Source organism: Patella vulgata, chromosome 3 (genome assembly GCF_932274485.2).
Source record: "Patella vulgata chromosome 3, xgPatVulg1.2, whole genome shotgun sequence".
NCBI classification, from domain to species: domain Eukaryota; kingdom Metazoa; phylum Mollusca; class Gastropoda; family Patellidae; genus Patella; species Patella vulgata.
Genome location: NC_065881.2, coordinates 64,147,338 through 64,260,215, shown reverse-complemented (window position 1 = coordinate 64,260,215; position 112,878 = coordinate 64,147,338). Strand labels below are relative to the sequence as shown.

At 35.3% G+C, this 112,878-nt stretch overlaps 5 protein-coding genes across 6 annotated transcripts; 2 read left to right on the top strand and 3 right to left on the bottom strand.

Moving 5' to 3' along the window:
- Positions 1–5,177: 5,177 nt before the first annotated feature.
- On the bottom strand, positions 5,178–10,490 carry LOC126815149 (cytochrome P450 26B1-like). Its single transcript, XM_050540702.1, has 5 exons — positions 10,483–10,490; positions 7,620–7,824; positions 6,670–7,167; positions 5,996–6,415; positions 5,178–5,619 (listed from the first exon to the last, which is right to left on the bottom strand). Exons 1-5 carry the CDS (start codon positions 10,488–10,490, stop codon positions 5,269–5,271), a joined length of 1,482 nt encoding a protein of 493 aa, XP_050396659.1. The 3' UTR covers positions 5,178–5,268.
- A 13,618-nt stretch (positions 10,491–24,108) lies between these two features.
- Positions 24,109–33,027, top strand: LOC126814912 (uncharacterized). Its single transcript, XM_056099647.1, has 4 exons — positions 24,109–24,577; positions 30,904–31,044; positions 31,855–31,935; positions 32,331–33,027. The coding sequence occupies exons 1-4, from the start codon at positions 24,527–24,529 to the stop codon at positions 32,772–32,774; spliced, it is 717 nt and encodes a 238-aa protein (XP_055955622.1). The 5' UTR covers positions 24,109–24,526; the 3' UTR covers positions 32,775–33,027.
- A 1,073-nt stretch (positions 33,028–34,100) lies between these two features.
- Positions 34,101–51,092, bottom strand: LOC126816828 (E3 ubiquitin-protein transferase MAEA). Its single transcript, XM_050543583.2, has 9 exons — positions 50,998–51,092; positions 48,922–49,107; positions 45,501–45,704; positions 45,120–45,242; positions 42,563–42,639; positions 39,527–39,635; positions 39,244–39,377; positions 38,579–38,774; positions 34,101–36,946 (listed from the first exon to the last, which is right to left on the bottom strand). The coding sequence occupies exons 1-9, from the start codon at positions 51,052–51,054 to the stop codon at positions 36,845–36,847; spliced, it is 1,188 nt and encodes a 395-aa protein (XP_050399540.1). The 5' UTR covers positions 51,055–51,092; the 3' UTR covers positions 34,101–36,844.
- Positions 51,093–53,056: 1,964 nt separating this feature from the next.
- On the top strand, positions 53,057–70,785 carry LOC126816827 (C-terminal-binding protein). Of its 2 annotated transcripts, none has more exons than XM_050543582.2 (11): positions 53,057–53,298; positions 55,414–55,494; positions 56,366–56,484; positions 56,629–56,786; positions 57,412–57,556; positions 58,408–58,614; positions 60,244–60,342; positions 62,282–62,407; positions 63,275–63,406; positions 64,117–64,287; positions 64,757–70,785. In XM_050543582.2, exons 3-11 carry the CDS (start codon positions 56,427–56,429, stop codon positions 64,984–64,986), a joined length of 1,326 nt encoding a protein of 441 aa, XP_050399539.1. In that variant the 5' UTR covers positions 53,057–53,298; positions 55,414–55,494; positions 56,366–56,426; the 3' UTR covers positions 64,987–70,785. The 2 variants fall into 2 exon arrangements, with proteins under 2 accessions (XP_050399539.1, XP_050399538.1); XM_050543581.2 differs by having other exon boundaries at positions 63,275–63,439.
- LOC126816826 (pseudouridylate synthase 1 homolog) lies at positions 70,301–83,122 on the bottom strand. Its single transcript, XM_056100034.1, has 18 exons — positions 83,046–83,122; positions 81,296–81,416; positions 80,679–80,774; positions 80,333–80,427; positions 80,013–80,103; positions 79,329–79,397; positions 78,402–78,471; positions 77,831–77,931; positions 77,112–77,139; positions 76,693–76,771; positions 76,236–76,281; positions 75,902–75,995; positions 75,231–75,301; positions 73,948–73,992; positions 73,404–73,478; positions 73,106–73,176; positions 71,153–71,252; positions 70,301–70,617 (listed from the first exon to the last, which is right to left on the bottom strand). The coding sequence occupies exons 2-18, from the start codon at positions 81,380–81,382 to the stop codon at positions 70,321–70,323; spliced, it is 1,515 nt and encodes a 504-aa protein (XP_055956009.1). The 5' UTR covers positions 81,383–81,416; positions 83,046–83,122; the 3' UTR covers positions 70,301–70,320.
- Positions 83,123–112,878: the final 29,756 nt, after the last annotated feature.

The window sequence follows — 112,878 nt, the reverse complement described above, 5'->3', positions numbered from 1 at the left end:
ATGATCCGTTAAGAAATGCGTTCTGTAGATGACAAACACAGATATACAAAAAAATGGGCGTGACTCTGCCCCTGGGTTAACGTCCACTCGACACAAACTAGGTCATTCCGAGATCAACATATAGTTCAATTTTATTTCAATGATTCGCTTGTGCGTATTGGTCTTTGGCAGTAGGAGGAAACCGGAGGATCCGGAGAAAACCCACAAGGTTGGACAGGCGACCATATACAGCAAAACGACTTCTAGACGAAAAACAGTCCACATTGTTATTCAAGCAGCGAATAATGAGCTGTTTGTTTTTCGGTTTTTACCTCGTTATTCGGGATTCACATATGAAGGTGTTCAGGTATCTTTAATGAGGATATTTCAGGATTTAATTCAAAACGATCACTAGACTAGACAAAACTACACATAGGTGGACTTTATTTCCAGGTTTGGCCTTGTTCATTCTTATCATTTTATCATTTGTTTTAGAGTATATTTAGTGTTCTGGTCTAGAAATATGCAAAAATACTAATTTTGGTAGATTGTGTGAACTAAGTCTCTAACTCAATATTATCCAATATCTTCGACACTGAAACACGAATTATTTGTCAATTTAAATCAGCATTGATGTTGTGATCTTACCGAGAAAAGATGGACTTCTGATATCCAATATTTAAGACAAAATAAACATTTTACTATTAGTACACGAATCGTGTACCATAATGCGTTTCGCTGTGATTTGTAACAAGGGAGTCGAAGAACGAGGCTAGACATATTCCACAAGGGTTAGTGCTAAATGATAAAGCCAGCACAATTTTTCTTCATGGTCACAAGATATAAATAAGGCTAGCACTAATCCCAACCCTAACCCTGAATCTATCCCCAATGCTTATCCAAACCCTAACCTACAATCTTGCCAACAATCACGTGCCTTAACCTCGTTTACACCTGACCTAATATTTTTATCTGGAGTGCATGTACAATAATAACTACCGATGTAGACTGGACTAACCAGACGCTAAAGATTGCCATTCGATTGAGACTTTTGGAGTATTTCGTCGAATACAACGGATTTGAAATTGGAGTAAAACGGAAACGATTGAATGTAAATCAGTTTATAAACATTCATATTACATTATTACATGCGTTGCGACCCATTTGTGTCAATTTCTGGGTCCCAAATATTAGCGATTTAGCCCCCCCCCCCCGTTAATTGTACACTGTATTGCAGTAGTATCCTCAATTTCCAGTGCATGCAGACAGACTTTGTGAACTCGCAGGTCACAGGTGCTACACATATAGTTTTTTTTTGTTGTTCTTCTACTTTGGGCGACGCTCTTTGAAAAAAGTCCAAAAACATAAACTTGCATGATCCACTGACCTTCTGGTTTGTGAGACACTGACTTACCGCGACTCCCAGCTCAATGAAATTTAATGTGTTTAAAAGGAGGTCAGTCCTGGAAATGGACACAAATTTGTCGCAATGCATTTAATAATGTAATATGAATGTATATAAACTGATTGACTGTAATTTCCAATCAGTTGTGTTCACCGAAATACGCGAAGATTCCAAATTGCGTGGTAGTCTTTGACGTCTGGTTATTCAAATCCACATGGGTAGTATTCTCCTGTGGGATACGGTTAGCCTCGTTCATCGAGTTGCCTCATTACGAATGGCACTCTAAAGCATTCTGGCACACGATTCGTATGCCGAGTTTAAAATTGTCATTGTGTCTTAAATATTGGATATCAGAAGCCCATCTCGTCACGGTATGATAACAACATCAATGTTGATTTTAATTGACCAATAAGCCGTGTTTGCAATGTCAAAGACTGTGGATGATACTGACTCAGAGACTTGCCTCCTTTAACATCTTACTTGGCAAATAATAGAGACGGGCATACATTACGCAGTGAGCATAGAAGGAGACGTTGCCCGATACCCGGACCTCCTGGTTACTGGTTAGTGGTTAGTGAGACCTATTCACGGAGCCAACTTTCTCCCCATGCATCAACTAGCGAGCAGACACAGTTACATGAGGACTTATTATGTGGGGTTTTTTTTTCAAAGTTTTTTGTTAAAAATAAACCATTTAGTGAATATTAAAGAAGATACACCAAGCCTTGGTTTTTTTTTCAAATACAAACAAGTGTGATGGTAAATATGACATGGTTGATAACTATGAAGAATTTTTTTGTGGAAAAATTGAAGAGTAGATTAGAAAAAAAGTGTTCCTGTCCACATGTATCTGTGGTAGCACATTATTTCTCTTAAAGTATTGTCTTAATATTTAAAGTATTGTCTTAATATTTTTTAAAAAAAGTCCATAACATCCTTGGCTGGGCCTCACTGCGTTGAATTGACGTCAGAATTCTAAAAATTTACAGGTGCTGGTTAAACACACCCATCAGACTATTTATGTACAAAAAAGGAAAGGAAAGGAAATGTTCTCTCCTTTCCTACTGTTCTGCTTTGACTGGGATAATGAAAACCGGCAAGATCTATTTCACATGCAAGGTCGCGAGATGTAAAGCGGGTTAGGCCACGTGACTGTTGCCGAGGATTAGGGTTTAGGGTTAGGGTAAGGCTTAGAGCTAGGTCTTGGGTTAGGGTTAGCGCTAGCCCTGTTTACATCTCGTGACCTATGACAAAATCTTCAATAAATGTAATGTTTTTTAGAACGTGACATCATTAAATTTTTGTTATTGCTAGTGTGAATGGGTTCGTAGGTTCCGGGGGGGGGGGGGGGGGTGATGGCCGAATGGTTAGCACGCGCGCGCTGTATCATAAAGCCTGTCATTGAGTCAACTGGCGTGGTTTCGAATTCCCGGTTGTACGTGACAAGGAGTAGGGTCGCCTGTCCCAACCTCGTGGGTTTTCTCCGGGTCCTCCGGTTTCCTCCCACTGCTAGAGACCCCTACGCGAATTATTGAAATAAAATTAAACCACATGTTAGTCCTGAAATGACCTAGTTTGTGTCGAGTGGACGTTAAACCCTCTCTCTCTCTCTCTCTCTCTCTTAGGTTCCGAAGATACGGTTAAATGGTGGACGTTAAACCCTCTCTCTCTCTCTCTCTCTCTCTTAGGTTCCGAAGATACGGTTAAATGGTGATAGTTTCTGTATTGCAAGGGAGGTAAATACATGTAGTATTAACAGTGGTACCAGACCACCAAATTTCATCCATTCATGTCTCTTTGCCAAGGCCAAACAGAGAGTATAGTCGGTTCAACTATCTTTTTCGGTTTATCTTACGCATTTATGAAATAAAACAGAATAATATCAACAATAATTGGTTGGTTTACTCCGATTTTTTCTGGCGGGGAACTTTTTTTTAGGTTTTCTGCACAGTAGTAGGACATACCGTATGCATTGAATTCAGTTTATCTTACGACACACATTTATACAAGAAAACAGAATAATATCATCAATAATTGGTTGGCGGGAAACTTTTTATTTGAGGTTTTCTGCACGGTAGTAGGACATACCATATGCATCGATTTTGTTGAAAAAGTGAGAAATGGTATAACAATCGTAGGGAAATAAAGTAAAAGTTCCACCAGAAATTATAGCTCAATTAGCACTTTGTTCGAAAATGTAGATAATTGGGGTCATGATTGTATTGATACCGTCTTCAATACTGGAATGTGTGGGTGTAACATCTGTCTTTACAAATAGCACGTCGCCATTACGTAACGACCTCGGTCATCTCGGGGTCGCCTATTTCACCATCCCGAACACTGAAAGGGCAAACAATTTAAATAATCCCAACTAGGGGTTTTCCAAAACATTACGTTGGGTCATTAATATTCAACTTTAGATTCGCGCCATTTCTCGGTTCACTCATGCACATGCCTGGCAGGTGAGAAGCGGTCAATTTAAAGAAATGGCGACTGCAGGATGACCCGGTCACTTGTTGGGGTAACCTGTTTTGATTGGCTGGTTGTCTAGTTTAGTTACTCAGCGTGTAATTATGAATGAACATAGTGAAGGGTGGGGATTGGTTATGGCACGGTCATTTTACATTTTTTTGCAGCTAAAGCGCGCCTTATGCCCTTTTAGCGGGTCCTTCTAAGTGTCATAGAAAGGTCAGTTTACCGTAAAGGTGACCCCAAACACTGATGCATATAATATGAGTGTTGCATCTGGCAAAAGTTTAATTACCAATATAACCGTCACGAATGACTGAACACATCTTCTTGCCCTTTTTAAGCATTTTTTTCAAGCAGTGGGGCAATCAGTTAATTCGAAATTAAAGATAGATTCCTGTTATAGTACAAAAAGTTTTCAGATTTGCCTCTCCTTCACTGTCGTGAGACAAACAGTCTGATAGTGTTTTTGACTCTAAAGTCAGGAATAATGTAATACCAAAACAAAACAACATTAAAGATGTAAATACTTATAACAATTTAACATTATATAAACATTTACTATGATATGCTAAAACAACAATAAAATGTTAATGATTAATAAATTGTGATAAAATGAAAATGCTATTTTTTGTAACAACGATGAGACAAGAAAGAAACGGATATTTAACAAAGATATGGCGTAGAGTTAATTTGACGGAGAAATATATTCAGATAAAATATAAATAGCGCCTTGCATTAATATTGTTATAAACTCAATTAAAACTTCTTGAATATAAACTAAGAACTTTATGAAATAAAATACTAAAAATAAAGTTCTTACATCAAAGTATGGTTGGTCAGCTAATTACTTAATATATTACACGAGTAGTCCAGATTTATCATAAATAAAGTACAAGTATGCTTTGACAATATAACTCTACGGAAATGCCACGGTCAACTATAGTATTATGAAACGTCAATGAGCAAGCTAAAGTTATATTTATAAATTATAAAAAAAAACTTAATGCAAGAGTACTACATTATGCAAGAACGGGATTTCTTGATGTCCACAAAGTACACCAAAGACATTAAGAAACAGATGTTTCTAATTTCCTAGAATGATAAGTTTAACGAACTGTCAGTATAACCAACCCAGTATGGGTTATTACTTGACTAGTTGAAAAAAGTTTATCATCATGTGCAGTGCAATATTCTAATTTTGATATTTCAGGGCGTTATCAATGTTTCTAATTTTGATATTTCACGCCGTTATCAGTGGTTCTAATTTTGATATTTTACGGCACTATCAATCAAAATACGTAAAGTATGTGTAGGCGTTGAGCATTAGGCCTATAATCCCATAAAAAGGGATTTCCGGTCTAAATAAACCGACATATAATATTTGCTTTTGGAACTCTATCAGAAGGTGGACATTAGATGGTGAAAGCACGTGGTCTGTTGGTAATAATTTGTGAGAATTCTACAGGAAGGCCGTCTGCTGCATGTGGAACTGGCAAATAGTTAATTTGAGCAGATTCGTTCAGCAATTTCCACGTACAGCTTCGTGATAATTCTATGGCAAATATTTTAAGAATTAACTTTGCAAGTTCTTTTCCAGGACAAGCCCTACTGCCAGCACCAAACGGCAGATAATGGAACTTTTCGTCTTTGATTTGATTCCACCGATCAGGATCAAATTTTTCACCGTCACTAAACATTTCTGCTGCCTCTTGTGTTTCGCGTATACTATAAGCTAAAGTCCATCCTCTCGGAACTTGATAGCCCTGAAATAAATATAAAAACAACATGAAACCTTAGCGCTTATAAAATATTTCCAATAAAAAGAAATTGTTGGTTTTGTACTTTATTTTTAATTTCCATCTTCCTTGAAGCTGTTGCGTCTGTTCCACATAACAACATATCGAATGTCAATCATAGTCCTGATTACTCTACCTTTAAACTGTGTGTTACGATTATTATGTGTAACAAGGTTACAAGTAGCGACCGCAACTAACTAACGAGATGTGAAACGCAGCCTTGACGTAACCATCACCGAAGTCTGTAAAGTCCGCTATGTGGATTCAATCTGAATGGTATAATAAACACTTGGGTTAAATTATACGTTTTGAAGAGGACTATAAAAAAAAGTTTTATACTTACATCCAATTCAAACGACTTTATAACTTTTCTAAAACCAGCTCCAACTGGTGGAGAAATTCTCAGTGTTTCTTTCACCACGTTCGATACAAAAGATAGTTTATTTATTACGTCATAACTAAGTTTACTACGATCATCCTCAAGGCCGTGTTGTTTTAATTCATCTGCTATTCTATCGACAACAGCTCGCTTTTTAGCCAACTGTGACAGAAGGGAAGCTGCAGCACTAGCACAAGTAGCATGGCCAGCAAACAATAATTCTAAGCCCACATCCTTGAGTTCTTCAAGATTAAGTTTTTCATCTCCTTCCATATCCATCATTAATTTCATGGCGTCATTAAAACCAGAATCATTCTCTTGAGTTTGTTTCTGTTGAATACATTCTTCAATACGCTCTAACAAAATCTTTCTGGCTTTCATTCCCTGAAATAAAATAAGAAATATTCCATTACAAGAAAGTTTTGATTCTTGTTGTGCCCACGTTCACTGATGACAAAATGACCAACATACTGTAGTAAAATAATAACAACTTCTATAACACTTGATACTTCGTTGCAGTTTGAAACCCCCTTTAGCTTATTGATACTAGATGCATAAAATCTGAAACCATGCTATGTGCGACACAGTGTATGCTTACTGTGTCTTAATGTTATAAAAATATGGTGAAGATGGGTTACCTTTGAAAGTCCCGATCCAGGTAAGTTGAAGGGTAAAGAGAAGAGATTGTCCAGGAAAACATGGAATACTGTTAATAACTTCTGATGTTCTGGTGCTGGCATATTGAATCCAACCAAAACACGACAAGCAACTTTAAAGGCCATCCTCTTGCATTCTGGGTAACCAAACACGTAACCTTCACGACACCATTTCTGAATAAATTGTTGAACGACTTCTTGTATGATAGGTACATATGACGTCAAAGCGTCGTGACTGAAGGCTTTCAGCAATGCTTTCCGTCTCATCCGATGGGTTGCGCCAATTGCGTGCGAAATGGCTCCATCTCCCATTAGCATCCGTACACTGGTAGGCCAGTAAGTTGTAACCAGCGAATTTTCTCCTAACAATATCTTTCGGACATTTTTGGCACCAGATACCCTAATGGTAGGATTTCCCAATAAATGTGTCTTAAACACATTACCATAAAACTTCTTCCTGTTTTTGAAGAACTGCGCACCCTGAAAAAAGTGAGTAGTTTATATATGTATGTACTGTTGAATATATTTCTATACTTATACGAGGCATGTTTTGCTTGTTTGTTTGAAAAGCTGACAACAACACATAGTTGTCTCTGAACATTCGACATAACTAATAATGCTTGGGTGGCCTAATGGTTTAAAGTGTGCGCTTTAGATCATAAGGTCTGTCATTGAGTCAAGTGGCTTGGAGTAGGGTCGCCTGTCTCATCTCATGAGTTTTCTCTATACTCGCTGGTTCCCTCCTACGGCTAAAGACCAATACGAGCAAACGAATTGTTGAAATAAAATTGAACCTTTAAGTTAGTCCCGAAATGGCCCAGTTTGTGACGAGTGGGGATGTTATACCTCTCCCTCTCTCTCTCTCTCTCTCTCTCTGTGCGCTGTTAATGGTCCAAGTTTTAAAATACTAAATGAATATGCAGTCTACTTACCGACATGATAAAACTTAGCGTTTCGCCTACAAGAGGGAATCCAAGACTTCCAGGGGGTAATGGAAGGGACAGTTGTGGGTCTTTAGAGACGTTATAATAAACGTACCACAACTTCCATGACAGCAGCAGTAAGATTAGTGGACAAATAGATGGAATAATGACAGAAAACAAACACCCTGTTGTCGTCACTTCTTCTAATATCAATCTATAAAAAAAATTCTTTATTAAATATTGACTTTGAGGAGATATTTCTGCAGCGTTTTTGCTAAACAATATCCCGGAAACAATGACCGTTTAAAACTAAAACCTGGTATTGTTAATGAAAAAAAAGAGAACATTACTAAACATGTTAATGGAAATAAAACGGTTTGCTTATTAACAGACAATGTATTCTTTTAAGAGCCTTTATCGCCCAATAATACATTCTACAGTAGATATCGCTTGTGTGATATATTTCATAATCTACAGCGATATCTCCTTAGGAGATATCGTTTTACATGAATTTGATTGGTCAGTTAAAAGGAACTACTTTTTTTTTTCAAAGAAAAGTTCATTTCTTATTAAAGGTAACATTTTTTTTTAATTAAAAATGAACTATTGTTATTCAATTGACCTTGATGGAAACACTGGGTCAGTATAAAGGACTTTGCAATGGTTGAATTGCTGTCAAAAAATGATGTATCACTACACCTTAATGTTCAGTAAAAGTGAAATCTACAGCAAAGAATTATATTTATCTATTTGTGCATGTAAGAAAAGATTGGTGATAAATAAAATCTCCTACTCGTCTTTTTTGATATCAAAAAATATCAACACTCGTTGATAAAGTAAAAAAAAACTCGGCAGAGCCTCTTTTTTTGTTACTTTACCAACTTGTGTTGATATTTTTTGATATCAAAGAAGACTGGTAGGAGATTCTCTATATATTAGAGATATAGACATCAACAAATTTAACTTGTCGCCAATTAAGGGTTTATTTCATGATGTTTTCCACTCGGTGAAGAAGGTATCGACCTCATGGTGTCATCATTAAACTCTTCCTCTCAACGAGCCGCTGTATGACCCCTGCTTGTCCTTAAACACAGGGCATTTATCAATGACGCGCTTTACTTGTGGCGGGAAACCTAAGATCGATTGGTACAATTGAATGTTTAATTGATGTGTAAATTTGTTTTTAGTTTTCTAAGAGATATGACGCCACTGCTCAAGATTAGTAGAATAAAGCGTTGTAGTTCATCTCAGTCCCAGAATTAGGCAAAAGTCAGTATTGGTGTCTGTACTTTTGACAAAGGCTTTAGTATCTATATTAGAATTTGACAGACAAGCGATATCTTCAAGAAATCTTCACCCCCTACTCTATATAAACCTTACTGTGGACAATATGCACCATCCATTTAATTGATATAAAAAAAAATAACGGCAAACTGCAATACGGGTTTGTAATTTTTGGGAAAAAATCATTTCGAACTCGAAGCATGTTTGTTCGAATAACTCCGAATCTGAGATGTAGATTAGGACATTCCATAATATTGCCTATAAAACACGCAATACCAATTTTAATTGTAAGCATTTTAATAATCGATTCCGGAAGAAAGAAAATCCAAAAACGGGTAGAAATGACATTTTCTTTCTCTTTTTTTTTTCATTTTCAAGTGTTTTCTGTGGTTCTTAAAATATATAACAACTGAATAAACATCAAAAAGTAAAAATAAATAAGCATAAATGATTTTATATTCTAACTTATCTATTCTACTTCTTTCGATGAACAACAAAAACTCAAAGAAACATGATCAGTTGCCCCCCCCCCCTTCCCTCCCCAGCAACAATGTAGACAATGTACAGACTTACTGGATTGATGATTAGATCTTCCAAGCTACGTGTGAGTTAAGATTAGGTATTATCGGTATCTGACACAACATGTTATGAAATTAATTTCTCTTGATTTCAAATTTTATTTTTTCTGTGACTGTAAATATATTATACGTAGTTCAGCATTTCTTGAAGGAAAGACAGTCAGAATTTCTGTCTTAATCACGTAATTTAGCCGTATCGATTGGGGTTTTGTGTTTAGTGGTTAAAAACCGCATTTGATTGTTATACATGTACATACAATACATAGAATTTAGTTTGTTATGTAACAAATAGCTTTATGTATGTATATAATTATAGGTAAATTGCCTAGAGTAGTATATATAGATAAGAGTTATAGTATGTTATACAATATAGAATGGTAGATTTAATAGTCATTGTTAGGTTAGGTAAGTAAGAAGCTAACGACCAGTAGATCATTTTATAGTGGAACAGGGCATATTCAGAAGAAACCTCAAACGGATTTTGAAATTTCAATAAATTATGTACTTTATCAAATCGATAGAATCCATGAAGATAAATTTTTCATTCCTGGTTAATAACGATTTTTTTTTTTTTTTTTTTTTAACGAACTTCAATAAATATATTTTGCTTGGATATCGCCCTCGAATTAAACAGAAAGGGGGTTTGAGGGTAAAGGGAAGATTTTATTTCGAAGTTTTAACATTCCCCCAAATGTCTAATACGAATTTGTGAGGCTGACCGAAATTGAACTTTAAATTTTCACAATTTTCAGGAAATCAACTATTGAATTAAACTGTTGAATTAAAGTATTGAATTAAACTGTTGAATTAAAGTATTGAATTAAACTGTTAAATTAAAGTATTGAATTAAACTGTTGAATTAAACTATCGCATTAAACTATTGAATTACGCTATTGAATTAAACTATTCAATTAGACTGGAATTGTCAACATTAATTAGTAATGTTTGATGTCTACAAAATGTCGTGAAATATGTGTTAAAGCAGAATAAAATTTAAAAATACAACTTACAGTTCCATAGTGATTGTGATTAGATATAGAAATCTTTCTGATATAAATATACGATGGCCTTTCTTGACAGTTCTTATACGACACTAATATATATGTACCGGCTACAGTCAGCTGATCGATCAATGATCACGCCTCGTCATCACTTCTCAAGATATTTGGTTAACTGTATTAAGCGATTGGTTTTTATACGAAATGGATTAAAGCAGGGGCGAGCCACAGGTCTATTATTATGCTAAATACACGCGTAACCGACAACCCCTTTTGTAAGGTCACAAGACGTCATGAAATGGGAGGGTTTTAAAATAAAGACATGATGCTTTTGTTCTCGCCGGTATGAACTATGAACTTGGGGTCATCTTCGTAACTACTCCTAAGCTAACAAATTGTAATGTTTAAAGGCACGGTATCAAGCTTACCCCGGGGGCATCAAGTTTTCTCCCCTGGGTATGCGTATATTTTGCTCTTAACCTTTGGTTCACCCTGATTATAGGTATGCTATTTCTATCGTCGCTTTCTTCTTTATTCCTGATACTGCTCAACTGATTCCTGCATGCACATTAAAGAATTATTTTTAAAAATAGAAATACAGGAGAACGATATATGTATGATAGAACGACGATATAATATAGATTTGATTATGTAAAAATGGTAAAAATGGGTTTGTTAGGTTCCAAGTATAAAAATAAACACATCAGTTGCGTATCTATCTCGTTCCTCGCGTTGGTTCCACGTTTTCATACTGTGAAACAACCTAAAATTCTTCTCATGTTTGTTTATTTATTTATTTTTGTTTTTCTGCTCATTCTTGTTAAGTCTCCTTAATTGTATATCGTGTATGTCTAATGTCTATATTTTACTGTATTGTATACATGTACATGTATTATGTATGTCTAATGTCTATTGGGTACTGCATCATAAATTATATGTCTAATGTTTAAAGCGTTGTGTATTGTATATTGTGTATGAGAGAGAGAGAAATGGGGTTTAACGTCCACTCGACACAAACTAGGTCATTTCGGGACCAACGCATGGTTTGATTTTATTAACATAATTCGCTGTGCGCGTAGGGGTCTTTAGCAGTGGGGGGAAACCGGAGGACCTGGAGAAAACCCAATCGACTCAATGACAGACTTTATAATACAGCGCGCGCACGCTAACCATTCAGCCATCCCCCTCCCCGATATTGTGTATGTCTAATGTCTATATAGTACTGTATTGTATATTATGTATGTCTAATGTCTATATAGTACTGTATTGTATATTATGTACGCCGAGAATTTGACTTACAAAATTGTTCAGGGGTCTAAAAAGTTACCGAACCAAAGTAGCACCATCTCCAAAAGTTTTACTTTGCGTTTCAAGTAAATCTATAAATAATTTTCTTTTTTTTTCTTTTTTTTCATTTTGTTTATTTCCTTCCTCATTTTTTCTTTGGTATCATTCATTGTTTATATCATATCTTACGATTTCGACATGTAACCTTAAGAGTAAAAGTATGATTTTCTATCTTATTTCGAATTTTGAAATCGATAATGTGTAAATCCTACGCCCAAACTTGACAAAATCTTCAGTTTTATTACTTCCTTACCTATTGTTAGTTTCGGGTATTACCCGACGCAAACGTTCTACGAATTTGAAATATTTTATCAAAATTATGTACTAAATGATGTACATATATGATAAATATTGCTCAGGGGATATAAACCAGTCAATAAATGTAAGGATTTCATAATTTTATTTCAATGCGTCGCCTGCGTATACCTCTTACGTAATACTCAATAAAGACATACGTGATAGACATTTCATGACGAAATTACTGTCGTCACGTGTTTGACGTTCATATCTCGATTATACCAGAATGAACGAGTGCAAAGGAACTGTTTAGATTTTATCGAACCGGTTGAAGCTTCGATTTAAAAAAAAGGGGGGGGGGGGAGTAAAAAAGAAAGATAATGCGATCATATAAAAGGAGTTAATGATCGACACGATCAGGTCTTCACTGGTTTAAAAGGTTTTTGCCCTCTTAACCCAGGCATCAGCTAGTCGGTTAGGGTAATTTAAAGTTTAACACATATAAAAAGTTGAAAGACCTCGACAGATATTGACCGGTTACCCGAGATTTCACTATAATATTTGAAACGGCTTTGATGGACAATAAACCTTCATTTTTTTAATAGAACCTTGGTATAGCCAATTTGTGTCTCTAGTTGGAATTACGGTATGGGCCCAGAACAACTTTCGGGATTTTTCAAGCCAGGCCTTCTCAAGTCAGGGGTGACGCTTCGCAGTTAGAAATTTAAGAAGAGTTGACGAAAACACCACTGTCACCTTGTATTTCACACGTAACCATAGAAATTAAAATTGCCATCTGTTAGTCTAAAAATGACCGACGTATTGTACTGAAGAGCAGGGCCCGTGAAGGGGTGGGTCAGCTAGGACACTTGTCCAGAGGCCCAGAGCCTATAGGGGCCGGAGGTGATGCAGAGTAGTGTTTTTTGGGGGGTTTTTTGTTTTTTTTTAAATGTTGGTATAAATTAATATTGATATAATGCATTGTTACTTGATAAAAAAGTATAAGAAAAACTGTGACTTTTCTGAATGTGGGTACCTAGTGGCGTATGTAGGATTAGAATCGGATTCTGTCAGTCTACATTTTGGAAAAATTGGTGAATCAAAAACTATAGGCTACCTGCCGGGCCGTCGGGCCTCAGCCTGCCCTTATTCAGTTTGGGACTGTCTTTACCGTCAGGTTATCCGGGCCCCGGCAGGTAATCGAGGCCTAGCCCGGGCCTGTATTACATGCATTTGATATATGATATGTTTTGTTAATTCTCAGTGACCCCCCATTATCCCAGATGTATGCCAAAATATCTTTCAAAAATTTCCGAGCCCCGGGCAATGTTCTACTCCTGCGACTGGAGACAACTAGTTGTCCCTAGTCGCAAGCGACTATCTTGAGTCGGCGACTCGCTGAGGTAGCCAATAAGATTCGGTTATGAATTATTATAAATGTGCGTCATGTATTGTTTTAATTTGATCAGAAATTTACTTGTTGCCATTTGATCCAAATCCATTGAAATAGTATTGGAGTTTCGAAAAATAAGCTCTTGCCACTACTCTTACCACGTCTATTTATGTAGTAAACAGTGTGCAGTTTTTGTGGGGGGGGTTTTTTGGTTATTTTTTGTTTTTTTTGCTCAGGCATTGCTAAATCTGATTTTGAAGCCATTTTGAAGATTGTCACTTCGCAGTCACGTGATCAGTTGTGGCTCCGATTCTGCAACTGACGCCGGGCGACATGAACGCGCTTACGACTTTGATCAACTGGTTGCTCGTTGTTGCGTCCAGCGCTTACGACTTTGATCAACTGGTTGCTCGTTGTTGCGTCCAGTCGTGGACAAATTCAGTCGTAGCGACATAAGCTCTCACTCTCAGTAGGCCACAAAACTGACGGCGACTCGAAATCGGCGACAAGTTTACGATCAAGTGACACTGATCAGTTGTGACTACCTGGGTGACCAGTTTCTCGGAGTAATTTTTAAAAAAGGTGTTGGGGTTGGCGTTGTTAGTGTAATTTCAACATCTTTCGTCCGGTTGTGTGGGAGTTGCTTGATGAATTACGTTTCATTACTCCGGTCTCCGGACACAACACTTACTAGCCTGCTAACCGTTATGACGTCCCCTTTCAATGTGTAGTGACAACCAAATACCCAATTATATAGTTTATTAGACGCATCTTATGAAAATTTAAAAAATATAAAACAGTAATCGAGTTAAATGTGCTAACATTTGCGAATTTTGTGGGTTCTCGGCTTTACACTACTACTCGGTTTTTCATTTCCTGATAACTCGAAGTCTATTTATTTGATAATAGTATGCCTTTTTTTAATGCACAGGTCCGAGAAATGGGGTTTAACGTCAACTCGATACAAACCCGGACATTTCGGGACAACGTATGGTACAATTTTATTTCAATAATTCGCTTGTGCGTAGGGGGGTATCATACGCATGCACGTAAAAGTACCCTTGACTGGAATTCGATGAAGGGTGATGGAAACGCCCCTGTTCAATAAAACGCACCTCATGGCACACGACATAGGTCTGGTTATTGGGTAACTATAGAATTTAAGCCATACGCATAATTCGTTCCCCAAACTGGTAAAATATTTTATTTAAATCGATTAATCCTAACGGAACTTTTGGCAACAATAATTTCTTATAACTTTCTATTGATTTCAAACCGTCGTTTTACTTGTATTGTAATCGTCTGTCTACCCCATTTCTATCCAAGTAACATCGATGTCAAGTTGGTATAACACATGTGTTTCTTCTTTAAATCGCCAAAATTACTAAAGAAAAAACACATTGGTGACAGGAAAAGTAACTCTGCTAAAAAATAATTGCGCCAATCTGAATTTCGACAAGGTTTCTCGTCAGGGTTAGCCGGAACAATCGCAGTAAGTTTGAAATAAAACATCTAAAAAAAAAAAAAAAAAAAAAAATCACCAATTTTAATTTTAAATATTTCAATACAATAAAAGTAGAATTGTTATTTCAAGTCTAATAAGTATAAAATGACTTTCCAGCCAGAATTCGATCAAGTACATCAACAAGACGAAAACAGTTCGATTTCTGAAATACGTGTCATTGACATTTTGACTTTTACTATAGCCTTTTAAGTTTATTGGGTAGTAAACATCCCCAATCTAACCTTATGTATATTATTATTATCTATATTATTCTGCTTGACTAAATATGAATGGAATCTGTGTATATGTTCTATTGTATTTCTTCTCGTATATATTTTGCCAGTTGACTGATTAACGTACTAAGTTAAGTACATACTTTCAAAGGTTATCGGACTCAAAAGACATGCAAATAATCAATAGTACTCTATATAGTATATATTATGCCTGGTTGTTCATGAACTGGCTCCTTCCCGGAGTCATGGAGCGGTTACTGTGTCAGAACTCGTCTGGTCAACTGAGCACGTATAATGGTCGCATACTTATCCCTTATTTTCTAAACATAAAACCCATTCATTCATGTTTACCAACACCTCTAATATTTGATAATAATTATCAGAAAAACAATTTCATTGCTCCCGTAGTTTTATATTTTATTGGATGGATATAGTCGTCGCCGTTGTTGGTCAGTTGAACGAAATACGTGCACACTTTCAGACTTGGATTGTCGAACACAACTTAATTATACATAGTCCGTATCTTAATTGAATCTGTGTGTTGTAATATATTTTCTGTTAAAATGCGACCTTCGACATAATTGACACTCTCTGTAGATTTAGAATAATTAAGAACATCGCAATCGGCAAGAATATTTTCCAAGAGTTGATCTGAGTATTATCTAATTAAAACGGGGATTACGGTGGCTAAGTGGGTAAGGTGCTGACCCGCTAGCCTGGATGTCGGGTGTTCGATCCCTGCATTGGCCGAGAAAGTTCATCCAGATTTTCCGGCGTGGTTTCCCACGGTGGGCCTGACAAGGACAGCTGTCTCATCGTTCGGATGGGACGAAAAACCGAGGTCCCGTGTACATATTGGCGTGCACGTAAAAAATCTCTTGGCCGATGGAATTCGATATAAGAGTAGGCACGTCTTCATTAGCCCAGTTTAGGAGCAGAACAGTAGGACGTTAAACCCCATTTCATTTCATTTTTTAATTGAATCTTTCACCTATTAGCACTTATCTTTTTTTTCTGTTGGAGTATGTCTCAATAGAATCTTTCTGTTGGAGTACTGTTGCAAAAGAAATGTTCTGTCTTTCTACTGCAGCACTGTCTTAATAGAATCTTTCTGTTGGGGTACTGTCTTAATAGAATCTTTCTGTTGGACAACTGTCTTAATAGAATCTTTCTTTTGGAGTACTGTCTTCATAGAACCTTTCCGTTGGGCTACTGTCTTAATACAATCTTTCTGTTGGAGTACTGTCTTAATAGAATCTGTTTGTTGGGGTACTGTTTTAATGGAATCTTTCTGTTGGAGTAATGTTTTAATATAATCCTTCTTTTAGTCAACCGTCTTAATAGAACCGTTCTGTTGGGGGTACTGTTTAAATAGAAACTCTCTGTTGGACAACTGTCTTAATAGAATCTTTCTGTTGGAATATTGTCAATCTTTCTGTTGGAGTACTCCGAGTATTGCCATAAAAGAATCATTCTATAGCAGTACTTAATAGAAACGTTATGTTGGAATAATGTCTTAATGAGATAAATTGTGGCTTTTATCCTCCTGCTGTTTTGCACCAACCAGGATGGTCATAATATCTGATATCTGAATTTTAAGGTATTTAAATGTTCATGAATAAGGTTGCAGTATAGTACCGGCTCGAATATTCCCAAAAGTATTTGCTTTGACGTGTTTGCACAGCCACAGCAGCATCTTGTTGGGGTTTTTTTTTATTTGTAAGGAATAGCAAAATAGCTAGGAAGAGGGGGATTCTCGTATGATAAAATTTCTACATTTAAAAAAAAATAATACTGATGTAAAGTTATTCAGAAATTAGTAAATCCGTTATTCTTGTTAGCCTTATGAGCATCAAGTCTGGTATCCTGGAACAATTGTATCATATTTCTAATAAAGCTATCAAATAATAAACCCCTCCTTCGCTTTCTGGGGTCAGAGGTCGAATTCACCCACATGTGTCTTGTAATTTGCAGTGTGCAAACAATATTACCTCACACGAGTTTTATTTTAATGTGTTTCACGAGTATAAAAGGGCGGTATTGATAATGGAATGAGTGAAATAGGAACAAGGGTATTAAAGAATCTTGACTTAACCCGAGGGTGACCTTATGCAAAAGGTCAGCCAGTGCCAAGAAGTCGCCGAAATAACACCGAGCCCATCCTTGACAATACTCCATCGTAAATATGGCATATGGCGCTAATCTAAAGCTACATAATAGCTGTGAAGTTAAAACGGCGGGGAATCTGAATAATTAGCCCTATAGATTTTTTTCACCACCTTTCAAACACATAAATATATCTGGTGAGTATGGAATAATTTTGGGGGCCAAATCGTCTAACGCGAGCGCCTTTTATTATAATACTATATCTAGATTAGGTTACCCCCCCCTCCTCTCTCTCTCTCTCTCCCTCTCTCCCTCTCTCTCTATCTCTGAAACTATACTGATGTCCAAAAGAAAGTAAAAACACTAAAAGTATGACTAAGTTTTGTTTAGATTAAAAACATTTGATAAAGCATTACTGTGTTTGTCTCTTGCATCCAAACTCAACATTTCTAAGCAAAATAAAAATGTGAAACAAATTGAAATTCTACCCAAATACCGTATACCATGGAAAAACGACTTTGGTGTGATGCAGCACAAAATACACAGTGTATTACTTTCTTTTGGACATAAGTATACTTAAACTTCGCCGATTTCAAACGTTAATGCGTTATGTTTCTGTGTACAGATTGTGTATCAATGAATTGATTGCCCTGTTATCTTGTGCCCGAAGTCTTCGTGGTTAGTGCCAGATCCTTTTGTTGACTTAAACTATGTATACGCCCCTTAATCTGTCTAATATACTGTTGATATTATTGTCTTCTGCTTGTTGGTGCGTGATGGTCACAAAACCCACCATTAAGCAGATTTTTACAATGTCGTAATCATGGTCGTCACGTCTTGATCAAACTTTTCTAAGAGAAGTCATGTCATCATTATTAGGCTCGAGTGGGGTCAAACGTTCATTGGTTTTTGGTAGTTTTGTGCCTTCACAATAACATTGCGTCACCAGCATCGATTTACTGCAAATAGCGCCCGGTTATGGTATTTAGAAAAGGACAGCAACCTTTGACAAGAATGAGAGAGTTCACGATCGTTGACCGTTGTAGTAATTTAATTATGATTACATGGATGAACCTATGTATGAGCACGTATTCCTGATATAATATGCTTTTACAATAAAATAAAATAAAATAAACAACAAATTAAAATAAAATGAGTATAAATCAATTATAAAAAAAACTGTCGCAATCGTCAAATACGTACCCCCTTCCATAAAATGAATAACCCAAAACGAATAACACATAATGGGAATTTAGAAACTAATTCTTAGAAAGAAGACCACGTATTACTCTATACAAAATTATAGCCCAAACATGAGCATCGAAATTAAAATTACTGAAACTGCTCAGTTTAAAATTAGTTAGCTGGTCAATGAAAGACTATACCATAGTATATAATAAGCATGGACGGGGGCTTGTCAATTTCTTAGATTGAAAATATCCGAAGTTCGATAGGATTCATCCTATAGTTCTACCTGAATAATAAATCTCCAAAAGGTTCAGAAAAAGACACCGAGGAATTTAAGAGAATGTGCCCGTGAAGATAATATCCTAACGAAATATTCTCATCAAGTTTTATAAATGGATCTAAAAGCAAATATTAACGTAATATGAATACAGTGATTTATAGACAATTTTTGAAATGTTTTATTGCAATTCTAATTCATTATGTCCAAATTAAACAACAGTCGTTTACGCCTACTTAGTCCATTCTACACGTTTGTTTTTATTGTTATTATTTTGTCGTGTGTGGACCAGCCATTACTAGTTACTTCTTCATTATAATGTAGGATATGTTTTTCTTTGTTCATTACAAATAGAAATACACGACTCATGCACTGATTTCCAAATGTTCATTATGCCTCAATATTGATTGAATTGGACCAAAATTGATTTTAATCCGTGTTTTTAATTTCTAATTTTATGGAAAATATTAAAGAGTTTAGATCTTTTAAATTACCCAGAACTAGATACAGCGGCTTCGAAGTTTAAAGGGCTAATCCCGATAATTTTGGGAAAATAAAACTGCTTAATTTTGTGCTAAAATCTCTTAAAATCCTCAAGCTAAGGGCCGAGCAATTAACTCAATATTTGTGATATGTTTTCAAACAACTTAAACCCGTCAGTCTTCATCTGGAAATGGAGACCGGTGTCCCAAGCTGTATTATGCGGTGTCTGGATAAAACCAGACTTTTATTTTATAAAAAATAATGTGTAGGTGAAATTGACCTTTCATTCACTATATAGACCTCTCAAGGAACGAGAATCGATTATCAGGTCACCCAACGAAAAAAACTGACCCGAAATCTTAAAAGGGTTACATGCCCGGATAAGCAGTTTTGACGTTCACATCCAAACGACTCAATATTTTGAGCTGGAATTTTGAGAGAAGGTAAATACACCATTCCTCTATATTAAATTTTATACGTACTCCGACTTTTTTTTGGGAGACTCTCTTGAAATCGGGATAGTCCCTCAGGGATAGTCCCTTTAACACACCGGCGAGAAAATAAATATTCATTCGATTGTCTTGGGAGATGAATACCCAGGATTTCTGGTTCCCATTTTGTTTGTTTTACTTCGATTAAAATGAAAACATACGGCAATTACAATATATCTATATCTACGTATATTTTATTACTTATAACATACCACATGGCACACCGCATTACTTCAAGGTTAAAGATTGAGAATAGATAAACCAAATGAAAGGTTCACCCCAGGACAACCTCTGACCGGCTATAACCTTTTCGTATGGTCTATAATATATATGTACTTGACATTATTCAAAACAATCTGTATGATGTCTATAATTACACACACCCGTTCTATAAATAATATGGCTTTTCACTTTTTGGCTAGATTGTATACAAATTAACAGTTAAGTCCATTAAGCTTTGTATTGATTGTATATCGATCTGTGCCTATATATCAACTTACTGAAGTAAACAATAACAAATCTTCTGCGTCTGTCACTGATCACAGCAAAAAAGGGTAACTCGTGAATAATGGATCTAACTAGCCTCGCACAAACAGCCAATCAATAAATCTGTTCCATTTTTCCACATTATGGCATTGGTGTACACGTAAAAGAACCCTTGGCAGTTGGAGTGGGTCGTAGCGTGGCGTTCGGGACGTTAAAACCCGATTTCATTTTATTTCATTTTAACTATATTTTATATATTCTTTAATGTAATATAAGATTCTAAAATAATTTGATATTTTTTACGAGTTTTTATTTTATTGATATAATTATTTTGTATTATCGAGAGTGGAGATCACGTGGCTAAGTGGGTAAGACGCTGGCTCGCCAGCCTGGAGGTTGGGTGTTCGATCCCTGCATTGGCCGAGAAAGTTTATCCAGATTTTCCGGCGTGGTTTCCCCTTGTCAGTGATGCAGGACGGAGGGCCTGACAAGGGCAGCTGTTTAGTCGTTCGGATGGATCGAAAAACCGAGGCCCCATGTACATATTGGCGTGCACGTAAAAGATCCCTTGGCAGTTGGAATTCAATATAAGAGTAGGCCGTAGTGCCGCTGCCCGGGCAAAATTTCCCTCATAGCACACTGTATGGCGTATGCCCGTCTTCATTAGACCAGTTTAGGAGCAGAACAGTAGGACGTTAAACCCCATTTCATTTCATTTCATATTGTATTATCGAGAGTTTATGTTATACGATTGGGCGTTAGTATTTCATTTTTATCGGACATACGTTTCTACAAGGATTCTATTGTCGTTTCAAGTCAGTAATTGTCTTTCATAGACCTGTTGTAAATATTTTAATCAATATTGATAGGATTTGTTCCCTCATAGCCACAATGCTTTACGCCATTTGTTGACGACCGGACGGGCTGACCCACGGGCATGTGTAACGCATAATTCGCCCATAGTGAAATGTGGACGTATATATAATAACCATTGGAACGGTATCTTTAACTCAATATCATCCCCAGTCTTGGACATTGCAAACATGAATTATAGGTCAATTTAAATCAACATTGATGTTGTTATCTTACCGTAAAAAGATGGGCCTCATATATCCAATATTAAAGACAAAATGAATTTTTTAAAATTGGCCAGAATGCTTTCGAGCGCCATTTGTAATGAAGCGACTCGATGGACGAGATTAAACATACGTCACAGGAGGCAACTACCGGTATAGACTGGAGTAACCAGACGCCAAAGACTGCCATTAAATTTGGACTCTTCGCGAACATAACTGATTAGAAATTACAGTAAAAACAGACACGATTGAATGTAAATCAGTTTATATACATTCATTACATTATTATATGCGTGTCAATCTCTAGGTACCAATGTATACGGATGTAGCTCATTTAAATTCTTTTAATTCAAGTTACTGCCGAAATTCATGCGCCTGGTGAAGAGAAAATTAAATGCCGACACATCACCGACTGTGTAGTCAAACCATGCTAAATTAAAAACTATTTTATTTACCAACCGATGAAGGCCTAGAAATCATGACTAAATGATTAATCTGCATAATTTGCAAGTGAGGCAATTGAAATATCCCAGTGATAATCGAAGTTTGTTTAATTAATCGGGAATATTTTCTGGTTTACCTTACAGTACATAAAGCAAAATGACTCGGACTAGTAATCTTGTCTTCATTAACTTCAACGTTAATCCGGCGCCATTACTTAGCCTATAAGATTTCTTTCAGCATTCTTATGATTTTAATCTGTATAACCATAAAGTGTCCAACATGTCAAAATCCTGATAAAAAAAAATTGAAGTGTCGACTTTTTACTAAATCCGGTCAAAGAAATAGGACGTCAATAATGTTATTTTTTTTTTATTTTTTTTTTTTAACCTTATTTCGATAATGCATGTCAGTTTACTTTCTAATCATTCCGCATCAAAATCAGAACTATTCACTACACTAAAACACTCTTCATCTATAGAACAAAAACGGCAAAAAAGTCCGAAAGAATGCCATGCAAAAGTCGGGTAAAGGGAGAAAGAGAGAATAGCCAATAATAAGACGAACTACATTACTAGTTTGACACCATAAAACCTGGTAATACGGTGTTAGCCCCCCTTACACGGGACTGCTTGGAATTTTACTTTCCATCTGTAGTTAAGCGGTGTACGGCAAAAAATGAAACCGGTAAAAGGCGAAAAAATAGGGCAAAAAATTAATTAATTTATGCAAAAGAAGTTGTTATTATTATTACCACAACGTTAGATTTAATTTTCATTCAATTGTGCGCTTGAATTAGCGAAATAATAATTGTAAATACTGTCCAGAGCCATCCCTTTATTAAAATTACTTACTTAAACTACTGTGGACTTTGTTCTAGACCTCGTTAATTAAAGGGCGTATGGCTCTGTTCTTTTGTACCTTGAATTAGACGAAAATGGCCCTAAAAGCACATATTAATGTAATATGAATGTATATAAAGTGATTTATATTCATTTTAAAAAAAACATATATTGTAATTTCTAATCAATTATGTTCGGTGAAATACACGAACAGTCCATCAGTTCTATTTGAACGGCAGTCTTTCACGTCTACACCTTTTTCTAATTGTTATTTTGTCGTTTGTGAATCGGCCATTAGTAAAATCTTCCGCATTGTCTTGTAGGATATCACTCGGCAAAACCCGACAGATTCCGTTACTCTACATCTAGCCTCGGCTGTATGACGGTAAGTGATATGTACCTATATATACAATTGCGATGCGGCACCGGTTTACTTATTAGGAAAACTTGCCAGATGTTATCAAAATTGCGTCGTTCGAAGCATGTGTAGAATTTTTAGTGTAAAGTTGCCTTGTTTGAAGAAACTCGGATAAACTTGAAAGAAAAACAGCTTCAGACTTTGAAATATTTGTACGATAAAAGATTCTTCAAAGACTTCGTCATGGGCAACGCCGTTGGTAATCCGGGAACTTGAAAGTAGTTCCAATGGCGGACTTCGTCATACAGCCGAGGCTAGATGTAGGGTACTGGAATCTGCTGAGGTTTGCCGAGTGCTAGATGTAGGGTACTGGAATCTGCTGAGGTTTGCCGAGTGGTAGGATATGTTTGTCTTTGTTCATTACAAATGGCACCCGAAACCATAGAGTACACTACTACTCGTGTACTGATTTTAAAATGTTCATTGTGTCTTAATATTGGATATAAGGATCCTATATTTTCACGGCAATATTGATTGAAATGGACCAATATTGAATTCCAATTCGTGTTTCTAATTTCGAATATTATAGGCAATATAGAGTTAGAGATTTAGCTCCTTTAACTAAAGGGTGCAAATGAGTTTCTAAAACCTAAATCTTCATTTCTGCTTATAAATCGGAAGCAGGTCTGTGTACTGTTTTACCTGTCGAATTTGACCTATAGACACTATTTATTGACCTACAAATTTTAATGTAGACAGATCCACTACGAAAAAAATTAACACATCAAGCTTTACTTTATCATATGACGCCAAAAGCAAAGAAAACGCTGGAAAACGTGTTTTCTTTTGACAAGAAAATATACTTATCTAAACACCACAGTTAAAATGAGTTTTTAAATTTTGAAACTGCTTCCGAAATGATATTGATACCATTTATGGTCAAGTGTTCCTTTAAAGCATGAAATATGATTGATTGTCTTATTTTATTGCTAACATGACTTGCACATTGTAAGTTCAGAGATCAATTATTATATTGAATGAGAAGAAGCCATTAAGATATCGGGTGGAATACTGTAGCAAGTATACAATATTACATTTATACGAAATAAAACCCTAGCTTAATTATTGAATTACCTCCCTTGTCACTGTTAGACACTCATTCGGTGGTATAACCTTGCTTAGCAACCAACCACCGAAAAATAATAATGCATAGCAATTAGGAGAAGATAAAGGATATTGTGTTCGCGGAGACTAACGGGATTATGACATAATATAGCAACCGTGGGCATTTTCATATCATAACAGAATATAGATTGAAAATGTCTCTACAAAAATATGCTTTGTTGTGAGGGGTTGGATTGTGAAAGCTCTCAACAATCTTTATTTTTATTTCAATACAGAAGTTTTAGTCCCGGATTTTAATCATGCTAGATCTATATAAAATTGAAGTGTATTAGTCACGAACGTATTGTTATATACAACGTGTCTATAACGAATCACGTATTTACATACTTTATTAGTTTTTACATATTGTAATGTATATATAATAGATATCAACAATAGTATTATATATAAATCTAACAGTACTGTAATCATGGTTAAAGGCAGGTTATGTGTACCTTCGCAAGGAAGAGATGGAATTTGGGTAAGTTAAATGTAATTGTTGTAGTATTTTTTTCTTTCAAATATGTTAGACCACACGTAGTTTTTCATTTTATAAATAACTTCATTTTCCTTTCTTCTAATGTTTTTCGTGTCGAATAAATTTATTGCTTGTTCTCGAATACATGTCATTTTTGTTTTAATTTCTATTTAAAAAATGTAAAAGCTTATAAAATAATGTTGGATGCAAATGTAGAATAAGTTAGGGAGAAAAAAAAGTATTAAAATCGTTCCAGTTGCAGTAAATGGTATCCACGGTTACCTAAAAAATAGAAAATAAAATAAAATAAATAAATAAGTAAATAGTTAATTAAAAACGTAAATTTATAATGTAATAATTAGTTCTAGAAATATTACATTATGGTGATCATTTAATTAAAAAAGAAACCTGACTTACCACCATAATTAAGGAAATTGATGATATAGTTACATTAATTACTGTATATATCAGACCAGACATAACATGTATCTATAGAGCTTATCTCAAGTTTTACGATACATTAACTTCTATCTGCTTACGGACGCTATAAGCTTATAGACTGTACTTTGATTTATGGTATTATCCACACAGTGAGCAGATTAATGGCTTATAAATTCGTATACACCTGGTAATCGATACGATACTCACAAACAAGTAGGCATGAATTATACATTCAGTAATTATCCATTTAAATATCCCCTTTATACCTGATCATGTCAAAGCTTCACAAAGAGTATATAAAACACAAAGGCTAGAAACTATGAAATATAAAAAGCCCTTGTTAATACCTGACGTTTCTATAGAGCTCAATACCGTTATAATAAAAGGCTGTTCAAAACGGACTTTATTATTAGTGGATTAGAACTTCATTATTGACTTCATAACGTATGTCACATAATAATCTGTTTCTTTATAAATAGTGCCGAGATTTTATACATGGGTTAACAGTTTTATCAAATATTACCAAGTAATTAATTGGTATCCATTTACAAAATGTAATTGTTACGTTATTACAGTAGAGAATATACATGGTAAAACAATGTAGATGTTACGTTATTACAGTAGAGAATATACATGGTAAAACAATGTAGATGTTACGTTATTACAGTAGAGAATATACACGGTAAAACAAATGTAGTTGTTACGTTATTACAGTAGAGAATATACACGATAAAAACAAATGTAGTTGTCACGTTATTACAGTAGAGACTGTACACGATAAAACAATGTAGTTGTTACGTTATTACAGTAGAGAATATACATGGTAAAACAATGTAGTTGTAACGTTGTTACAGTAGAGAATATACATGGTAAAACAATGTAGTTGTAACGTTGTTACAGTAGAGAATATACACGGTAAAACAAATGTAGTCGTTACGTTATTACAGTAGAGAATATACACGGTAAAACAAATGTAGTTGTTACGTTATTACAGTAGAGAATATACATGGTAAAACAATGTAGTTGTTACGTTGTTACAGTAGAGAATATACATGGTAAAACAATGTAGTTGTAACGTTGTTACAGTAGAGAATTTACACGGTAAAACAAATGTAGTTGTTACGTTATTACAGTAGAGAATATACACGGTAAAACAAATGTAGTTGTTACGTTATTACAGTAGAGAATAAACATGGTAAAACAATGTAGTGGTAACTTTGTTACAGTAGAGAATATACACGGTAAAACAATGTAGTTGTTACGTTATTACAGTAGATAATATACACGGTAAAACAATGTAGTTGTAACGTTGTTACGTTATTAGCCTACAATGGAGATTATACATGGTAACTAACTAAAAACATTAAATGTGCACTTTTATAGTTTATAGAAGTTCAATTAATGATACATCATGTATGATGTAGATAAAGAGTTGATCGTTCTTGCTATAATAGTTCAAAAATCGATGATGATAAAGGATTATATTGAAGATTTCATTTAAATTATTTTATTCTGAGAGGAGTTATGAGTGTTTAAAGGTTTAGCGAGATTGTTCATTAATGTAGCAACGGTATTTGACAATCGTTAAATTTTATAAATCTCACGAGTGTTCCAATCCATATGTATCTCGGCCACCTCGTCGCTCTTCTGGTGAACCGACGAATCTGATATATTTAAGTATTGAGAATTATGTGTTTGAAATTTGCGTTCTGTTGTTATATCTGTGGACATCAAATAATGACATTTATTTGCGATTTAATATTTCATACATATACACCAGGACACTGAACGCCATTTACATAAATGTTATTATTTGATGGCTACAGAGATAACAACAGAACGCAAATTTCATACGCATAATTCTCAATACTTAAATATATCAGATTCCTCGGTTCGCCAGAAACGACCTGATGGTCTACAGAGATGCTTAGGCTTGCCATGTGAATACATGTCTAAATAATAGTTTATCTAACATTTGAAGCCAAAATAAAGACCTGCAATAGGAAGATTTAGTATAGCTCTTACATAATGCATTTTTTAATCTTACTTTTGATTAGGAATTTGTTTTGTTACATGAAAATTACCATCTGTCACAAAACAAAATCAGCAATCTTTCTCTTCGGTTAAAGGGCGGACAGCTCTACCCCAATATTATCCATAATGGTCGACATTAAAACACAATTAGAATTCAATATTGGTTCATTTCATTCAATATTTATTTTATTTTTTTACCGAGAAAAATGGGCTCTAATAACAATGGCAATTTTAAAATAGTCCCCGACGTCGGGTTCTCTGTGGTCTTGAGTGCCATTTGTAATGAGAATACTTAAGTCAATGCGGAAGTATTCAGAAATGACTGATCCACAAGCGACAAAAAGAAAAACAGATACACTTATAGCTTGGCGCAAACGACTGTCGTGTTTGCAATGTCGAAGACTGTGGATGGTACCGACTTAAAGACTCGCCTCTTATATAGGAATTACTTGCCAACTACACAGTATTGTGAAAGATGAATCGAAATTTCATCGATATATGCCATAAGCCAGTCGCCATTTTGCTGTCTACTAAAATTTAATTAGCGTGAATTAAGCCGTGAGAGAAAGATGACGAAAGTTAAAAGGCAGAAAGATCAATTTAAAGTTACAATTTCATATTTTCTAAGAAAGTCAAAACATAATTTTATTTCTATGTCTTTTGCTCAATAGGTTGTCAACTCACTATAATACGATCATAGGTTGTCTTTCTCACACTTAAAAATCTTCACACCGGAAATAATAACACAATTACCTCCCTTGTTTTCCTATTCCCCACCATGGAATAGTTGTCTTCAAACGTTTGAATTTGAAGTTGAAAATGATATTTTTGCCAATTTCTCAACTGGCAATAGTGAATTATAGGATTAATAAGATTATTCTTTAACAAGGTAGGACTGTTTATAGATACCATCTATTTTAGGGCTTTATTTTAATACATTTTAAAAATATAACTTAAAAATATGAAATTGTAACTTTAAATGCTAAATAACTCCCTTGATATCTATTCCACTGCCATGATTTATATATACTAAATATATTGAGGATTTGTGTCTCCGTGTGTAATCTCAACCCGTAGGCCTTCTGAAATCTCAATACAAATCACTGATATAAAATCTATATAAACTAGGATTATCGCAATCTACATTCACCTGGAAGAAAATGAAAATATGTTATGAGTCATGGGGTGACCCAGAAACAGTTTTCTTATATACCGACTCAAATTTTGAATACATTTAGTTGGCAGAAACATAATACCGACGTTCCTATGTAATAATAAATGGAAAATTTCCACATTTAAAGTTAACTAATACAAGGACAAGGTGTTAGTAATTTAGACAATTAAAATAAAAACGTTGGATATATAGCACCTTGGTCTCGATGTTCATGGATAGAACTGAGTTATCTTTCAGACATACAACTACAACAAATTCAAGAATGAAATCAATAGAAAGCAAACGTGTTCATTTTATGACCATAACTCACCGACAGATTTTCGTTTTTGAACATAATATAATTATGTTTTAAGACTGCTTTTTATTTTGTAACATAAAACACCGTGACATTTTCATAAGTGAAATTTGGGTAAAAAAAAATATGAAATTGAGCATGAACTGCCCCGTAGCTAGCCACAAAAAGATGGGGGGGGGGTAAGGGCTTCTGGGGGCGCCGATGTACCTGCACTTGACGGACCACGGCGAACGACACCGTGGACGCTCATCCCTTTGGAGGAGGGTCTAGGGAGCTCACCCGCAGAAAATTTTGGAAAATAGGTTTTGCACCTGAGGAGAGGAACTATGAAAATGTCATACGACTTTAGCGTACCTATAATAGTTTATGAGAAAAACGAAAAGTTCGGAATCGGGTTAGAGTGCGACTTGTATGAAATTTTGAAGATTATCACGCCTTGTGCAGGCTTGAATCAATCTCATTCCCATCGTGGATTTGACCTGGAAAATTTTCTACAACCTCCAGGTGGCTTTCTTATGGTAGATTTCTTCGGGCTGCCCTCTTGCCCCGCTAGCTACGGACCTGGCATGAACAATATCTGTAACCGCTCTATGATGGTTTTGCAAGGACAGGTAGTTAAAGGACATTATTGGTGTCAGGCATTATTACATATGTGACATAATTGTTACTTTAGTAACGAATTGCACCGGCTGTCCTAAAAGTGACATAACTGGTTAAGCACATTCCAAAAATAATTTTAACTCAGATTGCTACGGTAAATGAGCAGCGAAACGTTTGAAGAAACAGGAAGTGATGCAAAAAACGACAAACATGGTAATGCACGGACTTTTTTTTTAATTTGTTCGTTTTCTCTTATCTGGTGACAGTCAATTATTTTTATGACTTGTCAGATATCCTCTCACATTTTCATATAATAAATTTTTATCTTCAATGGAATTATCAGTGAAATGAAATTCGACCGTGTGTCTGTTATCGCTCGTTACTTCAGTCAGTTATACAGAAGAATAACTCGTGTTTGTCATTTTTGACGTCACTTCCGATTTGTTGAAATGTTCGTTACGCATTTACCATAGCAATGATCTCTGTGTGAAAATTATATCTGGCCCCAAGTTCACAAAGCATTCTCAGACTTAAGTTAAAAATTTACTCAAAATTATTCGCCTTATTTTAACTAAAATATAGCCCTTTATAAAACTTTTGTTGTTTTAACGTATCAAATACATCAATAAGAAACCATGTGCCAAGTTTTGTGTTTCTGGATCAAAGATATTTCTCATAAACAGTGATTGAAAGTTGAGTAAATTCTCAACTTAAATCTGAGAATGCTTTGTGAACTCGGGGCCTGGAATGTGTTTAACCAGTTCTATCACATATGTAATAATGGCTGACATCAATATTGTCCTTTAATATCAGTTATCAGGCTATGCTTTATTTTTTATGTAAACTCCTGAAAAGATATTTCGTGTCCACCACTAAAAAACTAGTATATTTGAAACTATACAGGAAAGTAGAACTGTATACTAAACTCTACTTGTGTAAGATTTGTAGTTTTAATGAGCCTACAGAAGCTAAATGATTTTATCTGAGCGAGAGGTCAGTGTTAAATTGATATATATTTGTACAGAGTAAATATTGGTTAAGATATCAAGTGAAGTGGGTAGATTTTATGGGCCACTTTCTCACTACCGTACACAATAAACCCATTAAAAGTCCTTTATCTGGATTACTTAAAAATACGCAATTTGGTAGATCCCTTTTAGATCCGAGCGCACTAGATTTTTTAGGATACAAATGTCAGAACTACCAAAAATGTGTGATGGAAAAAGGCACCAATAATGTTGTGTAAAACACCACTCTACATGGAGAAGTTGTTCTGAACAGAATAGTGGATGAGTGTTACTATCCCTGATTCCCGCTTATTAGTAAGCCTAGAATCAGCCCTAATGATACGCCTACACCTGAAATGACCAGGTTTCACATTAAGTCATCTATAAAATATTTTATAGTGTTTGGTCATATTTGTGATTCCAACAGGACTTAAATTAAAGTCTATATTCTGTTATTCTATGGTAATACAATAACATTCCGTTTAGTATTTCAGCTCGTGGCCGTAGAGTTCTATATAATAGGGCAGGCGTAATCTTTTCATTCCTTATTATAATGGATAGGTGTCAGCTTTTGAAGAATAACAGATATAGACCAGCGAAAGACCGACAAGAACAGACTTATCAGCTTTTGGCGGGAACAAATTCAAAGGATGCAATGCCAACAACGTCAGTCACCAGATGACGTCGATAAGGAGACTTTTTCGGCCGAGAAAGGGGCTTAATTTGTGCAACATATCTTGACTGCTTTGGGTTATTATATATTCTATTTTGTTCTTAGTTTCAGCATCGTGGAACAGAAAAAATGGATTTTACTAGAGATGAAGTAACCAGTACAGGTAGAATGATGTCAGCACCATTTGATAGTAGAAGACGAGTTAGCCCTGCATCCCCACCGCCCGCTTTCACAAATAAAAGTGAGGTAAGTGATTCGGGTTTAAATAGATCAAAATTTATATATATATATAGAACGTGTATATCTGTTATGGAGAATCGCAGTTTTATCGAAAACCATCATATTTTGTTATCGCGCGCCTGCTGTAACCTATGAGTATGATGACATAGCCACCATTCGGCGATGGAAACCAGATGCTTATATTGTCTATAATAGTGATTGCCATAGGCTTATTGAAGTTAGTCTTCAGTTTACGGACATCGTCTCTGAATCAGTATTTGTCTCCAGAGTTCTCATAAGCTTGTCTTTTTATCTTTATCTGTTGAATCTTTGCCTGTTTCTAAACCCGTGTCTTGTTTCCTCTGACGTTATCAGAACCTTTCATGGACGTGCCCATCATCTGAACTCCTGTCTTTGGATTGTGTCCGAAATAATTTATGGACGCAAGTTGATGTATTTCAGCCGTGTGCCATTATTTGAGCTTGTATACCATTCCACTACTTTGGGTCTCTTTGTTACTGTATCTGTGAGGTAGTTCCCCTCAGTTCATCAACGCAATCATGTGTTACTGTATCTATAAGGTAGCTCTCCTCAATTCACCAACACGATCCTCCATTAGCCATTCTACAATAGAACACTATCGTTCAGTTCTCTGACATTCAGATGATTTAGTAGTTCTTTTGAAATATCACACTCTACCATATAATATAAATACTTTGTGAAAGCTGTCCAACAATACTGATCTTTATATAGTTATACCGTGTTCAAATATTATACGTATAATACTTAATATGGTTTTCTTTTGTTTTTCTATCCTATTCCTATTTTTATTTTCAGATAAATTATAATTCCTCCAACAAATTTTCAGAACATGATAATAGGCACACCTTTCAAGAAGATGGCGTGTATTTTGGCAATGTAAGTTCGACCATTTGATTTTAATTGGGCAAACGGGGAGTCACGGTGTCTAAGTGGGCATGGCACTTGCTTGCTAGTCTGAAGGTTGCGTGTTCGATTCCTGCATTGGACGAGAAAGTTTATCTGTGCATGACGGATGGCGGGACAAGAACAGCTGTCTAGTCGTTTGAAAAACCGAGGTCCCGTAAAAGATCCCTTGGCAGCTGGAGTTCGATAGACCATAGCACACTGCATGACGTATGCCCGTCTACATTAGCCCAGTCGGAGTAGAACAGTAGCACGTTAAACCGGATTTCATTTCATTTCATTTTTTAATTGGGCTAACGATTGGCTTTTTTTTCTGAATTTTAATAGGCCATTACGCAATAACCAATACTCTTTCATTTAATTTTCAGGGTAAAGAAACAAGAAATTTAGGAAAGCAAATAAAAGCCATCGATCTAAGGCAACATTATACTAACAATCGCCATCTTACTCACATATCTTTCACACCACAGCCACCATATCACATAGATTCAGAATATAGATCAAATTATAAAGGAGAGAAAACCGAATTCCCGCCTGTTCATCGACGATTCCCCAAAGTGTATTCGGAACCGAAAGAAGGTCACATTAATCTGGATACGACGACTTCGGATTGGCACGAATCGTCTCAACCCCCGCCAAAGACACCACTTCGTGTCTTAGCCATATCACAAGAACCATTTTTAAAACACAACCCTTTTAAATACTCATATCACGGCACGCATAAAATATATCCATCTCTTAGAAGAAAGGACAACTTGATGGCTACAAATATTTTAAATAGGTATGGGGCGAATTATCCCAATTTCGGCTAAATTCACGATGGACGACTTGGGGAATAATTGAACTATTTGTGCTGTCTTTATTTATCAAGGTATATCATGTGTTTTATTTTAAATAAAATGGTGGATTTATTTTTCAGTCAATATTGTTGGTTAATGTTTTTAAATGAGGCATCAAAGACAATCTGTGATAAAAAAAATGTTTTGATGTTGTGTTGAGAGCTTTAATATTATGTAAAATATGTTAATTAAAAAAAAAAATCAGTGTTCATTTTAGTCTTTTATGTCCTTACGAAAATGTTTTGGTATTAAAAGTCATTGTTCATTTTAGCCTTTTATTTCCCCAAGAAACTGTTGTGGAATGAATATTTATTACGAATTTGCATTCCCACTGTTCCAGAGAAAGGTCTTTTAATCCAGCTACCAGACATCTTGGAAAGGAATGGAGGAGAGATCGCGGCATTTTGAACATATTACGTTGGTCATTTTGGGACTAATATACCGTTCATTTTTGCCATTGTCCTATAGTGCAGTGCTAGGGAGAAATTTTGTCCCGAAAGTAATTCTATCGAATTTCAATTTTCTACTTTACTCGCTTTCTCTTATCTCGTCACAGTCAATTCTTGTTATGAATTGTCAGATATCCTCTCACAGTCTAGTCTAACAACCTTTCGTCTCCAAAGGAAGACGGTGGATCTGGTATCGCTCGTTACTTCAGTCAATGATCTCTGTGTTAAAATTATATTTGGAATATGGGGGATCGTGGTGGGTAAGACGCTGGCTCGTTGGCCTGGAGGTCGGATGTTCGATCCCTGCATTGGCCGAGAAAGTTCACCCAGATTTTCCGGGGTGGTTCCCCCTTGTCAGTGGTGCAGGACGGAGGGCCTGACAAGGACAGTTGTCTAGTCATTCGGATGAGATGAAAAACCGAGGTCCAGTGTACACATTGGCGTGCACGTAAAAGATCCCTTGACAGTTGGAATTCGATATAAGAGTAGGCCGTAGTGCCGCTGTCCTGGCAAAATTTCCCTCATAGCACACTGTATGGAGTATGTCCGTCTTCATTAGCCAAGTTCGGAGCAAAACAGGACGTTAAACCCCATTTCATTTCATTTTTTATATTTGGAATGTAATAAACGCCGACACCAACATTGTCCTTTAAACCTATCGTTAGTATCTCGGTTGGTGCAGAACAGTATGAACTTTACTCACGTTTCGTTTTCGTTATGGGTGCGCGTGTATGTGTGTGTGTGTGTGTGTGTGTGTTCAGAACACCCCTTCTTTGCACAGATCAACTCTTGCTCAGCTGGTTTATCTGGATCTCATCTTAGGACAACAAAAATAGTCCAACATTTCATATATGTATACATTATAACCTTTATTCTTCAAAATAGTCATCTTAAAACATTCTCCGATTTACTCATGTTTATAATCACGCTACATACATGTATACTAGTATATATCTCAGATATCCTTAATAATAACTGTAATAATATAAGTATTATTAGATGTACAGGGTGACCAAAAAAACCCAACAGAACTCATAAATTTTTTATTAAATCCTACAAAGGTCCATCAAATTTGCTGGTCTTAAACATCAGTCTGTGTAGATCATTCCCCAAAGTTTCAGTCATTTTGGTGGCTTTGCATAAAAGTCATATTCTTTCTAAAATATACTCCAAGTGGTCTCTGCCGCACTGAAGGCAAACTTGCTAAGTTGCGCAAAATTGTCAATTATTCGAACACATGTTCTTTGGTGAATGATCTCACACAAGAAATTTGCTGGACCTTTGTAGGATTTAATAAAAAATTTATGGGTTGTTTTATTTGGGTCACCCTGTATATAAGATATATCATAATTCAGTTCTTACCATCTCACAACATACACATTATCAGACAAACTAAAGAAACTTGCACTGATAATAAAGAAAAACTTTCTGTCTACATAGTGTACAATCCTACAGTGTACTGTCTGCTTTGAAAAAAAAAAAAATCCATTCTAGCACTTATTTTGACCCACTAAGTTGAGTTTAATTTTTGGCTTAAACTGTCAAATGTTAAACACATCATCTAAAGAGGTTCATTCTGCACATGAACCACCTAATAACATTTTTGCTTAAAATTTTGTGAAAACTAATAGAAGGAAAACAGCTTAGGAAATAGAAAAAAAAGTATTATATAGCGAAAATGATTTTTTTTTATATTCAGTACAAATGTCCTCCTGAATTAAAAAAGCATGAAAGTTAGATTTCACAAACTTGTTACAAATCTTTGATAAATGACTGGACCTTTGATAATTATCAATGAGGGATCTTTGATACTAAATGACTGGATCATTGATACAGATATATTAATCTCTTAATACAGATGAAATTGTCACATTTTTCTAGTGTAGTCTCTATTTTATACTATCAGATATTCAACTCTTTCAATCTAACATTTCAGGATGTATAAAATATCCACACGTTTTATTATTAATATCATGTAATGTGCTTATTAATATCAAATTGTGAATATACTTGTCATTTAAACAATATGTTATACCTATATTATATTTTATCTGTATAAACCACCAAGTTACTGTATATAGATGCAATACTATATTAGTTGTGAAATGTACCAGGCTTCAGGTGGGGGGTGGGCGGGGGGGTATATGGCCGATGGTTAGCGTATGCGTGTTCTATCATAAGGTCTGTCATTGAGTCAATTGGTGTGGTTTCGATTCCCTGGTTGTACGTGACAAAGAGTAGGGTTGCCTGTCCAACCTCATGGGTTTTCTCCGGATCCTCCAATTTCCTCCCACTGCTAAAGACACCTATGCGCAAGCGAATTATTGAAATGAGCTTCATCCATATGCCAGTCCCGAACTGACCTACTTTGTGTCAAGTGGACCTTAAACCTCTCTCTCTGGTGAGAAAATGAATTAGAATAAGGTTTCTCTCTGTATTGTTTTTTGTGGGGAGTTAAGATTAAAGAAGGATGTCCCAGATTAAATTAAAGTGATACTTTAAGAAAATAGCCTATTTACCAAATGAAATTTTTGTACCCCTTGGAAATGCTAGTGTTATGAAACTTGTGTGAGTGAACAGATAATTGCGAAGATCAAATACCACATAAATTATAACTACCGGTACTGTAAGTATTGTATATAGCCATAGTTTTCTAGGTATTTACACAGTGGGGAATATTTGGACTCATGGCCAGTTTCACTGGCAAACAGAAAACTACCTCAGAGCATCAGATAGTTTTACACAGGATAAGGGTTTGCTACAATCTTTCATCCTGTGTTAGCAAGCTTTATTCACTAAAATACATTTGTATCCTTGTATATTCCTGAAGATGGGTTCCAGTAGGGTTGTGGAAGTTATAATGAATATAGCTCAAACATTTGGTAGTAAAAACATGAATGTTGGTGATAAATTACCTCTCAGAGGTTTCAAGAACATCACAGACTGATATGTTGCTAAAGTAATGAAATATAAGTCAGACAGCATTATTATAGCGTTAAAATTAGTTGCGTTTTTTTTGTTTTTTTTTTTAAAAAGATGCATTATATAAGAGCTAAATCTGTTTATTGCAGGTCCTTTTTTTTGCTTTAAATCTTATATAAATTATTATTTAAACATTTATTAACATGACAATCCCATAATTAAATATCTGGGCTATCCTATGGCTCCAATTTTAAGAACATCACAGCCATTTAAGAATTTAATGATAGTCTTGATTGTCAAGTATCGTTGCTAAGATAAACAATCTATGCTACATTTTGTCAAAACTTCAAACACTATCAACTTTGCACAGAATAAAAGTAATTGGACTGAAATTTTCAATATATTATCTTTCATGTATCTATGTTAGAATTATAATAGCAAGATGCCAAGAGTGACCAGCTCTTTATCTAAATCTTACATAATGCATCTTTATCTTTAAAGAATACTCACCAGTCATCCTATCATCAAATATCAATTAAAACTATCTACAATAAATCAACTAAAAAAGCTTGTCACATATTCTACACATCATTTATGCAAATTAATGTAAAATGTACAAATATGTGCATGGTGTAAATTAGAGCATAGATAAACATATATCACATATTATTATTACATAACAAAGACTTTTTGTGCATCATCAAGGCTAAAAATTTCTTTGGTTTTAGGACATACGACACGACCATCATTTTCTGTTGCCATTGTAGCAAGGGCCTAAAAAGTAAAAATATACTGCCATATTGAATATATTCTTGTAAAAACAACTATAAAATTATTTAGATGGATTTCATGCAGCAAGGTAAATAGTTAACACGTCTTACTTTGAATAATGGCAAAACAAGCATTCTGAGAGTGTTGCTGAAGCAATGCATGTCTACATGTCTCTTTTACCATCTCCTATAAAGCCTAGCTTAGGTTGCCCTACGACGCGACAATATTGACGGCGACTAGAAATCGGTGACTGGTTTATGATCAAGTGGAACTGATCAGTCATGACTAACTGGGCGACCTCTCAGCACTCTTATGACTAGTGTAAGTCAGGCGGAACTTGACCTGTAGCACAGTGAACATAATTTTAAACAAATATCCCAAAGCTAAATTTTTAAAACTTCCAGAAAAACAAAAATAACAGACACACAAACAGAAAACCTGTAGTCACCATTGGTTTCACTGGTAGGAGACTAATAATGATTAGATTTAACATAAAGTGGTATTCTAGGATATCTGCATTCAGTTGGAATGATTTCTTGATTGTTAATGAAATGAAATGAAATGGGGTTTAATGTTCTACTGCTATACTGGGCTAATGAAGACGGGCATACGCCATACAGTGTGCTATGAGGGAAATTTTGCCCGGGCAGCGGCACTATCGCCTACTCTTATATAGAATTCCAACTGCCAAGGGATCTTTTACGTGCATTCTAATGTATACACGGGACCTCGGTTTTTCGTATCATCCGAAGGACTAGACAGCTGTCCTTGTCAGGCCCTCCGTTCTGCACCACTGACAAGGGGAAACCACGTCGGAAAATCAGGATGAACTTTCTTGGCCAATGCAGTGATCGAACACCCGACCTCCAGGCTAGCGAGCCAGGATCTTAACCACCTAGCCACTTTAATAAATGAAACACTGTCCAAAAAGAACAATATATCAGGGACCGTACACTGATTTTTGTCAAAAATTTATATTTTTATAAAAGCTTCTAATGGACTTTTATGATTTTTATGATATTTTTCAATCAAATTTTATGATTATTTTATGATGATTTTATCAAATTTTATTTTTATAATGTTTTTATCATTATCAAATATCATGATTTTTTATATAAATGCACTGACTGTAAGTAACTCTCCGGTTCATGAGGTAGTGTTCATCCAGTGTTATGCAGATAAGAACTTCCCACCAGTACCACTGGTGGTATTAATGGTTGCAGTTATCTTCTCCTATGTTCATATACCCACATAAAATTGACTGAACAAATAGAAAATGCAAGAGAGCATCAAGCTGGGGATCAAAAAATGCCTGAATGATTTTCTTATTCACATCCGGATTTATTAGTATAGAAATTTATTATTAGGAAAAAATTTTACGTCTCATTTTAAGAGAAACGGTGAAATTTTTTTTTCTCCATTTTATGAAAATTTTATGAGAGTTGACGAAAATTTATGAAAATATAAGTAATCTATATTGTACGGTCCCTATAATATTGGTCCAAGTCTGAAGGAAAACAATCATGCATGTTTGCTATTCCTCTAAATAAAAGGAATACATTTTACAAATGATCTACAAGATCTATTACAAAATTCAGTTTCCACTAACATAAACTACACAGAAAGTTTACTTACAGAAAATCCATACACATAACCATTTGGAAGAATCATGGGAGGATTATTTTCATTAAGAGGACAACCAGATATTGCACAGATCAATCTGGAATTGGCACAGTGAGCGTAAGGTAATGGTTTGGCGATTTCATTAAGATGTCGACTACAGACTGGACAATCTGAACTTTTACCATCTCCATCTTTTTTATAACAATGACTTATTATATGAAGGAAGACAACAACAAGTGTGATTATTGATGATAGAATGATGAGTAACTGTAACATCTCTTCCAGGAAGAGCCAGGGACGTAGACATTTCTTAGATATATCCACTCAAAACAAATCAGTCCGTTTAGAATCAAAATATGGTACATATTTACTTCATTAATTCACAGCACCCCAAAAAATAAAGAACCCTGAGAAAACCAGAAGTTTAAGCAGACGACCCTACTCAATGAAATGAAATGAAATGGGGTTTAACGTCCTACTGTTCTGCTCCAAACTGGGCTAATGAAGATGGGCATACGCCATACAGTGTGCTATGAGGGAAATTTTGCCTGGACAGCGGCACTACGGCCTACCCTACTCGATGATGCGAACAACAATTAATTGGTGATCCTCATCATGGCCCGAGAGCCATTCGTCCACCAATTACAATACAAAGCATGTTATCAAAAAAAGGATACGGTGTCTTCAGTGATGACAAACCAGCATGTAAAGCCGCAGTAAATACTGATGTACTGTTTAATTGGTGAAGTTTAAAATTTTCTTCGCGAAATTGTAGAACAAGTATATGCCAACGTCCTGGATCAAATAATTCCTGAAAATATTAAACACCGTTAGTATAAAGAATACAAATACATTTAACTGTCACCCAGTCACATAATACAGATAATTAAAGGATTGGAACAATCTACAGAATGGGTTGATTTAAAAGGGAGCTAACTCAATAATCATAATTATACCAACCTTGTACGGAAATATTTGTGTGTCTGATGGAAAAGCTAGAAGTCCCATAACTTTCTGAACATCTTGCATTTGAACAGTATCGGCATTACTAAAATATTTCCTGGCATGTCTGGAAAAAAACGAGTAAAATTACAATGGGGTCGAGAGAGGCACATGCCATTTAACAATCACTTATCACAACTGCCATGTTGACGTCATGGATTACAAATCACAAAGATAGCTTGCCAAAGAAACATACGTCCACAGTAACTAAATCGTCCAAGCGGTCGACAAGGGTGGTTCCATATTTATTCTTTTGTAGCTAATTGTGGGCATTTACAAGACATTTTATACAGATCAGATTATAATTATTGTCGCTTGAGGGTTAACAAGGTTCTACAAACTGAAACAAGGACCTTAACTCCGGAAGTAATTTACTGAAAATTTTCTAATTTGACAGGCTTTTTCATTTTACTAATTTAAATAATGCATATAAATTTCATACAGATCAGATGATAACTTTTGTCATTTGAACGTTTACAAGGCTCACAAAGTAAAACAAGGGCCATAACTCTAGAAATAATTGACGGAAATTGCTGAAATTCAAGACCTTCGTTTGACAAATTTAAATGATGCATATAAATTTCATACACATCGGATGACAACTTTCATCAATTGAGCAAAAACAAGGTTGAACAAAGTGAAACAAGTGCCATAACTCTAGAAGTAATTATTGTAAATTGCTGAAATTCAATAGGCTTCGTGATTTCACTAATCTAAATGATGCATATAAATTTCATACAGATCGGATGAGAACTTTTGGTCTTGGCGCATTCACAACGTTCAACAAAGTGAAACATGGGCCATAACTGTAGACGTAATGAACTAAATTGCTGTAATTCAAAAGGTTTCTTCGTTTCACTAATTTAAATAATGCATATAAATTTGACAAAGGTTGGAAGATAACTTTTGGCGGTAGAGCGTACACAAAGTGAAACAAGGGCCATAGCTCTAGGCGTAATAAACAGAAATTTAAATTCATACACACACAGTGTTTAATGTCATGAGATGAAGAATCCCACTCATTTTTAACGATATCTGATAATTACTACCAGAGCTACATGTGTATGGCCCTTGATCAGTTTGAAAAATCTTGTGGCACTCTACAGGCTAATGTTAATATAAATTGTTTAAACATACATTATGCAAGAGCTAAATCTGATTACCGCAAGTCTTAATTTAGGCTTCAGATGTTATAGAAATTATAAATTAGAGCTTTATTTAAACAACAAGCCCAAAATCAACTCTGTAGACCCACGGATGGCTCGGCTACAGCTTGGATTTAAATAGGATTTCACTGATTGATTAAATCAAAAATGATGCCCCGTGCGGAGATTATTAACCGTTACGTTGACGTCATCAGTTAGATCGAGGCTAAATGATAGAGTGTACGAAGCGAGGCCGCTGTTGAGCGATGCCGCTGTTGAGCGATGCCGCATGTCAGTCAATTTGATTGAAAGTTCGATATATACGACCTTGATATTATGTTCAGTTGTGGTTAAAATGAGAGTTTGGATGTTGGTATTATACGCTCTTTTGTCTCTTGCGTTTACAGAAAAATTATGGAAATTGATAAACATCGCAGCTAACATCACCCCAGTTGAATTGCAGCCACATTGGATCACTGTAGTGTTTCCTATTTCAGTATTTGTCTGCTTCGGGAGTCACGTGGTCACCTTACAGTACAAGAGTACACGCAGGCTAACAAGAAGTCGGCTATAATTATGCTTCATTGATTTGGTCCATTCCTTTCAAACTTTCGCATCTTATCTATATAATAAAAGTCTTATTTTTAATTTGTAGTAAAAATAAATGTGATACGAATTGAACTGCAACCCCGTCTCAAGCCACTGAAAACGTTACTTGATAATCGAGATTATGTAGGTGGAGTTAACGCCTGTCACTCAAACGATCGGCCAAGGTGAAGATATATTTGACTACCATTTCTAGTCATATATTACAACGATGATAACTTTGTTCAGAATAAAGTAATTTGACTGAAATTTTCAATATATTCTTCTTCCATCGTCTACTTTTGAACTGTTATAGCAAGAATGACCAACTCTCTATAAAAATCTCCCATAATGTATCTTTAAGGACATGTGACAAAAAAACGAGACAAATTCTAACGATTTCTGATAATCACTTAACAGGTTATTGCTCGTTAACATTACTCACTGACAAAAGACAAAATATGCGACAACCCTTGTCGACTACCCGGACAACTTCGCTGTTGTGGACATATGTTTCGTTGCCTGGCATCCTATCTCTATTTATCATATGTTATTTTATTAGTCATTAAAGCGTATTTAACCTATGATGGTTTCTAAATGATTATATGATGTATATTAATGTTTTTCTTTGTTCCATAATTTGTATATATATATTTTCATTGTACTATGGTTGTCATATTTTGCTTCATAAAGACGAGAGAACCCTCGTCGAAACGTTGCCAAAATAAATCCTTCAAGTTATTTGTATTCCATATAATTGTGTCAAGTGTTATCTAGATCTCTGTCCAGCAATGCTTCAGTTGACATTTAATGAAATGAAATGGGGTCTAACGTCCTACTGTTCTGCTCCTAACCTGGGCTAATGAAAACGGGCATACGCCATACAGTGTGCTATGAGGGAAATTTTCCAAGACAGCGGCACTACGGCCTACTCTTATATCGAATTCCAACTGTCAAGGGATCTTTTACGTGCACGGCAATGTGTACACAGGACCTCGGTTTTTCGTCCCATCTGCACGACTAGACAGCTGTCCTTGTCAGGCCCTCCGTCCTGCATCACTGACAAGGAGGAACCACGCCGGAAAATCTGGATGAACTTTCTCAGCCAATGCAGGGATCAAACACCCGCCTCCAGACTAGCGAGCCAGCGTCTTACCCACTTAGTCACCGTGATCCCCCAGTTGACATTTAAAAGAAAACAGAATCCAAATACTGGTTAAAGAAGATGAATGAGAAATTTTAATATACAAAAAGAGAAATTTACCTTACAGCTTCAATTCTGTTATTATTACGAACTAATTCTATAAATTCTTGTTTGTGAACATTAAATTCCAATGTACTCTGTAAAATAAATATTATACACAATTCATTTCTGATAAATAATTATTGAACGAATGATGAAACTGTCTGCTAATGTTACTCCAACAACGTTTCAAATAAATTTTAGTGTGCTATGAGGGAAATTTTGTCTAGACAGGGGCGCTATTCTGTCTACTCAAATTTTGATTTCCAACTGTCATGGGTTCTTTTTAAGTGCACATCACTTCAGTTTTTCTTACCATCCAAAAGGCTAGACACAATTCCTTTTCAGATAAAGAGATATCCTTTCATTGCTGACAAGTTTTAATGACAATTTCATACAATACGTTGTGTAGGCCAACATCTAGATAATTGATGATATGAAGAGCACGAATACATGATGATGCTAAGTGCAAGAAATCCATATAATGGTGATGTAAAGGACAACAACTTGATACATGATAATGTAAAGGGCAATAACTTAATCAATGAAATTGTCATGGGCAACAACTTGATACATGTGATAAGTGTGTAGGACCACAACTTGCCTTCTTATGCCCAAAAGAACAATAGTACAAAAAATGAACTGTAATTATTAGTAGCAGTAGGATAAACAATTTGACAGGGTTTCTCCACCTTATTCAAATATTCTACAGCTAAATTAGTGGACCAGTCCATGTATTCATGGTACTAAACTTATCTGGGAAAGAAACACTAAGAGATGGGGTTTAACGTGTCCAGAACTAACTTAACGGTTCAATTTTATTTCAATAATTCGCTTGCGCGTAGGGGTCTTTAGCAGTGGGAGGAAACCGGAGGACCCAGAGAAAACCCACGAGGTTGGACAGGCGACCCTACTCCTCGTCAAGTACAACCTGGGAATTGAAACCACACCAGCTGACTCAATGATAGAACTTATTCAATCATCTAACCCCCCTTAGTAGAAAGGTAGTTGATGGTTGGATAGTCAAAGTTAGAATGTCAATAAGTATTAAAATTTAGTTATGTATAATTCATTGAAATTGAAAAAAAAAAAGTGTAAAATTAATAAAAGAAGAATTATTATTATGTGAACCAAAATTACACTAAGTAAACAGAGTAATAATATCAGTAATACTCTAGTTTTATACACTAAGTAAACAGAGTGAAATGAAAGGAAATGAAATGAAATGAAATAGGGTTTTATTGTACGTCGGCTCCAAACATATGTTGAAAAGTATGAGACAAACTATATGGTATCACATAAATTATTCATGTACACAAAATAAAAACAAATACCACAGTATATTTAATAATTAAAAATAAAAAATCACAAATTCATGTGTACAAATATTTAAAAATGAAAAACAAGATATTATATATATTTACAATTAAAATTGTCTATAAAAATTTGACTCTTTAAAAAAAGTCGAGTTGAGCAAATAATTGATTTAAAGACTGGCAATGGAAATGTTTTGATCGTATGTCCTTGAGAAAATTGCACTCAATCAGAATATTTATGAGGAGACACCTTGATAGGAATGTCTGCTAACGTTGATGATTTAAGCAACAAAGTAGTAGCATGTTGCTCTTTAGCGCATTCTATCAAACGTGCTCCATTTTTCAATTTCTTAATAGCCTTGGGCTCACCAGCCATGCCCTTTGCTATTAAGAAAAGTGAAACTTTAGATAAATCCATAGAGGGACTCTCAATCAAGAGAAAACCTGGCCAAGATTTTAATATCTTACTTGTAAAATTAAATATATTAGAAACATCATCTGTATTAGGACATTTCTGTTTTTGACTCTTATTGGGGTGGAGGGGGGATTGGGGAATCCATGAAGTATTCTTTTTATCAGGTTACTGCCCTGCCTACTAGGGGGAGGACTAGCACAGATAACCAGTACATTGCCACAGGACTCGACGAGGGGTATACTCAAGCCAGATAGTATAAATACTAAGGACACAAAGGTAAATCTGCTGAGTGCAAAAACATGTGCCAAAGTAATGTGTTGCAGAGAAAGGGCTTGCAAGCCAAATCCCCACTCAGAGTGAATCTACCGGTAATAGTGTGAACATATTAAGACCAATAGTTAGTACTTCCACATCTTCAATGAAAGGCTTGATCTCACTGTAACTCCGTACGTCTTATCAAGCCCTTCAATACCTTTCATGTTTTGGCACTAATTTTGATTGGCCACTGACCCAGCTGGGAAGTCTATAAGATTCCTCGATCATCGTGAATGCCAAGTCTCGAATTTTCCGGCTACAATGTGTAAATGTGATAATCAAGTTGCAAACTTCAAGGTTCGTTTAAAGGTTTGTATACGTGTCAGCGTTATAACGTAGCTATAACTTCAGGAATTGCAGATCAGTCAAGCAACGTCTAGATGTGGTAAAACTGGCGAACATGGTACTACCAGTAATAGTTTGAACATGGTACTACCAGTAATAGTTTGAACATGGTACTACCAGTAATAGTTTGAACATGGTACTACCAGTAATAGTTTGAACATTAAGACCAATAGCTACTACTACTTACTCTCATTTTTCTAAGTTTTGATTTATTATCATGGCACCAGGCCAAACATGGAGATGTTTCATGTTTCATCAGAGATTCTTCAACTTCTTTTGATGTTAAAAACAAATCTATATTTGTTAATTCCTGAACAAAAAAGAAAGTAAAAATATGTGTCATGTGCATTTTATGCCAACAAATTTGCTTGCATTATAAAAACTGAGTCAAGGAGAGGGGGTGGGGTGGGGTAGGATCATGGATACAGGGATCTTTAGAAAAATGGAGAACTCAAATAACACATTAATTTAGGCAGGCAACCTTACTCTATGTCCTTTAAGAGTTCAAGTATGTTACAAATAATAATGTCCTGGTAGTTTTCAATGAAATCTATGTTTGTTTATTTACCTCTATTTCTGAATGTTTTGCTAACTTTAAAGCTGAATTATAATATCCCTTTCGGAGAAAAAATTCTACGATCATTCGATCCAACCTTTTCTTGTGCCATAATGGTTTGGCACTATCTGGTAAATTCTCTACTTCTTTTAAATGGTCAACTCTTCTTTTAATAACTCTAGCAGCATCTATCTCATGCTGAAGACTTTCATCAGCCTAAAATAAAGGAAATGGGGTTTAACATCCTGTCTTTTCGGCACCAAATGGAATGAAATGGGGTTTAACATCCTGCTGTTCTGCTCCGAACTGGGCTAATGAAGATAGGCATACACCATACAGTGTGCTATGAGGGAAATTTTGCCCGGACAGCGGCACTACAGCCTACTCTTACATCGAATTCCTACTGTCAATGGATCTTTTACATGCACGCCAATGTGTACAAAGGACCTCGTTTTTTGTCCCATTCGAATGACTAGACAGCTGTCCTTTTCAGGCCCTCCGTCCTGCATCACTGACAAGAGGGAACCACGCCAGAAAATCTGGACAAACTTTCTCGGCTAATGTAGGGATCAAACACCCGACCTCCAGACTAGCGAGCGAGCGTCTTACCCACTTAGCCACAGTGACCCCCCGGCACCAAATGGGATAATGAAGACTGGCAGCCTAAAATAACACATTTATAACAATTCTATAAATAAATTTTTAAAATCAAATGATATGATGTCTATTCATTTCATATTATTGCAGATATTCTCAGAGTCAAAGTATGTATGTCAATCACGAACGTCTGATCACTATGGTTTAGGCAAGCTCCTCAAGTTTTACTGTTTGTTTTTTTTAAAAATCATCCAATGAAATAGTCAGTTTTAATATGCACTATCAGGTTTTAAACAGAAATTATCGTTGGATTTAACCACTGAAGAAAACATGATTGACTAACAAACAATTTAAATGCAAGCTGATAATAGACATTTGACAGGGTAGTAGTATAATATATTGTAGCTTGGTAAAATATTGATAATAACCTATTACAGGGTCACAAATATTTCTACAAAAATACAGACCTCACAATAAAAGGAAAAAGACCATTCCTCTTCACCTAAGGCCGTGTAAAATTGATACCTTGTTTCTTCTCACCTGTGCGCTTGGGAATTGAGACACAGAAATCGCCTGTTTATTACAATTTTGAACCGAACATTTGTTTATCAGCATGTTTATCAAGTACATATTATGCCAATTGCTGTTTGTAGCAAACCATAGATAATGTAACCAGAGACTTATGTTTTTGATAATATTATCCAGTGAAAGTTACAGATATTACACTAATGTTGTTATGCTGACGATGTCTAATTCTTACAGTAAGAATACATTTAATTGGATGAAACTGACCTGATGCGGGTGATCTTAGCGATATTAACCAATGAAAACATGATTATCGAGCATTTGGCAACAACATATGCCATACACGAAAATTATATACATCTGAAAGCCCTTTCTATTAGCTATAAATAACAACATTTTGAAATTCATGGCGATAGTGTCATTATCCCACAATCTTGCATGTATATAAATGCTTTGAACCCTATTACCATATAAGACGCCACGTGCCTATCATATAAGGCGTTCATACTGAAAAACGTACAGTAAATAGTTAATTTTGGCGCGAAAACTTCAGGCTTGCCATGGGCGTGAATAAAAAACAAGACCTGGAAGTCGGCCATTCGTTTTGCCGAGTGATTAATCTATCAATATTATTTTAAAATAGGTACTCATGATAAACAATGTTTAGACATCAGGTACTATTACAGACATGCAGACATTTAGCTTTCATTTTTTATCATATAAACCAAGGCAGGTAATTATTGACGGATATTTTTAACATGTTCTTGAAGCAGCAACGAGAATAAAATAATTTGGAAAATATCAAGATACCCCTATTTTTATTTATTATTTATGATAATCGTAAATATCAATCAGAAAACGATATGCTACATAACAGTTTGCGTTGTGTTTACCGCACACCCTCTTAGGTATCACTTCCACACAGCTGACACAGCCTAAACTGTATACAGTATCAAAAGTAGAAGAGCAACCATTCCCTTGAGTTCAAGTGGTAATAAATCTATGAAAGCTTGAATAATGTGTACTCTATTACTATTAATGCGATATTACATTAATACGACCATTGGTAGAGTGATTCATGCCCAGAACAAAACAAGCTTTATTTGGGGCTTATTTTAACAAATTTGATAAGACTTACCATTAAAATCATCATTCATGAACAATTAAACTATTGCTAAGTTGGATTTTTATGTGATGTAACCATTTGAATGTTTTTTGTTTAACATGTAGAAATGTTGTTCGCCCATGAGGCGTTACAGCGGTAGATTTGTTCATCACAAAGAGTTATGTTTCTTGGTCACATTAAAGTTATTTCCTGTGTCATAGATTTTTAAGGGTGGGAAATAATGCCCATGATCGTATAATAGTGATTTGATAACCTATTGAGCAAAAGACATAGAAATAATTATGTTTTGACTTTCTTAGAAAATTTGAAATTCTCACTTTAATAATCATGAAACAGTCAATGCGTGTCTTTTTAGTTATATTTCAGTTCTAGAAAAATGAGTTGTTGCTGAATTTATAATAATTGAAACATTTTGTTAGAAATTGCAAATGCAGTTTTTATGTGTGAAAGCATAAGCATACTAAACACAATTAATGTCACAGCCCTTTTGTACAACACATCCTCCTATTAAATTTGACCCAAAACCGGATAACAAATTCGCAGCACCCTAATGAATAGTGCCATAATTTTATTTTAATCATACAAGTCTGGTTAATTGAGACTATAGAAAATAGATGTCGTTCAGTTAATTTCCAGTCTCAAATTGTTTTCTGTATATTTAGAGCTAGCAATGTAACTTCTAAACTCACTAACGTGTCAACTAACAACAGGGTTTTACGTTAAATAAAAGTAACTTTCAGTCTTACAGTTTTGGTATGTTGCCGCGAGAGTGAGTTTAAAAGATAGAAAAAGGACGAAACTACATGTGTTGACTCTGAACCGAGAACCGTTAGAATATATACGTCATTGGTTACAATCAACCAACTTAGAAATTAAATCGTTGAGTTTTATCCAAAATATTAATCTAGTTCGTAACTACATATTTTTAAAAGTCCAACTAGTAAAGAATTCTTTTCATGGCTTCATTGATAAATAAGTGAATGAATATTGTCACGTAAATGTCTATTTTGTGAGAATGTTTGCTGCTTGCAGTGCACGAGTGAACCTGTGACTGAACTTTCCTCATAAATGCCAAATTTTGATCTGAGTGACAACATGCTGTTAAAACAGGTCAGTTTCTATAGTACAAATATTTGAGGCTGTGGGCCACTCTACCACTAGCTTACACAAGTTCATGAAAATTACCTTTCTCTTTAGAATTGACAATTTTTCTACCATATTACCAATAGCTTGAGTGACCTCTCCAACAGACACTGAGGATTTCTGTAGACATTTTTCAAAATCATTACCAGCATTTTGTACATGTGATACTTCTCTATCTATATTCTTCTGTGCAGCTCGAAATCTTTTATTCAATACTTCATATGGCACCTAAAATTAAATTGGAAATGGGGTTTAACTTTAATGTTACTCTTCCAACTAAGTCAATGAAGTACATGTATATACAATGCAGTATACTATCATGTAACTTTAACATTTCTCCACCAACTAAGTCAATGAAGAAGACATACGGTATATACAATGCAGCGGGGGGTTGATGGCCGAATGGTTAGCACGTGCGTGCTGGATCATAAAGCCTGTGTGTCAACTGGCTTGGTTTCGAATCCCCGGTTGTACGTGACAAGGAGTAGGGTTACCTGTCCAACCTCGTGGGTTTTCTTCGGGTCCTCCGGTTTCCTCCCACTGCTAAAGACCCCTACGCGCAAGCGAATTATTGAAATAAAATTAAAACATGTTACTCCCGAAATGACCTAGTTTGTGTCGAGTGGACCTTAGACCCCATTTCTCTCTCTCTCTATACATACAATGCAGTGTGCCATCAAGTAACTTTAATGTTTCTCCACTAACCAAGTCAATGAAGATGGCATATACAATGCAGTGTGCTACCATGTAACTTTTGCCCCAACAGTGCTGTTGCAGCCTATTTTTATTTTCAATTCCATCTGTCACGGGATCTTAACATCCCATTTGCTCCACTGCAGAAAAGGAGTGATATATATCTAACATTCCTTTACTGATATCTTTCATGTCATCATTATCAAAACCAGAGGTCTGTGAGAGCCGCCCCTTAAGATTAGTACGTCAATATGAAAAACTTATAGTTTTTTAGTCAGATGTCGACCAGGGGAGGATCAGAAACTTTAGGCCCTGTTATGCGATAATTCTAAAATGTTCATAGTCACAGGTGAATGTTTTTTGCTAATTTAGGGGGCCATTAAAATATAGTATATACATAATAATATATAGGTCAAGAACAATTATTTCAATTTAATACACTCCACTCACTGAGTTAAAGTAGCTAAGTCTCTAACTCAAAATCATCCAAACTCTTACACGTTGAAAACACAAATTATTTGTCAATTCAAATCAACATTGATGTTGTTATCTTACCTTGAAAAGGTAGGCTTCTGATATCCAATATTTAAGACAAAATAAACATTTTACCATTGGTACACGAATCGTGTACCATAGTGCGTTTCAGCATCATTTGTAACAAGTGACCAGAAAGAACGAGGCTAGACATATTCCACAACTTATGTCAAACAGCGAGGCCATAACTTATTTGGAGAGCATGCGCAATAGACTAGAATAAGCAGACGCTAGAAATTTCTATTCGGTTGAGACCCATGCCGTATTTCGCTGGACATAACTGATGTGAAATTAGAGTCAAAACAGAAACAATTGAATGTGAATTAGTTCATATACAATCAGATTACATTATCATATGCGTTGTCACCCATTTGAGTCAATTTCTACTTCTAAGTCCCAAATATTAGCAATTTAGCTCCTTTAACGTTTACTCTAAGTCTGTAAGCAATTTAATTCATCCACTGTAGTGATCTGACTGTGATTAATACTAATAATAGCCATAAATTCTGTAACATTCTGTGAGGGGGTGACAACACATTAGTTAGCCTACACTACAGACGTGAGCCTAGATATATTTCTCGCAAAAAAACAGAGAGAAATGGTTTGATTTGAATAGACCAATAGAAAAATAAACGAAATTGGTGATAACTGTTGTCATGCTCTTAAACTGTGTTGTCGTCTTTATACAATAGTTGACGCAACTTGTTTGTAAATTAAATTGTATGATTTGAAAATGAAAATGTGACAGTGCTGTCAGTAGGCCTACCCCGTATGAAGAGGTTTATAGTTTGTCCGATTTGATGTGGGGCCTGGTGTTATTTAAACTTTTTACATTATTGAATATAAGATCTACAATGCACGAATAAAACATGGAAAGATAAATCAATGAACCTTTAACGTGGGATGCTCAAGTGACTTCACATCAGCCATGTTCTGTTCCTTGTCCATTTTATTTTTTCAGTGAAGATGCGTTCGATGTGTACAATGTATTGTTTGTGGTGAAAGATCATCAATGAATTCTGGAGGTCAAATCGTCGTGATAATCAAACCGGTCTAAAGTCAAAACGGATCTAAGTTTGAGTCAAAACGACCACATGTACCATTTGATCATTAGTCAAACGTGTCGATAATAAAGATGCTGATAATGATAGTTTTTATAGGTCTACTTACTTTATTCAGAAAACGTCGAGGAATCTGTGCTAGGCCTATATATAGGTTTAATTGTTAATAGTACAACAGTCCTGTAGGTAGTCTAATATTTAAATGTCTGGAGCAAGTTCGTTTCAGTGTTTTGGGGGGTTTTTTTTGTCGGTAAGCTTAAAGGCTCGATTTTGGACGAGTAGTAGCCTAGTTGGGGTGGGACTGAATGTGGGATAATAATAAAATAAAACCAAGTACGAACAATCCAAACCGTAAGACAAAAATTAGAAGTCCTAAAAAGCGGTATCGGTAAAATAGTGTAATCAGCATATGGACTGTTCACCATGTACAAAATACATGATGAACAGTGGTAACAGGTGTCCGGAAGCAAAATTATCCTGGGATTTAGGCCTATAAATTCTGATTTTTAGTACCGAAAATTACAAGAGTTGTTAGTTAGAGATGTTTTGATGCATAGGTTGATCTGTAGATAGAACAACACCATGAAGTTTAAATTCGGATAGTACCTGTTTTTTGGGGTTGTTTTTTTTTTTGCGTTTATCCGGGGTAGCGCATTGATCAACATAGCGTTGGTTTTCATATCATTTATAATCATTGGGTATTCTTTGCACCATCCTATTAAAAATGCACTATGTAAGAGCTAGCTAGCCGTCTTTGCAATAATACATGTAGTTCAAAAATAGATATTAAAAAATAAATAGATATTGAAAATACTTTACAGTATGAACGAAGTTATCAATGTTTGAAGTTTCGTGGCCGAATGGTCTGTCATTGAGTCAAGTAGCGTGGTCACGATTCCCCGCTTGTACGTGACAAGGAGTTGGGTCCTCCGATTGCCTCCCATAGCTAAAGACCTCTACGCACAAGAGATTTATTGTAATAAAATAAATTGGATCACAATATGCAAGTGACCTAGGTTGTGTCGATTAGAAGTAGACTCATCTCTCTCTCTCTCTCTCGCTCTCTCTCTCTCTCTCTCTCTCTCTCTCTCTCTCTCTCTCTCTCTCTCTCTCTCTCTGTTTTAATATACCAATTGGCATATGTTTGCTGTAACAAAACAAATTGCATATGTTTTTATTTATTTATGAGCGAGCAATCTGGTCCGAATGAGCAAGGTCCGGATCAGCCTATTACCGTCTATACTGGAAATATCAGGTGAGTGGGATTGGTTATAATTTCTCGGAGCTGCTTTGGTAAAACTGCACTGATCAGGGTGTGCAAAGAAAACCCGCATAACGATCGAGGCGTTTATGCGATAATTTGCCCTAAAATACAACAAGACCCCCTCTCTCATTCTTAAAAAAAGAAGACGAATTAAAATTTACATTTGTTAAGAAAAGTACTTTAAATTTCGGAATAAGCTTCCCTCATACACCACCCCTGTCAAAGAAAACATGTTACAAAAAAAAAAAAAAAAAAAAATCCAATGTTATATTTTTTGTTATATACCTTTAATCCTGGTATTGGTATATGGGCGTATGGTTATTAAAAGCACCCCTTTTCTTCTCAATCACGTGTCGCTTGTCCGTTTTGACCTCGTCACCTTTTCGTTTAGGCCGTATTGACTTCAACACGTCTGCAGCTCCAGTAAGTATAATGAACCAAAATATTGTCTAATCGAACCGACTCTCGAGGTTTATATATTTTTATTAACCAAATGATTTTAAAATTCATAATAAGTATAATTTTTACGCGTTAAATAGGTAAAAGTTTCTTGTATGAATAACCTTAATTTAAAAAAAATGCTTGATTTATCGTTTACATCACGAGATCCGAGATTTCACGAGATCACGCGCCATTGAGCGGCAAGGTTTTTCCTCTGTAAGTTTGTCGTGACCCGGGAGGAATTAACCTTAATATTTACGTAAAATCAATATTATTTTTATATATTAATAATTGGGGAAATTCAACATTAAATCACACTTTAACGAGGAACAGTCGAATCATATCTGAGAGTGCATGTGTTCATTTTAGTCCTATATAACCGGACCCTTGCTTACGCGACAGCCTTTGTCTCGGATTGAAAAAAAGGTGAGTTTGGCTTCACTTTATGGGGCTTATAATTATTAATTATCCCGATTGAATTAGTGTATTAATGTACTAAATCGTAGCGATGACACATTTTCTCAAATTGACGATTTTAATTCATGCGTAACACATAACGTAATTGAAATCGTAATGGGATTAAAAAGTAGGTCACAGTCCTTGAAAACTGCAACAGCATAGAAATGTAAGACATTTGTTTTATTTATTACACTCTACAATGCTTTGGCTTGCCCTAAATATTGTAGTCAACAAAGGTTAACGACATTATGGAATTGGGTTGTGGTAAATTTGGTTATTGTTTTGTATCAAGGTATGATATCCGTCTTCAAATCTTGATAACTGTCGGACGTACGTCAATGTCGGTGCAATTTATGCAAATTACCCCCAGCAAAGGGGTGTCGATTCCGCGCGGACATGATTGATACAACTTCCTCCTTTTGTTTATTTATCTGATCTTGGATGGAAATGGGCATTATTTGTGATACAGATTATAATCAATAAAAAGCATTTCTGGTTTGTAAATCAGTGACATTATTTTATTTTGTGTAAAAGTCAGAATTTATTCAGAGGGTTTAGATTTGGGTATGGCAATGGGTCATTCATAAATACATAGGCATAACAATGGGTTTACCAAATTTTATGCCTGAGCTGGCTGGAGTTGGAGAAAAATCATTTAGTTATTTATATGTACATCTAGATGTCACAGTGACACTAAAGGATTGACAGTAAAAAAAGTTTTTATATGTAGTTGTATTGGCTATTATTCTTTTTTATAAATACTGTCACTGATAAGGAGTGTATGTGTAAGCATACCAAGGTTATTTTTTTTATATTATCACTCTTGATGTATTTAATGGTGTAGTTATTTTATTTAATGTCATACATGTACACATGTATTTATAATAAATGTTTTTATAGTAAATGTTTTTATAATAAATGTTTTTATAATAAATGTTTTTATTCTGGGATAAAAGGGAAAGTTGTTTATATTTCTTGCTTACCGTACCCCATTTTTGCTAAGTCGTCTGTACTCCAAGCTTTTGTATTGCAAACTCAGATACATTGCTATTACATTACTTATTCTGTTTATAAAATTGCTAAGTTAGTTTGGCAGTGATATATTCACAAATATACTGCGAAGAATAGCTTGATTCTTGATTCTTTTGATATTTTCTATTTCACCAAATTGTATGTGTTTGAACATAAAATGAGATATCTGAAACCCAGATATTTTGGTTCAAATTAAAATAGATTAAATGTATATTATATAGTATTTAAAACATATTCCATCTATTTTAGTCCATTATAATATTGTGTAAGCGGTAACACGAATAATAAATAAGCTCAAATTATCAAGAAGATGAATCATAAAAGCATGCTGTGATAAAATGAAGAAACAACTAACAAATATATGAAAGGATAATTCACATTTTACAACATCATTACAAGCATGACTTTAACTGTTTGCTTAACTGAACATGTACAATATACAAACAAAATGATAACTTCAGTTATTGTGTTATATTACAAATGGCTACAGTAATGTACAGAACTTTCAGTTTTGTCTACATGTCAGCAACAATAACTTTTGTCACTGAAGACAAAACTCAAGTTTTGTGACTATAATAGAGGTCACAGAAAATGCTGATTTTACAGTTCAAAATAAATTCAAATTCATTTATTAAATGATCAAGTTTTAAACTCTTTATGGTTTATTTTGAAATGTTTGACTATTTACAGTTTAGCATTAGGCCTACAATTATTATGTACATGTAGATGATAATCTTGAAATCAGGTCATTGATATGTTGTTGTTGTTTGTCCTACGGTATATTACAAATAACTAAACCGTGTTATAAATTGGCACAGATTTTTGTTGGTCTACCCTATATGCCAAAAATGCTACATGTACAGTCTACAGTGTACATGCAAAACCGTGCATACGTAAGTCCATGCTCAACAGATTTGGGTTAGAATAAGACCATTACATGTATTTCTCAACTTATTTTAGCTTGAATGATGATCTGAATAATGTATGTAGTTTTAGTTTACATGGTGTAATACAAAGTTAGGTATTGAATGTAATTTGTTACTTTTGTAGATGTTCCATGATGTTCAACTTTTATCATCTATTGACTGAATTTTTGTGTATTTCCTGACAGTTTCTAAATTTGATATACATGTAAGTCCACAATTTATCTCTAATTGTTTTTTTTTTACAAATAATTGCATGCCATGTCATTTTCATCCATGAGTAAATGTACAGGTATTAATTTAATATGTATAAACACATCAGAGAAAGGGAAATGCCTGAATTCCAAATTTTATTTCTTGACCCAAAAAAATAATTGCTTACCAAATTCATATTAGTAATTAAATATACATGTAAATCATACTAACCAGACTTGATCACATTCACCTAGAAAATAAATGGAATTTAAACATTAATCATATTTGAAATACTTTATATTACTCAAATAATGACTGTTTTCCATGATCCTTTGTTATCCCCACATTACTTTTCGCTACATGTAAGTGTACATACATGTAAATAGAAAGTTACACATATTTCTGGGCTATGGCATAGCAGATTTTTCGCGAACTTCGCCTATAATTTGCTGTGATACGAACAATGAGTCCCCTGAATGTGGATGCAATTGAGCTGGGACACCGCAGGGGCGTATTCAGGTATATTGGCGAGGTGGGTGGTCGTGTTCTAACCCATTTGCTTTAGATCATAAGATCTGTCATAGAGGCAGGTGGTGTGGTTTTCATCACAAGCTTGTCTGTGGTAAGGAGTAGTGTCCTCTGCCCTCAGGGGCCTCTGGTTTCCTCCCACTGACAAAGTCCACTCAGCACAGACGAATTATCAACTAAAATTGTACCATGTGTTTGTCCCAAAATAACTTAGTTTTGATTGAGTAGATGTTAAACCCCATTTCTCTCTTTCTGGATGGGATGAAGGTCTCTATTATGCATTCAAATTGCTACAGCTGTACTTTAATATTTCAATGTATCATAGAAATAGATCTTTTTTTCTTGGTACTTTGTAGAGAGCGTAGAAGCGACAAGTATAAACTTGAAAACACCCTTGTTAAGAGGTGAGATCAGCTGATGGACAAAAGAAGATTGGCGGCTCATCCAGTGAAGAAACCACGAATTGAACAAACTAGTAAGTATTCTACATACATGTATCTAGTGTAGATTTAGAATTTCATCAAATTTATTTTAGGGAATGGGGAATTAACTCTGCTGATCATATGTGTAGGTAGATGTAGATGTATATGTTATAATTTTATTTGATGTCTATTTTTAGTGGCAATCCGAGGACCTATCCCAAATGGACCTATGCATCCACGCCCATTAGTGGCACTTTTAGATGGTAGGGACTGTTCGATAGAAATGCCAATATTAAAAGATGTGGCAACAGTAGCATTTTGTGATGCTCAATCTACGACAGAAATTCACGAAAAGGTAGGTATTTAATATAATAATTTAGAGTTAAAACAAGAAAAGATTGTATCATGAATTGCAAATAACGTTATGGTAACATAATTGTGTCATAAATTCACAGACACTGATGGAGTTTTAGCTAAAACTATGGTATGATATTACAACAACCATTTAAGTTTTATATATTCTTTTCATGCAAACGAAAGTTTCATGCTTTTCTAGTACATGTACATTTTTGTTCATGAAGATACTATAAGCATTAGTAATTACCAGGACTTAAGTCGTTCAGCACTAACCCGATGTTGACACAGCCATGGACCATAATATATCATTACTACCCCTTCTGATTGGCTTCTTATGTCAACAATACATACCTTTTAACATCAAAGATCCTATAATACTTGCTCAAACATGTGAGTTAATGTACAGTGGCGTAAACAGGATTTCTGAGAAAAAAATTTGGGGGATGTGTGGCGAGGAATTATTTTTGAAGTTACTTAGATTTATATTATTAAAGTTTGCACTGATGCAATACGCAGAACAGAATTATTTGATTTGATTAAGTCAGTTATTGGATAGTAATCACTGGTGAGTAATATGGAGTCAAGTTACATGCATTTAGTTTTATTTTATGATAATTTTCTAGGTATTAAATGAAGCAGTAGGAGCATTAATGTGGCATACAATAACTCTAACAAAAGAAGATTTGGATAAGTTTAAAAGTTTACGTGTTATAGTGCGGATTGGTAGTGGTTTTGATAATGTTGATATAAAAGCTGCAGCAGAATTAGGTTAGTGAATTATTCCTTTAGATCGATTTACATTCCATTTATTGAAAAGATTTAGTTTAAATTATAAGAACTTTGATATATGCATACTTCATTCTTAATCATTTCGATCATGTTAGTAGTTAAATACAATAATATCCTTTCCGTGGAGGATAATGTACTCGCATGGATTATAAATACAATATATTGCTCTCTCTCTGGTGGAAATTATACTCGCATGGATTATGAGTACAGTATATCCTCTCTGATAATATACTTCCATGGATTATGAGTACAATACATGTATATCCTCTCTCCAGTTGATAATATTCTTGCATAGATTATGAATAAACATGGATTATACACATTAATGGATTATGATTATGAATACAATAAATCACTCTTGTGAGTGAATAATACATTCAACCAGATAATGATTTAGACGTTAAGAAATTTCTAGAGACTGTAATTTTATTGAGATAACAAAGAATATTATTCAACAAGCATGACCAAGAACTGAGCATGACACCTTCGCCACCATCTTGGAATTGTGAGGTATTAAAAATGTACAGCAAGTCTGTCAATTGATGTGCAATTTATACAAGGAACAAGCGTGCCATGTTTCATGTCTATCATACTTCAATTGACTGAGTCTTGGGCTTTTTTGAAGAGTATTGCCCACCAAGATGAACAGTAAGATGAGTAGTGTTTGGGTCCCAGTTCCTTGTCCAAAAAGTCTGACATGTAATTGTTAGAATTTAGAAATTCATGTATATTTAACAATTTTGTTGAAGTTTGACTAATGATGACATATTATTCTGGCAATAGACCTACCAATACTTTAAGTAAATCTTTGAACTTTCATTATTTTCCAGGGATTGCTGTATGTAATGTTCCTGGCTATGGTGTAGAGGAGGTAGCCGATTCCACAATGTGTCTTATACTTAATTTATATCGTCGCACATATTGGCTTGCCAATATGGTGCGTGATGGCAAGAAAATAAATGGGCCAGAGAATTTGCGTGAAGCTGCACAGGGCTCCGCTCGTATTAGGGGAGATACTTTAGGTATTGTTGGTTTAGGTAAGTTCTAATATAAGATATATCTATTTGACTAGCTATTGATAAAATAATGTCATCATCTTATGAGCAAAAATGGCACTGGAGTCTCAACTAGGAATGCCCTGGGATGAGAAGATGATCTGCATCTTTGATGCCGGTTTCTCACATGCCAGAGTTTATATAGTGCCTACACACAGGTGACAAAGTGTTCCTGGGTTGTTTGGGGGAGCCACGGTCGCTCAGTGAGTAAGTCATTGGCTCGCTAACTTGGAGGCACCGTTTTCGATTGCTGGGTTGGCCAAGAAAGTTCATCTGGATTTTCCAGCGTGTTTCCCCCTTGTCAGTGGTGCAGGACGGAGGACAAGGCAAGGAACAACGTATAGTTGTTCGGATGGGACAAAAAAAACGAGATCCCGTGTACACGTGGCATGCATGTAAAAGAACCCTTGGCAGTTGGAATTCGATACAAGAATGGGCCATAGTGTTGCTGTCCAGGCAAAAATAATTACCTTTATAGCACACTTTATGCCCGTCTAAATTATCCCAGTCGGAGCAGAACAGTAGGATGTTAAACCCTTTTAATACGCCCATATTGAAATGTGGTCGTATATTGTTGTCGGCCCCGGCGGTCCGGCGTTCACGGACTCTAAAGGCTAAAGTTAGTATCCGATTGACTTTAAATTTATACACAGTGTTTAAGGTCATGAGACGGAGAAGCCTATTGATTTTCAGCGATTTCCGATGATTACTACCAGAGTTATGGCCCTTGATCACTTTGAAAAATCTTGTGGACCTCTAGAGGCCAAAGTTAATATCCGATTGACTTTAAATTTATACAGTGTTTAAGGTCATGAGACGAAGAAGTCTATTGATTTTCAGCGATTTCCGATAATTACTGCCAGAATTATGGCCCTTAATTACTTCAAAAAAATCTTGTGGGTCCTCTAGAGGCCAAATTTAATATCCGATTGACTTTAAATTCATACAGTGTTTATGGTCATGAGATAAAGAAGCCTATTATTTTCAGCCATTTCCGATAATTACTGCCAGGGTTTTGGCCCTTGATCACTTCAAAAAATCTTGTGGACACTCGAGAAGCTAAAGTAAATATCCGATTGACTTTAAATTTATACACAGAGTTTAAGGTCTTGAGACGAACAGGTAAATCCATGATATTAAGTGTATGCATGGAGGAGAACTTTATAAAACCAAACAAATTCTAATGATTTTCTGATAATTACTTGGTGTGAATGAAAAAGAACCCTGGAAGGTTAAAAACATGACAGCAAAATTCTTCTGCCTAACTTTGCACTATATGTTAGCCTTAAAATGACCAAAGTAATGTGTTGAGATGGCTCCTATCCTGTCATCTTTCATTTGAAAATTACATAACTCTGTCTCAAAACGGCATGGATGGCCTAACATGGTTTACCATTGTATGTGACACGCTAAGGACTTTGTGTGCAAAGCCTTGTTTTGATAGCACATTGTTCATTTCATCTGATTTCAGTTGAAAATCTGATGTTATTTTATTTCTGACAGGTTGTATTGTCATTGACATTAAAGAGTGTTTCAGTTTTGAAATAGGAAAGCTAGACTTACTTTAACTTGTTTGTTATTAGATGAATAATTTCTTCTTTTTTTGTTCAGGTCGAGTAGGAACAGCTGTTGCAATCAGAGCCAAAGTATTTGGGTTTAATGTTATATTTTATGACCCCTACCTCGCGGATGGTGTTGAAAAATCTCTCGGTAAGATATATTTGTTTAAGATATTTTGAGACTCATAATATGATTTTTATACGCCCAGATTTTCATGTGGATGTAATATGCCGTCTCTGTCCGTCCGTCTGGATGTCCGTTCGATATTCGCATATATCGGACCATAACTTCATGGATTGTATGAAAATTCACCTTTTTAGCATGTGGACACTTTAGAGGTCACAATTTTCATCTGATTTTGATGAAACTTGATATGCATGTTTCTTATCCAAAGTTCTTGGTTCCTTTCAATATTCGTGCATATCGGATCGTATCTTCTTGAATTATGGCCCCTGATTGTATGAAAAATCAAGTTTTAGCTTGTGGTCCCACTGCGGTCACAATTTTGATCCCATTTAAAACAATGTTTGAATATATCACCGTTACACCATAATGTCAGTTCGAATTTCGTGAAAGTAGTACCGAACCTGCCGGGATCAAATACTGGGTAAACTCATGTTGGGATCAAATACTGGGTAAAAATTAAATTTTTTGGAAATTATATCTAGTTATTGTTTGTACTTGGGCAGTGTATTGTGACTAAAAATAGTGTACAGCCAATAATTAAGGAAATACATGTAGACTGTCTGGGAGTGATTCAAAAGTACCAGACTAAAAATTGTCGAACAGCAAATAGAGGTGTGAAGTCACCAGTGTAATACAAAAGGTTATGAGTTAGTTACAATTTGATTGGATTAATTACATGAATAAGATGCATTAAAAAATCTGTTTGAATACAAAGTGAAAGAAGAATGAAAATATTGATATAACAACTTGTTTTGTAATATATATTGCTGAAGAACCTGTACACTGTATGGCATATGCCCGTCTTCATTATCCCAGTTCGGAGCAGAACAGTAGGACGTTAAACCCCATTTCATTTCTTATTGCTATATGTATATATCAATGTATATTAAAGTAGATGAAGTACAGGTAGTATAGTTACGGTAGATAAATACATAGATAGATAAATAAAAAATCAACCACTTTTACTTCTTTATTATACATCAAACCATAAGCTACATGTAGCGGTCAGCTTTCTCAAGCTTCTTCAACTGTTATAAATGTAAATTTATAAATATACATCAGCCATACAGTTTGTATACATATTGTAGGATAATAGATTACCATGACAATGGATTATAAATAATATTAGGTGAAATACAACAAAGGGTTTTAAGGTATAGAAAACATGACAATAATTTATTTAGTCTTTGCCGGTATACGTGTAATCTGACAATGCCAGTATATAGAAGTGATGAAATGCATGTCCATAGATCATTTATGTCATTGGCTATAAGTGAAAAAAATACTCAGATACATGTAGATATAAGGGTATTGTAACCTTTCATTAGAATCTTTACATGTAACCTTTCATTAGAATCTTTACATGTACAAATGTATGTCTTATCACCAAATTAACCGCTTGTCCGCTAATAATAACAAAATGTAGATATAAGGGTATTGTAACCTTTCATTAGAATCTTTACATGTACAAATGTATGTCTTATCACCAAATTATCACCAGTATTCGCCTAGATAAAATTTCCTAAATTCGTTACACACAAGAACATAAATTAAAATTTTAGTACTACAATTCATATTACTATTAATTCTAAATGTACAATAAGTGTTAGAGAAGGTGAATTTAGTACCAATAATCATATGTTGGCAGCATTTACAAAGTTACACTTAGAATTAGAAAACGTAACATTACTATAATATACACATGTAGAAACTTGAAATTTAGCTCAAGTAATTTTATTCATAATGTCACCTCCTGTACATATTTATAGTTAAAATTTTAAACTGTAACTGCAAAATATTGCACATTCTATTCAACTATAGGAAACACATTATATCATGTGGAAATAATCACAATATTGTGTTTTCAAGACAAGTATATTTAAACGTGTTGTTATATTTTCAGGTATTACACGTGTTTACACATTACAGGAACTATTGTTTCAGAGTGATTGTGTTTCATTACATTGTAAACTTAATGAACATAATCATCATCTAATTAATGACTACACAATCAAACAGATGAGGCCAGGTAACATTTCTATCTTCTTTTATCTTAAATATAGTTTAAATGACCTGGGGAGGAATTAACCTGTAGCTTTGATACAATAATATCCTCACGTACTGCATGTGATATGTTGTATTCATAATCTGACTACAGTATAATCACCAGAACATGCATTTATTACTGGAACTATCCAGTTGAGTTTATACTAGGGTGTGTATATTCCCTGTCGGGCCTCCTGACACAAGCCCCGATGTTCTGCTAACCACACCCTGTCTTTGACCCTGTAAAAATGTTAGATTAGATTGTAATTAGTGGATTTATAAAGATTGTTTATAAGTGTGAAGACAAAATATTTTCTGTTGATAATCTGTCAATTTTTCTCTTAACATGACGCTTATAGAATATGGGTGTCTTATAAAGTCAACTTCACCTGATATAAAGCCTTATTTATCCAGATAACTGCCAAATAGATTGTGTTAGTCCTTGTTATAATATTTTGCTTATCAATGTTAGGGAGTTGCTGTGGCTCAGTCAGTAAGGCACTCAGGTCTCAAGTTCACCCCGGTGTTGGCTGAGAAAATTCCTCAGGATTTTCTGACTTGGTTTAACCATGTCAGTGGAGGAGGATTTGACAAGGAACAGTGTCGAGTCATTTGGATCGGGCAAAAAACACAATGGTATGCATGTAAAAGAATTCTTTAAATTTATAATAAGAGCAGGCCATAGCCCCGCTGTCTATGCAAAATTTCCCTCATAGCACACTGCGTGGAGTATGTCCGTTTTCATTAGCCAAGTCAGTTCAGAAAAGTAGGATGGTAAACCCTATTTCATTTTTCGATGGTTTAGTCGTTAATGAAACATATACCTAAAACTTGTCTTTTTCATTTTCAGGTGCATTTTTAATCAACACTGCAAGAGGTGGTCTAGTTGATGAACATGCATTGGCAGCGGCATTGAAAGATGGACGTATTAGAGCTTGTGCATTAGATGTTTTAGAGAATGAACCGTTTAATCTTGCATCAAGTACGTGCAACTTGAACCTACCGTACATTGAAGGTGATATGTTGTACTATTAGGTGAAACCTTTGGGTCTTCGCTTTATAGTGGAAAAGGGATACTAGAGAGAGCCCCCAGTCTTTTTTTTCTTCAGAATTTTCTTAATTTCCTTTTTTAACTCTCGCTTTTTGTGATATAAAAGAGACCTATTTTTCTCTGCTTTACATTTTACTGTTTTTACTGTTCTTTTACATTGTTAAAATTATTAAACATTGGACACCCAAATTAGCAATAGATTATGTGTTTCAATATTTTTAACTAATAATATATCAAAACATAACTAAATAAAAGAAATTTTATCGACTCCTCTATGGACTTTTGTGTATTTAATTTTTAAATATGCTTTAAATAAAAATTGGAAGAAAAATAAAATGGGGACTTCTGGTGTCCCTTTAACTCCATTATTGTGTTTATATAATATCTATTTTATTACTATTAAATGATATATCTTTTTTAAAGATGAATAATTTTTTCTTAGATGAATAATTTTTTTCTTAGATGAATAATTTTTTCTTTTTTTAGTTTATGTATGTAGTATGTAACAATTTTTTTCAATGAAGACATTGATTTTTATCGGTAAATACTTAACTATTTAATTTTTTTAAAGTAATTGTTCGATTTTATTATTAAATTGTGATGTACATGTATGATATGCCATGTAATGGATTTATCTGCAGGTCCATTGAAAGATTGTCCGAACATGATCTGTACACCTCATTCAGCGTTTTATAGTGAGCAAAGTGTAACAGAACTAAGAGAAATGGCAGCCGGTGAAATCAGGAGAGCTATATTAGGACGTATACCTGAAAATCTACGTAACTGTGTTAATAAAGAGTATTTTACACAAAGTAAGTATATGAACCTTTCTTTTAAAAAAAACCCCATTACATCCATAAATCAGGTTTGTATTAAACAAAGCAGATACAACAATTCGGTAACTGTAGCATTCAGTAAACAATTGATTGATGCTATTTCCAATCCAAAAACAACACTTTAACCCTGTGAATACCTAGGTTTGTGGAGATAGTTTAATGCATCAAATGTAAGAGTGAGTTATATCTGACAAATTTGATTGAGCAACTGCTACATTCACAGCACAAAGTATATCTATGGTACCGTCCTCAAGATGTATTTAATTTGTCTCAACAGGGAACATGTATTTTTAGAAATTGAATGTGTTCGTATGTGCCTGATACCGACAGTTTTTAATATGACTTAATTTAGAACTAGCAGTCTGCATCTGCTTATATTAAAATAATTCTGAAGCTTTGTTAATTTTTGATGTGTCTTTAAATTTGAATCTTTTTCCCTTTTTAGCCGCCGGTGGAGTGAGGTTTCCTTTCCCGCAGGCACCATTTCCAGACAGTATGAACGGGGCTGGTTACGGAGCTTTTAATCCAGCAGCGGCAGCGGCTATGGGTGTTCATTCTACTACTGTGGAACAACATCCAGCTGTTTCTCACAGTACACCTCATACTACAGCTCATAGCACCCTGGCCGATTCCGGTAATCATATGCCCAAAGCCGAGAGCTCGGAAGTCCATTAATTTCCTAGTTTGGTGTTATTCAGTAACGTGATGTCATAGATATGATAATGAAATTATGGAAGAGCATGGAAAGTGAGATAAAATAACATAAAAATACAATAAAATACAGTGAAGGTACATGTGCTAATTACTATGGAGGCTACAAGTTCAGTAATTGTGGTATTCATAAACTAAATAAATTAGCTCACATCTTTGCATAAAATTTAATGTAAGATGGTTAGTTGCACCTATTAAACGAGATCGAAGGAATTGAAAGGAAATTCATGGCAGTCAATAATTTCCTTGTATAAAGTTATGAATGATTGAGTGAACTATTTTTAGTATGAATGCCCCCCAGAACGAAGAGACAGTACAGAGAAGGAGAACTATATTCCCTCCAAAGAGAGGAACGGTGGATGCAACGTTTCCGATCATCGTAAATTGTCGTATACATATAAGTGTATGTCCATTTTCTTTTGAAAAAAATTACTGCATGAGGATTTCTTATATCCAATTCTTTTTATATGCCCACATTGAAATGTTGTTGTATATTGTCATCACCACTGTCTGTTGGTCTGCTCTGGAGGGTAATGTTATGATTGAAATTTATACACATAGTTTATGTCAAGGATGTGAAGTAGTCTCTTGATTTTCAACTATTTTCCAATAAGTGGTTAATATTTAGAGCCCTTGATCACTTTGAAAAATCTTGTGAACACTTGAGTGGCTTAAAGTTATCCTATAAATTTAAAAGTCATGATATGATGTTTATCTTCATGGGACGAAAGCCTACTAATTTTCATTAATGATTACTTACAATTATTACCCTTGATCAAGCTGAAAATCAGGTCAGCACTTTAGGAGCTGAATTATCCTCCGAGTTCCACTATTTCTATGGGCTGCTCAGATGACTTAGCTGCTGCGGGATATATTTCATTGCCTAGCAACTTTGGTTTTTGAAGATCGAAAAGTGCTGGGAGATATAATGCTACAGCTGTTCAATGATTTGCAACAAAAACTATTTTCAGAAGAATCTAAATATTTTTGTGGTCAGGTCTGTAAGTGATGTAACATAAACTCATTTATATTAACTTTTCATATATCTGAATTCTCTATTGCATTTACTCTACTTGAAACATTTCTGTAGGGATATGTCTTGTAATATGCCAGTGAAACTTGTTTTATTAAGGATTCGTATATATGTATAATATATTATAATGCATGGTTACTATATACTGTTATCACGCCTTTGTACTTGTTATTACTATCATTTCATTGGAATTATCAAATTTATATCCATGTCTTAAAAAAAAAAAAAGAAGTAATGCCATAATCATTTTAATACATTAAATATCGTATCAAACTGATCATGTCAACTCATTCATTTGTCAAATACAAGAAATATTTGTGGTTATAACTAATCCCACCTCCTAATATTCTATGTAAGTGCTTGATTAATGAAAATTAAATAGCAAAACCAAAGAGAATTCTGTTGAATATTTTTATAAACTGTCTTGTTCATGTTTCTGTATCAATATGCTAATTATATACAATGCTTTTACCAAGTCCTACTTTATTTATGGTTGGATTGTCAGTTAACAGAACATGGTCATAGTACCGGTACATCCAATTCTTGCCTGAATCGGATATTTCAAGACATGGAAATGTAAACTCCCAGAATTTGCAAATTTGTTTTGAATAAGTAAAGAGAATTGTGTATCTTCCATATACTAATAAACCTATGTTGTGAGTTGCATACTTTTTAAAGGATATATAGCTCTTTGTGTTGGATAATATTTTCTTTTCTTTTTTTTTTTTTCAATGTAATCATGTGTAATTTCAAACAGTATTTTGTTACGCCTCAAACATCAGTCATCTATTGTTAATTCTACAATTTTTTTTAATTGTCTTACATTGTAAATTAGGACTGAATCATATGTTGATTCTTATAAAAATTGTAATTTTTCAGCAGTAGAGGACAATACATTGTCTTTTTTTTTTCAAAAAAAAAGGGGTGAACTTGATTCTGATATGTTACCTGTGCGCATAAATAAAGCAGTCTGATCAACTTGCACAAGCAGCACTTCAAAATCAAGTTAACTCTTTATCTGTCAGCTATTGTATGTATATATATATATCAATGTTTTTTTTTGTGGCACATCAGTTTATAACTCCATTGTAAGTATCATAATCATGTGTAAAAAGTGTATAGCGAGATGTTTACAAGGCATTATTGTTAATTTTCTTTTGGACTTATTTGTAAATTTAATTTGGTCTATGCATATTTGTATTGTGTAAGCTTCTTCATACTATCATACATATAAAAAAGTTCATTATTAAACTGACAGGGTTGACGTAAAATAAAGGAATGGGTGATCAAGTCTCTTATAAAACTCATCGTCCAGTTATAAATTTATGAATCTACTACAAAATTTTGTGCTATAAATAATTTGTGGCCTTTTCTTTAACAAACTTTTACATCAATCCTGTTCAGTGTGCTTTAACTGGTTTCTTATAGTGCGATTTATTTTATTTTTTTCCTATTTCATTCATGTTAGCCATAAAGTGATTGCGTGGACACCTTTTTTTTTTATCAAATAAAAAGTTTCTCTGATTATGGCCTTAGTTTAGATGGTAGAGAGTAGACTTCACTTTGTGTTATAGTATACAGACTATGATCGGACTGGATCTTCCACAATAATTTTATGAATAAAAATGATGAAATTTTCTCTAAATGTTTTATCTGGTCACATGCTGCATGAGCAAAGAATTTTATCAATGTCTATATATGTTATACACATGAACTTAATTTATCTCTGGCTTGAAAAGGGGTAGTCCTTTTGGAAAACTAACCGATAACATGGAAAATAATTGAAAATCGATTTTACCCCGAAAAAAACTTGAATTGTGGATTTAAGTTAAAATGAAAAGTAATAGCCCTATTTTACCATATCTGATTGCCAAAATTGCTTGGGATTAAAGGTCACCGGAAAAGGTTCATAAGTTTTTTAAATAATGCAAGTAATTATGTCAACATATCCTTTCCATAAGTATAACACGAACCTAAATGTCAATATTACAAGCAACAGGTAAATTTCAACATTAGTAATTTCCGCCATTCTTCGTGGGTAGTCGTAACTTTCCGTAAATAAACGTCATGTTAGTCCTTATGCTTATATTCTAGTCTATATTTCTATGTGCAGAAGGACTAAAATGACGTCACGGATTGCTTATTGACAGAAAGTTCAGACTACCCACGGAGAACGGCGGAAATTACTAATGTTGAAATTTAACTGTTGCAGGTAATATTGAATGACCGAATGGTTAGCCTGTGCACATTGTATCATAAGGTCTGACATTGAGTCCACTGCCGTGTTTTGATCTCCCGGTTGTAGGAGTGGGTTTTCTCCTGTTCCCTCCCACTGCTAAATACCCATACGCACAAGCAAATTATTGAAATAAAATTGATGCATATGTTAGTCCCAAAATGACCTAGTTTGTGTCGAGTGGGCGTTAAACCCCACTTTTCTCTTAAATCTTGTGCCCTAAAAACTGGGCAAATCTCAATACCTGCTTTTCAATGATGGCAGCAATATAATGTGTAAATTTGTTTCAAAATATTACCATAATCGGGACTAACCAGACACTGATTGATGCACATGGACTCCCGGGGAATAGGCTTTGCTGTCTTCATATTAAATTGGAAGAACATTTTCTATGGCAATATTATTAAATTTGCCCCTATTCACATTAGAATTTCTGACAGGCTTATTAACCTGGTTTGTGTGTAGGACTGTGTTACAACATAAGCTTAGCCGGAAGAATTCTTTAATACACACCTAGGACTATGGAAAGGGACGGGGTTGAGTGGGGTGGTTTTAGTGCCCCCTATCCAACTCTAATGTTTTTAATGTTAAATGAATAAAACACAAACATTGTTGCATTCTTCAGGTGATATTTACTAAGACTGAAACCAAACATAACACGATTTATGTGGGATAGAGAGAGAAATGGGGTTTAACGTCCACTCGACACAAACTAGGTCATTTCGGGACTAACATATGGTTTTAATTTTATTTACATAATTCGCTTGCGCGTAGGGGTCTTTAGCAGTGGGAGGAAACCAGAGGACCCGGAGAAAACCCACGAGGTTGGACAGGCGACCCTACTCCTTGCCACGTACAACCGGGGATTCGAAACCACGCCAGTCGACTCAATGACAGACTTTATGATACAGCGCGCGCACGCTAACCATTCAGCCATCCGACCCCCCAATCACAGTAGGACATTAAACCCCATTTCATCTGTTTGATGTGTAAATAATGATAAAACAAATTTAGTTTATAGTTGATTTTATTATAAGAAATGTCTCAATAAATCTTTCATTGGCTTAGGTTTTTGAAATTTTACTGTCAAAACCCCCAAGTTATCATACATAGCCATTTCTATGTTTTTCTAGATATAAAATTTCAAACTGATAAAATTAGTCTTAGTATCAGATTGCCATCTTTATTATATAAGAGAGTCTCTTCATTAAAGCCTGTCCAAATAAAAGATAAATTTACTTCAGTACATGATTTATCCACAGCTATTTACAAGTACATCAATTAATTCTGATCCAGATGACCAATAATATTGATGTACATTCATTGCTAGACTTTACATTAGACTTATACTGTATAAAATAATCCAATTGCAATACCAGATCTTCCTTAATGCAAATACATATTCCAGATACAGCATTCTATTTTAGTCACAGAGATTTAATTTTAGTCAATAGTTAGAGAGACCAGATGGTCTTTATTTCTTTGATTTCATCTTTTTGAACCGTACACTATACACTAATTATTTAGTGTACTTCTTTAAAATTATTTTACTAAAATCAGATTGTATACAATCTGTAATGAATTTTAAAATTTAAATAAAGTAAATCGGCCCAGGAGTCGCCAATAAAAATGCATTTATATACAAGTGTGCCCTATCATTATTCTGGATCTTTTGAAATTGTAACACCATTATCCTTGTGCTATTATAACACTTTCAGTTATTAGATCGCTATGTACATGCAGAAGCCAAATTTTAAAAATATGTGAATCTATTTAGATCTCCCTTAAATTCCTGTTAAAATATTTGTCAGAAAACTGACTCTTTTTCCCATTGGGTTTGCAATGCTACAAATATTGACAGGCCAAGGAAAAAGTCATCATATCCCTATAAATACACATGGCATCATGTTGAAGAAACTTTGATAAGCCATGATAGATTAATTATCATCTCCATATTTAGACTTGATGGTTTCCTTTGTATTTGGTTTTCTAGTTGTTATTTATCCCCACTCCACTCTATGATTAGGAATCAGGATTTTGATTCTTCTGTTTTTAGTGTTGTCATAGTTACTGATGCATCTATCAAACTATTATTGTTTACTATTTCTACATTAGTATTGTCATGAGATGAATCTGCTGCAGTAATTTGTGTATCTTTTGTTGGGTTTATATTTTCCATGTCTAAAGAACTACTGGATACAATATTCTCTACAGTTTCAGTTTGTTTAGAGCAATCTTTAGAAGAAACTGGAGTTGTTGTTTCCACATCTGTTGTTTGGTTCGTATTGTTTGATGAATTATCTGATTTACATGAAGCTGATGCTGCCTGTTTTTTTTAAAAAAATAAATTATAATACTATGTAAATCATCCTATCTCAGATATAAACAGGGGTTTAACTGCTTTATTTCTTCTCCCTTTAGAGAGGACATAGTATTTATATCATCATAACTATTCATTTGTGTCTCTTGACGATTAAATATTCTACATTTTTAATTAATATTTGTTGAATCAAAATTAAACAAGTTTTAGCTTTGTTTAAAAATTTAACTGGGGTTCAAAAACAAGTCAAATAAAATTAGTTTCAATATGATTTGATTTAACAAATTTTCCAATGATTGTTCTTGGAATGTTTCAAATTTTACAATCAATCAATTTAACCAAATATGACATAAACTTGGCAAATTTTGGCAGAAAAAGGGGGGGGGGGGCACTCTTTCTTTTTTCATTTTGCATGATATTTTAAAGCAAGAAATAGTAAATCAGGGTGCAATTAGAGCCAGTCATGTTGATTTAAACATTAATATACGTTAATTTCGCGGCACAGTTTCATCCAACAAAACATTTGAAAGTATTTTCTCACCTTGATTATATCATACATTTGTTTAGTTGTTCTTTTATGTTCTTGATCTTCTCTCATATCAAACTTATGTAAATGTAGAACCTTTAACCAATTTAATACTCTATATACAGTAGTTAAAGAAACTATAAGATAGGTTGCAAGGCAAAAAAACATACGCTCACAGCAGCTAAGTCGTCCGGGCAGTCAACAAGTGTCGTCGCATATTTTTTCTTTTGTCAGTAATGAGAACATTTACAACACATGAAAATCTAATTACGAGTAATAACCCATGAAGTAATTATCAGAAAACATTAGAATTTGTTTCGATTGTTTGTCTCATGACCTTAAACAATGAGCCTCTAGAGCGTCCACTAGATTTTTCAAGTGTTCAAGGGCCATAAATCTGGTAGTAAAAACTAGACACTTGCCAGATCCTCCATCCTGCACCACTGACTTAAGGGAAACCAGACTGGAAGATCTTGATGAAAGTCTTGACTAACACTGGGGCTCCCAGAAATTATATAAATACCCAGTTACCAGGACTGTCAAGAACCTAAGTGGTTGAGTGGTCTAGGGTCACCTTGTAATACTATAGGGGTTATTTCAATTCTATGTAAGATGCCCTGTTTAATATATTGAAGTGGTTAAACTAATGGGTGAAATGAGAAATGGGCTAAGTAGGTGTATTGCAAGATTCAACTTTCTTAGACTAACTAACACAGTTCCTGTCACCATCAATTGCTGAAAGTGCACAGATTAGTCCAATTAAATAGAATAATGTTGACCTAAAATACTGCCCATACGAAACGTTACCCAAAAATGGTTAGTGTCCCACCCTAATAGCTGATGCATCTATACTTTCTATATGAGAAAGAGCAAGGTTAAAAAGATATAAAGATAGGTTGCCAGGCAACTAAACATATGCCCACAGCAGCTAAATCGTCCGGGCAGTCAACAAGTGTTGTCGCATATTTTTACTTCTTTCGGTAATGAAACATTTATAATACACTCATGAAGTAATTATCAGAAAACCATTAGAATTTCTTTGGTTTTTAATATCATGGATTTAGCTGTTCAAGTCATAAAAATTCATTGAAAATCAATATACTTGTTCGTCTCCAGCTCTTAAACTCTGTGTATCAATCTGAAGTCAATCGGATGATAACTTTAGCCTCTAGAGCGTCACAAGATTTTTCAAAGTGATCAAGGGCCATAACTGTGACAGTAATTATCGGAAATCCCTGAAAATCAATAGGCTTCTTTGCTTCATGAACTCAAACACTGTGTATAAATTTAAAGTCAATCGGATATTAACTTTAGCCTCTAGAGCGTCCACAAGATTTTTTTGAAGTGATCAAGGCCAATAACTCTGGCAGTAATTATCGGAAATCGCTGAAAATCAATAGGCTTCTTCGTTTCATGGCCTTAAACACTGTATATAAATTTAAAGTCAATCGGATATTAACTTTAGCCTCTAGAGCGTCCACAAGCAATTGCAATTGTGGACGCCGGACGGACGGGGGCGACGACAATACACGACCACATTTCAATGTGGGCATATAAAAACATACATGTAGTTAAACTAACAAAGGGTTCCAGAGTTAATCAATTGATCATTATATGCAGCATGAAAGTTCTACTGTGACGAAGAATAGTGTCACTGGCCATTTTCTGGAGACCGCAGACAGGATAGTGTCACAGTACGCTTTTCGATGCCGTAACAAAGGATAGTCACATCTGTCCCTATTCAGTGGTAATGACCTCATTTGACCTTTGACCCCGAATATCTCGAAAACGCCCCAACGGCGGACTGATTACCACTCGGCATCGTATTCTACGCAAAATTTTACTCTAGAAAAGTTGGGTCTGGTTTTGTGCCAATTTGATGGAACCCCCCCACCCCCCACGCACTGAGTCTCCAAACTACTAGAGTTGTCACTTTGTGGCAACAATTGTTTTATCAATAAAAGATACATTCTATCTGTTTTCTCTGATTTAACAATATGTGATGTTATATATTTCTTCTGAAATTCATCTAATTCAACCTAAAAGATAATGAACACGTTAAAATACATCTTATCTAATTATATAATAATTACAATTTATAGTTTAACAACTTACATATTAGTACCTTTACTGACAATGATGAATGAAACCAGAAAGATGTTTGAAACTGGAATTATATTAACTCTATCCAACAACGTATCATTTATATTGGGATGATATTATTGTTGTTTTATTGTTGATTAAAACTGATGATGAATTAGCATACTTTATAATTTGACCAATCTATAGGATCATGTATTCCATCAGCACCATATCTTTTATTATAACCATCATAATGTGTCTGAAATAATAATAACAATGTAATTGTCTGAAACTCTTCTAGAATACCAGTTAGCATGTTTATCATAACCCACACAATGTTAATATGTCTGAAATACAATCTGCAGTCCACAGTCCAGAACTGTCAGAGCTTAAATATTTCAAACACATCATGACTTAACCATAAAATATTGAAATACAACACAATACTTTGGTCACTTTGAGACTTAACATATGGTAACCTTTTATCTACTTCTACAGCTAAATACATATGCAAGAGGAGAATTTTGCCTGGACAGTGGTGTTTAATTATTTCCTTTTATAATTCAACTGTTAAGGGGAACCTCCAATTTTCATCTTTATTATCCCCTCACTAGCAGGTGGTAATCAGGTTTGAAAATTACACATCATAAAGTATTAACCCTTTAACTGTATCTTGCAATCAGCCTCATTTTAAAAGTAAATAAAGTTATATATTTGGGTGGTAGTACCTGATATAAAAAGAGTCCTTCACTTGGAGCTTTAGGAACATCCATCTGTTAAAAAAGAAGACAATATCAAATTATTTATATATTTTTAAAAACCTGAAGCCGCAATGGTCATAAGGTCAATATTCATTTTCCTTATTAATAAAATAAGGACTGAAAATTCTTTTTTTTTTTAGATAGTAATTAAACAATTAAAACCAAAATTTAATCATTTTTAGACGACTATGCTTTATATGGACCCACATTGAAATGTGGATGTATATTGTTGTTGTCCCCATCCGTCATGGACCCTATAGAGACTGAAGTTAATATCCGATTGACTTTAAATTGATTCCCAGTGTTTAAGGTCATGAAACAAAGAATGCTATTGATTTTCTAGGATTTCCAATAATTACTGCTAGAGTTGTGGGCTTTGATCACTTTAAAAAAATCTTGTGGACACTCTAGAGGCTAAAGTTAATATCAAATGATTGACTTTAAATTTATACACAGTGTGTAAGAATATGAGAGGAAGAATCCTATTGATTTTCAAGGATTTTGAAAAAATTACTGCCAGAGTTATGGCCCTTGATCACTTTGAAAAATCTTGTGGATGCTTTAGAGGCCAAAGTTATCATTTGATCGATTTTAAATTTATACTAGTCTGTGTTTAAGGTCATGAGATGAAGACTTCTGTTGATTTTCAAGGATTTATGGTAATTACTGTCAGAGTTATAGCCCTTGATTATTTCGAAAAAATAAAGTTATTCGGTTGACTTAAAGGGCTTGAGATGAACAAGTAGCTAAATCCACGATATTAAATTTCTTGTATACTAAAGGTTAGAATGGGACAGAACTAGAAGGCAAACAAATTCTACCCATTTCCGATAATTACTTAATGAGTTGTTACCCTAATCAGATTTTAGTGTAATGTAAATGTTTCATTACCGACAAAAGAAAAAAAAATATGCGACAAGATTTGTTGACTGCCCGGACGACTTAGCTGTTGTGGGTGTATGTTTTGTTGCCTGGCAACCCATTAATAATGGTATCTGCAAGTCAGTCTTCATTAGCCCGGATGGAGCAAAAAAGTAGGATGTTAAACCCCAATTCAGTTCAGACTGTTTGAATAAGCTGATTAATATTTCAAAATGATCATGTCGTCCCATCACTAATCGAAATAAGCCCAATATAACACTCTATTTGGACTTAAATCAAACAGGTTTTAGCTATACTGACATTTTATCCTATAGAAACCTCCAGATACCATAATTTATACAGATCAAAGCTAAATCAATTATGTTTACCTTATCATGTAACCATGCTTTATCTACTGTCTCTATACCACACATACCTCTTAATATAGATACAGTTAAAGCTGTTTAAAAATAAAAATATAATAATGTAAGTAAAATGACTGGATTTAAAATATTAAACTCCTTATAATATTCTAAATTCATATATCTAGTAACTTATTTAATCCCAAATATTATGAAGTAGAAGAGCTGAGAAGGAATAAAACTACTAGTCATTCAAACGTAAAGGTTTAAAAATTGTCAAAACATGTAAATAGTCATTAAAATGTACAAGTGTAAATATTTTCCATATAAATATTATGCATTGATAATCATTCAAATGTAACAGTGTAAATATTGTCAATACATGTTACGAGTCAAACAGTGTATATATTGTCAATATGTGTAACTTGTCATTCAAATGTAACAGTGTAAATATTGTCAAAACATGTAACTAGTCATTCAAATTAACACAGTAGATATTATCAATATATATTACTAGTCATTCAAATGTAACAGTGTAAATATTGTAAATTAATGTTACCGGTATTAGTCAATTAATGCTAAAAATTTATATCAGAGAAAACATGGCTTCTACCTTGGCAAATTTTCACTTGTAATATACACACTGGTAATAAACCCCCCCCCCCCCCAAAAAAAACCAATGAAGTATTTTCACTTACCAACCATTTTCCTTATATGATGTAACATAAAACTTTGCCCTTTAACAACTAATGTAATAAATTCTGTACCATCTTCAACTACTGGTTTACCTGCCTAAAATCTTAATATGTTAATATTGTTTCATATTTTTACATACAGCCAAGGTTTAAAAAATAGCCAACATTTTATTTCCTGATTATATGTAAACAATTAACTAATTATCCTATTTTAGTGATGTGATTAAATTCAAGGTCTTTCCCGGACGGGAGCTAAATTTTAAGTACTTTTCAAGGTTTTATGAACGCTGAAGAAATGTGCGTTTTCCTAAATTTACACAAGAAAGATGAAAATTACCTCAAAACTTATTATATATCTTTTGGCACAAGACTCGGTGGGTTTTCTAAAAAAAAAAGAAAAAAAAAAAGAAAAACATCACCAACACATCACAAAAATGTAAGCAATAAATACACAATAATAGTTATACACAGCATATTATAAAAAGAAAGTACATCAACATCAATGATAAGTAATGATAATAATTTATAAGTCGATTCCAATAATCAAATTTCCCCGTGAAATACAACAACATTGAGCTTGTACATGCCAAACGATCAGCTTTTTTTTCTGTTATCAATCATAATAAAACATAAACTTGGGGTAATTTAAACATGGCATATAACTGTAAAGGCAAACCCAATAGCCCTGTGTTCTAGTGTATTGATATTTAGCACTAAATGTATGCTGACATTGTTTTGGATCCACAAAGGATGGCCGAAAAACCCCACTTAAATTGGTTGTATATTTTACTTACATTCCTGATGTAAAATTATGAAAGTTATGTGTTCCTTTAAACTTGTTTAAAACAGATTGTAATGTCTGCAAAGATTCATCTAATAAGACAAAAATTTTTTTATTAATTATAAAAAATATAAAAAAATCAAAGAAAGTTTAACATTAAACAATGATGTTAATTTGGATTCAAATTATTTTAACACTTGCATAATCTAAAGGATGATAAGATGAGATTAGGGACATTTATCTTTTCTCCAATAAAGAAGATGTATAAAGGTCCTATTTGCCCTTTCACTTCTAAAGAAGAAGTAAACAATGTAAACAGTTTATGCTGGACACATGGACGCAAAAAAGTAATTACATATTTAGGCTATTAAAATGAATTCAAATAAATATTTTGATAATTAACAAATAATTTTAAGATAAAAAATGTATTACCATCTATTCTATATTCATCTGACACCATCTGAAAAAAATCAAATAATAACTATACAAACACTATGAATATGAAAGTTTCAAATTCAAGCTGTTTATGAATTAAAAATAGAAATTTTAATAACAAATAATTTTTCATAAATGAACCATCAGTTCCTAAAGAGATAGATTGCATTCACAAGATACTAAAAACTCATCAAGAATAACAATACAAAGGTCGTCATACATGCAATCTTTTGCAGGTAATGGGAGCATTCGCAAGACACTAAAAACAACAAGAATAACAACACAAAGGTTGTCATATATTCAATCTCTTGTAGGTAATGGGAGCATCACAAGACACAAAAAACAACAAGAATAAGGGAAGACTGCAGAATACTAAAAATTAATAGGCTTTGTCCTAATGCTTTAGACCAAATCTGAAATCAAATCTGTTTATATAGCTCTAGAATGGAAGGTGTCAGGCGTGGAAATGGGTCGAGTGTGTCACACTAAATTTGACAAAAAAAAACCCCATTCAAAACTGTAGTCTATATTGGTAGATTATGGAAAGGGGGGGGGGGGGAATAACTCAGAAACAGTAGGTCGCCAAATACTAAAAATGGATAGGGTTCGTCCTCTCAAGACCACAATGCTTCACACAATATCTGTAGTCGGACCGACAACCAAGAATGACAAAACAATACACCCACACTAAAATATGGGTGTACAAGAATACATACTTTCTCTACACCAGCAAAAGCATAGGTGGGTATCATATACATGTAAGTTCTGGAATCGCAGAAATTTTTACTGTTAAAACCTCGAGTAGCTCGGATATAACCTGCCAAAATTAATTACAGTACAATGATATTAATAACATGTCTAATTTTCCGTTATATACAGATATTCTGTATCAATTTTTGTTGCACATCCACACAGCCATGTTGCACAACTAGAATATCTCCAAATGGACTTACATACAGATACACTTACCTGTTCTACAATATGAGCACAGCTGAGAAATGTTTTTTTGAATATGCTCACCAAACCCCAAGAAAATCAAAATTTCTAGTAAATGTTTTGTTAACATTGCCTTTGATACTTTTATTTTAAACACTGAGGGGATAATTAAATTTTTCACATTTTTCAGGAGGATGGAGGGGGGACTACACTTTTTGATTCACCCCTTTATTTTTGCCACATCCTTTCATGTGTACTATGTGTAGCCACAGTATAAAATCAAATCAAAATAACCATATACTAGTCTCAATAATATAATTAAAGTAGCTAATAACTCAATTTAATTCTTACCTATAACTCTAATCTGTTCAGGTAAATTCTCGTTTATTTTGTCCACTACACTTTCAGAATCGACTGGTATGTAAAATAAATTAAAAGTCCGATAGAGCAATCATTTAAAATCATATACATTATGTACACTCTATCTAGTCTTTGTTGACCAGGCAGAATGTCACTTGTTACATCTGTAACATGCAAACTCAATGGTAGAGTGCATCTCACAGGCGGATATCCGCTCTAATAAAAGTCTTATTTCATGATGATCAGACAATTTGAAGTATTATAATCAATCCGTTCAAATTGCCAAAAAAATGAAAAATAATTATAATTTACTGTTCAAATTGATTGAAAATAAAAAATGAAGGAGTAAAATTACAAAGATGGGCCTTTCATCATTGATAGACGCATGTACAAGTATGATTTGCCCATAGTTTCATATTTTTTCATGATTTTCAAAGCTGATTAATTTACAAGAAACTGATAAAGATATGGCTTTTAATCATGTTTGTTAAAAAAATACCCATTGATCCATTATACATGTGATAAGTAACAACTTCTAATATAGTGTAGTAAATTTTCAACACTGTATCGAAATATTGATTTTTTTAGCACAAGTATCATACAGTTGACGGTACTTGTTCTGTAAAATTTGATAGTGAATTCTTAATCTATGTTACATTCTCTTACAAACCCCAAAATTTCAAGAATATAGACTGACTAGAAGGAATATAATCTGTACACCATAATCAAGTAGAATAGTAGTTTCTAAACTTGTGAAAGGGTACCCCGACTTAAAAGGTCATATCTCATCCAATATTAATGCTAAGTCATATAACTTTGTGATGGGGTCACCTGACCTGACAACTTTCTGAGAATTTGGTCCACTTGACATGAAATGACCCATAGGAAGGTACCAGGTATATAAGCTGTTATACTTATCTTTAATGATATCACATTACCAAGAGCTGACACACCCTTATCTGTTCTTGCTGCTCTTTGAAACTGAATCTGTAACAATTAATTACACACAAGATACTCAAATTAATAAACACATGATATAAGTTTTGACTGGAATATACTACTGGTAGTTGTAATATGACAATGTAATAATTCAACCAGATTTGCATAGACCTGACAGAGAGCTAATGATCGCGATTTTGTACCAATAGGTTGCAATGACAACAGAGACTGGCATTCTGCTAGCAATACAAAATCAATTACAGGCATAACTTAGACCAAATCCCGGCATTGTGCAAGAAATGAGAGAGAGAGAAATGGGGTTTAACGTCCACTCGACACAATCTAGGTCATTTGCGGGACTAACATATGGTTTAATTTTATTTCAATAATTCGCTTGCGCGTAGGGGTCTTTAGCAGTGGGAGGAAACCGGAGGACCCGGAGAAAACCCACGAGGTTGGACAGGCGACCCTACTCCTTGTCACATACAACCGGGGATTCGAAACCACGCCAATGACAGGTCTTATGATACAGCACGCACGTGCTAACCATTCGGCCATCCACCCCCCCTGCAAGAAATGAAGTATTATAATGTAATTACTAAAGTACCCTCCACCCCTACCTTTGCTTGGGTTTTATCAATTTTATTTTACAGGACAACTTACTTTTTGCGGTGAATCTGCATGTTCTTGTGTTATAAAATTACCTTTCACCAGAGAGCTCAACAACTCAGATTCAATTGTTGGATAATCTTTCCTGATAAATAATTAACAAAATATAATACAGCAAAGTCATATTTTTATTCTTGAAGAGCCACATTATGACAGGGGCAGCGTCATTCCCAGTGAATTCTATACCAATTTTCTTTTATTTATTAAATATCTAGTCTTGATATTTCAGGCTTGATTGAATATTAATATTAACACATACTGCTCTACATTTATCAGTTTTCAAAGAAAAATATCAAAGAAGTAAAATTACTAACTGTATTTGTATACCGTAGTAACCAGCACCACAATAAGCTAATAATAATGCTACTTTTCTTGGTCGGTCTGGTCTACCCAGCATAGGGGGTGGAGCCTAAAAACAGAAACAGATTTATTTAATATGAACATAGTTTTTTGTTGGTTTTTTTGTTTGTTTTTTTTTGGGGGGGGGGGGTATAGTCACATGCTTAGGATACTAGACTTAATACAGAAATGAAATGAAATGGGGCTTAACGTCCTAGTGTTCTGCTCCGACTACAGATAACATTAAAATAATGACATCAATCAAATGGTTATTGACATTGAAATTGATTTCAGTGATTGTTACAAATACCTACAATTTACCTCTTCGTCTAGTTTTACTTTCTTTACTTCTTGGCTATTTGTAATTTCTTCTTCACCCAAGTTCAAAGGCCTCTTCAGAGCAGTCTCCTCTACAAGCTATAATATAATGATTTTGAATTAAAAATATGAAATATTAAAAAAAAAAATGAAGACATAGTAATAAGGCTGAAAATTTAAAATGACTATATAAGAATTGATTGACTTGAATAATTTACTAAAACATTTTTTTTTTTTAAATAAAAGCATACTGACTTATTGAACCTTTAGTTAGAATATAACCGATACTTTCAGTCTTTATTTGCTTGTTAATGGTAAATTGTTTTTATTAAACTGAAAGCCATATTCTTATTATTGCTAAAAGAAACCCCTACTTTTTGCTGGGATTCTACATTTAGACTTTGGGTGGTGCTTAACCTTGGAATAAATTAACATTTGCTAGTTTATATCTGTTTAGTAGAAATCATACAGAGAAGTAGGGTAGGTTTTCTATGAAATAACCAGCATGGATAGTATTATTTTACCTCATCACCTGCGTGCAAAGACATGACTACTAATACTATGCACTTGCATTGGTTTCGTGTGAGTCGTGCTATAAATATAACTTTTAGTATTTGTACCTTGTCTGTTGCTGTTGGAGTTAGAGTTTCAGACATCTTGAATAATTTTGTTAACTGTTTAAAAAACTGAACAGATCTTCTTAGCATCTGTTTATAAATAACTTATTTCAAATATGGAAGACTGAAAAGAGACAACATATGAAATAATTATCATATTGATTAAGATATTTCCAAATTAGGAAAAGTGGTCAACGCTACATTCTTTGATGTAAAAATAGTTTTCATCAGATATCATCATAATTTGTTTTAAAATAAATTCTTTTTAACACCAATGAAGTATGAACTATAAAAATAGTCGGCAAACAGTTTCTCTTTGTGGTATTGTAATGTGATTTAGTGATTTACATTTTCGAAGCGACATTTTTTTTAGTTAGAAAAATGGCTATGATGATCATGTTTACCACGTAAATTTAAAATTCTAGAATCATGCGGTAAGGTTTAATTTTTATTTCAATAAGGACTAGTCTATTAATGTATATTATGTTGTTAAACTATGTGAGGGTAGTACCTTTTCTGGGTCAGATTAATTAGAAATAAAACGAGTTACAGGCCTATAACGTTTTTTTTGTTATCAAAGATTACAAAACAAGTTCATTTCAAGAATCTACAGCAGTAAAAATGTACCAAAGTGGACTCTGTCACTTCCGACATCTGAATACTACGACATTCTGTGAAATCCGTCATCATTTTCATGTCCCGATTGCCGATTTATTTCCTTACTACTTCAACCAAAAAGGTTTTGAGTAAGGTTGTGAGCATAAACCACATGTCTATCTTTGTTGATTACCTTGATAATTTTATAATCTCTTGGTATAACTTATAAGTATTCAATTGGCCGTACTACAGTATCTGACATTAAAGAAAAAATACAAATTCAACCTGTCATTCAATTGGTCAGGTAATCGTAAGGCTTGGTTGACAAGTGCTATTTAGTCAACTCAGGAAATTTGAATAGTTGTAAAAGAGCCAAACACCGTTACGACACCCCAAACTGTACTGCACATAGCTTAAACCAATTCCCATTGAAATAAAGGTGAAGTCTTACCGCATAATTATATGATTTGATGAAACCAAACTGTTACGCGAAATTTGGCGAGATTTCATCTGGCTGGTGTCATGGCGGCTTACAATAAAAGAAATGTCGCTTTGAAAATGTAGAATGCATTACCACAAAGAAAAATGGTTTAATAACTATTTTAGTCAGTGGTTCGATCAGTCTTCACTATTTATCATGTGATAAAATTACTTATGTCAATACAAACTTTTATGACATGTGTTGACAATTGTGCGTTTGAACCTATTTGTACTTGTGTAAGGAGTTTTTGACTGTTTCAATTGTAGCGTTAAACAGTTTAACGCTACGACATTTGTAGCTTCCCCCTGAAATGAAATGATCTATCCTGATAAAGTGATAAGTGATGACGTAATTAACTACCATTTTTGTATTTCTCGATGCGTTCGATTTTACAAGAGAGAACTTTTTTATTCGCTGGGATATTTAGTTGTACAATGGATTTTATTTAACCAGACGTAATTTCAAACAAACGGAGAAGTTAATAATAACGAAAGTTAACTAGTTTGTTCACAATCGAAGAAATAAGAGGGCCCTTAAAATTTACGACGGTTCAGACAGTAGTTTGCCATCTCAAACTAAAAAATGTACGGCTGGTACTAGGTTAAAAGTGCAGTTGTGTCATGCCGTTAGGTAGTCAACACGGGGTGTTCTATGCTGTTTTCGCTAAATACTTACATGAAATATTTGATTCAAGTTATTGAAAATAAGCCGTTCACGTGTGTTTACAGCTGTAGGTTTTTTATAACTTCAAATATAGAACCCTAGAAAGGGGAGATAACTTTACCGCTGATAGGATGCAGACCACCAATTAATATTTCAAACATACGATAAATTAGCTGTCATATCAAGAAGCCTCTTTCGAGCTACATTCGTATGTTTTGTTATCGGTACATGTATATAAAATGTACTTATTTTTTATCCATTATCCTTATTGTATAGTGGGATAACAATCAGATTAATATCAAATAAAATATCTGTAGGCCTACAGATAATAAATTATTAGATATTGATTTGACATTATTTCACTATACAGTGACATTTCAGATTTAAAATATGATATATACCTTACAATACCGACACCGAACTAAGCTATATGCAGCTAATGGTGTTGAATTGAAAAGATGTCTGCTGTATTGTATTGTTATGGAGGCACGGTTTAATCGGACACTGTAATGCCTATGGATTTCAACCAAGTGTTGTTTGTTCAAATAAAGTTGATCGACTCCATTGGAGCTGGGGTGTCTTAAAATTAAAGATACGTTCTTTTGTCAAATTGTTGATGTCTTCTCCTAATCCACCAAACGTAGGTGTGTTGCTTGTGAGGTGCGCATTCCGATACAGTAAAGGGACCGATTCAGACATTTCTCACATTTTGACCTCTTATTAATCTTATAATAAACTGCTGGGTATTTCTGATACACTTGTTGCTTGGTGGTATTTGTTTACATATGCTGAAAATAACTTGCCCCATAGAGGTCGAATACGGATATCTTAAAGGGAAAATTTTGGACAAAAAAAAAACCATGATTTATTCTAACAAATTTATAGATTGATATGTTTCTCTTGGGTGGTGATTATTCATATTCGTTCAAATTAATTTGATCAAACCCATCTGGATGGGGCTAGGTCACAAAAAGGTAACATTTAATCAGTATAAAGACAATTTTACCTAATCCTACTGGATGTATAATCGTTAAATTTAGAAAAGTATGTAATTCTAGCAATACCCGGGTTCTTCTACGCAGATGATCATTACGGAAAAATAAACCGTCACTATATATGCGCAAAGTACTGTGGACTTTGCCGCTGTTGGGCGTATAACGACAGTTTCATGCAGAGAAAGTGTTATTTCTTTTACAAATAATGTCGATTTTAGTATGCGGATTTTTCCTCTGGCCTCTTGTGTAGAATAAACCTTTATTATTACTTAAACAATACACCATGCACAATAAAAACTAGCAAAATGGAAAATCGTTGTAGCCTAAACAGTTTATTCAAAAATGTAAAAAAACAACATTTTTGCTTGAAGTATAAATAGCGCATTTGTAATTATTGTTTATGCCCTGGTTTGTGAACAAACATTCTTAGTTAATACATATTTGTATGTGCTTCAAAAGCAATATGATTATTTTAATTAACAAAGTAATACGCGTATACAGTATACAAATTGAGTTCAGATCCATTTGGATGCAATAGTGGAAAGGGAAAGAGAAGGGGAAACGAGACCCCGGTGCTTTAAAGGGGTAGTGAGTAAATGTTTATCTTAATTATGTCTTTGTATAGCTGGCTAATTAACAATATTTTTGAAAGTTGTTTATTGTAACCGTTATTGAAGGGAATGACATTGTTGAGCACCATGGTCCCGAGGAACAAAACAAGTCGAACATCTGAGTAATTGCACACATTGATATTCTTTACCAGCTAATCAAGTGGTAAGAAATACATGAGAAGGAGTATAGCCCAGAATACAGTCTCTTAATGGGCGCCAGTACTTAATAATATGATTGGAAAGATGTATTGTATTCTTTGTGATCTGTTATTAATGGTACGATTTGATCCACTGTATAATGCATGTAGCAGTACCTACCTCTGTAACTTAAATGTGGTTTGTTCACGATTGGGCGGGGGCGCCTTATAGGGACTTTTTTTTCTTAAATATTCGACGTCTTCTCCTTATACACTTGATGGTTTCAATCAAACGCTGTATTATGTTGATTGGGAAGTGCCCATTCCAATTTGTTGAAGGACAGAGGGGGCGATTCAGATATTCAGAAACCCCGCCAGTTGACCTAATGACAGGCCTTAAGATACAGCGCACGTGCTAACCATTCGGCCATCCCCCCACCTCTTTAGATGTCCCTTGCACGTAGAATAATACAACATGCATTATAAAAATTGATGAAAAGGAATACCTTTGGGGCCTAAATAGTTTATTCAAAACTGCCCCCCAAAAAACAACATTTGAGTGCAAAGTAAAATAGTACATTTATATTCATTTTAAATGCCCTCTTATATGAATAATATATAAAAATTAATACATATTTATGTTCTTTAAAATCAGTATAATTATAGTTTACCAGCGTAACACATATGTACAGCAATTCCTTAATATTTACAATACAATGATTAAATGTAAGAAATATTTCTTATTAAAAGTTTACATTAATATAGAATAAGTTTATGTATCTTTAAAAGTTGTATGTTTATCTAATTCTGTGTTTAAATCTAATATGGGAGGTAACTTGTTGTATTTACCAATATACGGACGTTTTGTTTGTTTTATTGAAGGTAACTTTGGTTGGTTAATTGTTGATGATGTTGGTACTGATTTCAGTAGATTTGGTAGAACAGGTATTTTCATTTTGTTAACAATCTTATTTCTTTTACTGTTGTCTCCAGCTGTGAAGGATTTAATCTTTGGCAAAGTAGAGTTCTCAGACTTGATCTTTAGCAAGTTAGAATTTCCAGACTTGATCTTTGGCAAATTTGAATTTCCAGACTTGATCTTTGGCAAGTTACTGTTAATACTTCCAGATGGTAGCTTGATCCCCGGCAGGGTGGAATTAATATTTCCAGACGACAATTTGATGTTTGGCAGGGTACATGCAGAACGCATTTCTTTATTAGTAGTGTGTGTTTTTGGCAGCAGCTTGGCTACTCGGGCCTGGTTCTTCTTTTCTGTGATTGATAAATTAGGTAAATTAATGGTGTTAGATTTTGTGAATTTGGGTTTTTTCTTGCTGGAAGCATCATCATTGTTTATAGATTGATCTGAAGAAGACATTCTTGGCTTTGTGGTTTGTTTTTCTGTATGTAGATCGGACGAAGGAATATACGGAACTCGTCCAATAGCAGGCAATTTTTTATATTTCCCGAGACTATCTTGATAGCAGAATGATTCTTCTGTTCTTGAATTGTCACGAATCGTATATTTACTAAGAAAAGATGACGCATCTTCTTCTCTATTCTCAATCAGGTAGTCAATCATCTCTATTTCAGCTAAAATTCTTTCAATATCAATGGCAGGCGGAGTCGTGGGGTTAACATGATGTCTGAGATCTTCGCCCTGATTAATTTCGTTTCCTCCATTTTCAATAATCTGGAAAACTGCCCCTCTTTTCTCATTTATACATGATCTTTCAGTTCCAGTGGTTTCCTTCTCCATGGTAATCATTGAAGCACTGGATGAACTCGCTGATATAACCGATCGTTCTATGGGTGAATGACCTGCATGTAAAGAAGTACATGTATTGCCATTTAAAAACCCTCTGTTCTCTTGAACTAGATCAGATACGGTCTTTATTTCCGTTCTTTCTTCGGGAACCCTGGTTTTGTAAACATCTAATTCCCTTTTAAGAGGATCAGGTTTCAATATTTTACAGGTTGAATATCCATCCATATAAGATGAATACATACTTAATCCTGCATAGATGTCAGTGGCATCGCATGTAGTGTTTTCTTCCTTTTTCTCCATGATTTTTGGAGTTTCGACTTTATCATTACTGTTATCAATCATATTCTTACCAATGGTATTATCTCCCTCTTCTTTGTCCATTCTGTTACACCCCCTTATCTTGTCCATCGCTTTATCTATTTCCTTCCTGTCTCCTGTTTTACATTCATCACCATCTTCCAAGTTTAGATTGCCTTTAATCAAGGTTCTGTCTTTATGATCATCTGGACTGGGTTGTGTGATGCGTTCAAGTTGTTTATCCACTACAGCTTTTACAAAGGGATCAACAACTAATGGACCGTCGTCTTGTATCCTCTTTCCGTAACGATATCGCACCCGTTTCTCGCTCTTTGTAGGTTGTACAACGCCATTCCCTCCTTTATACTTGGAACTTTCGTACAGCTTTCTATAGAAGTCTAATCCTTCGTCAGATCTTTCTACGCTATCTTGCAGAATCATAATCCTATTCTTGCAATCGTCGTTGTCAGAATGTAGACGATCGATGTACCTATAATTATAATATAAAAAATGATATATTAATTTATCAAAGTAAGTATTGTATGACTTGAGTCTTGTGGCAAGCTTAGATGTATATTAATTTATCAAAGCAAGTAGTTTATTAAAGTGTTTCACTTGAGTCTTGTTACAAACGTAGATGTATCTAAGAGTCGTACCCGTGTCTTATAACAATCTTATTATAAACGTGTGAAAAAGAAACAAAAAATGTTTTACTTGTTAAGATCTTGAACTTCTAGCCGTAAATCAGCAATAATAGCTGAATCGGATTCATCTTTGTGTGTTCTGACATCTTCTTCACCACCCACTAATGATGTACCTGAGAAATTAAAAGTTGTATAATATACTGAGCTGTCTGGTTATACACCTTACAGGTTAACTATAGTATAAACAATCTTTGTTTTCAGATTATGCTAACAAACATTATGCTATCGAAAATAAGATGTTTTGGAACGATGTTTTTATTTTATATTATATTGTTTATTTTGTGTCAGAAACTAACCTGAATCATGGTTTAATTTATTCTTTGGTTCAAGTGTAGTTGTGGTGTTTCTTCCATTTTCTTCAGACCGGAAACTTAATTCAGATTTATTTACAGATTCTACATCAGAACCGAACTCAGATGTGGATTCCGAATACGAATTTTCCCAAAATGGTTCTCCGGGAATTGGTTCAGGAAGACCTGCAATTCAGAAATAAAACACATTACACACAAAAAAAAGACAAACAATATAATTTTGCAAAAGGATTATTATGACATAATATGTAAAATATAATTTATTTTTGATAATAAAGAGGAACCCCGGATGTGAAAACCAATGAACTGTGGAAGAAACCGTCCGTTGTCTACATATTATCGTAAGATAGAAACCACGGCAGATAGAAGACCCTCGGTGCATTTGCTGTAGACCACTAGATAAACCCCCTTATAATAGAGTAAGAAATGTACCAGTGATTGTTCTAGGAGAGGGATATGGAGAATCTTCGTCATCTTCTCCTAAAGATACCATAGCTCGATGCCCTTCTAATACTTTCTTCTTAAAACCATGTGTCCAATCCATTCTGTAATATAGCAACATATAATTACAAATATATATTTTTTCTTAAGGCTTATTTTCCATGTACGTTATTTTCGTGGTGTTTCCGCGCGCATTTTCGCAGATATATTGGGAGCGTTTTATGTAAGCACGGAAATGCCACGAAAACGCACACATTGAATACAGGCTTAAAGCTATAAAACTTTACCCCCGGTTCGTCTAAGGCCTGTTTTCCACGGCGTTTTCGCCCCCATCTTCGCCGGCGAAATATCCGGTCAAATGCCAATGCATTTGAACCGTTTACGTGTATCCGGCGAAAACACGTACATGTACATTTAAAACGGGCGTAAAAGGGTTTCCAAAAGAATATAATTAATGCATATGCACACACAAAATCCCCCCCCCCCCCCCAAAAAAAAACCAAAAAAACAAAAACAAACCCGGTACTAAATATTTTACAATGTTAGAATATATACGAATGCAGGAAAAATGAATATTTAGATAAAAAAAACAAAAACAGAACAAGAAGGAAAAGGTTTTTCACTTACCTTGAATCCATAGTTGTAGGAAAAACGTAAAAAATCTTTGAATATTAACAATTTTTAACACAGAAATAGCAAAAATGCGTCTTTCTATTCTGAAACTTGTAAAGTTGTGATACAACAATAGAAATAACGTCATTATCCCGTAATGTTAATTGTGACGTCATAATGGTCAAACTTTGACCTCTGAATATCGATTCTTTTACCTATGTCTAATATGCCATTTATATACGCTTTCCATTTGCATATTAATAGACATATCAGTATTTGCTGTTGCTATCTTTTGTTACATACAGAGTGTGAAGATACGGGGATTACTTTTTTCATAAAAACGATTGCCAAATTCGTCATCTTAGTTGTGATGGCTTTATTACTTTTTTTTTTATAGTTATGTCTTATTGCCAGCTTTGATCTATTCCATTACATATTATTAGGCACATCGACATCTCCTTTGCCGAATGCAAGTGAGTAAGGAATTAGCTCGATAAACTTGAGGTCCCGTGATGGATCTTTGTTTTGACCGAGAAAGTTCATTCGGATTTTCCGGTTCCCCCTTGTCAGTGGTGCAGGACTGAGAGCCTGGCAAGAGATAGCGTATAGTCGTTCGGGTGGGAGGGAAAACCCCTGACAGTTGGAATTCGATAAAAGAGTAGGGCGCAGTACCACTGGCCGGGCAAAATATTCCCTTATAGCACATTGTATGGTGTATGCCAGTCTTTATTAGCCCAATCGGTGCAGTAGAGTAGGACATTAAACACCATTTCATTTCATTTCCTTTGCTGAAACGCTGTCATGATATAAAGCCTTTGCCGTTACACATTAGCCATTTTTATAGTTCTGACTTATGTTTAACCCATGGTGAATCTGGGTAGCTAAAAACAAGATTAGGTCTAGAGAAAAAAAAATCGAGACGATTGGCAAAAACGGGACCGTCATACCAAAAAAATTTAGATGAGATTTGAAGAAATGTCTCTAATTAAGAAGCCAATATGCTATTGTTTATCACACATTGAAGATGTTGTTAACATGTAACCAATCCGGCAATGTGAAGTTGGCACGTTATTCGAGATTCGGGAAATCTGATAAAACAGACCGACCTACGTTGCATCCGACCATTTCCTCGCTACCCCCGACCGTAATGGTAAGTAAACGTTGGGTGACCGACTAACAAATGAAATGAAATGAAATGGAGTTTAACGTCCTACTGTTCTGCTCCTAACCTGGGCTAATGAAGACGGGCATACGCCATACAGTGTGCTATGAGGGAAATTTTGCCCGGACAGCGGCACTACGGCCTACTCTTGTATCGAATTCCAACTGCCAAGGGATCTTTTACGTGCACGCCAATGTGTACACGGGACCTTGGTTTTTCGTCCCATTCGAACGACTAGACAGCTTTCCTTGTCAGCCCCTCCGTCCTGCATCACTGACAAGGGAGAACCACGCCGGAAAATCTGGATGAACTTTCTCGGCCAATGCAGGGATCGAACACCCGACCTCCAGGCTAGCGAGCTGAGACCGACTAACAAGGACACGACCGTTTGTTGAGCGAATAAGGTGTTGACTGGTTTGTTGATGTGCACCAATTAATATTTCAAACATACGATAAATTAGCTGTCATATCAAGAAGCCTCTTTCGAGCTACATTCGTATGTTTTGTTATCGGTACATGTATATAAAATGTACTTATTTTTTAGCCATTATCCTTATTGTATAGTGGGATAACAATCAGATTAATATCAAATAAAATATCTGTAGGCCTACAGATAATAAATTATTAGATATTGATTTGACATTATTTCACTATACAGTGACATTTCAGATTTAAAATATGATATATACCTTACAATACCGACACCGAACTAAGCTATATGCAGCTAATGGTGTTGAATTGAAAAGATGTCTGCTGTATTGTATTGTTATGGAGGCACGGTTTAATCGGACACTGTAATGCCTATGGATTTCAACCAAGTGTTGTTTGTTCAAATAAAGTTGATCGACTCCATTGGAGCTGGGGTGTCTTAAAATTAAAGATACGTTCTTTTGTCAAATTGTTGATGTCTTCTCCTAATCCACCAAACGTAGGTGTGTTGCTTGTGAGGTGCGCATTCCGATACAGTAAAGGGACCGATTCAGACATTTCTCACATTTTGACCTCTTATTAATCTTATAATAAACTGCTGGGTATTTTTGATACACTTGTTGCTTGGTGGTATTTGTTTACATATGCTGAAAATAACTTGCCCCATAGAGGTCGAATACGGATATCTTAAAGGGAAAATTTTGGACAACAAAACCCCCCAAAAAAAAGAACAAAAAAAAAAAAAAAAAAAAAAAGACATGATTTATAGATTGATATGTTTCTCTTGGGTGGTGATTATTCATATTCGTTCAAATTAATTTGATCAAACCCATCTGGATGGGGCTAGGTCACAAAAAGGTAACATTTAATCAGTATAAAGACAATTTTACCTAATCCTACTGGATGTATAATAGTTAAATTTAGAAAAGTATGTAATTCTAGCAATACCCGGGTTCTTCTACGCAGATGATCATTACGGAAAAATAAACCGTCACTATATATGCGCAAAGTACTGTGGACTTTGCCGCTGTTGGGCGTATAACGACAGTTTCATGCAGAGAAAGTGTTAATTCTTTTACAAATAATGTCGATGTTAGTATGCGGATTTTTCCTCTGGCCTCTTGGATGCAATAGTGGAAAGGGAAAGGGAAGGGGAAACGGGACCCCGGTGCTTTAAAGGGGTAGTGAGTAAATGTTTATCTTAATTATGTCTTTGTATAGCTGGCTAATTAACAATATTTTTGAAAGTTGTTTATTGTAACCGTTATTGAAGGGAATGACATCATTGTTGAGCACCATGGTCCCGAGGAACAAAACAAGTCGAACATCTGAGTAATTGCACACATTGATATTCTTTACCAGCTAATCAAGTGGTAAGAAATACATGAGAAGGAGTATAGCCCAGAATACAGTCTCTTAATGGGCGCCAGTACTTAATAATATGATTGGAAAGATGTATTGTATTCTTTGTGATCTGTTATTAATGGTACGATTTGATCCACTGTATAATGCATGTAGCAGTACCTACCTCTGTAACTTAAATGTGGTTTGTTCACGATTGGGCGGGGGTGCCTTATAGTATAGGGACTTTTTTTCTTAAATATTCGACGTCTTCTCCTTATACACTTGATGGTTTCAATCAAACGCTGTATTATGTTGATTGGGAAGTGCCCATTCCAATTTGTTGAAGGATAGAGGGGGCGATTCAGATATTCAGAAACCCCGCCAGTTGACCTAATGACAGGCCTTAAGATACAGCGCACGTGCTTACCATTCGGCCATCCCCCCACCTCTTTAGATGTCCCTTGCACGTAGAATAATACAACATGCATTATAAAAATTGATGAAAAGGAATACATTTGGGGCCTAAATAGTTTATTCAAAACTGCCCCCCCCCCCCAAAAAAAAAAAAAAAACCCAACAACATTTGAGTGCAAAGTAAAATAGAGCATTTATATTGATTTTAAATGTCCTCTTATATCAATAACATATAAAAGTTAATACATATTTTATGTTCTTCAAAAGCAGTTTAGTTATAGTTTACCAGAGTAACATACATGTACAGCAATTCCTTAATATTTACAATACAATGATTAAATTTAAGAAATATTTCTTATTAAAAGTTTACAATAATATAGAATAAGTTTATGTATCTTTAAAAGTAGTATGTTTATCTAATTCTGTGTTTAAATCTAATATTGGAGGTAACTTGTTGTATTTACCAATATACGGACGTTTTGTCTGTTTTATTGAAGGTAACTTTGGTTGGTTAATTGTTGATGATGTTGGTACTGATTTCAGTAGATTTGGTAGAACAGGTATTTTTATTTTGTTAACAATCTTATTTCTTTTACTGTTGTCTCCAGCTGCGAAGGATTTAATCTTTGGCAAAGTAGAGTTCTCAGACTTGATCTTTAGCAAGTTAGAATTTCCAGACTTGATCTTTGGCAAATTTGAATTTCCAGACTTGATCTTTGGCAAGTTACTGTTAATACTTCCAGATAGTAGCTTGATCCCCGGCTGGGTGGAATTAATATTTCCAGACGACATTTTGATGTTGGGCAGGGTACATGCAGAATGCATTTCTTTATTAGTAGTGTGTGTTTTTGGCAGCAGCTTGGCTACTCGGGCCTGGTTCTTCTTTTCTGTGATTGATAAATTAGGTACATTAATGGTGTTAGATTTTGTGAATTTGGGTTTTTTCTTGCTGGAAGCATCATCATTGTTTATAGATTGATCTGAAGAAGACATTCTTGGCTTTGTGGTTTGTTTTTCTGTATGTAGATCGGACGAAGGAATATACGGAACTCGTCCAATAGCAGGCAATTTTTTATATTTCCCGAGACTATCTTGATAGCAGAATGATTCTTCTGTTCTTGAATTGTCACGAATCGTATATTTACTAAGAAAAGAAGACGCATCTTCTTCTCTATTTTCAATCAGGTAGTCAATCATCTCTATTTCAGCTAAAATTCTTTCAATATCAATGGCAGGCGTAGTCATTGGGTTAACATGATGTCTGAGATCTTCGCCCTGATTAATTTCGTTTCCTCCATTTTCAATAATCTGGAAAACTGCCCCTCTTTTCTCATTTATACATGACCTTTCAGATCCAGTGGTTTCCTTCTCCATGGTAATCATTGAAGCACTGGATGAACTCGCTGATATAACCGATCGTTCTATGGGTGAATGACCTGTATGTAAAGAAGTACATGAATTGCCATTTGAAAACCCTCTGTTCTCTTGAACTAGATCAGATACGGTCTTTATTTCCGTTCTTTCTTCGGGAACCCTGGTTTTGTAAACATCTAATTCCTTTTTAAGAAGATCAGGTTTCAATATTTTACAGGTTGAATATCCATCCATATAAGATGAATACATACTTAATCCTGCATAGATGTCAGTGGCATCGCATGTAATGTTTTCTTCCTTTCTCTCCATGATTTTTGGAGTTTCGACTTTGTCATTACTGTTATCAATCATATTCTTACCAATGGTATTATCTCCCTCTTCTTTGTCCATTCTGTTACACCCCCTTATCTTGTCCATCGCTTCATCCATTTCCTTCCTGTCTCCTGTTTTACATTCATCACCATCTTCCAAGTTTAGATTGCCTTTAATCAAGGTTCTGTCTTTATGATCATCTGGACTGGGTTGTGTGATGCGTTCAAGTCGTTTATCCACTAAAGCTTTAACCAAGGGATCAACAACTAATGGACCGTCGTCTTGTATCCTCTTTCCGTAACGATATCGCACCCGTTTCTCGCTCTTTGTAGGTTGTACAACGCCATTCCCTCCTTTATACTTGGAACTTTCGTACAGCTTTCTATAGAAGTCTAATCCTTCGTCAGATCTTTCTACGCTGTCTTGCAGAATCATAATCCTATTCTTGCAATCGTCGTTGTCAGAATGTAGACGATCGATGTACCTATAATTATAATATAAAAAATGATATATTAATTTATCAAAGTAAGTATTGTATGACTTGAGTCTTGTGGCAAGCTTAGATGTATATTAATTTATCAAAGCAAGTAGTTTATCAAAGTGTTTCACTTGAGTCTTGTTACAAACGTAGATGTATCTAAGAGTCGTACCCGTGTCTTATAACAATCTTATTATTAACGTGTGAAAAAGAAACAAAAAATATTTTACTTGTTAAGATCTTGAACTTCTAGCCGTAAATCAGCAATAATAGCTGAATCGGATTCATCTTTGTGTGTTCTGACATCTTCTTCCCCACCCACTAATGATGTACCTGAGAAATTAAAAGTTGTATAATATACTGAGCTGTCTGGTTATACACCTTACAGGTTAACTATAGTATAAACAATCTTTGTTTTCAGATTATGCTAACAAACATTATGCTATCGAAAATAAGATGTTTTGGAACGATGGTTTTATTTTATATTATATTGTTTATTTTGTGTCAGAAACTAACCTGAATCATGGTTTAATTTATTCTTTGGTTCAAGTGTAGTTGTGGTGTTTCTTCCATTTTCTTCAGACCGGAAACTTAATTCAGATTTATTTACAGATTCTACATCAGAACCGAACTCAGATGTGGATTCCGAATACGAATTTTCCCAAAATGGTTCTCCGGGAATTGGTTCAGGAAGACCTGCAATTCAGAAATAAAACACATTACACAAAAAAAGAGACAAACAATATAATTCTGCAAAAGGATTATTATGACATAATATGTAAAATATAATTTATTTTTGATAATGAAGAGGAACCCCGGATGTGAAAACCAATGAACTGTGGAAGAAACCGTCCGTTGTCTACATATTATCGTAAGATAGAAACCACGGCAGATAGAAGACCCTCGGTGCATTTGCTGTAGACCACTAGATAAACCCCCTTATAGTACAGTAAGAAATGTACCAGTGATTGGTCTAGGAGAGGGATATGGAGAATCTTCGTCATCTTCTCCTAGAGATACCATAGCTCGATGTCCTTCTAATACTTTCTTCTTAAAACCATGTGTCCAATCCATTCTGTAATATAGCAACATATAATTACAAATATATATTTTTTCTTAAGGCTTATTTTCCATGTATGTTATTTTCGTGGTGTTTCTCCCGCATTTTCGCAGATATAATGGGAGCGTTTTATGTAAGCGCGGAAATGCCACGAAAACGCGTACATTGAATACAGGCTTAAAGCTATAAAACTTTACCCCCGGTTCGTCTAAGGCCTGTTTTCCAGGGCGCATTCTCACGGCGTTTTCGCCCCCATCTTCGCCGGCGAAATATCCGGTCAAATGCCAATGCATTTGAACCGTTTACGTGTATCCGGCGAAAACACGTACATTTAAAACGGGCGTAAAAGAGTTTTCAAAAGAATATAAATAATGCATATGCACACACAAAATCCCCCCCCCACCCCCCACCCCCCAAAAAAACAAAACAAATATTTTACAATGTTAGAATACGATTTCAGGAAAAATGAATATTTAGATAAAAAAAAAAAAAAACAGAACAAGAAGGAAAAGGTTTATTCACTTACCTTGAATCCATAGTTGTAGGAAAAACGTAAAAAATCTTTGAATATTAACAATTTTTAACACAGAAATAGCAAAAATGCGTCTTCCTATTCTGAAACTTGTAAAGTTGTGATACAACAATAGAAATAACGTCATTATCCCATTATGTTAATTGTGACGTCATAATGGTCAAACTTTGAACTCTGTCTAAAATGCCATTTATATACGCTTTCCATTTGCATATTAATAGACATATCAGTATTTGCTGTTTCTATCTTTTGTTACATACAGAGTGTGAAGATATGGGGATTACTTTTTTCACAAAAACGATTGCCAAATTCGTCATCTTAGTTGTGATGGCTTTATTACTTTTTTTTTATAGTTATGTCTTATTGCCAGCTTTGATCTATTCCATTACATATTATTAGGCACATCGACATCTCCTTTGCCGAATGCAAGTGAGTAAGGAATCAGCTCGATAAACTTGAGGTCCCGTGATGGATCTTTGTTTTGACCGAGAAAGTTCATCCGGATTTTCCGGTTCCCCCTTGTCAGTGGTGCAGGACTGAGAGCCTGGCAAGAGATAGCGTATAGTCGTTCGGGTGGGAGGGAAAACCCCTGACAGTTGGAATTCGATAAAAGAGTAGGGCGCAGTACCACTGGCCGGGCAAACTTTCCCTCATAGCACATTGTATGGTGTATGCCCGTCTTTATTAACCCAATCGGTGCAGTAGAGTAGGACATTAAACACCATTTCATTTCATTTCCTTTGCTGAAACGCTGTCATGATATAAAGCCTTTGCCGTTACACATTAGCCATTTTTATAGTTCTGACTTATGTTTAACCCATGGTGAATTTGGGTAGCTAAAAACTAGATTAGGTCTAGAGAAAAAAAAATCGAGACGATTGGCAAAAACGGGACCGTCATACCCAAAAAATTTAGATGAGATTTGAAGAAATGTCTCTAATTAAGAAGCCAATATGCTATTGTTTATCACACATTGAAGATGTTGTTAACATGTAACCAATCCGGTAATGTGAAGTTGGCACGTTATTCGAGATTCGGGAAATCTGATAAAACAGACCGACCTACGTTGCATCCGACCATTTCCTCGCTACCCCCGACCGTAGGGGTAAGTAAACGTTGGGTGACCGACTAACAAATGAAATGAAATGAAATGGAGTTTAACGTCCTACTGTTCTGCTCCTAACCTGGGCTAATGAAGACGGGCATACGCCATACAGTGTGCTATGAGGGAAATTTTGCCCGGACAGCCAAGGGATCTTTTACGTGCACGCCAATGTGTACACGAGACCTTGGTTTTTCGTCTCATCCGAACGACTAGACAGCTTTCCTTGTCAGCCCCTCCGTCCTGCATCACTGACAAGGGAGAACCACGCCGGAAAATCTGGATGAACTTTCTCGGCCAATGCAGGGATCGAACACCCGACCTCCAGGCTAGCGAGCTGAGACCGACTAACAAGGACACGACCGTTTGTTGTGCGAATAAGGTGTTGACTGGTTTGTTGATGTGCACTGGACAGTCCTCTCCTGCACTTACCTGTTTTATTGTCGAATAACGAGCCAGCACGTTATTCGGGATTCGATAGTGAAACAGACTGGCCTACCTTCCACCCAACCATTTCCTCGCTACCTCCGACCGTAGGGATAAGTGAACGTTGCGCGGCCAAATAGCACGGAGACGACCGTTTGTTATGCGAGTAGGGTGCTAACGGGTTTGTTAGAGTGTACGGAGCAGTCCTCTCCAGCAATCATCTGTTTTATTGCTGAATCCCGAATCCCGAATAACGTGCTGACTCGTTATTCGGGATTCGCTAATAACGAATAACGAGCCAGCACGTTATTCGGGATTCGGGATTCGCCACTAAAACAGAACGACCATTTCCTCGTTGGGTGACCGATTAGCACGAAAACGACCGTTTCTCAAGCGAGTAGGGTGCTGACTGGTTTCTTAAAGTGCACGGGGCAGTGATCTTCAGCAATCACCAGTCCAGTTTTATTGCCGAATCCCAAATCCCGAATAACCAGCACGTTATTCGGGATCCGGGATTCGCCACTAAAACAGATCGACCTACGTTGCATCCGACCATTTCCTCGCTACCCCCGACCGTAGGGGTAAATGAACGTTGGGTGACCGACTAACAAGGAGACGACCGTTTGTTGAGCAAATAAGTTATTCGGGATTCGGCAATAAAACAGGTGATTGTTAACATACTCATATATCGACTTTATTACCCTATTTAATACAAAACATTTTATATCAATAATTATTATAGCTGGTGTCATTGTGTATCATATGCCCTTAATTCTGTTATAATCGGGTACACTGTGAAGAATAATAAGGTAGTTTACATCAATTCAGGTGGAAACTAGTTGCCACTTCCAGTAGTGTAACCTGCCTGATACACCACATTCGGGTGAGTGTTGCACTCAGACAGTTTAATGTTACACTTAAACTATTTAATAGTTTTCACCCGTGGTGATTAAACCTTACCCCTCAAGGATGTTTTGTAAATTACACTTCCATTTTAATTATTACACCAACGCGTGTGTAATTTATTTTGTTGGATATTTATTTCAAGCCAACGATTTTTAAGTTCAGTAAACTTGAAATTGGCTATAGGTCTCTATGATAATTAGAGATTACATATAGACCGTCGGCTATTTCGCTACATTTTACAGCGGCATTAAATTGACAAATATCCATCAGAGTGATTCAGATTCGTCGGCTGTTGGGCAATTAGACAATCTGTATAAATTTACAATGAATATAAATCATGAGGAAAAATCAATACACATATCCTTATAACTTAGCTGAATAATGTAGTGTATTCATTTATGCACCTCGCCTAAATTAAGAATAAAGTAATCTATACTTGAGGCATTATGAAAAATTATTAAGATTATTATACATGATAATATTCTGGGAGACTTATATTCGTTATGAGTAAACACTCTAAAATGAGTTATAGTTGTGTTACTAATGCAATTAACGCCATATTTTACAAAAACACTTAAATTGGAGTACACAAACACTTTTGTGGCGCAAGATACGTTGTAAAATTGACACCTTATTCAGAGGAATAATAAAAATGATACCTGATGGTGTACATGCAATAAAACGCACGTAGAGGTGTAGCTCATCCCAAACACCCTTTAACGGCTACAATTACACCTATCCTGGTGTGCATTACTCATGAATATCGATTACACTTTTGCAACGCAGTAAACACCGTAAAATTAACACTGTTCTAGGATTTATTCCCCAATAATAGTTACACCCTTTGGTGTAAATGCAGTATAACACTGGTAGTATTCAGGGGTTCAGTAGTCACCAATATCGGTTGAACTTGTTAGGTGTAGCTCTTTTAGTTGGTTGCCCTTTAAAAGTATTACATTTTAAAAACGCTAGTTGTGGTGTAAAGTTTACATTTAATTAACATTGCTTATAGTTTTTAATTACATTCATTTTTAACAGTTTAGTTATTCTTTAAGTATTACTAACGCAAAACAAACGGGCGAATTTTCCTCCACTAAACATTTCTAACTGAATGTACCCGATTTGGCGATCCCTGTCTGCCCTTTACGCAAAATTCAAGTCTTCCATGATTTTACGCAGACGCAGTCGTAATATTTATGTCCTGAGAATGAAACAATGTCGATTTATGTGAAATTTACCAGAGACTAATCGATTTATCGAACTTCTTGGCGTTAACGCTCGACAAAGAGGGTAACGGGTGACGATTCCAGGTATGTCACTAAGTTTTGGCGATTTAAATTAAAAATTGAAGAAATGGCGAGACATTGTCGAACCGGAGTATCGCCTGCAACAGACTGTTATTTTGTTTTTAAATATTGTAGAGTGTTTCTGATTGCACATTTCAACTATTTGTTTGTTAATATATTTTATTCTTTCCAGAAAAAAGTTATTCAAAAACATTTTCCAATGATATCATCATAAAACACCGTTCTAAGATTATCTGAGGTTCCCAAGTAATGTTGTCACTAAATAGTAATTTATATATCACCAGATCTGGTAAAATAACTCAGTGGCATTTTTTCGCGGCGGAAGGGAAATCTCACATGTTTCAAGTCTGGCGTCCGATGGACGCTACAGGAACAACGTAAGTGTCATTTAGAGTAAATTCATCGACAGGAGACGGCTTTGGGTTTTAAACATATTGGTCAAATTTCTGTTGACAGGGTCAAAACGATCTGAAACGGTTTGTAGATAAAATAATATATCAGTTTCAAACTGGTGTCTTAAATCGACCAAAATAATTTTTACTTAAACAGATTTACTTTACATCCGCTATCACCGGCTGAAAAACAATGTTGTTTTGTCGGCTGGTCTGCTTTGTAAACCACGCCTTAGTTTAAAATCTCTTTGCCATTGTAAAGTTGACACTGTACGACCATTTGCCATCCGATAAATTCACCCTTAGACTCTAGAAATAATGGATGTGTTCTGCTCATTTCGGCGTGGACGACAAGAACCATTGACAGTTATGTCTGGATTTCACGTGGGCTACGAATGCTACGAATAGCTCCGAATAGTGGCGAACAATACGAAGGTGTTAGAACCAAATAAGAATCACTCATGAACTTCAATAACCGTCTACGATTTATTTACGAATCAGAAAAAGTTTGGATTCGGGACGATTCCGGGCGATTCGTAGAATTCGTAGTTCGTGTGAAACAAGGGTATTATAATAGCACTCTATATTGCGTATACCCGTCTTCATTATCTCGGTTGGAACCAAAAAATAAGTCAGTAAACCCCATTTCATTCATTCGTGCTATTCCCGCTCGCGGGCAACATTAAAGCCGTTAACAATAACAGGGTTTCGTTTTTTTTGTGCAAAGATATCTTTATTATTTCTGACATCAAGATTAACCCTTGTTCACTCGTATTGTCACATACTATTATATTTTAACTATATTTCATTATTATTTACAGGTTTCAGTTGATTGGTTTTAATGAAATAAGACCAACAGAGACCAGGATGTATGTATTTAATATTGATACTAGTCAACAGATTGTAGTGACACCTGGTAATGTTATAGGTATTTGGTCTTCTATGGGATCAATTGATGCTGGAAATAACGTATGATATATGTCAAGCAAACCTTCACCCCCAAGGCAGTGATATGTTACGCACCTCTAGAATGTTCTATTATAATACTGATTTCAATATAGGCATGACTACAAGTGTTGTAGACTATAACCCTTCGTGTATGATGATTTCAGTAAAAGCCTATATTGAACCGATATAAAGAAATCCAATATGCATACAAATGACATAATGTTCGGAATTTCAACAGTGGCTAACGAAATCGACATTATAAACTGTCAGTTCAATATTAATAGTTCATTTGAATATCTCCTCTCCATTCCCAGTGATTATTTAATGATAACTGACTGAGTCTGGGTAATCTTACGTTCACGAAAACTTAAACTAAGATACAATCATAATTTTAAGAAATACTGCAGTTCGATTGGCTGACCAGTAAAATCAATTTGCATATATCCAATGAAGTTGCAGTATTTCTTAAAATTTCAGTTTTAACTTAGTTTAAGTTTTCGTGAATAAGGGCCCTGCAGTCTAATCAAATAAACCAACATTTCGTTCCCTTTTCATATCGGTTGACTATAATGACTGATGCAACTTTATCATATGGAACATAAAAAGTAAACGCTGCCCTAAGGGACCTCTTTGGTTGACTATATATTATAAAGAAGGTCAAAGTTACTGACGTCATCTGCTAAGAAACATAGAACTATTGATATTTTAGGCTGTTTCGAGATTTCCATTGGGGCCACGGATAACCCCAAATGGTACAATTGCTGACACGTTTGTAGCAGTCATATTTGAAAAAAAAAATAGCCAAATTTCTCACAGCGGGATTGCCTTCATTTAAGCTTGATGACCATGATTATATATGAAATGACAATTTATGGCCAAGTTGATTAGAACTATCAGAATACAAATAAATGGATGAGCTTGCTGTACTGTGAAAACGGTGAAAAGACATATCAGGTGTTTAGATTTGTAATAAATAGTAAACTTCCTCAGAGTAAAGACAAAACGCTGCATGTTGCCATAGCAGGGGTAAAAATGGTAGACGTTCCTCATGCTTTTCGGGAATGAAACTGTATTATAATAGAAACTTCTTTAAATTGATATCATTCTGGCAAACAGCAAAATGAATTAGACAGCCATTCAAAAGAAAATTAATTTCTAAACTTTTCCTATCCAAGCACCAATAAAATATCTGATATGTTTATTGATACAAGCACTCTTTAATGAGACAATTGGAGAAGTTCATTGTTATATGATTTGTATATAAATAAAAGGTGAATTTTAGTCTAAAATTATCTTATATTTCATCTAATAGACAGACTGAATACACGAACCGGAGCACGAAGGGAGATGAGAGGGGCTTCAGCCAATTATGTTTGCAATAATTTTAAAAAAAAGCCCCCCCCCCTCCATCCACAACATGAATTTCGTTGTGATGGGCGTCGCTTGTGTATTGAGAAGGGACAGTTGTTGGCGTCATAACTGTGAGCTAAATATGGCTTTGACGAGCTTATTTATTTTACCAGAATAATACGTTTCCAAGCCCGAATGGAGGGAAATGCTTACCTACGTCTATATCGATCATAGTTCCAAGTTGACCTCTCGACCCGGATTCCCCTTGTCCATGTTAGACGCGGGCATGTCCATGAAAGCCCCAGTTCCCCGTGTTTTTGATCGCCACACAGCACTGCGGTTGATAATGACTTGACAATGGCCTGTATGCCACAGCTTATTCATTCATTACTCCATTTCTGTTAGATTCCAGTACAGTCCACCCGCATATAATTACATGCCTAAGCGAGTCATACAAATCAACGTAGCTATAAAACTAACCCTACCCATTACCCTAGTTTCTAGTTATAATATAGTTGAATTATTGGTTGAGATGTCGGGTAGTAGTCCATGATTGAAATGCAGTCTACTAGTCCTCCCATCACACCGATTAAAAACAGTATCATCATGAAACAGCCCTGACATTTTAATAATGATACCTGGGCCATCACCTATTTCGTATCGGCGATTTAAGACTTAAAGGTCGGTCATAATCACAGTCACAAACATTTTAATCTCACATATCACGACCCTTCACACGCATTGTCTGTAGTCGTCCCATCAATACTGCTAGTAGAACCGCGGTGGCTCAGTGAGTAAGACGTTGGCTGGCTAACCTGATGGTCCCATGTTCGATACTTGTGTTGAAGGAGAAAGTTCATCGGGATTTTCCGGTATTTGTCCCGGGAGTTGATGTCAAAATAATGCAATTATATGCGCTGTAATATTGTTTTTGGGTGAGTCGGTTGGGGGGGGGGGGGGGTGCGGATTAGAGACACAACAGATGGAATCATTAAAATTGGTATATAAAAGTTATGTACTATTTTAATGTAAATAATGGATTTTCTTGAACACAAAATATACCAAAATTAGTATTATACATTATTTATCTAATGGAGATGGTAGGAAACCAATGACAACCCATGCCATAACATTGAAAACCAAATAAAATAATTTATCCTGTATAGTGTTTGTTCTTTTACTCACTTAATTCTTCAATAAGAAAAAGAAACAAATAATTATAACCCGAAGTTTTCTTACTTCTTGTGGAAATATAAAGAAAAGAGAATTAAACAACTAAAAAGAACACGAAATAGACCAGATCTAGTGCTCACACAAACGTGTCAATATTTGAATTCAAATAATGATTCGGCGTTAGTCGCGAGTTTTTAGTATTGATCGCTATTTGATATCAGAAATGAAATGAAATGAATAGGGGTTTAACGTCCTACTGTTCTGCTCCTATACTGGGCTAATGAAGACGGGCATATGCCATACAGCGTGCTATGAGGGAAATTTTGCTCGGGCAGCGGCACTATCGCCTAATCTTATATCGAATTCCAACTGCTAGGGGATCTTTTACGTGCATTCCAATGTATACACGGGACCTCGGGTCTTCGTATCATCCGAAGGGCTAGACAGCTGTCCTTGTCAGACCCTCTTTCCTGCACCACTAACAAGGGGAAACCACGTCGGAAAATCAGGATAAACTTTCTCGGCCAATGCAGACAATTAAAGTTAATGGAATTTGATCCGAATGCAATGGGGTTTAACGTCCACTCGACAAAAACTAGGTCATTTCGGGACTAACATATGGTTCAATTTTATTTCAATAATTCGCTTGCGCGTAGAGGTCTTTAGCAGTGGGAGGAAACCGGAGGACCCGGAGAAAACCCACGAGGTTGGACAGGCGACACTACTGTTTGTCACGTACAACCGGGGAACCGAAACCGCACCAGTTGATTCAATGACAGACCTTATAATACAGCACGCACGGGCTAACCATTCAGCCCTCCAACCCCCCTTGTATCGAAGAACGTCCAATATTGATTAGGCATTCCTCCGAGATATTGAACCAGGGACGGTTCTAGAAATTTATGCAGGAGGGGGTTTGCCAGGTTCGTGTTAAGGGCATTTGACAGTTGACAATGTATGATGCCATATTTTCATTTTAAAGAGAGAAATCCAACATCCCGTTTGATGTCAATTTTTATATTGAATTAATAGGATCACATTGTAATCCAATTTCATTGATGCAAAGCACTAATTGTGATATCACATATTTCTATATCATTATCTCGCGCTTTGAATGCCCATCCTATCCCACCATCTGATGATAAAGGATAAAGCACACGACCGTTACACTTTTCTCAAAATAGTGATGTTTGACAATTTCGTTATGTAGCTGAACAGGAGGGGGGATCCGCCGTGCGAACTCGCAACATAACTAAGGCTGACTGGATATCTGGGTAATCTGTACTTGAATGGTACGCGGGAATCAACAAGTTAGAATCGAGAATTAAAAACAAGTGGAAAATGTAAAATTAGCAGACAGTGATTACAGAAATGGCCTCGGAGCCAAGACTATAGTACAATTTACGTCTCTTAGAGAGGACAAAAATCGAGATATTCGGTGGCTCGTTCACGCAAATCGATGCTTAAACTGATAAACTTATCCTTCTGGGTATTTTCTTTTTAAAAGAATATCGAAAAATGTAGATGGGATTGGGAGAGAAAACTAACCGATTGTAAAAACTAAAACCTGCAATCCACTAAAACACCACCCGATTAGATTTTATTACATACTTCGAGAAGGTATTTGTTGAGTAATAAAACCTTCTAGTAGTTTATCGAGGGCTGGTCGTCCTTACCGCACGGTACAAATATTATCACCACTAGAAGCAACAAATTCCAGAACAAGCCAGAACTCATACCAAAATGGCCGCTTTATACAAATGAGTATTTAGGGGAATACTAACCCGAACCCTAACCCTTTTAAGAGAAGTAAATACTAAATTAGACCCAAGTTCAGTCTTTTAAAAAGGGTTAGTGTTAGGGTTCTGGTTAGTTATCCCCAAAATTCTCATTTATATAACGCGGCCATTTTGGACTCCGGAAGCACTCGAACCTCGATAAACTACTAGAAGGTATTATTTGTACCGTGCGGTAAGGACGGCCAGCCCTCGATAAACTACTAGAAGGTTTTATTACTCAACAAATACCATCTCGAAGTATGTAATAAAATCTAATCGGGTAAAAAAACATACAACCCTTGCAAATCCGCATGGGCGGTTACACGCATAAACTTTTGCATATTAATACATTTTAAACAATTAATTCACAGTATTATATAGCAATCATATTACTTATAATCTGATTCAATTTCAACAACATGCCATCATGCAATCGTTCCCCACCCCATTCACCACCCCGTATTGGCCTATTACTCTGATACTGGCTTCATCTTGTAGGTTTTCTACGGTTTCATCCCATACTAGTTTGGAAATGACCGTGTATAGTACAGATAAGTGGGTGAACTGACATGTTTGGCCCTGGTCTAATGTCCGTGAATATTATTGATGTTTATAAGTGTGTTGGATTGGTCAAATAAAAACGCTACACTTAACAGGCAGAATTCCGACAATAGCACTGTTCAAAAATATCTGCGTAAAGCAAAGTTTTATTATGGGCATTTTGTTTAATATAAGTAATATAAGACAGGACAAAACGTACACAGACGTTTCAAACAATAAACAACAAACGTATGTATCCGCCAACTGCTAAAGACCCCTACGCGCAAGAAATTAAAAATGTGAACCATATCTTAGTTCCGAAATGACTTAGTTTGTGTCGAGTGGACGTTAAAACAGGTGTTAAAACCAATTCAGACATTTCGTTAACAATATTTTATAAACACTGGTATCGTTAATCATCTTAGAAATGGTCAATAATATTTTATATTTTCTTTTTACTTAGAAAATCCGAAAAAGAATGCCATAAACCAGCACGTGCAGAGAACCAAACACATAAAGATTATTTCAGAAATTTTCTTGAATGAAAAAAAGGAGTTTCCGAAAATATATTTATGAGCAGAATTCCGATGCTCATAATCTCTTTATTTTATAAAATTTTAATGGTGGTGTTTTTATTAACCCATCAAAAAGTTATGTGAGTGATTAGACACTATAAATACAGACTTGTGATTCTTCGTCTTCAGTCATCGGCGCTGTACTGCAAGAATATCGTTTATTCTTCAGGTAAGACAATTTATTAATTAGATAAGAGTGAAGTTAAAGGAGCTAAAGTTTTATTTTATTAAGTAAAAATATAATCTGGAATTGGATTGATTTGGTGCTTTCAATTAATGATAGAACGAATACTTTTCAGTTAAATTTTCGTTTTGTTGGGTAAATAGAATTGCCTTCCTTTCCGTCGACACAACCACTGTTTACCGAATTGGACGTATGAATATGATATTCGAATGGTCTAAAGTTTATTTTATATTTTATGGACGAATTGGGTTATTATCAGCCAAATGTCTACATGCTCAAACTTGATAACTTTAAAATTTGATTTGTAGAATGAAGTGCTTAATATTGTTTGGCGTACTTCTTCTCGTGGCATCAACCCTATGCAAAGACAACCGTGTTAGAGCACCATCCCGTGTAGATAAGAAAAACAAAAAAGCCAATCTAGATATAAAACTACCACCACCACGCGTAGATAGTATTAATGACGATGCACCATCCCGTGTAGATAAGAAGAACAAAAAAAACAACCAAAATACAAGACTAACACAACCACACGTAGATCGTATTACTGGTGATGCTGATATCCTAAATCAATATAACACTATGGAAGATATCATCCATAATGCTTCGGCCGAAGATGGGAAGGAAAAGGAAACCTTAAATGATGTAAGTTTTTATTTGTTAAACAAAAACACTCCTGTGAAACTAAACAATACTGTTTCTTGTCATGCCCTTTGTCCTGCACCACTGACTAGGTAAAAAAAGACCACCGGAAAATCATGAGGAAAATTCGAGCCCAACACCGGGATCAAATCCGGGGCCTGCAGTACTCACTGAGCAACTGCGTCTCCCAAATAGAATGAACACCTTGAATCGTAGTAACGCTAGATCAATAATTCTCAACCAGTGTGCCGCGTCACACAGGTGTGCCGTGAGATCTTCCTAAGTGTGCCGCAAAATTTTGAACGGCATATTAAGAAAATACAAAAAAGCACGTGATCCCAATTGAGTATTCACTGATGTCTACTGGTTAGTTTATAGCTATGTTTTTCTTTAATTAGTTTGAGTCATTCTATGCGTCCATGACTAGTCTGTGTCTACGGTTATATGCCGTCAAATATTTTTCATATATAAATTTAGCCAGGAGTAACGCTATTTTTTCATGTGTTCCAAGGTGTGCCGTTAGCACAACTAGATGGAACGAAACCGCGTTGAATGGAAGCAGGGATATCGTTATATTTCAAATTATAATTCATATAATCCAACGACTGCAATGTAGTTTGGGTTTAATGCAGCATTACGTCTATGCAAATCGGAACAATTTTCTGGTTCTGATTAACGTTAAATAATTAATTTGGGTACATCTTAGAATGGAATATGGGGAGAAAATTAGATATGGTGCGAAAAATGTGAACGAGGGATATCGACTTTAACTTTACTAGTTTTTAAATATGTAGAATATCTAACAATTTAATGTTGCCCTCGAACACTAATCTCTTGGCTTAAACATACCAATCTTTGAGGTTGATAACTAATTTAACAACACGAGTTTTCAAACGCATCATTTGAAAACTGTTGTGGTTTATAGCATAGAGTAAACAATAGATTGCTACAATGAAATCTCGTGAGGTTTTACTCGAAGTAAAGCTTTGTGATCTAATATCAACAATGCTATTTTGAGAATTTAACTTTTGTGGATTTGGGTTCTGGTAAATGTTTATTGGTATATCTATCAGACATAGGGACATGGCTGTAAGATATTTTATTTCGATGTTGATTGGAGATCAAGGCTTCATTTGTTGCCCAAAATAATACACTTTAAAAGTATTTTGAGAGGATGTACCACCCATTATGGAAAACTCAAGTTTAAAAACAACTTTTTATTGTATTTAGACTCCTCCAAGTACTCCACCAAAAAAACCCTCAGCTGATGGACAAGAAGAACAAGCTGGAAAGAGGAAGAAACGATTTAGTTTAACTTATTCGGGAGTTTGGACAGATGGTATAATATTATGGGATTATGACGCAACTAGCTGTAAGTATAGTTTTGTTGGTAAATTACAATTAAGTGATAATTATATATCTAATATTATGGTAGGATGTAATGCACGATTCTTATTGTCATCAATGAGTAAAAATGAAATGAACTGGGGTTTAACGTTCTACTTTTCTCCACCGACTCGGCTAATGAAAACGAGCATACGCCATACCGTGTGTTATGAAGGAAATTTGCCGGGACAGCGGCGCTACGGCCTACTCTTATGCCCCGTTTTCACATGGGCTACGAATATGCCACAAATCGTCCCGAATGCAAACTTTTCAGATACGTAAAAAAAATCGTAGACGGCTCGTGAAGTTTGTAACTAATTCGTATTTGGTTCTTACACATTCGTATTGTTCGTAAAAAACAAAAACTTTCGTGGCCGGTCTACGAATCTATGTGTATCGTAAACCCTTAGTAGCCATTTCTTGTCGTCCGTAACAGCTTCCTATTCGATTCTTTGGCATTGTTGGGGTCCCGAAAATTCGTGGTACGGCGCCAAAACCACCCCAAACCGGCACAAATGTCCCAAATCAACCACGAATCAACTGTATACCCGAACCCCGTTTAGAAACCCAAGATTATGCCGAACTTTCACAAATGTCGTGAACTTTTCGTAGCTTTATCGGCATCATGTATGCGTAACTGAATTCAGTATATTCGCTAACAATTCGGCATATTCGTAACTGAATCGATACAATTCGGTGATGATTCTTTCATTTCGTGCCTTTCTATCTTCACATTCGTCAAATTCTTCACCCAATTACCCACGAATTCCCTTCATAGCTCACTGTATGGCGTATGCCCGCCTTTATTGGGCATAGGGGCGCCTTCTCAACCTCGTGGGCTTACAACAGGTACTCCGGTTTCCTCCCACAGCGAAGACCCTACGCGTGCGCTAAGATCATTAAAATGAAAGTAAGACAACTTGTCTGCGATATCACCTTCGGTGGTAGCGGACGTTAAACACTAAGTACAACAACATGTTTTAGACATTTGTCTGCTTCTGTGGAAGCGTACGTCAAATACAGCTATTTCACACATATATTTCAAACTTTGCTGCGATATCACCTCGGTGCAAGCGGACGTGAAATGATGCTATTTCACACACATATTTTAAACCGAGTACACGATTTTGTTCACCCACAGTGAATGATGGTTATCTAATTAGTTCCCATGTTTAAACTAACCTGGGCACTTTACTTTTACTCAAAATAAGACAAAAATCATTGTAATTCATGCTTTGTCCTTATTCTGTGTGTTCTTTATTTTTAAATAGATGGTACAGGTTCAGCTGGTCAAAAAAATGAAATTCTAGTTTCTATGAAATATTTGGAAGATAATAGCTGTATCAAATTCCAAGAATTAAACGGGACTTCCCCGCCGGCTTATGCTTTATTTAAGAAGTAAGTAAATCTGTTTTGGAAATTATGAACTGTTTCACGACGTAGCTCATTATTAACATAGTCATAATCCTTACAATTTTCACTCTTCTTGTGCCTATTCATATCACCTGTTAATTTAAATTTGAAGTGGAAGCCCTGGTTGTCACCTCAATTAGTACCTTATTTAATGAAAGTTTGCCCGGAAAGTGGCGCTAAGGTCTTTTGTTCTTTTACGTGTACGCCACCGTGTATACTGAACCCCGGTTTCACGTCACATCCGAACGATTAGAAACAGACATGGACCGCTGGGAAGGGAAAATTACCGGTGAATTTGCTCGACCAACACTGGGCCGCCTGGTTAGTGAGCCACAGCGGCTTTGGTACTTAATGTAATCACTAACACAGGGACACTCTTTAAGCCTTTTCATTTGATTGCACATCTCCAGGCTATATCTCACAGAGCAACTATCATTGTTTTAAAGTGGGTACTTTACCGTATCATCCATCTGTAAAATCATCAGACCGCGGTAAGCAGTGGTGGATACTAGGCGATTTTTTTATAGCTTGTGTTAAAAGGAGCTAAATGGCCGTCTTTAGCACCTAGAAATGGACACAAATGGTAGCAACGCATAATATAATAATGTATTATGAATGTATATAAACTGATTTACATTCAATCTTTTCTGTTTTTACTGTAATTTCTTATCAGTTATATTCGGTGAAATACGCGTAGAGTCCGATTTTAATCGCAGTCTTTAGCGTCCGGTTATTCCAGTCTACACCGGTAGTATTGTTCTGTGGGTATGTTTAGCCTCGTTCATCGAGTCCCTTCATTACAAATTTTAAATTTTGTCTTAAATATTGGATATCAGAAGTCCAACTTTTAACAGTATGATAACAACATCAATGTTGATTTAAATTGAGCTTTAAGTCGTGTTTGCAATGTCGAAGACTGTGGATGATATTGAGTTGGCGACCTGCCTCCTTTGATATGCAAGTTAGTGGATTTTCTCCGGGTCCTCTAGTTTCACTGCTAAAGACCTTTTCTCTCTTACACACATATACACACCCACACACACACCCACACCCCCACAATCATACACACAAATAGTGATGTTATTATGACTTTCAGAGCTTCGGGCTGTAATTCTCATGTTGGAATGGTGGGAGTTCCAGGCCAGACAATATCGTGTTGTTCTAGGGTAAGTGAAAGGACAGCTGCTTAAATTCATAAAGAACATTTAACTAGTATAACTTTATAATATACTATTCAAAAAAAGTAGGGGATATTTGATTTTTAAGTGTTATTAAAGTCACCTAATGAAACTGACGAAGAAACAAATGACAAAATGAAATGAAGTTCACATTCATCGATTTATTCCAAATGATCGTTAGACTAAGTAAGGCACAGACTGACCATTATAAGGGTAAAATGATACCCGGGGTCAAACAGCAAAGTTACCACAGCATCACAACCAAGTCAGTAACGGGTAAATCCTCCTCTGTTTGCCAAACAAGCATTGATCCGACGTGGCATACTCCTAATGAGACGTCTAAGGTCATTTTGGTCCAGATTGTCCCATTCCTGTTGCAGCGCAGCAGCAAGTTCTTGGACATTGGCAGGACGTTGTTGACGTTGACGTAACCTCTGTCCAAGCATGTCCCAGACATGCTCGATGGGGGAGAGGTCGGGACTCAGTGCTGGCCAAGGTGATGTGGTGATGTTCTGTTGTTGGAGGTAACCTGTAACGATCCTGGCCCTGTGACATCTTGCGTTGAAATCCTGGAAGATGAAACGGCGGCCATGACGTCGTGCGAACGGCACAACATGGACTGCCAAGATGTTGTCCCGGTAGTACTGGCCTGTAACACGCCCTGCAACAACATGTAAAGCCGTTCTTCCAGCAACAGTGATGCCTCCCCACACCATAACAGAACCACCCCCAAATCGATCATGTCTGATGACGTTAACGTCTTGGAAGCGCTCTTTTCGACGACGCCACACCCCCCTACGTCTGTCCAAAAAATCAACAGTGAACCTTGACTCATCTGAAAACATCACATTGCTCCAGCGTCGATTATCCCAGTGTTGACGATCCCTACACCAACGAAGTCTTGCCTGAATGTGATGATCTCTCAAACAAGGGATCACGCGAGGACGTCGGGCGCGAAGGTGACCCCTATGCAGTCGATTCCGAATCGTCTGGCCACTCACTCTCACACCAGTCTCTGTTTGAAGACGAGCGCTGATCTGATTTGCTGTGATGACACGATGTCTCAAGGCCAAGGTACGGATAAATCGATCCTGGGCTTGAGTTGTCGCCCTTGGTCGACCTGAGCGTGGTCTGTCCTGTACAGATTGTGTATCACGTTATCTGGACAATAGCCTGCTTATGACAGACTGAGAAACATTCATCGTCCGCGCCACAACCGCCTGTGTTGTGCCGATCTGTAGCATGCCAAGGGCACGTAACCTTTCATTTTGGGTAAGCCGACGCATATCAAAATTTGTTTTCTGGTCACTAAAACAATTAAACTGATGTTTCCACCCTGGAATTCAATGCCACAATGACTGTAACATTCAAAGTCAGAGTCGTGCAAATCTTGGGTTGGACCCCCATGATGATCCCAAGCATCACCTGCATTCCATGCGGTAGCTATTGGTGCGTTTGGGCGTCACATGTAACTGGAAATGTTTCTTCTGTTAGGTTCTATAGTGACTTTTTTCGTAGTCATTTGCATATTTTAGTATTATGCCCCCAAAATCAAATATCCCCT

What these genes read in the sequence shown, in the direction of transcription:
- LOC126815149 (XM_050540702.1), bottom strand. An exon ending in CGCTAAGTTTTATCATGTCG is followed by an intron (nt 7,168 to 7,619) that starts GTAAGTAGACTG and finishes CACTTTTTTCAG; the next exon opens with GGTGCGCAGTTCTTCAAAAA. An exon ending in TAAAGTCGTTTGAATTGGAT is followed by an intron (nt 5,620 to 5,995) that starts GTAAGTATAAAA and finishes TATTTATTTCAG; the next exon opens with GGCTATCAAGTTCCGAGAGG.
- LOC126814912 (XM_056099647.1), top strand. Translation starts at nt 24,527, where the DNA reads ATGGTTAAAGGCAGGTTATGTGTACCTTCGCAAGGAAGAGATGGAATT. An exon ending in AAGGAAGAGATGGAATTTGG is followed by an intron (nt 24,578 to 30,903) that starts GTAAGTTAAATG and finishes TTTTGTTCTTAG; the next exon opens with TTTCAGCATCGTGGAACAGA. An exon ending in ATGGCGTGTATTTTGGCAAT is followed by an intron (nt 31,936 to 32,330) that starts GTAAGTTCGACC and finishes TTTAATTTTCAG; the next exon opens with GGTAAAGAAACAAGAAATTT.
- LOC126816828 (XM_050543583.2), bottom strand. Translation starts at nt 51,054, where the DNA reads ATGGACAAGGAACAGAACATGGCTGATGTGAAGTCACTTGAGCATCCC. An exon ending in CACAAATATTTCCGTACAAG is followed by an intron (nt 39,378 to 39,526) that starts GTTGGTATAATT and finishes TAATATTTTCAG; the next exon opens with GAATTATTTGATCCAGGACG. An exon ending in TTGTCATCACTGAAGACACC is followed by an intron (nt 38,775 to 39,243) that starts GTATCCTTTTTT and finishes TCATATAATAAG; the next exon opens with TCATTGTTATAAAAAAGATG.
- LOC126816827 (XM_050543581.2), top strand. Translation starts at nt 56,427, where the DNA reads ATGGACAAAAGAAGATTGGCGGCTCATCCAGTGAAGAAACCACGAATT. An exon ending in TTTAGGTATTGTTGGTTTAG is followed by an intron (nt 58,615 to 60,243) that starts GTAAGTTCTAAT and finishes TTTTTTGTTCAG; the next exon opens with GTCGAGTAGGAACAGCTGTT. An exon ending in AATCAAACAGATGAGGCCAG is followed by an intron (nt 62,408 to 63,274) that starts GTAACATTTCTA and finishes TTTCATTTTCAG; the next exon opens with GTGCATTTTTAATCAACACT.
- LOC126816826 (XM_056100034.1), bottom strand. Translation starts at nt 81,382, where the DNA reads ATGCTAAGAAGATCTGTTCAGTTTTTTAAACAGTTAACAAAATTATTC. An exon ending in CTCCAACAGCAACAGACAAG is followed by an intron (nt 80,775 to 81,295) that starts GTACAAATACTA and finishes ATTATATTATAG; the next exon opens with CTTGTAGAGGAGACTGCTCT. An exon ending in GATATATAATAAGTTTTGAG is followed by an intron (nt 75,996 to 76,235) that starts GTAATTTTCATC and finishes TTAAGATTTTAG; the next exon opens with GCAGGTAAACCAGTAGTTGA.